Source organism: Aythya marila (genome assembly GCF_965140915.1).
Source record: "Aythya marila genome assembly, chromosome: 4".
In the NCBI taxonomy this organism is placed as follows: Eukaryota; Metazoa; Chordata; class Aves; order Anseriformes; family Anatidae; genus Aythya; species Aythya marila.
The window spans coordinates 46,559,778-46,703,956 of NC_139045.1; the positions used below are offsets into that span (position 1 = coordinate 46,559,778).

Genomic DNA, 144,179 nt, shown 5'->3' on the forward strand with positions numbered 1-144,179 from the left:
GGAGAGAGCTCTTGAATAAAGGTGCTTTCACTCATTCAATTTTCCTTGCATTTAAAGCATCATCTCCAAGTCCTGAAGCCAAATCCCAAAGCCCTCATCCAGTCGTCTTTCAGAATAAGCAGCAGTGAAGATCAGCATGAAATGCAGGAGAGAAAAGGCCCCACAGTGGAGACCACTGGGCATACGCCCGCAGCAGCGCAATGGTGTCACTACTCAGGCACTACAAAGAGCATTAAAATCCAGAAGTGCCTGTTCAGAGATGAAAATGACATTTAGAACTAGTGTGAGTGCTTCAAGGGCTGCATTCAGTTCTCTTGCCTGATTTGGGAACAGTTTTGGGACCAAGCCCAAAACGAATGCTTGTCATCTATCACCAAAGATGTTCTTTCAGGATGAAATCCACTCCCCTTGTTCATAGTCTCAATAGCTTTGGGACAGGAAAAGGAATTATCTTCTTAGCCCTTTGGAGCCAGAGAAGCCCAACACCCAAACCCATTCCCACACAGAACAGTATACCCTTTTTTATATGGGCATGCACACCTGCTATGTAACTCTGGTATCCCAAGCAGAAGGCAAGCTCCATCACCAAACAAGAAATTCCGGGATGGGACATCTGTCCTATTCCATCTGAGGACAGAACAGATAAGAAATGCATAGGCCACTGGTAAATACTCAGTAGAGGAGATCTTTTAGATATTCTTATGCGACCGTTTGCTGTGTGGCCTGCAAGGACTGCCTCCCTTTCGTCACATTTCATCAAACCCATTTATCAGCACCAATACCTCTGAAGAGCAGTCTTCAAGCCGCCTTTCCTCAAGCAGGAAGCAAGGAAGGTTTTCCTTGCACCGACACTTGTGTTTTCAAAGCAAAACGGTCACTAAGATGTCACACAGGGACTATCAGTCATTTCAGGTAGAGCACTGTTGAAAAAAGGAAGGAGAAACAGCGAGAACCAAAATGAGCAGTGTGGAAAACATGGTCAGAGCACCACATTTTCACCTGAGCTTAGCCTGCCTCCAGGGCAGGACCTGCTTTGTCCCGATGAAGTTCGCAGAGGGCAACAACAGACCCTCATGTTGGTGGACTGGGAAGCAACCCATGCTCTCTTGAGACACACACGGGCATCTCAGCAGCTATGACATAGAATGGTCCAGTACAGTGCAGCTTCCATACAAAGCTCTTAAACAGACCAAAATATAAACACTTTTCTAGCTGTATCTGTGTCCTTAAGGAATCCTGGCCCTTCTACCCTAATACTTTCCCCCAGCCTCCTAAGATCCCATTTCTACCCGCTCTCTCCCATATCTCTATGCATATGCATTTTCTCTGGATGGAAAGGAAAAAAAATCAGAAGACTGCAGCACGTGACACCAAGCAAGAGTTGTGGCACACACAATCCATTGGAAAGTGTTGCTTGGCAATACTGCGTGTGCTCAGCTTCCCGCCAAGGGACCGGCGTTGTCCCCGTGCCAGGAAATCAGCCATTCAGTTAACAGGCAAAGCAGCAAAAGCAGCGGCCACAGAAGACGGAGAAGCAGAAGGGAGCCGTCAAACCCAAGAGACACGCTTGCTCTCTTCTCCTCATGCACTACAACAAATAGCAGGGGGGAAAGGGTGGGGGTGGTGAGTGAGGAACCAGAGAGATGCTGTAAATTTTAGCTTAACCCATGTGTCTTCCTGATGCATCAAGGCAGAAAACTCCTTAGTCAGGGGTACAAGAGTGACCCAGAATGACATACCATGACAATATCCTTGCATTTAGGTTAGGAGCAAAAACCTTTCCATTTGTGAGTTGTCTTGGAATGGAAAAGGGTGACATTTTATCACTGAATCATTTAGAAGTAGACTGAGCAAAACAGTCAGGAACAGGCTGTTCAGAATAATCCTGCAGTAGGCAGGTCTTTGCCATTGTTGATGCTTCATTTTCTTCCCTTGGAGACAGTGTTTGAGTCTGGTAGCTGGTGATGGGACTACAGAAAAAAAGCCAGCAAGGTATAGAGAAGAAACAGTAAAATATTCCGATACCTACAAATAAATCCTTAACTTTTCAAAAACTGTAATTTCTGGGGATTTGCTGAGAGTAAGGTTTTATTACTGATTCATGGAAATGGGTTATCCTTAGAACTACTCCAAATGATGCTAATTGCCTTCGTTATCCTTTCAAAAGAGCTGCTGCTGACACTTGCCAGACTTACTCTTCTTCCTGTTCTCACTGGCACAAATCAGGAGCCATTGCACATAAGCCCAGCATTATACCTGCTACCAGTTTAGCCCAGTAAGACACTGGACACACAGCATTAACAGCTCTAGTAGTAAGATCCCTTCAACACAAAAGTCAGACAGAAAACTCTTTTCTCTAGTATCTAACAAAACATGCCCCACCACACGAAGTTGCCTATCTTACTGAGGTCAACGGGCACTAATGGCCCAGGTGCGTTACCCATCTGTTTCCAAAACTGAGTTCCTCCTTTCTCCCAGTGTTTAAAATAAAACCCTCTAACAAGGCTTGCCAGGCACTGATGACAATGTCTACCTACATGCAAAGTGTGGTTCTGAGTTTTCTGAAAGATGCTCAGCTGCATTTTTCTCTCACTCATGCCTCTGTTGGTGTGCTTGGAACAAAGCTGAATTAATTCACACCTATATCAAGTAGAGGCTTCACAAGTCAGATCCAATGGTGTCAACTGACAGAGCTTGGCTGAATCCAAAGGACCTAACAGGCCTGGTGGGAAGATCTTTTCCTTCAGAAACAGTAGAATCACTGTAGTATCGCTGAACACCTATGAGCCTTCATCCGCAGTTTTGAAAGCACTTCGGAGACATCCAGCAGAGCTCTCTGGTGGGGTACCTTCCTAACAGGATTGTTCTTCTGACCCTCTACAATCAAGGGCAGGGGTGGAGGTGGGCTGCCTCTCACACAGGCAGAAAGGCAGCTGCCTGGGGCAGCAAAATTCTTCCACGACTGGGCTGCACAAGTGGCTACAGCCTGAAGAAAGGGGCCAACCATTCTCAACAGATGCCCTCAAGCCGCATCGGAATGGGACTGCTTGTTATAAAACCCCTCATGGCCAGTGATGAGAGGGTAAAGAAGGAGCAGAGTTCTCATTTTACCTTCCCATCCTGGCTGAGGCTGAGCTAAGGCAAGACTGCAGTAACATCCAACCTAGTCTGTCCCCAGATTTTCCATATATATGTGTTGCAGCTGGTATAAATTGCAGCAGACCTGTGTCAGGTTCCTTCTGCGAGCCTCGTGAAGTACTGCGTCTTGCAACTGAACTGTGTCATCAGCCAAAGACATCTTCCCTGGTAGTGGAGAGGGGGGAGAGAGAGGAAAAAAGAAAAAAAGGGAAAGCTTCAGGTCAAACGATTGATTACAGTTTTGAATTACAGGGGGCTATTGATTTTTCATTAAACACCATGTACTGCTGTAAAGCGGAAAAAAAGTAATTCATTGATCAGAGCTGTGGGCCATGTTCACTTATTGGCTTCCTGCCACATCCCATTATTCCCAGTTCTAAATGTATATTGAAGTCAGTTCATTCTAATCATTGCCTCCTGTCACCAGAAATGTCTCTCAGTAACTATTAGTTTAATCACCCCTTTCTTACAATGGTAATGAGTGATAATATCCAGCATTATGGCAGATTCATGAATATTATTCATTGTATTACAGCATTGCATTTCACAATGCTCCAGTTAAGGGTCTGTCAGCACTTCCATTACAAAGCCCCCAGGCCTGGGACTTTATCAATCACTCCTAAAAATTCGCTGCTGGCAGAAATAAGGAGCTGAGGGTGTCTCATTTTTGGAGAGAATATTGTTGGAACTGCTCTCTACAAAATCTTTCTGGCCACAGTTTAGCTGCATTAAATGAGTGCTGGAAAGGGGAGAAAAAGGGGGGAGAAAGAAGAGGAACTTTGCCAGCTCAAGCTGCTTTTTCCAATTGATTAAAATGCCATCATTTCAAAAACAGGATGATCTTGCTGTTACGTTGGACAGCGATTCAGGAGATAAGCTTTCACTTCCTAGTGCTGACACTCGCAGACAGCACTACCATACTACCTTGCTGATAGTGACACTTCAAATGTCAGAACGTCTTCTTTGAAACCTTTTGACTTCCGCAGTATGTTTTTATGTATTCTGGCTGCCAGCTTCTGTGTTTGATATGTCACATTTCAAGAAAGGCACTTTCTGTATGCCCAAACGTTGAAAACCTCAGATTTTACAAAGTAACTGCTTAGGTAAAGCCTTGTCCCGGGAACCATGACAAGTAAAGTTTTACTAAAATGTTTGTGTTTGAGTCCAGCCTGGAGGCTTAGAGGGAAAATGGTCAAACTGGGGGGTTTACACCTATAACCATGGGGACACTTTTCCGTTTCCAGTGGCTATCCATAAAGATGTCACTGGAACTACATGCTCTAAAACTGAAAGCAGGTTACTATTAATTTCCAGACCCTGAGCTGAATAAGGTTTGCTGAGGTGACCAGTTGCTCCCACACTATTCTCAAGAAAGGAGAGGGAATGCAATAATGCAGGATTCAAAACCACGATATGATGATACGAGATAAACAAAGCAAAGAGAAATCAACTCCCATCTGCTTGCACCATCAGAGAGCCTGGTCTGAAATACGTAACGGTGACCACAAAGAATACTTTTATAAAAATCTCCAGGGGATAATAATTTTTAAATGCTATCTCCTATGCTTAAAAAAAAAAAAAAAAAAGTTGCATCTTGAAAGCCTCAAAGAAAAAAAGAAGCAACAGGAACTTCACCTGGCTGCAGTCTTAAGCTACTTGGGGACTTTGTACAGTTGCTGACTTTTTATTACTTTTCCATATGTCAGAGGTATCTCTGATACTCAAGAGCACGTAGTTTAACTTGGCATTGGCTATTTAAAACCACTCTCTGGAAAGCAAGTATGAGCTTAGCATATTCTGTAGGGAGTCCAAAATAGGTACAGAACAAATCACACAAACAAACACACATACACAGAGTAATAAATCTACAACATTATAATATATTATAAGTAATACTGTAAATTATTTATTTATAAATTTATTTTTATTTATTATACTCCAGTATATGAATGCATTCAGAAAAGAACAGCTCCATTATAGGAGAAAACATGGAAACAAAACAGATGAATGCCAAACTTAAACTTAGCCCTCGCACTAATTAGCCAGAATTAACATGAGATACACACTCGTCAGCACTCACAGACTGATGGTGGCATCACTAATGACTTTTGCCTGCCACTGTGAGGGTACACCCTAAGCCACTGAATCCAGTCTCAAACACATAAAGTACTGGGAGTATTCACAGACAAATCCCTGCACAAGAGCCTTCTGTGACACACATGCAGGCCAAGTTTTGCCGTACTTGTTAAAGCTTTAGCTGCTTGCTTTCACCTCTTAGTCCCACAGAGGTGCAAGTGCTACCCTTCCATCACCATTTCAGTGTGACTAAGGTCACACCAACTGGTATTCACTGTCACATCTACCACAGGTAAGAGGTGCTCAAGGACAAATGAACAGGGGCAGGCAGGGCAGAGTGAAAAGAACTGAAGAACACCATGTCGCCCACTCAAGGAAGAGGGACCACTCTCAGTGAAAACATTTCTGTGAAACACCCAAGGGAGTTCTCTTCAGCAGGGGTCCTTGGAAAATGAGTTCCAGCTACAGGCGGAAAATCAGTATTTCATTTACTTACCCATGTTTTCTTGCAAGAAGTGTCTTTTGCAATGTGTTCCGATACATTGCCTCTCCCTGAAGCCAACCTCCTGCTGAAGCTCTTCACAGTTTGTTGCAAAGGAGAAGCTGAAGCCTGCTAATTCCTGCTTTTGAGTCCAGAGCCTGTACTTGAGAGGTCAAATGGGGCTGAGAGTGACCATCTGGACAGGAGAGAAACAGCAAATTCCAGCCACAAATTTGCTTTTGTACACTGGTGCTCTGTGGCTGCAGAGCCAGAAAGACAGTTCCTACAAACAATGCAGTAAAGGCGGTGGCAGGCCTCTGTAAATAAGTTCTTTTGAGGAAAAAGGCTAATGGGTGGTTTATAGTATGTGGGAATAAGTTAACGGAAGGCTGCAGGGCTGGCAGTAATCAGGCTAAAGGCATCAGGCGAAGCCCAGAGGGAGCTCTCAGTGCTTAGAGGATGCTGTCAGAATAAATAACACTTTTCCTTACTGGACACAGGCACAAAAGAGCAGCTTATCCATGCCAGGTGTTTATATGGCTCCCATTATCAAGTAAGCACTTTGTAATCTTCACTGTGTTTACCTTTCCCTAAATTCACAACTGTAACAGCAAAGTCTCTGGAGAACAGGGAGTGATATTGCCTGGGTACATTTTGAATATGGCAGTGAAAATCACACTGGTGAAGCCAAAGAAAGTAAGACCTAGATTGTCAAAGGCAGTTTGGCCTTTACATCCCCCAGAAAATCACTTGAAAGTCAAAGTGAAAAGATCTCTGAGGATTTTTACCTAAGTGACCAATCCAAGCTCACACAAGGACTTTGCAGCAGAGCAGGATACTTGCCTGCCCTGTCTTCAAGGAAATACTTTTATCGTTTCTGCTAGCAGAAGTACAACCCCTATAGATGGGAACGCTTGCTTGGATGCAATTTTCTTCTTTATCCTTCAGAAGCAGAGATTGTCTCCTGGCATCCTGCATTTGCATGGCATTCACTTAACTTTACAAGAAGTTAGAGAGAGATCAAAGCTGTTAGTTTGGCTGCCTGTACATTCCTTGTCTCCCAAAAACCGCCGTGCCTGCAACAGCCAGGTCATTTAAAATGAATTGGTTGATGCTATTAAATCTACACCCTAGGAACGAAGCCCTTACTGGCAAGTCCTGTTTTTTCCTCTAATGTCCATACCTTGTGCCAAATAAACAGCGTTCATTTCACATCATTTGCAAAGGACAGAAATCCTCTGTAGAGCTGCAACAAACAACCTGCCTCCCATGCCAGTATGTAGTACACATATCTCGGGGTAATAAAGCCTTCATTTCATGCTTCAGCACACCTGATCTAAGGCTTGGATTCAGGAGCGTATTCAACAAGAGTTCAGACTCCACAACAGCTCCCACCTAACTTCAGTGTGAACGCCTCCACATTTATTCAAATTTTTAACATTCAGACAGGTTTCCCAAGGGAAAAAGAAAATAAGAATCATTCCGACTTTGTACCTTCCACTTCTCAAGTAACTTTTGCACATATTTTTTGCACTGTACCCAAAGCAAGCAGTATGGGAACAGGTGACTGGTTGCAGAAGAGGAACCTGTACCTTCTTCAAGAGCAATTTATACCAGATCTTCAGAGCTGACCTCTTCTCTCTTGTGCTAGCTGTTTCTTAGTGTCTCATCATCAGTCCATGCAACTGGGCTTTCAGAGTCCAAGAGGATGCAGAACACCATGAAATATGTGAGTGTTTGTCAAAAGCACAGCCTAAATAGTTACAGTGACATAAATACAACATCAACAGCTGCTGTACCTTTCAGTTCAAGGTATGAAAGAACAGCTGATGTAAATTGTACCAGTGTGCTATCAACATAAAACAACAGGGCTCGATATATTGCTGCAGGCCCCAAGCACTCCACATCTGTCTTTACACCAGTGTGAGTTTGACACCCACAAGTTCCAAAAATAAAATACTGTTTGCAAAGGGAATTGTTTTTGCCCTGCATTGGAGAGCTCCTCCCTACAACAGGGCAGAGAGACAGTACTCTCTTTGCAGGCAGCCATTAAGAAATTAATGTAAGGAAGCAAGAAGCAAATATGATGATAATCTCTACAGGAAAGTGCCTGTCAGAACAAGCCTCAGTCCAGCTGGGTGTTTATGCCGGCATATAACCTCAAGCACCGATTTGAAGAGAGCTGCTTGCAATCTTCAAGTTATGCACATACTTAAGCTGTACCATATACTAGGGCATGCTAAAACTGATTTACTGGATGCTGCCTCACCACACCATTTCAACTAGACTAAATGATGTTGCTGGCCAGAGCCAGCTTGGGGCTCAGCCTTCACTCCACCACAGATTTCACCACACCTATTACCACCTCGACACAATCACAAACATCACCTCCCCACTCCTACCCTCTTCAGGTCAGTGCTTCAGGGCTTTGCATGACGTGGATCTGAACAGGTACAAAGAATTCAGGGTACATGTTGGCAGAGCACATCACTCCAGGCCAAGCCTGAAGCATGCAAACCACCAGATTGAAGTCTATCCCATACCTAAGCAGCCAGCTGAACTGAGCCCTGAAGTCACACGAGCTGGAAAACAAGATGGGACTATGGTCTACTCCATGTTCATTTTGCAGTGGCACCACCTATTCCGGACACCACTGGCAGGGTCATCGATTTCCAAGGACAGCCCCAGTTGCCTTACTCAGACTCGAACCTTCAGGTGCAAACTTGGCCATAGGGAACGACTGGAGCAGAAGCAGAGCGGGGCCAGGCACAACAAGCATTTGTGGCTATTAGTGAGCACTGCATATTGCCAACCATTATGAAATACAAGCAAATACCAAGTGAGGCTTTAGCCAGTTTAGATAATCCTGCAGGGAATACTCCCAACAGAAACTAATACATATGCAAGCAATAGCAAGCTGCCTGGAAAACTCAGCATTTTGCCTTCAGTGTCAGATAAAATGCAACACTTAAATTGCCTTTGGCCTAGCATAAGTGTATTATTTAACATACATATACCCTAAAAAGTCTGTTCATGAATATCTACACAGGTTTTATCCTCTCTTCAAAGTTTCAGCACAGGAGGTCAATATCGTGCTCGGGGTCTGAATTTAGAGCAACTCCTGCAGCCTATCTGGAAAAAGTCCAGATTTTTCCCTAAGTAACTGGGAGCACAGCTTGCCCACACAGAGACATCTCTCAGCCCCAAGGTTGTCAGCAGTCACTTGGGATTTCTTTGCAATATGCAGAATTTCTGTGTTTAACCATCCTGCATTGTACCGCTGGACTTGCATTGTACTCGATCTGCTCGCTCACCCACTCCTGCTGTTGGTGTCAACTCAATTTGTCTCTCCCGCCACAATCCTCTTCTCCTCTTGCAGGGGGGTGGGCTCGCTCTCCATTGTGTGATCATGCTGCATATGTTTGTAAAACACTAATGTCCCAGAGAAAGGGAGCGGGTGAAGGCCCACATGCGACATAATAGCACTGCTATGCCAGGAACAAAACATCCCCAAATGAGGGTGGTCGGCAGTACAAGTGGCTATCAGAAAGTCAGTGCAAAATTCAAGAGGCTGAGCACTTTCAATTACGATTCAAATCTGCCATTTAGTTCATCATGTTTATTTAGGCATTAAAAGCAATTTTCCAAGCACATGTCTGTCACATTTAGACACAATGGACTAGCCTGTAATTAGGAAGTATATGACCTCACTGGCTTTAATTGGGAGAAGCCTGCATCCAATCCGTGTACCAGATGATAGAAGGCAACTGGCATTAGAAGGGAAGTTGAGCGTCAGCTGGTAGAATGCACACAATACCTGCTGTAATGGCTCCCAATTCATCATCACCCCCTCTACCATCAGGACTTTGTCAATGGTTTCTTCATCAATTTGCTCGTGTACCACCTCAAGAGAGCAGGAGACAGATACTGCATGGTGAAGAATGACATTTATCAGGGGCCGGGAGAGGAAAAATAAATAAATACATAAATAGCAGAAATGGCAAATTCTGCTTTGGCGAGGGAGCCACACAGACATGGGGCCAAAGCCAGGTCTAGTTGTGGAGGCTATAACTCTGCTAACTTTATACCTGCTTACCCAAGGCCAGAGTAGAGCCCATACTACTCACCAAGGCATGCTGTAGCTTAAGCATACAAGAAAAAAAAAAAAAAAAAAAGAAAAAAAATTAGGACTGAAGCATCCCCAGCAGAAAGCTCTTATAAGGAAAAGTCCATTTGTTGTAAGAAAATGCAATAACAACAACAAACAACAAAATCAGCCATATATACACCCAATTGCATAAGAAGTACAATTTTGGCCTGGTTAAGAGCTGACAGAACTCTCTCTCTACCTCTATTGTATTTCCAGTTATTTCCATAATGCTGCACAGATGCTCCTGATTACTGGACAGGCCACATAACTATGCTCCCCACTCTCCCCCAAAGCTCAGAGATAAACAGCTATTGAGAGAGAGCAAACCATCACCCTCCAAAGGGATCTACGCTCAGACTCAAGGAGTCCTGACAACTGATTTTTTTTTTTTATTTTTTTATTTTTTCAAAATAGGAAGGACAGAGAGGAAAAGCTATTGTGTGTAAAAACCCTTGTACCACTTGGAGAAGTTCATCAATGAAAAGCCACTGCAAAAGGGTCTGGGTCTCCAGCATGACCACATCCTAAATGAGGCATGCAGACAGTGCTGCATAAACAAGCATCCTTCTAGCCAAGTCTCCTTCTCCTATTGAGGAGAGCTGACTACTTAAAAGATCGAAGAAAAATGCATTCTAGAAGGAAACCCACCTCCTGAAAGCAATCCTCTCCTATCCTCTCTTGAGAGGTTGGTTTCTTTGCCTTTTTTGGTTTTGTTTTTTTTTAAATTATCACTGTGGGTTTTTTTGTTTGTTTATTGTGACAGCAATAGGACCTGCAGCTCTGCTACATTAAGATGCGGACAAGTCCAAGAGACAGAAGCGAAGAACGTACAGAAGAAGCATTACAGAGAAGAGAGACTCACACACACTTAACCAGGAAGAATCTCCATTCACTAAAATCACAACCTCTGAGAGAAATGTTCTGGGGTTGACTTGTCACCTCCATTTGCTTCTACACCTCTAAGAGCAGGTACTAGGTCAGTCAATGCATTTATTTCTCTTGTCTACATTGCTTCATCTCGAAGAAAAAAATCACAGATCTACTCCCTGCTCTACAAGCAGCCCTCCTTTTCAGCTAACAGCATTATATCATCAGGAAAGAAGCACAGAAGCTGAAAATTCAGAATTTATGTACCTCAGCATTATCCAATATTAAAAATAAATAAATAAATAAAAATAGATAAACAGATAATCAGAGAGACAGATAGACTTTACCTCGATACACAAGAAAGGAGGGGGGAAAAAAAAGCTGAAAACTCATAACCTTTTGCAGAATGAAATTCTCCTTTGATTCCTTTTTTTTAAAATTTTTTTTATTTTACCAAATTGGGCAGAGTTACCACCTCACGGTCACCCTGGAGGAGGGAAACCAACATCCCATCCTTCTGCAAAGCATAAGAAAATCATAAACCTGCAACTCCAGTAGCTGAGGGAAAAGGAAAGCTCAGGGAGAGGAACATTCTCCAAAAGAACGCATCTCTGAAGCTGGAGGTGGTGTCAGCTTCTTCCCAACACTACTGCATTGAGGGAAAGCCAAACATCCAGCTGGTTCTGGGGGATTTGGCAGCCCCACACATGGGCCATCCTGGCTGCAGATCCTGCATTTTGAGGGAGTAATCCAAAGGATATTCAAACCCAGGGTGGCTGGAAACGAGGTACCTCTGTGTCCAAGCTTTTCCCTTCTCTGATTCCTTTTGTCTCTAATTCTCTGCCCTGCCCAGACCTTCTTCTTGCATAAATTGCCATTGTTCCTCTGACCATACTTGCACAGGATTTACTTCAGAGAAGAAATACTTCTTCAATGGCAGCCAGATGTTTTTAGGCCAGGTGAAATGCTACATGCCTAATGTACTTATCCTCGCACTTCAGCCTGTTGCTTTGCACACTGGCTAACTTTTCAGCACAACAACAAGGCCCAGCATTTAACAGAGGTTTTACGAGGTACAGCAGAATATTTACAAAGATACTTTTGCTTCTGCTCAGGTGGGCATAAAAGGTGCTGACACACATGAACAACTAGCACCTCTTCTTTAAAAAAGTGAATGATTTAAGTGCTACCTACCTGCCACTGCACTGGAAGCTGCTTGTGGTCAACTACAGCACAATGACAGAAGAGGTTGCAGGAATATGGGATAAACACACTTTGTCATTACTTGGAATACAGTGTGGAAATGTGTAAACTGATAGATGAAAATCTCTAGTTTCTACTGGAAACATTCTGTACAGGAAGCAAGGGCATTCCCAGCAGCCTTCCACCTGCTTGCTCGCTGTCAGACCTTCCAACTGCTTGGTCTTTTGAGGCTGACAGTTTTTAACGGGGCAAGAGAGAGAATGTAAGCAAATTAAGACAAATATTCAGGCACAAGGAAATGCACCAGGTAGGAAGAAATACAGGATGAAGCCACCTGGCTCTGCCACGTAACAGTCTGATAGTAATTCTTAGCACTATTAATTGGTTCTCATGCTGAAAAACTGGCCTCCAAACAGGCACCCCAGGCCTGCACTGGCTGCAGCAAGGCCTCTTACTTCCATTTGCAGCTCCCTCCTTCATGCCTAAATTGGAATAATGCACTTCTCCACATGCTTTCTGTTTCATTTCTCTCTGCTCTTGGCCTGCTTCAGTTTTCCTCTGGCAACCCAGCTCCCATGCTCCTGTCCCAGTTATCCAGGGGTCGCCCTGAAAGACCAAATGACGAGGGAGAGCCAAGCTGGTTGCTGCAGCGTGCCCGATTTGTACTCGGGGCACAGCCAGGGACAGGCCCCAGCCTAAAACCACAGCTTTAGGGATGCAGATTTAGATTTGGGCCAGTGAGGGAGAGCGAAGCTGCCTCCTCGCCGTTTCCAGCAGACATAAAACACGATTCCCAACGTGTGCTCCTGATAAAGAGGGGCTAGGGAGTGGAATTAACAGCCATCTAGCGTATCGTGTACTAGATTGATGGGCTCAAGAAGTAGCTAGAAAAAAATAATACTGCATGCAAAGCAAAGGTGCAGGAAGAGGCTTATTATGTTATTTGTGTAAGAGGAAGGGAGCAGGCGATGGGCCTCGAGGGCCTGCAGAGCAATTAAGCTCCCGTGCTGTTTTTGGATAGGCAGGGCTGGCCGCGGCTGCGACTTGTGTGCAAGCCCGCGGCCATGGCAAGCTCCTCTCCAGAAGCCGCCGCCGCTGCTGTGACTCGGAGGCATCGCCTGCGAAAGCTGTCAGCACCACCGCCAGTTATTCCACAGCAGAGATGGTGGCGGAGGGGGTGGGGACGGCAGCGGGTGGGCTGTGCCGTGCACGAACGTGTGCACAGGGGCTGGGGGGCCCAGCAGCATCGGGAGGGGGTGCCGGTTGCAGGAGACACAGTGCCTGGCATTGCACATGGCTAAAGAGTGGAAGAGTACATCATTTCTTTCAACTCATCTTGCATTCAGCCAGCTGCATATAAATTTCCCTCTATCTCATCAAGCTCTCACTGTTTGGCCTCCTCTGACTGATATTGGCTCATCATACTTAATCTAGGGTGAAATTTCCTCGTCTGAGCTAAATTACTCGCAGCCATCAAGGGAAACGATATTTATTTTTCGTGGGGCTAATGACCTGTCCCCCGGACCCACCCACTGATGGTTATTTACTAGGGCCCAGATGCTTGGGCTCAAAATGAGTGCTAATGTCAGCGGGGGCCATTTCTCATTCAGGTCTCTGATTGAATTGGAGCGATCCCATTGACATTGACTCTGTGACTTTTAAGGCCATTACCCTCAGCAAGAGATGAACCTCTCATCATTGCTCCAACACTGACAGCTGATTAGCGACAAATTACAAGCGGGAAGAACCGAAGATTTCGTTGGGTGAGGGTGGGAAGTGGGGGGAGAAGAGGAGGAGGGATTCGGAGCAGGCAGGGGAAAGCGCACGGTCAGGGAAGGTAGAATAAGTAGCAAAGGAGTAGGAAGGAGTGGGAGGAGAGAGCAGGGCTGAGACGCCGATGCAGCCTGTTGGCACTGGTACTGCTCCGCAGGCTTTTGCTGAATGCAGAACAGGGCTTGCAGCCAAAACTTGGAGCAAGCCAGTGAAGACGCACACTGATCGCAGGGGCTTTGAATGGAAGCGCCGGGAGGAGGAAACTCCGCTTGGGGTTAGTGAGTGAGGAACAGACAGCGGGGCCAAGCCACAGCTGGGTGCCCCAAGTGCCACCCGAGGGGACAGGCAGAGAGCTCAGGGGCTGTGCTCAGACTCTCGCAGGAACCGCGGGTCCCATGAAGAGAGAAAAATCTCCAGGAAGGCAAAAAGCAGTTTCTATGGACTGAGAGCTCTAGGACCAGGTAGGGCTCTGCCACCAGCTCTCACTGCACTCCCTCTGCCCGTCCCCTCACCTTGCTGCCTCAGTTTCCCCACTAAAGAACTGGGTGACACAAACCCAGGCAACATCTGCCTACAGCTATCAGCCACCAATGCTGACACACAAAACACTTGCCAAGCTGACGGAAAAGCTGCCTGACAGCCCCACTACATGTTTCAGTCACGACCCTTGCATTTTCAGTGTTCCTAGTTAGAGGGCAATAAATAGCACAAACACAGCCATAAACAATCATAGCACACCACCATCGTGACATATTTTGCCAAGCACAGCAAGACCCGGGTTTCTTCTTTTACTGTTATTACAGAACCTAAGGATAAAGTTTTGAATAATTCTGGGCTGCACTCACAGTTTTGTTTCTAACCCCAGAAATGGATCCGCTCCTGATGTGAACCACAGCTGCCGGCCAGTAACACGCACCAGCTTTCTGTATCAGCTCCTGCAAGAGAAAGGAGTGGATGTTACGATCAAGCTACCAGAGAAAAATTCTATCCCTTAAAAATGCTACCCACTGTGGATACGGTTCGTCTTGTCTGGCTGATTTGTGATGCAGACTTGGCTCCCCCAGGTAAAAGGGAATATTTTTAGTGACACAATTAATATAAATGGAGCCATCCTGAAAGGCATTACAAGGAGGCTTGTTGCTCTGCAGTCCTGCATAAGCAGGCTCGGAGATGCTTTACAGCTCACAAAACACCGGGCCCATTTAAAAGAACAAGCAGCATGATATACAAACAGAGAAAATGCTTGCGAGGCTGAACTGCTACGGTCACAAGAGCCCTCCCTGAATTAAAAACTGGCTTTGGACACTTGGGCAAACAAATGCAGTATGCCTAAGTACAGCCACGGCATGCCGTGTGAGCAGCTGAGCTGTGATTTCTGGTAGTCGAGATCTGAAAATCCAAATGGAGTTTCAACAGCAGCCACGTATGTCTGAATTTCATCCCTCATCCAAAGACAAGTTGCTCTGAGGGAACATGAGCTTGTGGCCAAACCTCACCTTGCTGCTCCGTGATGGCTGCATCTGGCGAGTCTCTGTCAGTGTTTCTGAGCAAAAACAGCAAAAGCAGTTCCACTCCTCTCCCTTCTCCTATCCTTTCACCCTGCTCTCCACACCATTTCTTTTACTGAGCTCAGGAAAGATACCGCGTACTCAGACACCCTAAAAACCTCCTGGGGACTTGGCAATGCGCAATGTATTGGACCAGTGTACAACTCACTGTGTTTTATGGTGTGCTTAGAACAACTGTGATCTCCGTTATGCTGATGCAAGTCTAGAGCTAATCCATTCACATAGATTGAGCCAACCTGCAGCAGAGCTGCAGGCTCTGCAATCAGATTTGGCTCCTGTTGACAAATGGATGCATGGTTTGTTACAGTGACTGGCTAGCAACCCCAGACAGCGCCCTTTACATGTTACAAGCCCTCTGCCACATTCTGTCATGTGCGTTGAACACTTGGTGGCTCCACAGAGTATCCTACAAGAGAACGCTGGTTGCCATTTTTACTTGAACATCAGCCATCGCAAACACACCAGCGTGAAAGATGTACTAAGGTCTGAGCGTGCATCCTCTTGTCAGCCCAGGTCTGATCCTAATGGAAAGTTTCCTGGAGTACAGCCTGTGTTTTAAGACATCCAGGTAGCAAAATTTCCTAAGGCTGCACCTCCAAGACCTCAGTCCTCACTGAGATTCTCCTCATATTGGGAACCCAAAAATCTAGGATTGTCCCTTCCTCTTACCTAATTTTAATCTATGCACAGCGGCCCATCAGTATGCAAGGAACTCACGTGCCCCTTTAGCACCTGTCAAACTTGTGTTGAGAGAAAGCATTGCCATAAACCCTTTTCCCAGCATTGCACACTTCCCCTCTACTGAGGCAGGATGATGTGTGCCTGGAGCAATCTCCGCAGAAATCAAAACTTTCTCTGAAAAACAGACTGGGTTTTATGAGGTTTTTGTTTGCTCCTCATTGGCTTCTTTTTTTTTTTTTTTTTTTTTTTTTTTTTTTTTGGTTTCTTCTTTAATGTGAGGACAAAACAGACTGACTAACATTCAGTAAGGTCAGAACATTCAGCTGTTCTGGTGTAGAGGAATGCTTACACCTTCCTATTTAAATCAATCTTTTCTCAAGAATAGGACAGAAACGGAATATCATTTCCCCTGGGAATTCAATTCTTCAACACATGCAGTCCTGTGGAGCTTTTGTCTTCTTTTAGAATTGAAAAGATACCTAAGTAACTGAAACAGACCTAGTTGCCGCTTGACCAACAAAACTCTATCCATTCACTAACTGAAGCATTACATCACTTTGTGGTCAAACTCCACCTCAGAGCATACAAATACTGCAAAAGATCTTGCATCGTACCTTAAAAGAAAAATAAATGAATAAAAAGGAAAAGAAGAGCTTTCTTGTAACACAGTCTGCAAAACCAAAATGAAGCTTGCTAAGTCTTTGATCTTTTGAGCTAAGCTGACAGGTAAAAGCAGCTCTAATTTCCGGCTCCTGAGCAGCAGCAGGAAAGAAAAGCTGATGGAGTGCCTGACTGCCTGCGTGAGCCGCACAGTTGCTGGGGTGGGCCTGTACGACCACGCATCCAAACAGGCTAATGTTCCCCTTACCAGCCTGATTGGTCAATTTGGATGACATATTTTGGGCATCTCTGCTTACTCAGTGACTGCAACTTGTACACCGTCCACAAATCCCCATCTGCATCTACAGATGGTCCACTTTTTTTTTTTTTCCCTCTTCCTTTCTTCATTGTGTCTAACAGCTCTTCGGGGTTGCAGAAAAGAGAGACAGAGATGTGGTTTTACTGTACCCTGCTTCAGAAGCCAGGTAGACATTAAATTCAACTGACGTAAAGAAAACCGAAATTCTCAATCTGCAATACTGTTTATTCTGCGCTGAAAAAACTATTTCTCCCGTTCCAGCTCCCACACAAAGCACAACGTAGCAGCAGCATCTAAACACTAACAAACATTTGCTGTGGGACAAAACAACCAGAAAAACCTTTCTGAGTTTTTAAGTATGTGACATTCATTTTTACTTTAATATTGCATGTCGTTTATTCCACACTTTGTAAAATGTTCTCTTTTTCTGTGCCTTATGAGGCATGACGAGATCTACTCAAATCTGGGGATACTTGACAAATGCTGAATCATCTGGTGAAGTGCTACAGGGAAACCAGGCTCCAGTTTTATCCGTGCTGCAAAATATCTACCTGTCTTCACATTTCCCCATTCATCTCTTTATTTTCTTCTTCACTGAGAAGAAAATACTGATACACCAAAGATTTAAGAAAAAAAAAGATTAATCATTCATTCTGTTTTATTTTGCTTAAGCTGTAGTGAAATTGTATCAAAAACACAGGAAACAAAACAAATTGGGAAGACTAAAGGAATTTGTTCTCCATAGGCATACACTCACACATACACTGCTTATTTTGAAGTCAGGAGTTAATTTACCTGTATGGCAGTACCTAATGCTGTGCAGTTAGTGCTGTCAATCAAGTTATTTTCAGGACTTGGGGCTTTTCGCCTATGAATTTAGAAAACGCATTTACTAGGACCAACCCATCCTGCCTTGCTACATCCTCACTCCTCTTTCACTCTGGAGGAGGCTGAATTTGCAATGATCTTTGCGCCTACATCCTCCTGCAGGATGCCGCTGTCACTACTGAGGTACGTTTTTCAGCTGTCATACATTACATTCCTTTACACCACAAACATCTTTTCCTCCATCATTTTTCAGTATACACCCTTGGAAGAATTCTGCATTTGTAGGGGACCACCTTGAGCAGCCTCAGTGAAATTTAATTTACACTGATTCAACCCTGGAAACACACCTCGTGATATTTTGCCAGCTGGGCCCCAAACTATTATTCCATTTTTAAAATGCAGACCATTTTGCTTTTAATCACACACTTCTATTTTGAGTTGGGTGCACTGTAATCCATGGAGTTCTGTAATTTTCCACTTCATTTATTTTGGATTTAATGAGCTGGTAATAATGTATATTTCCAGCAGACTGCCTGAAATGTGGAGCAGAAAGTCACAAAAGTAAAGAACTTAGGGAGGGAAAATTCCTGCCTGAACTTCTGTGGAAATAAAATAAACGAACACTAAGACATGAAATATTGAAGAGAAATGTGCCAGGTACCACTGCGTGAAAGCTGCGGATAAACGATGATTTGATTTCTTTTAAGTACTAATTAATATTAAAGAAGTCAGACTGCACCTCAATACAGCACCAATTGCAACCCCAACATTTAACAGAACAGGAGAAATAGGAGAAATGCCCTCTTCTGCAAAGCCTTTGGCCCAGCTCTCCTTGCAATTGACCTGGAAGGGCTCAGGGGAATGTCCAAAGTCAGGCTCCTATCTTTTACCTGGGCAGCTAGGCAAAGGGTTTGATTGTCAAGGGCTGAGCAAGCAGCAGCTCTCAGTGGGATCTGAAAATTAGGCCATTTAATTAGATTCTAAAATACGTGGCACTACCGCTCATCTTGAAGCATACCCTGAAGTACACACCTATCATTTCTTTCAGGGGTCAAAGATACCAACAGCTTTTCCTCTACTCCAGGAAGGTAACAAAGTTTGATCACAAGTACTAGAAAGAGTTTCCTGTGTTAAATGCTTGTTTCTGTCATGTTTGTGCTCTTCTGCTCCCTCTGGCCATGCACAATCGATGCTATCATGTCATTAAGCCACTAAAATCTTTTGTTTGCTTGTTTGCCAAAGATGGCAAGGATTAAATATCTACGAAGTGGTTATGCCTCATGTGAAAATACATGGCGTACACCCTTGTTTAACTTTAGAACTCAATACGAAAATCTGCATCTTCTGGTACAGCTTTGTTTTAAATTCAGTAACAGGTTAAAAATCAGCTCTGCTCTCTATTCTTTGTCAGTCCCACCAAGAAAAGAGGAAGTATTTACAGCAGCTATGCTAGACAACCATGCTCCCTGCGAGCACGTACAAACCGAATTGTGTGTTTCAGCACAGCTACTCCAGCGAGGATCTGGCCTGTTCAGCTCTGTGTCATCTAGGTTTCAAGAGGAAACTTGGCAAGGAACCTTGCCTGTGTCTTTAACAGTGAAACTGTTTTTAAGGACGATGTGTAAAATACTAGTTTAAATGCTACATTCACAGTCCTGCTCTGCAAACTGTAAACACAAGCTGATTAGCCCAAGACATTTTCCCCAATAATTAGAGTCACTCCTTTGTGGTTAAAAAAAAAAAAAAAAAGAAAAAAGAAAAACCCACCACCCAACACACACCACACACACTTAAGGAAAAAAAAGTCATGTGGTATATTTTCAATGCTCTACATAGAGCTCTATGAATAATGTGGCTGTGCTAATTGGTACCCATTAGGACACGGAATCAGAATCCCACTGCCCCAAACAGACTGCCTTTTCCTGATAATTATAATGCTAGGAAGCAACCCCCCAACAATTTCAGGACTAATCACAGAGAATATTGTATATAGTGTAACGTTGTATTATTCCAAAAGGTAATGAAATTCCAGGAAACATCAGATGCAGCAGGTACATGAAGATAATTTTGTTTTTATAACCAATTTCAGGCAGATAAATACTAGAATCCTTTCCAATTTTCCCCCCATGAAACTAAAGTGTCACTGAGATTTACAGCCTCCTCAAGTTCTCTTTTCAGAGGAACATTCATTTACATAAACAGATAATCCCAGATAAAAATTTCCATTAGACAAAGGTGAAATGGATCAATTTTCTCTGCCAAGACAAATCTTAAATCTTGAACAGATAGGGTCATTATTACACCAGGCCCATTTCAGAAATAATGTATTAAAAAAAAAAATCATCCGATAGCAGCCATTTCCAGCTTTCCAATTATCTTTAAGAAAAGCTTATTCTGTGGACAATAAAGCACATTACTGCACAATATGATACAGTCCATAAAGATCACAATGTTTTATGAAAGGTTAAAGAAAGCTCAGCACATTTAGGGGAATGTCATAACCCACAAAGTCTTTCAAGACTTAACTGAACCCACGCGCAGGCTGTGCAAATATTGTGCTACGGTTTGCAGTGCTCCTCTCCAGGTATCAAAACAGTGCTCTAGGAAGCATATGCCACCCAGCTTCCTCCCTGGAAATCAGGTATCTGCATGCCATAAAAATAGGAGGTGCTTGCACAGCTCTTCTTCCTCTGGGGACAAAGTTAATTCATCCATCCCCTTTTTACGTGCTGGGGAGGAAAGCACAGTCGCTTAGGAGCACTTACCAAAACGTGGGGTCCTTCTGCTCTTGTCTTCAAGACCACGTGGTTCTCCTCAAACCATTGGGATGTTTGGCCGCGCAAAGGCCACCGTCCGTCTCACCCTGCACATTGCCCTTCCATCTCCACCTCTACCCTCGAGCCAGTTTCGGCATTAACAAGGCAGAGCAAAAGCACAGCCTCTCCCTGGCCTCTGCCTACCCGTTGGACCCCTTGCTCCCATGCAGCCGCAGCCCTCGGTGTGAAGGCAGAGCAGAGTGACCAGAGCCCCTTGCCCAGCGCTGTGGGGACAGAGAGAGGCAAGGCAGCGGGGCAGGAACACCCTCCTGCCGCCGAGACACTGCGCTGCTCTCAAGTGCCACACAAGTTTGTCAGGCCCCCGGGAATGGGGTTTATGAGGGGTGACAGCAGCGAGGAGGAAGTGCCAGAAATCACTGCCTAATAGACACAGCCATCAAAGCAAAAACAAGCAGCAACATAGCCGGCTCCTGTTTTCATCTAAGAGAAATCAGATTTATTTGCCATTTAACTATCTGCTCCTTCCAAACATCACGTGCGCAACGGGGAGAGCAGTTCCAGGGGACTGAATGAAAGCTGGCTAGTGGCAAGAAAAGAAATCCAGGAGAGAACCTGCAGAAGGCTTTGTACCAGCCAGCACCGAATCCAGTCCTACAAAGTGCCAAGTGTTCTCACAAATTAAGGCGATGATGCTGCACAAATCTCTCCAAGACCTTTTGAGACCACCGCGCTTTAGGTCTGTGGATGTTCTGTCACTAACTGTGGAATACAAGAAATGAGAATTACCCCAAATGAAAAGCAAACCAACTTGCATACCTGGACACGCTTTTCCAAACAGTTTTCCACTGTAGCACAGTGCATGGCCAAGTTAATTTCATTTATTCATTAAGGGCAACTCAAGACCTTTGTGTGACCTGAACACTATATGGATATGGCTCTCTCCTGAGAGGGGTCCTCATTCAGTGACTTTGTCTCTCACGTCTTCCACCCTATCTTTCCTTTTCACGTTCTTCTTGGGGTTCTTCTTTTGAACTTGGAGCCCTGATGAACAGTTTGCCTTTACAGCGGCTAGCATTCAGGGTGCCCAGTTTCCTGCCTGCTCATCACCACTTTAGAAAATGCCACATTGGTGGAGTAACTGCAACTGTATTTGTCTCTGAAAGGGAGTCTCTCTCTCTACCACCATCTCTCTCTCTAAATTGCAAGGAAGAGGTGAATCTGCACAAGGAGTTTCCTAGGAGTTTCTGTACAAGGCTCTTCTGTTTTTGCTTCTTTTAGATATATATATATATTTTTTTAAAGACTTTGACCTAAAGGTCAGTTTCTTCACAGGAGCGATTGACTCAAGCAACTGCGATAATAAAGACTGGTCATGGTGCTCCCTCTGGGGCTCCATTTCCCAAAGCTGTTATACAGCGGTCGTATTTTTGAATCCCTCTGGGAGAAAGTTGCCCCATTTGCAAGAGAACAGCTGGAGCTGTAGGAGTATTCAAATGGCTAGCTTGTTGTTCTGTAAGACAACTAACATTCAGAGAGGAAACATTTATACTTGTGGCAATAACATCTCTCTATTCAGTCTACAGGTAGCTACCAGAAACAGAGATAGCAAATTGGAAAGGAAAACCTACCTATCTGGAGTGCCTAAAAGCTGCTAAAACAAGTCAATGTATGACCAGTAACCAAAAGTTTCTTCCTACACTGCCAGAAGTGCAAATACCTTTTACTGACACTGAAAGGAAAACCTGACATTATACAACCACGTAATTGTAGTGTTCGATATAGCTGTGTATCCACTGCATTAGCTAGTTGACAGCACTGATGCTGAATAAAACTACCCATGCTGTAAAAAATTAATGCTACTCTGAAATTAAATCTGGTCAGATTATTCAAGCAAAGTTTGTGCTTCTCTTTCTGTCCTGTATAAACAGGATAGAAAAACTGTTGCTTTCTTTTAGAAGTCAAAAGAAATTGTGAACTATTAAAAGAATCACTTTATGCAAAATATCTGAATGAGTAAAGGGATGCCATCTGTTTTAAAAAAGGTGATGTTCTGTAAACTAAATAAATGCCCCAGCGGTGAATTTAAATAACTACTTTAAATTAAACACAGAAAAGATATCTGTTCTATCCCACTATAAATAGCAAAATGCTCAGAAGCATCAAAGCTCCTTTTCAACTCTCTTAGCCCATGTTGAAAGGATCATTACAGTTCAAAGAAGATGCAATAAAGTAAAAGATAAATCAGAACCTCACCTCTACCAACTCTTTCGGATATCAAGACTCTGTGGTTTGGGAACATGTAAGCCTTTACAAGAGGTATGCCCTTTTTGAGAAGGACGGAATTTTTACCTTACTAGCAGGTTTCTACAGGGGAGAACAGATCTCAAGAAGGATGTGTGATTTACGGACCACCGCACAAAAGTCACTGTAGAGGAAAGACTTGGGTTGCACAAATAGGGGTCACTGGATCATCTTTCACCTGTATATATGGTCCCAAATGCTTCGGAACAAAGTGCACAATTGCTGTTACTGAGAAATGCAAAACAAACCAAATCACAGGCTTTTCCTGTGATCCAATGCAACTATGGAAGACCAGGTTGGGGTCTACTCTACTTCACGATGCACCATTATCACCTGAATTCAGATTGGCTGAAGATGCAGGAATCACATGGAAAGAAAAATGATTTTCAGTTTTGAAATTGTCAGGCTATGTGACTAAAGCTCTCCAGCACAAAAATCAGCATGGGTTGAATAACCAGACACTTGTGGCTCTCTAGAATACCTGTCTTCATAATTTCACAAAGTTGATTCATTTATAAGGTGGGAAAATCTTCCAAGTAGAGCCATACTTTCTTTAACTGTTATTTGAAACTTTGTTGATGTGCGGAAATAGTTACTATTGCAATCGCTGCAGTATCAGTCATAACATCTAATGATGTGGAGATTGTTGCCTTATAAAATTCACAGCTGGGTAGCTACATGGCTCAAGGCTAAAACCTATTTTAAAATCCAGTGTTTTAGGAGGGAGAGTGTTTATTAAAACATTTTGCCTATTAAAAATATATGACACATCATCGGTCATTCCATGTGATGTAGTGCCAGCCCTTTTTTAGGCAGTCCACTTGGGACAACTGCTGAAAACCTGGCCAGCCTGTTTGAAAAGTCCACATCCTAATCATTTACTAGTTCATCAAAAAAACAAAAACAAACACAAAAAAAGCATTCCAGCAGACTGAAAGAAACTCACCAATGCCCCTTGCACAGCGTGCCCAGAAACTTGCACTCACATACAGCCACAGTGGGTCTCTTCCCACTGATTGACATTCAAAAAGGGAATAACACTTGATCCGCTCGTGTCAGAAGTTACACTGAAATAATGAGGCTGCAGTTCTTTCAGGGGTGGAGTAGTGAACATGATGGAGAGAGAAATGCCAAAACACATTCTCTCAGTGATTCCGTGATATCTGGCATCCATTTTCACAAGTTGATGTGTGTCTCAAAACTTGGAGAACACAAGGACAAAGACTATGAGGCTAAACAAAGATGAAAACTGCTGTCTCTTCTACCAGGCACCCCTGTGCATTGTGTAAGGACAGCCTTTAAAACTCCACCCGTGAAAGCTGGGATCCTTACTGTGAACACCAAGCAAGCAGTCCCGCACAGAGGTCAGTGGGACTACCAGAATGGTGGATTCTGTGACAGAGTCCACCACCCGGTCCCACACCAGAAACAGCTACCGTGTCTGCAACCATTTTTGGAGAGAACTATCCAACTAAGAGGACTCGGTCCCTGAACTGCTGACTTGGCTTCTGGGAATGGAAGGGCAGCTGAGGAGCATGAGAGTGAATACAGATTAGCCTGAGTGAATCCAAGGAGGGCGGCATCACCTCAGATCAGAGGAGGCAATGGTGTTCTGTTCCATCCTTGCCATGTCACACTCAGCCACATTTTTAACAGAGGTAGAGTTACCTGCTCTTCCTACCCAGTATGCAGAAGAGAGAGCCAAACCCAGAAAAAAAACAACAAACCAGACAGCTGTTAAAATGCTTGCCTGTAGCAGCAGAGGTTTCCTCAGGGAAGCTCAATGGAGAGATGCACACAAATATATCCTAAGGACCCAACAAAACACAGACCATCCAACAGGCCTTTGGTTTTAAAAGACAGAAGTTAAACCTATGCTTTGGACTAACTGTTCAGCATGAAGAACACAATGTATTATACTTTAAACAAAAATGTCACCACTGCCAATATCCAGGAAAATAACCCCAACCTCATTGCACGTCCTCTTGTATGACAAAGTATGGATGCTGTTATTCATATACTGTACGAGTGTTTCCAAAATGTCAGCCTTTCCTAATGATACTAAAGTGATTGGAAATTAAAGTGCAGTTCTGGGCAGGAAAGCGACTCTATTTAAAAAAGAGAGAGACAGAGAGAGACCGTGGTCATTGCCCATAGCTGTTCCTAACTGTTTTCCAAGTTCTATCTATTAACTAAGCTTATGTACAAAAGCCATTTTTTTAACTACTGTCAGCACCGCAGAGCCGATACAGCAGCAATAGAGCAAGCTGTTCTGCCTCATGCCTCATCAACATTTCTCACAGTCTGTATCAAAGCACGAACATTAGCAAATTCAGCTGCCCTTCAAACTTCCAGCACCAGTCAGGAGAAAGCATCTGTGGCTGTTCAACTCCTTGCGAGGCTGACAAGGGGGTTGAAAAAGATGCTAGCTTGCCAGAAATGCCCATAACATCCAAGCCCAGTTGTTCTCCATGACACATGGCTGTAGGACAAGCAAGAGAGCTGTTGAGCTCTGCTCGCTTTCTAACACTCCATAATATTCATGCTTCACTCCAATTACCAGTCAAAATCCCTCCCCAGCAGCACAGATCAGTGGGTTAGCTGTAAGCTTTCATAACTCACTCATATCATTCAGCATGTCTACGGGAATCAGAAGATGTTAGCGAAGTGGCACACTTGAAATGGTTGCAAGATCTCTTCCTAGAGACACAGCAGAAGCTAACAAAATAGTGGCTTTAGTGATGTGTCTGTTACGGAGTAAAAAGCTTTCAATCTACCAGTCACTCAGAAAAAGGCAGGAAATACCGTCAGAAGGCATCCATCAGTTTTGCAGACTGTAGGAAAACAAGAAACAGAATAAAGATGAGCTTTGGGTGAGAGAAGCAGAGTTTAAAAGTCTTATGGCTTAACCGTGTACAGTATGAACAGGGAGTTACATCTCTGCCTCATTTTACCTACATACAGCTTGGGAAGAAGAGACTATTATCTTTAAGATACAGAAAAAGGAGCAAGAATATAACAGAATTCTAAAGGTTGGTCAAATCAGAGTGCTCTGCAATCACTTTTGGGATATGCTTAATGATTCTTGTATGACAGACAAGATACAGCATGAAACATGGTTTATGAAGCAAAGGAAGGATGATGCAACTGAAGAAGAACAGAAAAAAATCAAACAAATTCTTACTAGACTGGAAAGATCTTGCATTGGCCTTGCTTACTGCCTGATAACTACAGGAAAAAAATTAGCAAGCTTAAATACGTAGAACTGATGAAATAAGCAAATTATTTCATGGGGAAAAAGAAAATAACTCACCTAACAAACAGACCAAAAAAAATATTCAAAAATAAAACATTAATGACAATTTCCATATTTTGCAACTTACACAGTACTTCATTCTTCACTGACCTCCCCAAGTTTCCTTAAAAAAATGTCTCCTCCATATATATTTGCACTTAAAAGTCTTGATGACATCAATAAGCGAGACAGGCAATGAGCATGAGAGGGGGATCATTATTTCTGTATCTTCTGGAAGACACACTTTCATGGGATTCCAATTTTAGTAATCAAGCTGACCATGGAAAAACTAAAATCTTCTAAGACCGACTAAGTAGCAATGGGAAAAAGAGTCCTGGCAGATGGGCAATGATACACACAACAGAGCCCACAAAAGCAAGACAATTGTTTCCTCTCTGATTCCCAAATTATTCCACCCAACAGGTTTTTGGAGGCAGGGCAAACGTTTCTTTAACATCTCATATTCTCAAACTACTTAGCAGTGATCTTGGCATTTAGCAACCGTCAGGAAAACATCATGATTTGCATACTCTTGTCTTGGCAGATGAAGGAAAAACAAGACCGAAGTAATGTGCTAAATGATCAACTTAAATCTTATGGCTCTGAAGTGACACTTCTTTCTCTAGGCCTATCCTTCATTTGACCATGAATTTCTGATCAAGTTGAAGCTCCACTACCCTCAATGCTAGTTCATAGAACTGCTGTAAAATAAATTTCAAATTGCCACAAAAGGCCACAAATACCAATTTATGTACAGGACTACTGTACAAAAAGGCTATTTTGATGCGTCACAGGGTCTTAGAAACATGGTTCCCCGCTACAGCGATTTATATCAAGGGTTTGATATAAATTCCATTGATAATAATATATTCCACTGATAATATTTATATTGATATAAGTAACAAATTCAATTGAGAATAATAATATTGATATAAATTCCTCCATCTCAGGGGAGACTAAGGCTTTCATGGGAATGGCCTAGCTCCTAGGAAAGTCAGAAACCTACCCTGTTGTCCAAGAGTGACATGACCGCATCAACCAAAGTCCACTAGCCCACAAGTCCTGGAGTTTCACCCTCACTGTAAATAAGTCACCTAAATCCATGACAACTAGAGAATCAAAACCTCTGTAGTCAAAATAGTTCATCCAGAAATGCCTTCTGTCACAGCATGAATTCCAGCTGTGATAAAATTTTATAGGCAAGCTGGAGTTAGTGAGACCTTTAAACCTGAAAAAACAACATGCACCTAAAATTCAGAACTCCACACAAAGTTTGTTTTCACCACCAGTTTTACCAGGAGCAGGTCATTGCACTAGGAAACATCCAGCTCACATTATTAAGCAGCTTTCCAAACAGTTTCTTCCTTTCCCTAAAAGTCCCCTCATTCCTCAAAATATATATAAAAAAAAATCCTTTGTTGTGCTCTCACCACTCTCACCTTCAGAACCTACACACAATTAATTCCAGTCCTTCAGGTTCAGGACTCTGTTATGCTGCCCAATTGTTCACATTTGTCTGCTTAACAGGGATGGAAAAGATGCTGCTAAACTGGAGAAAAAATAGCAAGCTGGGCAGAAGAGGTGCCTTCTTCCATTGTGTGCACAGTGCATTTTTGCTGACTGTAAGCTCTCGCATGGCAGGAAAAAGCCCAAATGCCATTCTTGCTCTTGCTATTGGCAGCTGTTCTCTTATCACCAAAGAGAATTTATCGCACCACTGACAGATGCTGAGATTCAGAAGCTGGAACTGAAAGCCAAAGGGATTGAATCAGAAAACAGAAATCAGAAAAAAAAAAAAAAAAAAAAAAAAAAAGGAAGAGCCCTACCAAAACAAGTCACTTCACTGCACACATTGCACATGCATCTCTCCACGGGGAGAGGAAAAGAGAGCCTGAACCCCCCACGACAGATGTCAGGCGTTCTGTTTCGGGCACTTCTGGAAGCTGCTCAGGTTCTACGCTGAGGAGTGCGGTACAAGATACCACAGAGAACTTCACCACAAAAATCCTAGCAGATACAGCACACGGAAGATGCATCTCCAGGGAAGAAGGCCTTAAAACCAAGCTTTCTTAGTACGAAGGTCACTCTAATTACTATACACAAGGTACTCACATTCTTCATGCTCTCTTATCGAAGGGAGTGTGTGGATTAGGGGCAGTGCAGTATTTCTATTTTTCCCCACTCTCACTTTAAACGCCTCTCTGACTTCCACAAACCTATAAACCTTATTTTCTTATTTCCAACTTCCCCACATATCAACATCAAGTACTTAATTTCACAGATGCTCTGGCTACTTGCAAGAGAGGATACATCTGTTTTAGATAACAAGGGGCTTTAAATAACTTTATCTCCTGATGTAGCAGTCAGTAAACATATTCTATACAAGGCCATTTGCAAGTTTTCTTTGCACAGACATACAGAACAGAAAGTGCTTTATGCACATGAATAAATATATGGCCTTTATGGTCATAAACCAGTGCCTGTATTTTATTCACAGGCTCTGCATTGAAATACACTCCTGCACACAGTACTCTGAACTAGATCTACTTCCTTCCAGCCCCAGGGACAGAGGAATAAGAACGTGGCTATACACTGACACAGCAACGACAAGGTCTCTCTGCTGGTAGCATTATGCAAAGGAAGACACGCGATACCTTCAGCCAGTATTCCCAAATGCATTCTCTCAGCTAAGGTCAGACTAATGACAGATTTCATTTCCAGGCACTGATCTGTCTTTTCTGGAGAACGCAGAGCAAGCTGCGCACTCCCACAGCAGCAGATTCCATCAGTGGGAAAAGCAGTCCCAGGGCACCTCCTGTTTCCTTGTTCACAATGAACTAACGAAGGGCCAGGTCCCCATGAACCATAAATCGGGAGGTGTCTTGTTTAGGAATGAGATCAAATGACAAGTTGCACATTTTATTTTATTTTATTCCATTCTAGCACTGCTCTTACACTGATACAGGTCTGCAGCAAACAGCGTGGCCAAGCTGAGAACTCAAGTCACAGTACCAATTCTTTGTTAATTACGAAGTCAATGAAGAGGCACCTAATTGAGCTGGCGAGTATAACGAGCTCCTTCCCACCAGGACGGATGGAAGATACTCAGGCTGATAGCACAGTGCCAGAGCGACACCCTCAGGAAGAGCCAAGAATGAGCTCACTGAGAGGTTTCTAGCGTGGGAGATGGGTGGCCCGGCGTGGTCTCAAGTCACCTGCACCACATAACTGTCTCAGATGCTTTTATCACTCACCTGCTTTTCTGAGTCTCCTATTTTGCAGCCGCCACAGTTTGGAAAGCAGTTTTCTGAAATCTTGAAATCTTGTTCCCAGGGACCTTCTTGCTAGAAACAAGCAATAATAAATAAATAAAAAATAAATAAACCAATGACTCAAAAAACAGCACCAAGAATATTTCAGTCGTCTTCATCCCTTCACATTCAAATTTGATTTTTTTAACGTTCCATTTTTCTCACAAGCACTTGAAAAGATCTTTTACCTACATACTTTTTCTAACTCAATTGTCCCGTTTATGCCTCAAAAAAAAAAAAAAGTGCAAAATGGAGCAGAACATAAAAAAATACTGTTAGTATTATAGAGCTAATACTAGTTAATTAATTCATATAAACTTGCTGTTCTTTACCTATATTTTCCTTAAACTAGGGGCTGAAGACAGGTTAAGGGGTTATATTTCAGTTATCTAAATACGACGTTATCTGTTTATACTGACAAACACAGAAGAATCAAACTCAGCAGGGAGCTGTCTGGGTTAAGGAGAAACAGTTTAGGTCATTTGTCGCTTCCTCAGCTATCTCTTTAAAAGCCTTCTCTCTCTGCCTACATAGGTCATCTGGGTTTCAACAGAACATTATGGAACCTCTCCCACACATTTATTGTTACTCCCAATTAAGCTTATCTGCCAGTAAAATTAGGGATACAGTATAGGAATTAGGGCAAGCTAGGTAGTTACTGAAGAAGGTCAATTTAGGTCAAAGCTATCTTGCCCAGATGGCTAATTTCAATCACTTACGCATACAACACAATTGTTCGATAAGCTCAAAATAAATAGTGTAAGTAATTAATTTAAAGCTGCCCTAATTGTTTCTCAATTTTCCCTATTAACTTAACCTATAACACTTCTTCTATCAAAGCTTCAAAGCTTTAACTTAACAGCCAATTAAAGCTACTTTTAAAAAAAAAAAAAAAAAAAGTGCTGTCAGCTCTGATTCCTTCTGACTGAACTCTTTGAAGCACTCGGGATTTAATTTAAATTGCACAGGGCTTAGAAACAAAGTCTTTTTTTTTTCCAGGTATAATGTTCTCAGTGAGCTAATGATTCAATGGACAATTACAACTAATTACGGTTTTAACCTGGTAACAACTTTCAAAGCAGCATTTGGCTTGACAAAAGAGTGTGTCCACTTGAGCGAGCAATGAATCTCCCCGCTTATCAGCAGGAGCTGGGGAGGACACCGCTGCTTTCCCTGCTTGGTTTCACAGTGGCAATGAAAGACTTCACGGGACGGTTGGGGTTCTCTCACCTGAAGTAACGTGGCAGCTCTGTTCTTATTCCTTTATGTGCATATGTGTGCACAAATACTTATTTCCCTCATTCTCCAGGCACTGCAAAGAGAAGAAGAAGGGTGATACTTCTTAGTAAAAAGATTACCACCACATAGAGATCATTCTCATTAGCAGAATCCCACTATTTTGGTTTAGAGATTTCAGTTTTCACGTGCAAAACATTGACCCAAACAGGATGCTTTCCTATTTTTAGTGCAGCTGATTGAGGTCAACTGGAAAGTGAACTGTTCTTCCATCTCAGAACAGAAACATCTAGCACTGTAGAAACTATTTCCCTTTCAAGCAAGCTGCAACATAACTCCTTCATAACTTCCTAAGACTTTGTTTCCTGGAAACTCTGGCATTTGAATTCTCAGCCCTCCCATGAACCCATTACATGGGAGAGTCACCGAGCCATCTCCTGAGTATCAGCCAACTTAGCACTTCTCTCTGCCAGGTGTTTTCTTACACTGGACTTCCCTGTGCACTTAGTATGACTCTGCTGCCTACAGAAGGGATATCCTGTGCCCCATCCTAAACATAGCCACGTGCGTTATCCCCATCACTCTCCTCCAGTCACAACTATGCCTAGGGATCTTTCCGAATGTGCTTTCTCTGCGCATTCTTAAAGAATTTAATATTAATAGTTTAATATCCAGCTAGGGAAAAACGTGAAGGAGAGAAGCCATATGGAAAAAGAAGACAGAAACAAAGAGGAATGAGCTATTTAAAGGTGTGCTTCTGAGATGTCCCAGAAAGGTGAACACGAGAAAATTAAAGCTAAGTCTGCTGAGTTACTGATATGAATACGCTTCCTCTGGGTACGTCTGCAAAAACCTGCAGTATGTACAGGAGAAAAACATACCCAGCATTCAGACCAGCTAAAGAGGGAGAAGGCACGAGGAACTGTCAGCAGCTCTGCAGAGGTAGGTGGAACAGAATTTCAGAGCATTCATGTGCAGAAATCACAGTGAACAATTATTTGAAATATTCAAGAGCTGTTGGTGACCAGAATGAACGTAACTGGTACAACCAAGTGGTGTAACACGGAGGTTTCTGGGTGATGCAGCAGAGCAGGTTACCAGGCTATTTCTGGGACCCACACACCTGGTCCTCATGGTCATTCTCTCATTTCAAATGCCCCTCAGCCTGTGTCTTTTACTTCACCATACACATCTCTCTGCCATGGGAAAACGCTCTGTTCTTGTCACAGCACCTCAGTGAAATATGTCCACGTTTGGTTTAAACGAGAGAAAAGACCTCTGAAAAATACGGCTTGGTGCAATACCAGAGGGGAGGAACAGCTTAACGAGCAAGGAGCACCACTCAGGACACTTGTTTTTAACTTCCGAGACAGATATGGGGAAAATGGGTCCAGTTAACACCTACTAATAGCATTTTTGAATAAAATAAATAAAACCACCGACTCCGTGTGCTTATTGGCGTGGCGCACCGGGCACAAACCTACGGACACACTCTCTCCCTTACCCACAGCAGCTGTTTTTTTTAAATAAAAACTGGTGAAGCAAATCCTCCGGGAGACTCTTCTTCAGTCCTAATACTTTATATTTCTGACATTTTACCCCTTCCCTTTACGACCCCGTCACGACAGCAGCGCCGCTCCGCCCTCCCCCTCACGAACCCTCCCTCACGGGGCCCAACGGCCGCCCCGCGCCACGTCATCGCCTCGCGCCGCGTGAGGCGGGCGGGTGCGGGCCGCCGCCAGCCGGGCCCCGGCGGAGGGGCGCTGCTGGGGGCTGAGCGCGGCGGTCGCGATCGTCGCGACAGAGCCGAGGGGCGCGGGGCCGATGCGGCGGCGGCGGTGGCAGCAGCAGCAGCGGCTGGGCGGGCGAGATGCAGCCGAAGCTGCTGCGGAGCTCGCACTACATCGAGCTGGGCGGCTACCAGTACTGGCCCGTGATGGTGCCCCGCGCCATCCGCCTGTACACGTACGAGCAGATCCCCGGCTTCCTGAGGGACAACCCCTACATCACCGACGGGTACCGCGCCTACCTGCCCTCCCGCCTCTGCATCAAGAGGTGAGCGGGGCAGGGCACCTCCGGCACCACATGGGTCGCCCCCCCGGGCTGCCCCCTCCAGCCCCAGCCCCAGCCCTGCTCCCCTTCATCTTCTTCTTCTTCTTCTTCTTCCTCCCCGCAGCCTCTTCATCCTCTCCAACGAGACCGTCAACATCTGGAGCCACCTGCTCGGCTTCCTGCTCTTCCTGGCGCTGGGTGTCTACGACCTGGTGGCCGTCCTGCCGGCGGCGGGTGCCTCCCGAGAGGACTTTGTCATCTGCTTCGTCTGCCTCTTCTGCTTCCAGGTAGCGTGGTGCCGGGAGCCACCTTCGTGGTGGTGCTGCTGCGCGGGGCTTTTACCCAAGATTTTTAAGGGTTAAATCTGTTAAATCTGTGCTCAGCACCAGTGATAGCACTTCGTGTCATGGTTTAAAGCTCTATTAGAAGACACAACCCCTAAAAAAAAGTGTGTACGCCCCCGCTCCCGTGCGTACTGGGACCTTTTTGGCCTCGAGCTCCAGGCCACTGTACCCTTATTGCTGTGCAGCCCATGGTTACCAAGTCTTGCAGAGTTTCCTACTTCTTCTTCAGGCCGCTAGAGAAGGTTGGGTTATTTTCCACTGATTACTGGCAGACATCATGATTGCCTACACCAAGTAGCACTGCAAGACACGTAACAAGTTGTTTTCTGCTCTGAGCTTCAGAGTTGAAGCTTGCTGTAATCCCTGTAAGTTACCAAGAAATTAATGTGTCCCCATTTCAATATGTGTATAGGTCTGTATGCTTTGTTCAGTGGGATATCATCTCTTCTGTTGCCATCGTTCGGAGAAGACCAGCCGGCGATGGATGGCCTTAGATTATGCGGGAATTTCCATTGCTATCCTGGGCTGCTACGTATCAGGCGTGTTTTATGCCTTTTACTGTAATAATGTAAGTCTCATGTTTTCATATGACATTTAATGTCTGCAGTCTCACTGCCATGGCCTGTATGCCTCGGGAAGGGAGTTCATCGCATCGTGTCCAAGTGGCACATTAGTCAGGAGACAGTGATGGGAACTGAAACAGGTTTTGACACTAGCAGAACTTTGTTTGCAGAAGTGACAGGTAAACATGGATATTTCTTTCAAGCCGTCAACTGCACATGTTTCAAGACAGCATTGAAAGTTATAGGAAGTCAGCATAAACTTGACAGTCATGCCTTTGTCAAATGCATGAGGCTGTTTATGGGATGTATCCCCATCAAAACTAATTCAAGTGTTTCCAACTGAGTATCTCACATGGGGCAGAAACAAGCTCTTTTTGCTTTGGAGTCTTAAACCACATCCACCTTTGTACCTCCCAGCTCCCTGTACAAGCAGTGCACTGAAAGCACTAAGCAGGTAGTTGAACCAGCTCTCTTAGGCAGGGTTATGTTTAAAATATGGTTTAGTGAAGGCAGTGTTTGAAATCAATGTTCTACCACCTGTACCTGAGCAATAGAGTTCCTTCCCCTCCCTTCCCATTCCCTTGACTTTATTAATAAGAATATATTCCTTCAGTGCTGTAATTTGTGGTCTCAGAAGTGAGAGGACAGTGATGAATCATTGCACTTAGTAATGTGATCTTTCTACCCAGAATTTGCCTTAACACAAGATGAGAAAATATACAAACTTGCTTTTGTTTCTTTTCTCCCTCAGTACTGGCGTCAGGTATACTTAATCATTATGCTGGCAATGATCCTGGCAGTATTTTTTGCTCAGATTCATCCCAGTTACCTCACACAACAGTGTCACAGACTGCGCTCCGTCATCTTTTGCTCAGTGTCTGGCTATGGAATTATTCCTACCGTCCACTGGGTCGGGCTCAACGGCGGCATTGGTGCATCTATTGTACAGGTAAAAGAAAATAATAGCAAAGGAAAGAAGCATTCCTTTTGCTTTTCACTTGCCATCTTCCCTCAGTCTCTTAGACTGTAGAAGTAGTGAAAATCTCTTAAGAGCATAGAATTCCTTTCGATGTTACAGTCCGAATGCAAATGCTCAGATTTACTGAAAGCCAGTAAACAGATTGAGTAGATTAAATTTTTACAGATTTAAAACGGCGTCGTGAGAAGGCCGACCGGATACCAAGGCAACTGTGTGCTTGCCTGAGGGGCAGAGCAGTCTGTGCAGGTAGGCCAGGGCGAGGCTCGGGAGTCAGCTGGTGCGTAGGAAGTGGTTGGTCAGGCTACACTAGCGCCTGGGGCTCTCTGCCCCTGCAGTTCCAGAGGAGGAAGGAGCCATAAGACCATTTTATTCCTCTTCTGTGCCCTGGGCTTGTGGCAAAATGAGTATTTGCCTACACAGCCCTCTGTCTCGCATGCAAACCTCATTTAACATCGCTGTGAAGTTATAAACTCTTTTCCCATTCTTGTTTTACCACTTAAAGTTATGGTTAAAAGTTGTCCAACTCTGGAAAAATAGGAAGCACAGCACTGTTAAAAGAGGTGAAGCCTGCCCCAAGGTGTAAACCCCAGGAATAGTTGATTACCCAGGGACCTAATTGTGCTGAAGAAAACCTTTGCTTTTCATAGTAAGCACCACGAGTGCAAGTACTTGGACTACCACTTCAAGAAGACTGGCTTCTAGGGTGGTGGTTTTGCCTGGTCCAGAGCACCTGTTGAATCTGGAAGAGCAGCATTTACAAATAAGTAGCTGTAGAACTGGCACTGAACACTGGCCTTCTAAACATCAGATAAGCAGTAATTGCTTCCCCACCCTCCCCATTTAGTTAGTCCGGGTGTAACAGAATGGTAGATATGGTACTCATTTTGTTTCCATAGCTAACAAAAATGCTCTGCTTCCAGTAATTGAAGTGTTACAAAAACTAAGTCATATGAATGAGTTGCTTTCCAGGGGCTATTTCTTTTTTTTTTTTCTTTACGGTCTCCTATGTAGTATTTCTGTGGCCTTCCATTCAGTTTTTTTCAAGTTTTGGCATTAGCTCCTCAACTGGACTCTAGATAACACAGGCAGCCAAGTAAAATTGTTTGGTCTTGCCTTTTGCTTTTTTAAATATAGGTAGAGATTTTTTATTGTTTTATTTCTATCTTGTAACAGAGTAAAAAAGCTTCATTTTCTTTTGCAGGAGTTTGCTCCGCGTGTACTTGTCATGTACTTCATCGCTGCTGTCGCTTTTCTCTTCTATATTTCCAAAGTTCCTGAAAGATACTTCCCAGGTAGGAAATCCTCTGGTGTATTTTTTTTTTTTAATGCAGTTCAGCTTCCTACAGTGTCTCAGTCTTGGCTGTGAGTCCCAAATTTATTGAGAGAGCAGGTTGATGATTTTCTACCTTGTGTTCTTACACAGAGTGAAGTTTTATGTGTATTTGCATCAAAAGAAATCAGACAACGTCTGATCAAGTTTGTTAAAGAATTGACACTGCCTCCCAGCCAGCTGAGTGTACATGTATAGCGAGCCTCTGAGGAGACAGCTCACATTGCATGAGTTAATGCTGAACTGAGCAACTTAACAGCTTGCCCTTTTTGTTCCCCGCAGGACAGCTGAACTACCTCGGCTCCAGTCACCAAGTGTGGCATATCCTGGCAGTGGTCATGTTGTACTGGTGGCATCAATCTGTAGTGTACATCATGCAGTACAGACACAGCAAGCCCTGTCCTGAGTATAGCGTGGACTTGTGAAGGTAAAGCAGTTTTTGTACGCATGGGAACACGATATTTTAACAAGCATAGGGTTAAGTAATCTCGTTTTTAACACATCACAAGGTGCAATTAACCTCCCTAATCTAATTAGCTCCCCCAGAAAAAATGCTGAGTGGTGTAATACTTTTTTGTTCGTAAACAAGTAGTTATCTTGATACTCCACTAATCTACGCTGCTGCACTGCAGGAACCTCCAGGAGGCTGCATTGCCCTCAGGCAGAGTTTTGGAGCAGGCTGGACAGATGTTTGCCTGGTCCCTTTCAGCTCTGTTTGACAGCTGCAGTAGTCTCAAGCAGTTACCCATATTTGTTCCTACATAGCAAGAGATTGCACAGCCTAGCCATGGGCTGGGAAAACCTTGGGCAACCCTACGAAAAGCTGCGTGACACACAAACCCCTACTGAACTACCAGCCTCATCTGTGCTGCTCTGTGCTCTCAGTGAGGGTTGACCCTTCATGGGCTTGAGCTTGCTCAGAGTGCTGGAGAGCCTGCCTATCAGCAAAGTGCTCCTGGAGGCTGGCAAGGTGCTGTTCACTCCCACCAAAGCTGCCTCAACTGGGCTCAGCAAGCCCAGCTCCCTCAGCCTTCCTCCCAAGGAACGTGCCAAGGAGATGTGGCCAAGAGCAGAGCAATAGACATTTACCGTCAATTATTTGATCACTTATCAGGGGTGGAGAAGGCAGGATACTACCTTCTTTGCCAGTAGGCAGGAGAGCAGTGCTGTCACTTAATTTCAGTGTTTCTCTCTCCTCCCAACACCAGAAACCATAACTGGAAAGAACTAACTCTGCATTTAAAATTCAAATCCCAGACTTGTGAGCCTTCCCATGTGAATATATTCTTGTGTTGTTTTTTTTTAAACTTGACAGTGAAGCAAGTTTAAAGTGCACTAATGATTACTACTGAAGCCTGACAAGGAACCTTCAATTATAAAAGCCTGTTTCCATTATCATGTGAACAATATTTGAAGAATGTGTGATTGTGTATTGAAAGCGTACTGATTTGATGGTTCTTTTTTTTTTTTTGTAAACTAACTACTGTAGCAGTTTTCACTGGATAAGAAAACTGATTGTGAAGTTGTACATTTTTATTACCCTGACAAAATTCCATCAAGCTGCATGATGGTCTTTTATGTAAATACTGAACCTGTAAATAAATACTGAACCTGTAAAAATAAAATTTATGAGGAAAGGCTGAGAGACCTGGGTCTGTTCAGCCTGGAGAAAAGAAGACTGAGAGGGGATCTTATCAATGTGTATAAATACCTGAAGTGTGGAAGACAGAGGGATTTGGTCAACCTCTTCTCAGTGGTTTGTGGGGACAGGATAAGGGGGAATGACCACTAAATGGAGCACGGGAAGTTCCGCACCAACATGTGAAAGAACTTCTTCACGGTGAGGGTGATGGAGCACTGGAACAGGCTGCCCAGGGAGGTTGTGGAGTCTCCTTCTCTGGAGATGTTCAAGGCCCGTCTGGATGCCTACCTGGGGAGCCTCCTTCTGTGAAATTCTGGTTCACTGAATGTTTGCTTGGGGTGACATTTTTGTTTTGAATACTGTACTCAAGCATCTCCCAACTGCCATACATCAACTGCTTCACCACACATTTGGTACCTCCCCAAGGTTTAAAATAAATGGGGAGGCTGTCCAGGCACAGCATGGACTGGCAGGACATGTACTCTAACTGCACTGCACTAACCGGACTTAAAACTTTAAGGCACAAACTTTTAACAGCTGTGCTTGTTCACTTCTGCTCAAGCTGAAGCTTCCAATTAAAATGTGGAGTTGCTTGTAAGAAAATTAGGCCAAAAAGGGTAATAGATAAAGGACAGAAGAACCAAGACATGAGCTACAATGTAGTATGTGTCCTGCTGCCACTCAGTCTTGTTACACATTTTGTTCTTTTTTCAGCTTCCGTAATAGTGAAATTAGTACAAGCAAGCTCCAAAAAATGCTCTGTCAAACCGTTGGCAGAATAGGTAAATCAAGTGAAAATTATGTCTAGAAGATTAGAAGTGCAGAGCTGAGTCTGAAGTTGAATGGAAAGTACACTGAAAGTTTTGGCCACTTTGAAAAGGGACAAAGCTTCAGTTAGTGCCTAGGAAGCTGAATGCATCCTTTTAAAACCATTCTGCAGGAAGGCTTTAAGGGGTAATACTGAAACTACGAAATAAAAGCAATACATTATCAACAGGTTTTCACAAGTTGAACAAAGATGGTTGTATTACCTGCCCAACTGTCACCTTTAACATGTAAAAAAATACCAACAGTAATCTACAGTTACAAAAAGCAACCAGAAAAAGTAGCATTGCTTATAGTGAATAACTTAAAGCCTAAACATGAATACTTAATCATGCCATGTTTAAGGAGATCTGCAAAGTCACTGTTATCATGTTTGTTTATTTAACAACTGCAGTATTTTATGATGTACATCAGTTTCACAAAAAAGTTAAAAGTTCTCTGTTTAGTGGTACACAAAAAAAAGCTTTAGAAACTTGAAGTCTAACAAGAAATGGAAGTGTAGTTCAGGAAAGTGCACTTAAAAGCTGAATGCCAGCAATTTTAAAATAGTTTTTATGCTCTTTAATAGTAGGTGATGCCTTAGTCACAGACTTCGTTATACACACAATTTCCTTGATTTTCCTTTCAAAAGAAGCAGGAAAAGTAACTCAGCAGCCACCCTTTACATTTTTTCTTTTGCAGATTTCACTCATTCGCTCTTCCTAATTCCATCAAAATGATTGTGGCTGCACTGTTACTAAAAATATAGCATGATGTGTGTGATCACGTGTATATTTTATATATACTTTTCATATATAAAAATACACAATATAGTATAAAATACTCCAGATAAACTCTTATTCTCACAGTAGCAAACATATCAACTTATTTTCACAGTACTTAGTTTTACTAACTGGGACATCCAGAATGATCAGAAGTTACTTCCTTGCAAGTTGGTTTTTGCAGGTCCCACGTTACAAGTCAGCAAAAGCAATTACGCACATCTCAAGGCTATCTGAGAGTCTGCAGAGAAACTCAACTTCTTGTTTTACTTTTCATGACCGTCACCATGAAGGGCTCGTTAGTACCTCTGACAGAACCTCTGTCCTGAGCAGCCAATTCTGAAAGGTCTATGGTGCAGTCATTCAACACGCTGAAAGAACTGTAAAAATTAATTGATATTTTCTGTTGGAAGGGAAGTGTTAGTTCCTTACCTTGCCATCATTGTCTTCACAGACAGTATGGTACAAGTCTGGTCTTTCCAGTACTTCACGTAAGGTCACAATAGACTCCGTGACAAGTGCACAGATGAGCATGCACACACACTCAATACAGGCAAAAGTATACCATGTTCCCCAGCAGTACCATGTTTTGTCTCTGTTGAATCTTAGCTCAATTTAAACCCAAGCTGCAAACCAAATACAGCACGCCAAGTCAAGTGAGGCATGCTGATCTCTTCTCAGTCAGAAGAAAAAAACAATCATTTTCACTTCAGAAACATAAAAATTACGTTTATGCAAAAAGCTGTTCCATAAGTAGAGTACAAAGAGCAAGGTTTATTAAGGCCAGAATAAAGTAAGCATCGTTGGCCCTAACTCATATGCAGCCAGAGGCATTCTGCCAGTTTTATGCCAGTTTTAGAGTAACTTGGGTTTACGTTTCGCTTTCATCTCCTCTACCAGTTTGTGTACAACCCAACTCTAGCTTTCCTGTAATGAAACCACTTATGAGCCTTCTGTCAAAAACAAACAAAATAACAAAAAAAGACACAACACCCACCACACAAGGAAAACCTGTTACACTCCTCAGCCTGCATCTCAGGGTCATCAGACAAAAACCAAACCCAACTCCCTCTTCACTGGATTTACCTGAGGAGTTAGACCAACGCTAGGTCTGTCGGCACACTGCCTTTCCCCTCAGCGTTCAAGGGCGAACCACTGCTGCTCTCAGGCAGTGGTGTTAAGCCCAGTCCCGGTGCACATTGCTAACCCACATCTCCAGCACCCAATGGCTGTGCAAACCCTGATGCTGCTCCTCCACCAGCAAAAGCAGCGGGTCAGTTCCTTCTTGTTTTCTTCTTGTTTCCACCTATCTGCCCCATTTGTCATAATACTCTGTTCTAACAAGTGTCTTTAGGCAGGTAAGTAACAGTTCAAAAGGAAACTGTAGGAAGGCAGCTAATAAGCACGCGCATAAAAACAAAATCACAGTTAACCTGAGTATCAGAAAATGCTACAGACTTGGCGTGCGTTTCTTACAGCCTTTGGCATAAAAAAAACCCAACAGGTGAGAACAGTAGTAATAAAGCCTAAGAAACTCCTGTGCAAATAGAGTTGAAACATTTCTACTCACGTATTCCTAAAAGCTTAAGTTCTAAGCCTGAACAAGTCATTCGTAACCAAGCAGAGCTGTAATATTTCTCTTTCACCTTGTCAGAAAAAAAATAAAAATTAATAAAGGAAGATAATCAAAGTGTACAGATATGCATGAGCTAGTTTCAGAATCCAGGACTAAGAGAAACAAACTCACTAGATATGTGAGGCAGCATTTTATCAAACCAGCCCACGAAAGAAAAAAGGGATTTGTTTTTAACGTGCCATCTTTAAACAGATATTTTAAGGGATCTACCCTGATCCTCTCAGATCTCAGGGTGACTGTATAACCAGCAGTAGACTTCAGGAAAAAAAAATACACAACCCTAAATATTTCACTTCACCTCCTGCTAAGGGGGAGAAGGGAGGGCAGGGAAAAACAACCTTAAACTTTTATGATCACCATATGTGAATATCTACTTTACATTTACTCTTCAACATTTGGTAGAGCAGGACATAGAGCTGAGACAAGCAGAGGAGCCACCTCCTGCCACCTCCTCTTTCAGACTGCCATGGAAACGGCAAATTGGGCCGTTCTGATTTGTACTCGCTCTGCAGTCGGTGCTAACGGCTTGATGCAGGCCGCGAGGCAGCGGGGTGCAGGCCCACCTGCACACGACGCACGAAGGACATCTCTCCAGCAAGCCTGTTCGTGTCCCCTCCCTTCCCAGCAGCTGCCGGCATGGCTCCAAGCTCTCAGCCACGTCTTATGCACCTAATGTCTCGGAGGTACTGTGCAGCAGGACGGGAGTCCTGCCTGTAAGGCTTCGTGGTGTGAAACGCAGTTTACTGGTACAGTAGCGATCAGCATCTGCAGGCTACCTGCTGCTTACTGCTTCTGGTCTGAAACAAATCCAGTTTCAGATAAGCTTCTTCAAAGCTCAGTGCATTTAGCAAAACTTTCTTATAAAATACACTTAAGTACAATAGCAGATTCATCAGAACTTGAGAACATCAGGTTACAGTCATTTCATAAAATTATTATTGTTTTAAAAAACAACATGAGTTTTGAAAGAATACACGCTTTCTTTGCAATAAAAATCCAAGAGGAAAAGAAAAGGTGTTTTCGGACACAAACCCCAATTTGTAATCAAATAAAACTGATGGTGCATTTCACAGTCAACTGTTCAAGTCATCTGGAATACTCCATCTGTGCCAGATTCTTACTCATGTAAACCAGCCTCTCTTCCCCAGCGTACTGAGTAGTCTTCAAAGTGCTGCAAACACTGGCTGCATCCCTGCCGGTTTACTCCCTACATTCATACTTTCCATTTCACAAACCATTATATTCTCTGTATCTTTAGTTTTAATTCTAGACTTCCAGTTTGCTATTTTACATTAATGGCACTTACTGTAAAAAAATAATAATAATAAAATTGAACATTTAGGCACACAAAAAAATAATCTGCCTCTCAGCTCTGCAGCTGCATAGATGTCTATCAGGTCCCAAGCCATAGCCACGCTCTGGAATTCTGGGCCACAGCCCCTTGAAGACTTGGCTTCTTTATTTTATAATTAATAAAGGTAGTTTTCATCTAGGAAGCAAAGACTTGACTATTTCCAGCATATCAATCTGGATATTAGTACGTTTAGGTTCTTGGGCCTACTGCGACCGAGACACAAAGAAGAACCACAGTTCCTTTAGCCTACCTGTGTATGTGGAAAACCTTTCCCATGTGATCTCTGCCCGTCCCCCTCCCTCCACCTCAGCACATCACCGAGGGCTGAAAAGGCAATGCGAAAGTGCAGAATGACAACATGTTCCAGGGCCAAGAGTCAGTGACAGACACTGATTCACATCTGATTCCTCTTTATGTTCTGGGAGCCATCTGTCATAACAAAAGGATGCTCCTGTGGTGTTTTGTTTTTTTCTATTTTTCTCCAAAAATAAATGATAACAATTGCTATAATTCTGAATTTCATTGTGCAAGTTGGCCATGCCTTCTTTAACTTGAATAAACTATAACCCAGGTCCCTGTCAACCAGATAAATTACTCCACTAATTAAAACCACTACCAAGTGACTCTGAGAGGTGGAGGGGGGAACCCACTGGAAGCATTTACTGTTTGGAAGGAAACGGAGCTGCTCCAAAGGGATCCAACTCGAGCGCCTGCTGCTGCTGGCTCTGAGCACTCTGCACAACAAGTTCTGTGAAGGGTACTGCACCAAAGTCATCTGTTTTCAGCCCATCGCCACTGTGGACGGCTCCATGCAAGGAGCTCTGCCTAGGCCTACTCGCCACTACTACTGCACCGTGATCCCCGCAGTTGTCACCAAACCCTTGGTGCTGGGGATGCCGCATCAAGTCCGGTGGGTGGAAGGGTTTGGCTCCAAAAGGATCCAGCAGATTCTCGTCTGTCTGCAGAGGGTTGGTTCGATCTTTGCTGTCCGTCAAGGAGACGCTTATGTTCTCTTTGGAGTCCGAGATGGTCAGGAACTCATTGCTACTCTGGGAGTCCCTGCGGCCTGCTTTCTTGTGCCTGCGGGCTCTCTCTGGGGTGCGATAGTTGGGCTTCAAAGGCTTCTTCGTGGTGGTTGGGGTGCCATGGTGGCGCTTGCCGTTGTTCTTGGAGACCTCCTGTTTCATGCGCCTTTGGCGGGACGAAAGTTTCTGCAGGTTTCGCTGCTGCTTCACCTTTTGCTGCTGCTGACTCCCTGTGATCTCTTCAAAAGGAATCAGCCCGAACAGGTCCTCTTTACTCCCGCTCACCCTGGGGAGAAGGGAAGGCTGAAATGGGGTGCAGCCAAAAACATCGACGCCCCGTGGCGAGGTGGGCGAGAGTTGAGTCTCAGCGCCCACCAGCTGACCATCCTGCTGTGACACCTTTTTGCTGAATGGGGCTTTTGTGAAAACATCGAAGTCATCCTGCTCTTGGTTCAGGCTGGGAAAAGCAGTCTGAGAAGAGGTATTTTTGTCACTCTTCTCTCTTGCTTGAGGCTGAAGAGAAAAAAAGGGTACTGCCCCAAACACATCAAATTCTTGGACGGGGCTCGCCTTGATTACAGTAGTTGGCACCTGAGACGTATGCATTAAACTGGGTTCTTTAACTTCACTGATGCCCACGCCACCTCGGAACCTACTGCTTGGGAGCCCTTTCACAGATTTTTGCTTGGTGCGATCAGAATCGGAGTCAGAACTTTGCTTTTCTTCCTCCTCTTCCTCTGCCTCTTCCTCAGAGTCCATGAGGAGAGGCCGGTGGCCTAAGTTCTCTGGTTCCGTATCGTTGTCATCATTGAAGTCTCCATTCTCACCTTGTAAGACTTCCTCATCCTCCTGCTCTTCTTCTTCCTCGCTGCTCTTTGGAGAGGGAGGATCAGATTCAAAATCACTCTCTGACTCATCGCCACCTTTTGGCACTTGTCCCTCTGCTGTCTTCCTCCCTGCCCGGGGATCTCTAAAAGCATGGCTCAGTTTTCCAGCCTTGGTTGCAGTCCCTAAGTTATTTCCTTGATTGCTGGACGAGTTATCCATTTGTTTTCCAGGGGAACCTGCAGGTCCAAAGAAAAATGCAGAACAAAACTTTAAATAGGCTCCAAAAACCAACACTTATTACACATACACAATAGCCACACATACCAGGAGTCAATGCAAATATACGTTCCGTGAATACTGAGGGAAATGAGCTAAAATCATACATGATGTTTCAAATGACATGAATGAAATGGGTTAATTGTCAGACCTTACAGCTTTTCTTCTCACACACAGGACCTTTAGAAACAATGCTAACAGGTTTTAGCCAGGGACAAACCACTGGGCGAGGTGGTCTGCAGAGCCAGCTCGTCAAATACACTCATCACCCAGCCACTCCTCTCCAGGGAAAGAGGAGTCAGTGTGCTTGAAAGAAAGTGTTTTTGTTTTTTAAAACATGAACGTAAAAACATAAAGAAACAGCATGGGAGGCTCCATGCTGCTGTCCTGCTGGTGCAATTTCTGTGCCAGCAAACACACCTTGCTGGCAATCACGTCCCTTCTTAATGCTGCCTTTTGAAAAGGTTCTCCAAGACCGACCCGCTGTCCTAAGGCTCATACCACGCAGCCAGATATGTGGAAAAATACTGATGTACCCAGTACAGTTTCAAATGGGAAACAAGTGCATGACATCCTATTAGTTCTCAGCCTTTCCTCTCCCAAGTTTTCATTGCACTGGACTATCCTACCCAACATCTCCAAGATAATTATCTTTATATATGGCCTATGAAAATGAGCAATTGGGTGACAGAATAAGCTTGTACATGTTCCAGCTGTAGGGAAGACTTCATGAGGTCACCACCTCTCTGTCCTGCCCTCATGGTAGCAACACCTTACAAGAACTTAACAAGCAGGACTTGGAACCTGCCAACAGCCACAATAAAGCCATGGGCTCTGTTCTTTTTCTTTTCCTCAGTAGTACGTTTTGAGGCATATGAGGAGAAAATGGCCAAGACATCAGTATCTATAGGGAAATAGAATCATAGAATCAACTAGGTTGGAAAATACCTCTAAAATGATCTGGCCCATCCTTTAACCTGGCACTGCCAAGTCTACCATTACACCATGTCACCAAGCACCACACCTACACATTTTTTGAAGACCTCCATTCATGATGATTCAACACAAATAGCAAAGCAATCAACAGCATAACAATGAAGAAATAGAAATGAAGGGACAAATGCATTTTCCAGCATTTCCGAACTTGAAATAACTTGAAATAACCCCCCCCCACACCCCAATCCTTGAGTTATAACTGTAATTTGGACTCTTAAATCCCACTGAAAATTAAGCTAGATTGTCGTGGCCATTTGTGCATTTGAAGAGGTGTCTCCAGGTGCTTTCTCTGTGTGTAAGCAGAAACAGCCTCTCTCTATTAGGGCCTTTCCCATGATTTATGCCAACAGAATTTGAAATTGTGAAATGCATTGTGAAAGCAACATTGGAGGCTTTTACAAGTTTTGTTTCATTTTGTTTTTAAGCAACACTTGCTTGGTGTTTGCAATCTATGCTTTGAGCATATCTTTCAGTCCCTTCTAACTTCTAGAGCAGCAATTCAGGCAAAAATAAATTATCCAGTTGGCTTAAGTTTCAGAGAAGTGTTTTCTTGTTTGTTTGCAACTAAGATCGATCAGCTCAGTTTCTCCCCAGCAATGGAATCTATTTATTCATTTTGTTCTGACATCTTCATCCCTGATATTTACTAACAACTAGAGCTAAGAGGACTCTTTCATGGGGCAGTTAGCTTTGAAATACTGGGAGCAGCAAAAACTTTGTCAGTATACTAAACAGATGCCAACAGCACACAGACTAGATAAGCTTGCCTAGTGCCACTAGTATGGCACTCATCACACATACAAAACAAGTTTCACTCTGTGATGAAGCCATGCTGCTGCATGGAGAGGTTTTCATGAGCATAAGTGACTTTCAGAAGTCTATCGGAAGAGAATGAGTAGGAGGAAAGGCAAAGCAGTTTCAGCCGGGCAAAGTTTATTTTTGCTCTTGTGACATCCTTTTCTCTCCACCAGATCACACCACAGACAAGTAGGTTTGTAAAATACCTGACACTTAACACTAAGAACAGCAATGCTAATTCACTTCTTTGTGCACAGAGTAACTACCTCAAACTGGAATGCAAGACTTTGAAGTGAGGCTGTATTACAATCAGACCGAGTATTATGTTGGTACCAGCCTTCAGGTGGGGATTAGAACAATGGCAAAACCCAGTTCCTGTTCAATAAGCTACCACAGCTGTGCAGCTTTGTGTCTGCTTTTAATTAAGGAATGACAAATGCAGTGGCAATACTGCCTGTATCACAAGACATCTCTCTTCCCCAGTTCACCTACCTTCATACTTACATTGTACCTGACTTCAGGCTTTTGAATTTGTAGAGGTTTGCTTATCAGTGACCAAACCTCTCAATGCCATGAGACAAAACTGTTGTGTGCTGCAGGATGTTGGTTTGGCATCCAAGAGCAAACACAGCGTGTCGGAGTCTGCTTGTAAGCTTGCAGAGCAGAGAGAACGTTCCTCTCGCTCCTTCGTGAGTTAATATCAGCCAGCACAATCCTTCTGAGGTCCATGAAGACAGTGCCAACAATTCCTTTTCAGTAGTGGGATTGCTTTAGAGGAACGTTAGGTGACACTGCTCATCAATTCCACAACAGAGCCTCTGCTCAGACCAACCTGTGTGCAGTCCGTGCGCTGCAACTGACGCTGGGCACACACACCCAGAGCTTCTTTTTACTTGACCCTAGTGTAGGGCTACCTCTCCTGCATGCAAAGTACTCCCAGCCCTCTGAACAGAGCTGGACTCGTAACTGCTAAAGAGCAGGTATTCAGCAAGCCCTCCAACACATCTCCCAGCGCGCTGGGAAGTTATCCCTAAACCAGGCACGGCTCAGGGGAACACGTGATTGTATGCAGACACACAAGAAAGGTATTATACAGTCATAACTGCCTAACGCGCATATATTGTTGCTTCAAGCTATTTCTGACAACTAAGTAACCTATGTTGTGGAAGGGAAATACTACCCACGTTGCGCTTTGTGGAACCTAAGAAGTTTCCTTTATAACTTCAAGACAAGACATTTATCCTACTCAAAGCTATTTTTGTTGCTACACTCTGTTGCCACACAGTGGGAAAGAAGTTGAGTTCTCAGACTATCGCTTTTGAGGTTTTATGACAAATGAGGCTTTCAATATGCCCTGTGAACACTCTAGGAGGACCCTCTTTAAGATTTCAGCTCGTAGTCAAGTGTAGGAAAGATGCCCATATGTTGACAGCATTTTAAACTTGGAAGCAACATGCTCAGTTCAGAGGTAGCTCTTATCAAATCAAACAATGAAGAAGTATGTTACTTCTCACGTTCCTGTGCAGGAATTAAACTGCTTCATGATGCAGAACTGGAAGAGAGCTGGTGGATGCAAAGAAAAGTGGGTTTGCAGAAGCAGCAGATGAAGCAGGAAGCATCACATCCAGCTGGAATCCCCTCAGAAGGGTTATAATCTCTCCTATGTAGAGATAATACCCATCTACTTAGGAGACCTTCTCCACCTCACCTGTCACTGTCTACTTCCAAGACTAGCCTTAACTGCACATGCATTTCTCCAGGACAGCCAAATCCTCTCTTAAAACTTCAATTTCATAAAGTCTTCAGCCTTCAAGAACCACATGCAGTTGTGCTACTAGCAGCAGGTACAGCCACCTGTAGAAGAATGCAACAACGCCTTCGTGTTCTCCATTCATCTTGCTCCCACAAGTATTTAGTATTATCATTTATTCTAAAAAATGTTTTTTAGAGAGAAAAAGCCTATATAAGATCCTCAGCTCTTATGAGAAACAGGTTTTCCCCAACTGCCAAAACTCATCCAAAACATTACTTACGTAACCTCACTTACACATTACAGAAAACAAGAGAAACGAACAAGTCTAACACCTACTTGGGACAATCTCTACTGCTTTGTGGGTAGGAAAATGTCAGATATAAATTTAACCATCTCTCGTCTACCCAATTCAGTCATAATCCATTTGACCCCTGTTCCCTCAGCACTTCCAGGTTTGGTCCAACATACTGACTGTATTTGATAAAGCCACATGCAATTTTGGAGGCTGTTCAGCTCTTGGAGCTAAAAAAGCATTCTGCTCCATCAATTCATATACCTTTTTTTTTTTTTTTTCCTGGTGATCCAAATAAATGTTCATATAATGCACCAAGATAAATTCAAACATCAAAGAAGGACTTCACTGACAACCAGCTTATGCTTGCCTGAAGGCCATAGCAAGTTGAATTTACCTATGAAGATGCACATACCCCACTAAGCAGCCTGAACTAATAAGACACTGGGCACCATGAACACAGGACACTGCGTGCTTGGTACTAACTTCTTACGTCTCTAGCATCAATCCTGGGAACAAGGGATTTTCCTCATGAAAGCTGTTATTAACAAGCTCCATGCACATCGAACTAGGTTCCTGGCCTTCTAAGCTAATGAAAAGTAATGCTTCCCATTTAGCATTTATTTTTGTTAAAAAAATGCTGCAGTTTCATCAACTCAGTATGTTCTTAGGATTGAAAAAGCTGAGGGATGGACGTATGCACCACTTCTTCCTCAAAAATAATTCAACCATCTTATTATCTCTTGTTCTTGTAAAACAAAAAGCAATCACATTTCAGGCCATTTCTTCTTTCACAGGGAAATCAGCATACAACTTCCAAGCCAAGTAAGGTTCTCTCTTCCTATGCTTAAATTTAGACTGGAACATTAAGTTTTAGAAGGTAAATTTCTTCCTTTTTTGAGAAGGAATTAATAACCATTTTCTTCATTCAGCAGCCATTTTGCTCGTTTGCAATTGCACCCCAACTCACAATAGGAGTTTGCAGTAATGTATTTCATGTATGGATTTAAAAACAAGCTGACCAAAATGACTAAAAACATCAGGTGATTAGGGGCTGTGAGCTGTTTCTTGTTTGCTTCTGGTGTCAGATTGCTTCTTATCTACTGTAATTTTAAATGCTACATATTTGCTTTACCACTAAATTAGAATCTGGATTATTTGGCTGCTTGCTCTAGATTTCCCAAAGGTACAGCCTTCACGTTGCGCTGTAAAACCCTCTATCTCCCAAATCCCGCTGTTGTCAGTATTTACTGGAACACTAATGTTAACATAAATGCAATTAGATTTAAAAGGGGGAAAAATGAAATATTTCTAGGCTAGATAGCACCAGCATGTACACAACAAAAAACCCTTAATGTTTGTGAATATCTATGTGAGTTTACACTCTATGCTTAGACCTTTACAGATAATTTACATATGCTGAACACTGTTTAAAAAGTAAAGGGTTTTGGGACAAGAAGGGAACACACAATGGATCTTGCAAAAAGGATTTAAATATTATTTGTTAATTGTTGTCACAGTCACACTCGCCGGAAGACAAACTGCAGAAGGACATCAGCAGGACAGAAGAGATGATACCAACAGCTGCTGACATGCTGCACAAATAATTTAAGTCACACTTTTCAGGCTCTCAGCACACCTCTCCAGACAAAACATACATCAGACAGGACTCGACAATGCGTGGTCAGACATGGAAAACAGTTTCACAAAGCATATTCCATGCGCTGGTACCAATATAGGAAGCATTACAGCATCTGTCAGTAGGCACACTTAGGACTGTTACTCTTGCTGACAATATCCAGGTGATTTTGGGAGTCAATCTAGTCTTCAGGGAATCCGTATTAGCATCCTAAATCTCCTTCTTGAATCTAACAGCTACAACCCCTAGAAGTGGGATGAAGTCAGGAACAATTCGTTGAGGGACTGCACTTTCTTGAAACTCCCTTGATAAGCAAATATAAGCAAAGTTCAGTAAGTATAGAGACACTGCCTGCTCACAGTGCATGAAGTCCACATGTTGCTTGAATACTTCCAACTCCAAATCGCTCAAGTGAAACGGTAAGCACATTACTTCCAGACAGATGCAGAGACATCATGGAAGGTGTTTATAGAACTAGCAGCAGTATTGGAGTCTCCAATATTGATTAGTTTCAACAACATCTGCTATCTATCCTGGCACTAGCCATCTTTCTGACTTCTTGTTTTTGTAATGGCACTAGGGCTCAGTCATCATGCACTGCCTGCAGCTTCAACGTCCTTGTTGAGCCATCTTAGGAATGGAGAAACACAAAGGAAGAGGAAGCACAAGCCTGTGCTTATACAAATCCACCGGCCCGCTTAAGAAAACTCCCTAGAAATCCTTTCCAGTTGTACCACCATCACAGCGACAGGCAATTAATTACTTGCCTGGTAGCTCATCAGCTTCACACCCCTCATTTCAATGCCAACAACCTCTGAACAGGCTTTCTCCATTTCAAGGTCTTAAACCCTGAAGTTCCTCACATCCACCTTCTCTCTCCTCCCAGCAGGTATCAATGTTAATGCTTTATCACAGCAAGACACTTAATGCATTTTGTACAGAAACAAAATAGGCAAACAGACAGTGACTTTTACAGGGATTAGCAATGCACACGCTACAGTCACAGCACAACATTATTAAAAGTTTCAGGATCAGCACCTATGACCCTACGTGCACAGCCTGAACAAGAAAGCAAGTAGCATATGTCAAGTGACACTCCTAGCTGCAGCTCCTCCTACTACAGGCTTTTCAAGAAAAGCCTTGAAAAAGCTTTTCAAGAAAAAGTTGTGAAATATTTCAGAAGTGGTGACCTGACTGCTCCCACATTTATGTTTTTCAGGAAACAGCCAGTATCTTGCTTTCTTCTTCATTTTGTATCAAGGTGATGTAAATCAACAGAGCCACCTGCTCCATGCAGGCTTCAGTTTAAGACACTGCTCTTACACCTCTTCTAGACTGATGCAGCCAAAATTAGAAAATGGTTCTGCACGTGCTCTCATCTGCAGTGTCTGTGGCTTACTCCCAGTGACAGGGAGAAAATGGCAGCAGACTGGTGTCAAAACCAGACCAAAGGAACAAAAACATCTTCCATATAGCTGTCAGCTTTAAAGCTAGGATGGGAATGATTTTGTTCTAGTGTTTTCAACAGCATTTCAAAATCTTTCACTCCTCAGGAAGTTAGTAAACTAAATAAATACTAAAAGCACTACAAGTAGAAACTTATTGTGCCAAAATGGAAAAATTCCCCTGTTAATGACAAGTTAATGCTCTGGTCAAATAGATACCAAAAATTAAGTGTTCCGTCATGTTGGTTTCATGCAATCTTCTCAAACTGAACTGTTGCAAAGACTGTTCAGATGAATATTTATAGAAAAGCTGAAAAATGTGGAGTAACATCTGTTTGTAATGTACTGTTCAGATTACTACACTTCTAATCAGGTTTGCATCTTGTAGGAGACAATTGTTCTTCGCTCAAATGCAAGCCAGGCGGAACATCTTTAATCATATAAGAAGATCCCAATCTTCAAGGAAATTTTCTGTTCTGATGTTCTTTTTCTAGACATCCGATTATAAGAGGATGAATTCCCTCTAACAACTGAAGTAATTACATGCCTTCTGCTGGTTCATCATTTTAGGGTATTGCGGGAGTGGCAAAAGAGTGGGGCATAAGGGCTTTAAGCTTTCTTTGAATTGGTAACATACTGCCGCCATCATTCCAGAGCAATTTGCCACATGTCAGGCCCAAGGATTACCCATGCGCTGCAACTAAATCTGCACTACTTCTTTGACAACAGCCAGAGCAGCAGCTGCTGAATACTGTAATGGATTTGCACCGCTTACCACCTTTATTTTCAAGAACAACAACAAAAAAGAATAAAACGCTTCTGCCTAGCATCTCTTGCTTAGAAATTCTTTTGAATACTTGCATAGTCTGTGTGTTGAAGCACGTACAGAAAAAAGGGCGACCGTGACTGTTCGAAGATTTGACTAGAAAAAAAATAAATCAGTGAAGCATTTTGGAGAGGAAAAAGCACACCACTGGCACAGACTGCATATACCATTTATTTTTGCCAAGTGTGAATTATCTCAAGCTCCTTTGAAAGTCTTATTGGGAAAAGACATCTGAAGATGATCTTGATACAGGGAAGCACCCTGAATGTGCACTCCGCAAATATTAACCATGTCCGAAAGCCGTACTGAGGAAAGGTTATGCAGTAAAACATCCGTATTTTCAGGAAGTAAAAAAACCGATATGAACCAATTTTAATTGTCAAGTCAACCAAATCTGGAGGACTGCACAAATGCCCAGGCTTGTGCATTTTTAAACACAATTCAAGAATATCAGTTGCCCAAGCAGCGTTAACTGATGACATGAGCTCTTCAGTGTTGTACAGGAAGCTGATACAAGTTACTTGTGTACTCATGGTTGGTATTTCATGCTAAATGACAGCATGTTGTGCCTCATTTAAGCTCCAGACTGCACCGTAGTCCAATGGCTCCAAGGCTATGGTATATAAATTCCTCGTGGATTGAAACGTCATTAGAAGCAGCATACAAAATAAGTAACCAAATGAGTAGTCTCTGGCAATTCTTCATGCTGGAAGAATGCATTTCCCTGGTGCAAAGCAGTGCACAGTAATCATCAGCTACTGCTGCAGAGTCCATTCAGTGACACGTCCAGAGCTCCAGACTGCTTCCATCATACTGCTATTAGTGTGCAGTTAGCCCGTTTTCTGCCTGATCCATATAGCTGTGACTATGCGAGTTACATACCACACCACGAAATTGCTCTTATTCCAAGACATATACCATAACGACCACATTAATGAGTCTTTGAGTGCAAAGAATCTGGAAATAAAAAGGAAGACACAGAACCATGCTTCCTTTTATTCCTGGTCTCTGCACAGTGAACACACATGCAGTGACTGGAAAGGGATTGCCTATATATGTTTGAAGAAACAATAGTTAGTTCATCAAGAACCGCTACGTATACAGCACAAAAGATGAGCTTTACAGATATTCAGTAGGACAATTAAACAAACCAGAACTGGAGCTTTATCCTAGTAAGAGAAGCCAGCTCACTGAGGTTCTCCACTGGAGCAAAGCACTTAGTAGATGGCTTCAGGTCCACCACACTGGGGTGGAAATCCCAGGTTTTCCAACTTCTCCACTCCTTACACGGTTCACCAGCATCACAGCAACATTTTGAGAGTTAACTTCAAATATTTTATTACTTTTGTGAATTCCAGTATTAAACTGAGGGAAGCAAAAGGCAAGGCAATTTAGCCCATTCTAATCCCAGAAAGAATTAGCACAGCAAACCGTACTGTGTTCAATACATTTGCTTCTTAGAATTTGGTAACTGCAGTAAAGTTACATCTGTTCTGAGTTTCAGAAATGCTCAAGATGTTGATAAAAGACATTACAAGAGATGCTTAACACACGTGTGAACCAAGTTTCCATTCCAAAATGCTGACTACATGACCCAGTTTTTCCACTGCAACCATCCATTGATTCAGGCAGTGTATTCAGGAACTGCAATCTGTTTTCCACATGCTAGGTGTCTGTCCTAACTGACTACTCAGTGGCTATTCAGCTGTGCTTCCTCCCTCTCTTTTTAGTAAAATACTTGCAATGTTTGTTTTGTTTCCATCAGATTGAGTGGTGGAATTCCTTCTCAACATTTTCTACTCCATTCACCTCAAGCTCTAAGTAATTTCACTGAGCAATAAAATAGATTGTACAACAAGTTTACACGTGGTACTTCCAAAAACACTTTTAATGGGACAGAAACCAAGTGTGTATAACACTAAGTGCTTCTACACCACTTTCTTATCAGCCACAATAGAAGGAACCCATCGTGTTTTGGCTAATTTCAGTATCTGCATAGCCTGCCAAGTGACGCACGTGCTGTTGCTGCCTGTCCATTCCCACCTGAGAAGAGTAAGCAGAGGAGCTCTGACAGACAAGCAGCGTGAGACCATCCACTTCCAGGTTCTCCTTCCCGGTGATCCTTGCAGCAGCAGCAGCCTTAAGTCCACTCCCAGCTCCCCAGGGAAAATCCCAGGGACTCACCACTCACAATGCTGCACAGTCTTTTCCAGGTGAGGTGATCAAAGTTTTAATGTTTTAGCCTCTGTACCACCGTTAGCCTTGCACCACCTTCCCAGACACACGTAGATGATAGCACTTGGCTGGAATACCAGCACCTCATATTAAGTTGTTAAGTCAGAAGATGATACATAACCTTTGGCTTCTTTGCAGCTAACTCATAGCAAATAATAGAGATTTAGTCAAATACTTCTTTCAGAAAATCTGTAAGCTTCCAAAACACAGAAAATTGTCTGGGTCATTCTACCCAGCTACAGTCCACATACAGTAACTTATATGAACCTGAGACTGATGTCACAACAACAAGAAAAAAGCAGAAACAGACCACAATTACAACCCAAAGATTAATAGAATAGAACACGTCTTCAATAGCAACTCTTGCTGCTTAATGAAGTCAAATTTTTACTTTGTTTTTAATTTTAAATAACCTGTACTGGTAACATTAACATTCCATCTTATCACAGATCAAAAAGTCAGAAGTCAGTAGTCAAATCTGGGTGAATAGTAAGAAAACACTCCTTATTTGCACTGTAGACACATTACAAAAATAAATGAAACTTTTTCTCTAAATAGATAAAGCCAGCTTCTTCCCCAAATATTGAGGAAGTGTTTGAGATATTAATCATGTTTCACTTCCTACTCAGTCACCCTCCCTCTGACTCCCTGAATGAGATACTCATGAAGACTCTCTCTTAGTTAAATCTCTTATAATAACACAGAACAAGACAGAAAAATAACATTTTACAGCAATGGTAAGAACAAGAGAACATACAAATAAGATTGTTTGTCATTTCTTTTCTAGAAAACACCCACCTAGAAAGAAAATATATCTAAGTCAACATCATTCTTCTTTCCTTAGGTGGCTTACAACACATGCTTTAAAGACACTTCCAAGAACAATCCTGTGTGGAATTCTACAATTTAGTTTGTAGAAGACATTTTCAGATTTAAACACCTATCAGATCACATTTGTTGGCTAAGCATAATTCACTGTTAACAGTGAATTAAGAACACCTTCCTTGAAATCAAGCCCGTATGTACTCTAGTTTAAATCCCAGCTCTGAGCCAGTAGACAAAAGCTACTGAAAAACAAGGATTTCTTTGTTCCCTTTTGTTTGTTTTTAACAAGCATACATATCAGTTCCAAAACAACTCCAGATTTCTCAAGCAGTGTGTTTTTAGTCCATGACTGAACTTTTGTATTGTTTTGCATGTCAAGAATTAAAGCTCAGATTGAATTTAACCAAGGCAAATTCACATGACATAACATATCGACGCCATTGATTGAAGTCTAAGTTGCATTATATGTACCTTCAAAACAGCAACAATTAGATTTCAAAGGCCAAAAGTGAGAAAATAAATAAAAGTAACTCCTATACGCGTGGTTATCAGTGTGTAGAAGAGCAGGCACCTGATAGTTGCCATTGAAAGTTAAAGGTAACTATTATTGTTTATTTGGCATGTAAATTTAGGCTCACCCATAAAACAAACCAACCTCTTTCATGAAGACTGTAGGGTAAATGCTTCCAAACTGACTACTATTGGCAGAGCAAGTTCTCTTCACTTCAGAACTGCTTTCAAATTGTATTAAAATACTGCACTCTAACAAGATGACTCAAAACAACCTTGTCCTCACTGAGTGAGCAGAATGAAGAGAAACTAAGAAAACAGCAATAGACTTAATAGAATTAATTGTTCCTGAATTAAGAATTAAATCTTTCTGACAACAGGAGCAGACACTAATACAGAGACTTGGTGGTTTTTATCCCCCCGAACAAACTGCCTTCTACAATACAAAAGCATTACCCTGTTAATTCTTCACCATGTATAGTACAAGAGCATTTGTGAGCAATAAACCCTAGCAGATGATCTTTAAGAATGCAAGGTGAAAGCAAAAGTAAACATAGTTTCTAACTCAGGTTGACCCCGAAGTGATTTATTTTAAGGCACTTTACGCTTTTGAAATTAGATAAAAACAGGTAACAGTTATATTAAGGCACCTTTATGCCAACACAGTCTCAACAAAACATAGGGAAGTGTTTAAGTGGCTCCATAAGCAGCTGAAACTCTTCTGACCATTAATTCTTACACAGCTTTTACTTTACCTCAGGTATCAAAATTATGATTCAAGTACTGATCAGAAAAATGTTAAAACATTAAGTTGCAGGATTATGTAGTTTTACTTTCACAATCAGTGGTCACATACAATGTTATTTTTACTTCCAACCAAGTTAAAAAAAAAAAAAAAAATCAACTAAAACACAGTGAATCCCACCCACTCCAAATTTACATATGACAAGATATTTCCCTTGTTTTGAACCAACTTTCTCCAAAAAATATTCAATTCAGTGCAGCAAAAACATACATTCCTTACTTGTCTGGAAAACTGAACTAGTGAAACAGAATTATTTAGAAGTAGGCTATAGGAAATAATCAAAATCTGGTCATAGCAAGTAATTTGCTTTCAGCAGAACTACTGGATCTACTTGAGATTCATACCTCAGTTGTTCAATGTATTTTCACTGCCAAGACAACAGTGTCTGTACATTGTTCAAGTACCAGGAATTGGATGCAGAGATATTTTTTTACTTAGAGGTAATCAACTTAAAAAAATACTGTTAAAAATCATCTACTGCAATGAGGCAGCCAACGTCTTTGATCTTTCTTTGGTCATTTAACTGGACACACATACTCAACAGATACAGATATATAAGTAGACACATAAACATGAGGTAGTGATGTTACAGTTGTAACTTGCCTGGGTGAGAAATGAAAGGAACAGAACCAAAGGGATCTTCGGGAGGATTTTTCTGTGGAGCAGAATGTAGCTCCACATTCTTATCTGAAGATGCTCTCCTGTCCACCAGCCTGTCTGTAAAAAATAAAAATGAAACAGAACAAAAAATAAAATAAAATAAAATAAAAATGGCAGGTGTTATGCCAACATAAAGATATCTACTCTTCAGGGTGAGGGAGCTATATACTTGATTTTTACTTTCTTGTTTTATTATGTTTTAAAAGATTTTTCATATCTTAAATTCATACTTCTTGACCATTCAGGAAAATTCACTTGCACAAACTTTTGTTTTTGTTTGTTTGTTTTTTGGTTTGCCTTTTTTTTTTCTTTTTCCTTTTAATAATACCTCTGCCTAACCAGAAGCATATATTTCCTGACCAAATGTTTAACACGAGGGCATCTTTTACACCTTATATGCAGCCTATGTGTTCAGCAATATAAACAACTAGTTCTCTGTACTTTTCAGCCTTTTAAACCAGAATCATTATCCAAATGCAGCTGAGACTGCAGATATGAGAGAGCTATGATCAGGTACCACTTGCCACAGCTGACTCTTCACAAGTTATTTATCCCATGACATCCAATACCGTATTTATCCAAGACATACAGCTGTTTCCATTTGAATGACAGGCCCAAAACTGTTCACAGATCCATTCTCTGGGGACTGTCTCAAGTACCAGAAGCACATCTGCACAAAGAAAACCTGCTAAGTGCTACAGCTCCTCAGTTCCTTCAGACTACACATCCTGCAAAGGGCACAGGCCCAGAGCAGCATGGGCTTTGCATCCACAGGGGTCTTTGCTAAAGCATTGAGATGGTTTTGGGACTAACAACAATCTTTGTGCAGCATGAAGCATACTGGAGTATTTGTTCCTGGTGAGAATGCTGACTGCCCATAGCTCCCAGTTTCACAGAGCATTAAGTGATTACAGGAGCTCCTTCAGTAACAATCCATAAACCAGACAAACAGTGTACACAGAGACCACAAACTCCATCTTTTGACTACATCAAAGTGCTCCACAATAAGTACTCAGTTCAGAAGTCTTCATGCAACTGCTTATTAATTCATATAGCAACGATCATCTTTTTACTATGGAAATCTTCCCCAAGTCTAAGCAAAGTATTCTGCTCTAGGAGCTAGCTCCCTTCGTAAAGATAAAAAAATGAATCACCAGAGCAATACCCATCACTAAGCACACCAAACATTAACCTGTTATAAATACAAAAAAATCAAATAGCAAAGGTAGCCTGACAAAAACAGTGACGTCTCGATCCTCTGACAAGGGCTGTACATATTCCTGTATTATTGGCATGAGCAACAAATTCAAAAATATTTTGAATTCATGTATAATGGATGCATCAGCTCAACAATACAAGCCAAGCTTTTGCACATGGAAAGAAAGGATTAGCATTCTGAATGCCACACTCAGCACTACGTAACACAACCAAAAAACAGACTTATGCAACACTGTACACGAGTTCTACAGGACAGGACAGCCAGTGGATTTAGTAACAGAAAATAAAACAATCTCTTTGCCAAACCCAAATCTTCAATTCTCCTTCGTCCAGATGGCAAAATGATTCACAGTAAACTCAAAAACTGAACACAATTACTTGGCAGTAAAACATCAACTTTCTCTCACAAGAAATAACCTAAATCTAAAGAGAATTGAGCATTGACCCTTAAAACACATTTGAGAAAATTCCAGAAAGTATTACACAGTTAGTTTTATAGCCACAATTTTTAATTGTACAACAAATCTCCCAATTTCTCATTACTCCAGGTAAATTTGAGCTAGTACAAGTAGACAAAATTCAGCATAAATATTTTGCAGCAGCAGTAACACTGCAAGGGAAGCTCGTAAGATCTTTGGCACAACTCCTGTAATACCAAAAAAAAAAAAAAAAAAAAAGTTAAAAGGACCTTGAAATCTTTTACTTATGTATCTGTGTGCACACAAACACACAGATTAGAACTAACAACCCCACCAGCTCCACTTAACCTCTAACTGAAATCAAGCCAGAAGCCCGAAGACAATCTCCAGCTCCATCTCATTACGTATAAACAAGCCTGCCACCTAGTGTACTATTGGTCAAGTCAACAATAATGATTTTTGACATTTTCTGTATTCCAGTGACTGAAAAACCCTAGCATTGGTTATTACTGAGCAGAACTATGCCATTATGTTTACATTCCTCATAGAGCATTTGAAAGTATATGGCATATTATCATATTGAGCTCTTGTGTGCACTGATTTATTGTCGCTCAGAGGTGAAGGAAGAGCCAAAAACATGCCTAAATTAGATCTATTCTTTAAAGTGTTTATAGCATTTTAGCACATAGTACAAACATTGGATAAGGGAATTAAAGTAGCAGTTAACTGTCCTATCTGCTACAGATTTAATGGAAGCCGTTAGCAGCATTTAGTTCCAAGTTATTCTTTCTTCTTCTATAAATGCAGTCTAACAGTTCATATCCAGTTCAGCATTTTGGCATATAGAAGGGATTGCACTGTCATGCTCTCACGTTGGTGAGCCAGCTGCAACTGTTAGGAGGCAAGCAGTGACAGCCAGGACCTCTGGACAGCTTTATGACTATCTGAGCCACCCTCTGCTTTGTGTTTGCATGGTTCTGTATCAAATTCTCATAACCCAACTTAAATACAACGTCAGAAGGCCTAACAATGAGGTGTACAGAATGAAATACACATAGCATAGGTGTTCAAGACTGTCATAAAGCTTCCTCACTGAACAGCTTTATAGGAAGCTTATGAGAGCCTACAACGAAAAGTAATCATCCCATTCTTAAAGCCATTGACTTAAATAACTCTTTATTATTCTAGACTTCCATTAAAATTTGTAAACAATCACAACGTGTAAAACAGAATAGTCAAATTCCGTTATTTTGCTTCATGTCTTCCAACAGTTGGTATTTTCCCAGATTACTAGAAGCAGCCTATTCAGCTACACCATGCCAACAATTTCCTATACAGCATCTTCCAGCTTTTCTGTAAAGCCACTTTAAGTATAACCTTGGTTAATATATTCTTCTCTACTTAAATTTGTTTGTAACACATGGCTTAGCCAAACCAAATTCATAAAATTTAACTAAACTATAGTCAGATATCCACCAGTCAGATAAAGATTCTGGAAATGGATAACGTTATACTGACCTTTTGATTCAAGCTAGCCTACTTCAGATTCAAAGGTTCATCAATTCAAAGTCTTCTAAGGCTTTCTTTGAAATGAGCAAGCCTAACATATCCAATTCTACTACTTTGAAAAATAATTTCAAATCACAAACTTAGACTTGCAAAGAATCTTTACTCTTCAGCTAGTATGTTATCCATTTCCTCAAAATGATAGCAAGAATGGTTGTTTTACTGCAGAATGCATATAAGGCTCCATCTGCATCTCAAAAATAGGAGTCTTATGAGATCAACGCAGGAAACAAGTGGAAACCATCAGCTATCCCTGGAGACAGACACAAATCATACCAATGACGCTCCTTCAGGATGTATGTGTAACGCGCACATCTCATTCAGCTACATTTAAGCACCCAGAAATCCAAGAAGAAAGACTCAACTGAAAGCACCATTTTTTTCCAATTACCTGAAATTCCACTTTACTATCTTTTTAATTGCAATAGACTTGCTGAGAGTATATATGTTTGTTTTGTTTTTTGACATTGTCACATCTTACAAGTCTTGCAAATAAATCTGATCGTGACAACTAGTTTTAGGAAGAGCATCTAATGAACATGTGTTAAGTAATTAAAAAAAAAGCAAATAACTCCAAGTAAAAACCATTGAGATAGCTGACTTCAAGAGAGAAAAAAAAGTTTATTCAACTATTGCCATATCAGAACAATAAAGCAGCCCTTACATGTAGCCACTCATCAAAAAGGACATTACAAAACATTAACATAATGTAATAGATCATTTTCTTTCAGGCATTTTCAAAGGACATATCAGACCCACAGAATCTTCTGCTCTCGTGTGCAAGAAAAAAAAGCTGAAGAGGAATGAAGCAAGCAGCCAAACTGTTCTGACAACATACCTCTGCTGTTCAGAGCTTTTTGACAACCAAGGTGACGTAAGCAGTGCTTAAGAGCTAAAATATAGCCATTTCTGCAGTATTTCAGCCAGTAACTACCAGTTATAGACAGTGAGCTCCTATTGCACACATTTTCAAAATGAGGAAGGAAAGAAGACAGGCCCAACTCTGCCCTCAAATGCTCAGAAAGAATTTTCTGTACACAGACCACAGGCCCTTCGATAAGACAGGTGATGGCACTGCTGAGCAACTATGGAGCCCTTATTTACTCTGAAGCAAAATAAGCCTTCAAGCGTCCCTTACTTGATCTTAGCAGGTCAAATTCTCTGTCCAGCAGCTCCTCCTCTGTCAACTTGGAAAAATTGTCCTCTCCAAATGGATTCCAGCCTGACATATCAGGTGGGTTATTGATGCTCTGCTTTGGGTAACTGGTAATTGTCTCAGCATCAGGAATACCAGACCTGTAAAGTCAGTTCATGGAAACAAAAAGTAATGTTATAGGATTGTCTATCTGGGTGAAAATGGATTATATGCTTCATTATGTCAAAATATTATATACAAATAACACACGTGCATTAATGGCTTATCTGAAATATATCTGAAAACTAATTAAAGATAAAATGAAACACTTAGAACATGTGGTTTGGCTCCATCATTTCTGTATGCAAACCTTGTACACTTCGTCAATTTATTAATTGTAACAAAAGCACAGAACCTTTTGTCAGAATGGTCTGCAAGACTAAAAACTCTATTTCACCTTGTTCATTCCTATACTGTCATAGCAGTCTTGTTTTCTTAAGAAAAAGAAGAAAACAGCCCATCAGGTACATTCAAAATTTTTATTTACTCTCCTTATTTGCTTGGATACTAGAAAACCTTTGATCAGATACATTTTCCATTTTAAGCAAGTTTTGGCAAATTAAGTCTATCACTTATCCAGTTGTCTGAATTGAACTAGAAAAGCAATCAAATAACAAGTTACTGCCTCTTAAATGGTTCTCCATCTATGCCTAGACGGGCGCTGCAGGCCACACATGCAGCCAAGCTCCACGAGCAACCATCGCTCCAAGGCAAGAGGAAGGGCAAAGGGCTCCCTCCTCTCAGTTCATGTCCTCTCAGCCCTTCCTACAGGACTACTTGCTCTTTCTACTGAGAGAAGGGCAACACGTAATACATCACAATGCAATGCAACACACGTAGTACGTCAAGAGAAAATAAATTGCCCCTTGCTATAAGATAAGCAGTCATATTTTGGGTTAAAAGATCACCCTTAAGCAATGCAAATTGTTGCTATCTCTCTAGTCATTGATTTGAAGCTTAATAGCAGCCATAAATCTTTAGTCATACACACATAAGAATACTATTTACTCTGTCCAAAGGCTTGACCAAAGAACGGGTATTAAGTGGCAGATCTGGGCACAGAAGCACAGGCAAATACTTTCTGCTAGAGATTATACTACCTAATTGGTGTGATGAAGCCAAACAATATAGTGTATCAACCCAGCAGGAAAATATTTTGCCTTTTACTCTTTCAACACACAGCTAGAAGAGACTAAAAATGACAGCAGCAGGTGAAACATGCAGGTTTCAATATTAACTGAAAATCTGTATCGACAAAGACTGTACTATAGACTGCAGGGTTACCATTAAGTACAAAAGGCTTCTATTTCAAATGCAGTAATAGTAGGCAACTACATGTGCATGTGTCTCTACACACACACACACACTAACCTAGCTCAGAACATCAGTGAAACTAGGCAAGTGTATGATTTTAAGTTATGAAAAAAACTTTTAGTTGTTACTTTAATTCTACATATTGCTTCCAGCGAGAATTCATGAGAAAGTCATTTTCCATTATACATTACTAAACAAGGGGAAATCCATGGGCTTCTTCAAAGGGACCTTCTCAGTGATACATTCCATCACAGAACAAAGTCAGACCACTGATCAACAGACAGAAGAGTTGAAACCTCTACCAAAACAATCTCAACTATAAAGCCTATCTTAAAGCAGTATCCTCCAAATTGGATTGAAGAACAAGAAATGGTAAAATTATGGTTTGAGATAAGTTTCAAATGCCCACTGCCTCATTAAATATATGCTGTGAACACCCATACGTAGCAAGTTGCTCAGCAGTCAGTTTCCTGGGAAAAGCCCATGGACAAGAAAAAACAGAAGATAAGGACTTAAATTAAAGTTCTATCAGGCTCATCTATTGATGAGTTGAGTGTCCCTGTCTCCTCCCCTACAGTGCCCCAAATATCCATTACCACTAAGCAATTAGTTTTAGCAATTCTTTACTACTGAAAAAAGCAGTTTGTGCAGAAGGGTAGTAGTGCTTATTACAATCAACAATGTAAGCAATTAGTAATCCTTGGGTACACCTGTGTCAGAATACTTGCCTGTTTGCAGCATAGGGAGAATCTGCCACCATTCCAGCACGTGCTGGAAGTGATGTAGGGTAGGAGATTAAGGCTGGTGAGAAGTCTTGTGGAGAAGTGATAAATTCAGGAGATTGCGGCTGTTGTGACCGCTGCTGCTGCTGAGCAAGCATCTGCTGCTGTATAAGAGCCTGCTGATATTGCTGCGCCTAAATAAGACAGTCACCACATTACTAAAATTCTCATAAGACAATGCAAAGCTTTTTGCTAACTAATAATACTGGCCTCACAGCCAAATGCACCAACAACTATCGAACTCCAGAAAAGGCTGGTAGCTTCACCAGAAACAAGAAACCAGTCTGTCCACTAAATAGGTGAAAAGGAATTGCCTTGTGATTTCTTCCTCTTCCAAAATATTGCTTAGCTTTTTATAATTATTGAAAACTACATACATGCACTAAATTAGTTTGACATACCATGTTCTTACAGATAAAGAATCAGTTTCACAACAATTTCTTTTGACTTCTGAAAACATGTTATGCCAGTTAGCTTTCTTGCTTTATGAATACCTTTTATATGTCTAAATTTACACCATGCTGTAGCTGCATCACATAGAGCATGCAACATTTACATTCTCCTGAAAACACTGAGAAAGTAACTAAAAAGACTTCTCTTCTTGAACCATGAGAAACAATAATAGCCAAAACATTTTTTGAAGTACTTAAAAGGGGTACTCTCAAACTTGTGTTGCTGGAACTTCACAACAGACTTATAAACTGAACATATATTTGAAAACTGTGCCATCTACATTCCGTTCTTGACATACCATAGCAGGATACTGAGATTGGGAAGGTTGCTGCTGGTACACAGACTGCATCAACAGCTGCTGTTGGACCATCTGCTGGTGCATTGCTTGTTGATACTGTATTTGGAAAGAACAAAATATCATTAGGAAACCACAATCCCCATAGTTAGAATATACAGATATTTAGAAGAAGCATTGATTAAAATATCAGCTCTGTGTCTCAACAGTGTTCTTCAGTTAAGACACCACATGACTGGGAATCAGCTTATAACTCTGTCAATACATTTTAATGACTGTGCTTGGAGGCTTTTGCACTATGATTTTTTTTTTTCCCAGCTAACACCAGCCTGATTAACAAAAAAATTACAATACGTATTTTGCACTGCCTTTTCCAAGGCAAGCCATTAAACACCCCGACTTCTGTCATTTTCAGGAGTACTATATCTCTTTGGAAAGCAATTCAGCTGTGCTTTTAATAATAGCACAACTCAACAAGAAAAAATAAAGAAATACCAAGTGTCTTGGACAGACTCTGAAAATTCCCATCTGATCTAGATGCTGTTTGGTTCTTCTTAAAAGTATTTCTGCTGTGCAACTTAAACAACCAGGCTTGAAAGTAAGCAAGGTGGGCAGTGTTATGATATTTAGTATCCATGAAAAATATTGGTTGACATAACTACAAAAAGGAAGCTCTTCATTGACCAAGAGAAAGCAAAAACAGCTACAAAAGTACTTAGATGGTCTACACACCAGAAGCATACCATCTACCACAAGCACAGCATCATCTACATCACTCCTAATATTTCTTTCAAGCATGTTCATGCATACATGAAACCTTAATTTGGGCCACACAGTGTTGATTCAAAGCAAGCAAGGTTTCTGGGTGAAGCAACAAAAGCAAGACAGCACAAAGAACTCAACTTTCCAGGATAAGCATTACAATGCAAAAGACAAATGTGAAAAGCTAAAAAAAAAAAAAAAAAAAAAGAGGAGGGGCAGGAGCTACAGTCCCTTTCTTTATCCTAGCAGAAAGAAGCCAGGTCACAACAGCAGAAGCATTTAACTAGAGCACAATTAAAAATGCTACTAACAGACAGTAACATGCTGCTCTTTTAGCACAATTTGTAACACATTTGACTTGTACCTGCTGAATGTAAGCCTCCTGAATTGAAGGGTGCTGCTGCTGGTGATGTAAATGGTGCAACTGCTGTAGTCTCCAGTCCCCCTGCTGCAGCTGCTGGAGAACTCTGTTCTGCTGCGGATGATGCTGAGTGGTCCCTTGGGACAGCAAGATCTCTTGCCCATTTCCAGGTCTTGGGGTTCCTGTAATATTAAGACAACACTATTAACATACTGACTTCTGAAATTTAATTAAATGTTCATTAACATTTTAAGGTGAAACGTAGTCCCCTTCCTAGTTTGACCAGTGGTACAGTTTGTATATTATGCAATTCGGTTTTTATCTTCTAATAACTCAAACCACGCTTATCTCTTCTGACTCAAAACTGAGACATACCCTTACACTCTATATTCTTAAGACAATTTGATAAATTCATTCTTGAGAGAATGCAATTAAGCCTTTTGCATTTTATATACCTAAAAGTAAAGTACACAAAATACCCGAACATCAGCTTCATACAGCAGTTGTCCAAATACAGACCTGTGCCCCTTAAAATCTTGTTTTTTGTTTTTTGTTTTTTTAACTAGCTGTTGGGTCACGTTTTGTATGACTTAAACAGATCACTGTATGAGCTTCACAATTAAATTATTTTTGCTGCCTTTTAATTAAGCAGTTACTAACACAAATCAATTCATCTTGCATGCTTTATTTATCTTCTGAAGTGCACAGTAATCATCTGATACTTGTCGTATCAGGAAAAGCTTTCTAAGTTGTATATTATTTGGATCCTATCTAGTAGAAGTTGCTTACGCATGGGATGCCAACATTCCCAGTGGCCTTTTGATTGGAAGCTTTCCCAGCTCCATCCCTGAAGCTACTCTTCCATCAATCCCATCTCTGCTTGATAAGGCTAAATCAACAACAGGGCAATATCTTGGCTTTGGAGGAGCAGCACTGACAAGTAGTGGACTGCCAGCAACGTGCAACTCTGGTTCACTTACGTCCTGGTATTCACCGGGATAGAGTTAGCTTTCTTCCTGGTAGCTTGTATGGTGCTGTGTTTTGGACTTAGGATGAGAATAATGCTGACCACACACCAATGTTTTTAGCTGTTACAAAGCAGAGCTTACACTAAGCAAAGGACTTTCCAGCTTCTCATACCGCCCTGCCAGTGAGGAGGCTGGGGGTGCAGCAGGAGCTGTGAGGGGACAGAACCAGGACAGCTGACCCAAAGTGGCCAAGGGGATATTCCACCATATGGTATTGAGCTGAACAATAAAACTGGAGGGGCTGCTGCTTGTGGGGTGGCTGGGCACCGGTGGTGAGCAATTGTGCTGTGCATCACTTGCTTTGTATATTTTTATCATTATGATTACTATTATTATTTTCCTTTCCTGTCCTATTAAACTGTTTTTTTATCTCAACCCACAAGTTTTTAACCCTCCTCTCCCCATCCCAGTGCAGAGAGGGAGGGAGTAAAAGGCTGTGTGGTGGTTAGCCACCTGCCGGGATAAACCACAACAACTTAGCAGTCATAACACGTACTGCAGTGCAAAAACACATAAGATCACAGAGTGCAATTAGGAAAGTACTTAAAATTAAATTAAAACTATTTCAGTGATTAGTACAGCCCTACCTCTCTTTGAATGAGGTACAGATCCTCAGAAAGGATTTATTGAAAATGCCACATGATTTTATCTGAATTACATCTCTGTTGCACCAACAGTACAATGTGAAATGCTCTGGTCAATCATTAGAAGAGTCAAGTTTTTACATGGTGCTAGCCTATCAATATCACCACCATTTTATTACTATCTCATAACTTACTGAGGCACAGGAAATGCATTTTTCCTAAGAGAATTAAAGCTTTACGTGATTAACAAAGAGTTCAGTGCTTGCACTGAACTACTTGGAAGTCACAACTGAGCATGAACTTCTATCCTGCAGTCCTCAGCAGGAAAGTTAGTCTAAATAAAATCAGTGTTATGTACACTGAGAAAAAAAAATACCTTGACTTCTTCACTATTTGCATTTAGTTTTTGTGGCACCTATTCAAACTTACCACTTGCACATTTAGAGTCATCCAGAAGGGATGAAGATTTGTGGTCTTTTTTTTTTTTTTTGACAAACAAAAAAAAGGAAGTGAAATGAAGTTTCGAAGGTTATCCTTATTAGTTTAAGGAGGGAAACAAACTCGATTCTTCATTTGTTTCAGTCAGTCCTTAAGACTTGAGTAAGATACCTTTTTGCCCACGATTACCAAATGCACCAGGAACTTGTACTTTGACTGGAGTTGCTGAGCTGTGGATCGTCAGAACACTGGAAGTGGCAGTGCTTGAATTGGCCTTTGGTCTCTGTCGCGGTGCAATTGAGGTTTCCGTTGGTCCAACAGTATCTGTTATTCTGAAACAAGATTTCCACATAAGAAACTTCATTAAAGATTGCTTCTGCTTCTACCTTTTTCTTTATAGTTCAATTGCATCTCAATCATGTGGTACTGTACTTAAAAACTGCATTTAAATAGCTTAAAATTTGTTTTTACAATTCCTGTCACCACCCACTGCAGCCATAGAAGATAGCACTGCTGCACAACACCTTAAGAAGGAGCCATGCAACAGGATTATTCCCAAGGAGACCAAAGCACTTGATTAAATTTCTCTATGCAAGCTTTCCTTAGTTCACAGTAGTAATTAAAAATTATCTGCAAAGCTCGAGGCAGCAATCCTGTGACTAGAGATACGATTACTGTTCATATATACAGGAAATAAGATTAAGAAAAATCTTATCTGTTAAGTCAATTCATTTCTACTTTCAAAAGAGATTTAACCTCTAGTAGTTATATCACTCAAACTTCTCCAAGTATTTGTGTCTACCTTGCAGTACTTCAGACTTGTGTAATATTCCCCCAAAGGCAAAGAAGACGCTCAAAAAAGGACTTGGGAGCTTAATCTCCCTGTCAGGTTACAGTATAAGCATTTCTTAAAATTGTCCAACTGCTTAAAAACATTAATTCACCAGCTGAGCTCCAGTATCTAACACCTCATTAGTTCCTACCATATTATATTGAGATATCTATCTGCCTTAACCTTCTGTAACTTGAGCCATCAGAAACACATGACTTAGGAAGAACTATAAACTTTCCTACTAGCAGTCAGTTAAAAACATTATGCCATCACTATTCAATGCTGGCGCGCCACTGCATTTTACTGACTGACAGCAGAGCCAGCAAAAGCAATCACTACCTTAAAGCAACACACACATCTACACAGCTCAAAACATGGCTTAAATGAGCCCATTCGTTCGCTTCTCATTCACAATACACTAATGAAGTTGCTGATAATTGTAGCTGAACATCCACGTAATTAAGCTACACATTTGTAGGTTCAGAACTTGAAAAACTTCATTAACAAGGAATGAAAGTGTAAGGAATTCCTACAGTTTTAGTATTAAGCACACAGCATATACCGCTGCAGAATCAAAAAGCATGAATAAACACTCTGTTTTGTTTCTGTTTTTACTTAAAAGTACAAACAAGGCAATGATTTGGTATAGAAATCTGAATTTTTGTATACAAGTCCAGTTACCTTCAAGCAATTAATGAGATGATTGTACCTTTAAGTAACACTCCACAAAACCGTTTAATTGTACCATATTATTCTCACCCCCCACTGACATCTATTTCAAAATTCACTCATGACAATAGAATGAAATTAAGCAAATAAGGAACCGACTGCTAGTACTTACCCATACCATCACAAAATATGATCTCAGTTTCTCTCAGCAGATTCTCAAAACCACGAAAAACGAAGGAATGGAATCCACAAAGAGATCTGAAGCACTTATAAACACAGTTGATCTATTCTAAAGAACTACTCAGATCATTTTTATTAGGAAGCACATAAAAACAAGTTTCAGACAAATAAAGCAAATAAAGTAAAGCCATGTCATCTGCTCACCTTGCTTTTATTTGGCTTTTTCTAGCAGCTGCCTCACTAGCTGTCATGGGTTCAGGAAGAGTTGAAGGGACAGGAGAATTCTTGGGAAAAATAAATTTGAATAAATTAAAAAACCGAAATCCTGAAAGAAAAAAATCATTACAAATTGAAGAGGAATACTTGGTTTCAAGATTTTCATGCTACAAGGTTTCATGCAGAACTCAGTCACATGGCTGTAAATTGAAAGAGATTTCGTTTAATGCTATTTCTATGTCCTGTTATCTGTTACAAAAGTAAAAATTGTAAATATTACTGGTCTGACTTACTATTATGTCAACTACTTCAGTTCACTCACACCTTACCATGAACAATGTACCTACGAACAATGAGGTAAAACATTTTCTCCAAATGTTTTCTTCTAACTGCACAAAATAAAGATTAATTTTATCCTTGAGTCTAAGAATTAAAGCAAAGCCTAAACACAGACAAAATCAACAGTAGGTTTTTTAGCACAAATAGCTCTTCCACTGCAATGCAAAATCCACACAGAACTTAAGTTTCTATGGTCTTTGAACTAACACCCTTTCACAAATCACAGCCTAATCACATAAAAATTCATTCTGCTTTCTGATACTAGCCCACTTCTCTAGCCAGAGACACCAATACTGCAGATAACATAAAGCAGTTCACTTCGTTCATGCTATGTTTGAATCACACTGAAAAACATTCCTCCACCAATGCAATCTGGAAATGCACCCCCACCTCAGTGACAGCAGGCACAGAGGAATACACTGAGCCCAACAAGAATGATAAGTTCGTCTTCCATGTCCTACCTTCCCCTGCCTCTGCCAAGTGTGCAAAGCCAAGCTTGCCTTTTTCACCTGTTCAAGGTAAAAATTTCCTTCTCCCCAAGTCCCAAATGCTCAATGACAATAGTGGCAGATAAAGGCACTGCAAATCCACAGTACCATCTCCCCTGAGAGTTTACCAGAGCACCAGCAATTTGGTTGATCCTGCTGGTACTTCTGACACCACAGCTTATGAACACCAGAAAATGAAGGACCACATCCTGCAGCTTTCTGCCAGTGAAGTTACAGCCAGCGTGCAATTTCAAGTCATTTCTCCTCTCTGGCCTTCAAGTATCTGTTTCACAATCCTCATCTGTACAGAAAGGGCCTAAATATACCCAGTCAGGAACTGGGATCTTCCCAACAGCTGGTCTCCACTTCACCAGTATATTTGAGCCAATTTCAACACTCCTCTTGCCCTCTGCAGAACCTTTCTTCAGAATATCCTTTCGCAGTTCTCATCTGCCGCTTCAAAGCTTAAAGAACATCTCAGTTTAATTTCTGAATTAATTACTATTCACCAAAGCTGCATTTAACCAAGGAAAATGGCTGTTTTGTGGAAGGGAGACAGAAAATGTGAAATTATACAAGGGTGATCTTCACATACAGTGAGGAAAGTAAATCTAACTCTGGTCACAAACATTATAACCAAGAGTTATCAGTTTTACAATACTGCTTCTGAAGACTACCTCAAGTACCAGAATTAGTCAAGAGATAAATTGGCAAAAGAGCAGCCCACCTCTGACTTCCCCCTGAAAAAACAGGCTGCTGTCACAGACAGCATCCTGGACTCACCCCACTTCTGCTCTAACCTACAATGGTGATTCTTACATTCTCATGAACTTTGAGGGTTAAAATTAGGGATGTCCAGGTGCACATTTTTGTGCTTCTTCTCTTTTTGAGACAGCAGTGTGCTGTGCTTCTTCTTTATTTGAGATAGCAGTGGGTGCCAGAGAGGCGAGCACTACCAGAGGAAAACAATAGCAAGAGAAAACAGGGTGTAAACTCCTGCTTTTACTGCTGTCAGAGTAGAGAAGTGTCTTGAGTGTTGGAGGAAAACACACAAATCAGTTTCACTTGGTAAAAATACACCAAGCACTTCTACTTTTACATGTCTGTGACAAGGCAAAAGGCCAAGGAAGGAAGCAATTCCTTCCCAACAGGAAAAAGAATCCAAGAAACTGACATATGAGTCACCTGAAGAAGTTGACACTACTCTTACAACATGTAACGTAGTAAATTCTCAACTGTATGTTAGATCAAGATAAAGCAATCCACTTGATTTTCTCTCAGTACAAAAGAGAAAGGATAATTATAGCACCACCTAACCGCACTCTGCAACAACCTTACGTAAAACCATTCATAACACTTGAAATTTAGCCTTTGCCTACAAACAGCAATGACTCCAAGGTTTTCTGACTTTTTTTTTATTAAAAAAAAAAAAAAATAAAAAAATGCAAAGCCTATGCTAAGTCTCCACAAAGCAACACACACTACTGAACGCCTTCTTCTACAGGACCAAGGATCAGTGGTTTTAGGTTTCAAAGGCATCTCAGTTAAATTCATTCACCTGCCTTGGAAAACAGAGTTCACTGTAATTGACATTTGCTTCAAAATTAATTTTTCCTAACATCCTAATGCCTATCTTGGGAGTCTCTTTATAACATAGAACATTATGTGTCCTCCAATTCTATGGCACAGTACCTTAGTCCATCAATTAGATTGTCTTTGAAAGAAGGCTCAGAGTTTCAAACAGAGCTCAACCTCTCATGCAAAGCAAGGTCAGGAAAGGAGGCAAACCAAGACACTATTCTGTTTTACTTTCAAGTTCACTGTAGCCCTTCCAATTAATATTATGGTTCAGGCTGATTAAAAAGAAAGAAGGGATTATTCAGAACAAACCCAAATCCTCTTGACATGACAAAGATTTTCTACTGTCAATAAGTTCTACAGTGTACTTGATACTAATTGTATTAAACATAAAACTTGTACAAGTTCAAAGCACAAGTCGGGTACTGGTGCAATATCAATGCAATTCATGGAGCTATGCCCTCAAAATTCCCAAGTATTTTGTTTAGAGATATAACATTACATGTACACAGTATCAATGGGAAACATACTTTGCTCCATGTTTTGAATTTAGTAGCAAGGTTAATAAGGAACTGAATCTTCTTTCTCAGCTGATTTGCTATTTTTTTCCCCAATGCTACAGAAGAACTACGAAATCCTTTAAAACCAGAAAAAGTCAAAGACTACTTACATTAATATTGGACACTGGACAATCCTTTTTGGCAAGTTTAAAGGCAAAGTGAGATACTTGAAAGATATCAGGTCTCTGATCTTGATCTGGTTCAAGCATATATCCTGTAAAATTGGTAAGACCAAATTGTCATTGTTTGACAGCAAACAGCCTACTGAGTTTACTACCAGCAAGAAGAATTCAGCTATTCTACCAACTAAGCTTTCCCCCAAAGGGATCATTATCTTGTTTCAATGCTTATCGTCAGGTTAAATATAGTTTTGGGGGTCAAATATTATTGATACAGATGCATGCTGTTTGGTATTTTGACTATCAGCTGTGGAAAAGATGCAAATCTTCTAGAAGATATTCAGCTGGGAAGATAAACTTTCATAGGTTTTTAGCTAAATTACCATTTCTGATGAGGAAATAGAAGTTACATTGCCAAAACCGTTCAGTAGTATAGCCAACTGTAAAAAAAGGTTTTGTATAAAATGAAGTAACCACTTTCTGTAACAATATCTTATGATTTTATTCAAAGATCTTATGATTTTATTCAAAGCCATTATCTCATGACCAAAATAGTTCACAGCAAATTCTATTTTTAATGTGTTTTTATAACATAAAGTTGATTTGAATTAACTGTGACACCACCATTACGTGGAAACAGGGCAGTCTGTAAGGTGACTCCTGCCACTTGATGCTGAAGTGCTAGGCTTATAAGGTAAACAATGTCCAGCTCGCCACTGTTGGTTTTTTTTTTCACTTGTAAACAAAATAAATGAAGTCAGAAGTCCCTGAAATACCTTTTATGATCAGCTGCAGCTTTCTGTAGCTTCCATTCCAAAAGGACAGAAGGGAAGTTTATGTTATGAAATTCTTCCCCACCCACATATATTTCATGCCAGGAAGTAATGCTTATCTTTGCACAACAGTTAACTGAAACTTTATAAATCACAGATCATGCTTGTAAGGAGACACACTTCCAACCTATATTCTTCTTAAGGTAACGCTGTCTAATACAGAGAAAGCTATTTAATAACATGAAAATTAGCTCATTTTGTCAGTATTTGTGGAAGGCTTGGTACCTGCTATTTCTCACTAATGAATACAACCTCAAAAGCACATTTTGAATTTGCTATTTCATTTTATTTACGAGCATAAACTGTGTGTCCTACACATTGAAGACAAATTTTAAGAGCATCTATTCCAATGGCCTGAATTTTTCATATTGTGCCAGACACACTCCTTCGAGTTAATCTGTTCAAAGTTGACACACACCACTGAAAATACTCCTATTATTCGACCCAATATCCCTATATTCAGGTAACAGACAAACCACTAGAACTTGTTATTCCCCAAAATTTTCCTCCATACCTTCCCATGCTTTCAAAACTTCGCCAAAGATCTTGTCCAACCCTCTGGGTTGCACACAAACCTGATCAGTTTTGTATTCAGTTACAAACCATAAAACTACTATAAAAATCTCTCCAGTACAATTTGTTTCTGTACATACGTGTACCTACACACAGTTTGCACTACAAATTCATCTAGCTAATCCAATTTTCTTTTTTGGATAGAAAATACTATTAATCTGACATCCCATAGATAACATGTACAGAAGAGCAAGAAGAGACCATGAATAAATCAAGAGCTACTCTTTTCATTCCCTTTCTGTGTTTGTGGTTTAAGACCACCCTTGACAAAAAAATCCATGCCTCCCAAAGAGACGGGAAAGCTTTTCTGAGTTGACATATACCATTTAGTTGGCAGATCTCTGAAGTGATTTCCTCTGTTACTTAAATTCTCAGGTAATCAACTCATCCATTCAATGCCTAAAACACAGTAGCTGACTGGAGAATCTTCTCAGGAGAAAGACTAGTTTGTAATTGATTGATTAGGTTCTCTTTTGGTGCATTTTCTAAGAAGCTTGCTCCAGGTTTACCAAGCTCCTTGTAGGCCAGCTTCTCAATTCTGTACCTGGTGGCAGAGCCCTCTGTTACATGAAGGGGTGCTTCATTTAAAGGGCAGGAGTTACAAGACGGACGGTAGCCAAGAGCAACCCCCACAACTCACTCAAGAACCCAGCCAGTCTGCCCCATATATTCAAGCCCCTCATCCACACCAGTAGCATCTTCCATGATTTATTTGATTTACAGAGGAAAGGAATTGTTGTGCTGCCCAGATACTTACTTATCAAACAGTGTATACTATGACTGTATCGGGAATTGTCCGGAATGGTAAAACTTCCATCACAAATAGCAACTTGACTTTCTCCAAAGGGAAGCGAAAAGAAACAAAGTTTATACAGCAAGCAGCCAAGTGCCTGCAAAAACAAATACAGGCACCAAAAAAGGATGAGAGTAAGCCTTTTACACAATAAAGAAGCACCAACAATAAACTAATTGCATCCTAGCTACAGCTGATGCTTACACAGTTATGTAGTAGCTGCATTATGAAACACTGTTGATGTGACAAGCTGATATATAAAGCTGCTCTAAAAAGGCTTTCTTTCCCGCTGACTTGTATGTTAGACAAGAAGCTACCAAAACTAGAACCTATCCCAAGAGCTACATTGACATTCCTGTATCACCCAGAGATACCACTACGGTTTCTGTTGAATTTTCTCTTTATTTACTTCACTGTAATGGCTCTTAAGCACATCACCTAATAAAAACACATTTCCTTGTCATGCTGTCAACAGGTTTCCATGAGAAATCACTGGCAACTACCAAGCAGCAGAATGAGCCAACAAAAAAAAAAAAAAAAAAAAAAGGGAGGGGGGGGTGAGGAGGTGTCTTAACCACTTCCTATATCCCCAATCTAAATGCTCATCACACATTGCATTAATTTTAATTCCAGAAAACTTGAAGACCAAAGATAGCACTATTATATTCTACATGATATAGTTGCATTATAGATTTCACTTAAAGTAATTAGTTTTTCAATGTCACTTTTAACCATTACACTCCTTAATTAGTTACATATTTCATAATAACTGGTTTTATTTTTTGCTTACCCAGATATCTGCCTTGGTAGTAATTGATTTCCCTCCATAAAGATTGACCATTTCAGGAGCTCTGTATGATAGTGTTGTGTACCTAGCAGCACATAATTAAAAGAGGACGCAGATGAAAAGCATGCCAAACTGAATTGCCTTTCTAGCATCTGCCATGCACACAATGTTTTACACACCTGTTTCCAGTACACACCCAAAATTGTCCTAAGCTATGCAAATCATTTGTTTCATTTATAGCATCACAAAGATTTACAATAGCAATATAATATTTATTATTATGGATGATTATTTGAAGTCAGATGAAATTTGGTTTTCATATTTAGCTCCCCAACACATGTGCCATGGTAACCAACAGTCACACTGTTGTAATACTGCCATAACCAGTCATGTGAAAGGCTGAGCCCCACAAGTGTATTCCCCATCTCCTATTGAAACATACAGTATGTGCGCCTTAAACAACTACCACCTCAAAATAATTACAAAACCAGCAAATTTCTTTGCATTGATTAAAAAAGAACACATGTATCACTTAATAACTTGAGAACACGTAACCTGTGTTTGTTCCCCTGCAGCAGTTAGCCTGAAGGAACAAAACTGAACTAATACACGTTTTCAAGAATACTCCTGCAACAGAGTTAAAATATTTTTCTGACCAGTCTTAGGAGAAAAGCCACGAAACAGCACTGCTTAAATAAGACTGCGTAAATCCCTTCTAATGCTTATGTACACTTCTTTTTCCCCATCTCATGTTTTTACAGTTAGCTGTATTAAAATAGCAAAAACTTAAAATATCTAAATCCTAAAATGGCCTGCAGCAACGCATTTATTTTTCCTTTATGTAAATTTCAAAATCATATGCTTCTTTCAAATTTTATTCTACTTGAGTCTCAGTCTTGCAAAAAACATGTAGATAAATAGAAAAAGCAACATTAGCAAATAGTTCCACTGTTTTACTATATCCACATCAACATTTCTTCAGCTCAAACCATTCAATTAATATTGTTATTATGATGTGTGCACAGTGCTCACAGATCTTTTCATCTGATACACAATGATGTACACTGTAACCTCACAGCACAACCACTGCTTATAAAGGCCACTTAAAAGTGAACTTACTTTTTAATTTCTTCTTCAACCACATTAACACCATCCTTTTGAGGATTAAGAAATTTGTTGGTGGCACTGCCAAAATCACAGAGAACATAGTTTCCATTATCATTTAACAATATATTCTCCACCTTGAAAGGAAGTTGACACAGAAACAGCAACATTAGACTGAAATAATGTCTTTAATTTCCAGCTTAATTGTTACTATGCATTCTTTTCCTTGGCATAAACAAGGAAATTACCAGTAAACCAATCCATGAATTTAGCATCAAGCAGTAAGTGGCCCTATCTTTCAGTTTCTCTGGTTCCAATTTTACCCATAGTAAATCCTTCCCTAACTACAAGTCAGTCTTAGTGAAATACTTCCTTTGTTCTCAATCCTTTTTGAGTGTATTGCCAATTTTTACCTAGACATTCCTATTTATTAAGTCCATACCTTTAGATCCCGGTGAACTATAGGGGTTTTGCACTGATGCAATCGAGCAACAGCTTCACAGGTATCACAAAATATTCTCATTACTTCGGATTCAGTGAAGCCTGTCTGCAGGCGCTGATTCATCTGATTTACAACCTGCCCGGCTAAAGAAGCAACGAAGAAGTTTTTATTAAAATAATTCCTATCACGTACAGAAGAAAGAATTTTTCTTACATGCAAAAAGCCAACAAATAAGATGCAACACAGTTTTCCAGTGTCACTGCTGTTTTTAAAGTTGTTTCCGAACTTTCACTCTTATATGGCCCTAGACAGAAAAATCTATGTCTCCAATAAAAAAATCTGACTGAAACTCTTCTAACAAATTGTTGCAGACAGAAGGAATCATCCATCACAAAGATGTTACCCCAAAAGTGCCTCTTGCGTTTAGATCCACAGCCAACATGCTGTCAGCCAACTGAGTTCAAAGTAATTCATAATCTAGACAGCCTTCCTTTGTCTTACCGAGAGACTAAGGAGAAAAAGGGACCTGAATCCACCCTTAGAGAAAGACCTTACGTAACCTCTTCAGAAGTTTCTTTTTAAGATTGGCAATCATTATTTCCCGGCTTCTTGAGGTAACTTTACAAGATCATACCGGTCTCTTCCTATCACAATACTCACTTAACACTAACAGATGAAGATCTATGGGGCATTGGAGAGTGTTGCTTCTATCCAAAGATGCTTTGAACAAGGAAAAACTAACAGTGCCCAGTCATCTGATGGTTTACATCCACGTGGCTTCAAAACAATGCAAGCAGAATTCAAACCCAGAAGCAAAGTGTAGGAGAGTTTGAACAGAAACTTTACGTGGCAATAAGCTATCCCTAACACAAAGCTCTTCTCTAATTTCTCTAACAATTCTAGGTAAGGAAGGAATGCCACTGATGCAGAGTCTGAAGAGAGCTCCCACACAGGGCAGAGAAATTCACCCACACAACTTCATGGCAGGTTTATTCCAACACACTTGTGAGACTGGGGGGGAAGATAAGTCTATAACAACCTGGTTTTACATATTGTTTCAAACAACTACATTACGAACAAATAGGACAAAGGAATATTATTTTCATGCTCACAATCACTAATACTATGCTCATCTAAAACAAGTCACATGTCAAGTAAAAATAAAGAACCTTTAATATAGCGACCTGAAACAAAAAAATAGGTGAGAGAACAGTTGCCCAAAGTTTTCCAGTCTTTCCTATAAAACTATGTTCTACCTATATGTTTAACCAAACAGTAGAACAGAACTCTTTCAGTTTCTACTTACAGAAGTAGTTTCCCTGCTTCTAATTTTACTTAACAACTAAGCTGTGTGAAACTGGCTTTTGCATTTTCTCAGTGTTCAGCAATTCAATGCCTAACTACCGACACAAATGAGCAAAAACAACTACTGGATTCCAGCTTTGAGATACGCAGGCTATCCTTTTAAATTAAAGTAACGACACCACATCAAAATCCCAGGTGATCAAAAACAAATGCTTCTCTTGCATTCCCTCTGAAAACCAGAAAAGCGGTCTCTTACCTCGACAGTACTCCATGAGAATGAGTACCTCCCAAACATTGTCACTTACACAGTTAACAGCACAATCCAAATAGCTGACAATGTTCTTGTGCCCAGATAACTCTTTCTGAAAAAGGAAATGCACATTACACTTGAGCGTAGAAAAGCGTTAGCAAATAGTACAAGCTCTCATTACAACCATTTATGATTTCCAAGTGAGCTCCTGCCCCCCACGCACTGCTGTTTATCAAGTAGCAGAAATAGAACAGAAGCCCACCACTGCCAGCAGAGTTAGTGACTGTTTCATATCAAATACAATGCAACTATAATTCAATAAAGAGCGTTTATGTGCTATTTGTTCAACACTGCCAACACAAACTCGTGCACTCAGAAACATTATCAAGTAGTAATATCTAGAGACTTGACATGTAGGAGGTACAGAAGAATTAGGCTAGTCATGCCCATCCTAAGGTAAATTCCCAATCTCAATATTCTAAACGAAGAATTGTCTACATTGAGGAACAGTCTTCTCAAGTTATTAAAAAACATATCTGGAAGAAGTCACAAATTATAGTCTGAATAGCTACAAAGTTAAAACACAAGCAACTGCAGATGGCCCCAAGGAAAAAAAAAAAAAAACAAACAAAAAAACAGCAAAACAACTTGAATAATTTTACATTGGAATTCAGGAAATGTATATTTCATATCTGACAATACCAGCGTTGTCAATTTCAACTCATACAAAAACTTAGAGTTAACATAAAAAGACCTCTTATATTAGATAATTAAATAGATGCTTCTGTGATGAGACATCTTTAAACTAGAAGTGTATGGAAATGGAGATAAGTAGCCTTCGTAGTATCTGTCAAAAGGCACTAACTGATTTTCTCTTCCCCTGTCTTTATAAACCTAAGTATGCCTGACAAAACCTTCTAGTTTCTCTTTATTTGCCGGTCATCAGCTTAAAAACAATTGAAGCCGTGACCACACACATGAGTTCAAAGTTTCCAGCTACTGCCATACCAATGACCTCCGCAATGGATGCCAACTGTCAGAACAACATGCTTGTGCGTCCTGAATATAGCCACCTGTGTGAGTAACCAGTGGTATCATTCAGGTCACAGAACTGTGCACCACAGAGGGTTTGAGAATGTAAGTTATCACTGCAGAAATGGCAGTTATTTGCATTTGTCATTAAAGACACAGTTGATGTCTGCATATTATAAATGAACACATTCTCAAGTTACAAATAATGCATTTCTTACCATAATTGTAATTTCTCTCTTGCATATGTTGAGGTCTGGCACATTATTAACATACATTCGTTTCAGTGCACAACGTATTCCACCATGGGCGCGTACCAGGAACACAGTTGAGAAGCCACCTGGAAAAAAAAATGACAAGCCAATGAAGCCACCCAATCTTTTATTAATCTTCTAAGACAACATTCCTACATGCTAAAAATCGATGGGGATGTATGTTGGTCAATGAGTGAGGAGTAACAAACACTACAATGTTAAGATTTTACAACTCCATCTGTTTCACCTACATTAAGTATTCTTGACAACAACATAAGTACCTTACAGTTCTGCTACAACATTAAGCAAAATGTATTTTAAAAGCATTTTCATATTCAAATAAATTTAAAAGACTAGCCTAAACTCTAGGTATTCGGGTATCAAACCTGAAGTATTTTCAGTCATTCAGAAACCTGAACTGAGTGAAGATACTCTCTTCAGTTTCTAAATCCTCTAGTATTTGATAAAGTTTAATATCCATTCCATAAACGTACATTTTATTCTCTATATTTTAAAATAAAAGTAAGAAGTAAAAATAAGAATGAAGTCATTACAGATGTTCACTAAGTCATGCAACTCCTCAGCATAGACTGAAGATACTAAGATCCACCCTGGAATCACCAATGGTTCAAGCAGTAAACCCAGCAGTAGTTCTTTTTTATTTAAATCCACATTAAACAAGCAGTGAAGAACTAAGCATGTTCCCACCACCAGTCCAGTCAGGAGCCTTCTCAGTCCAACAGCAGCACAAACCACAGGGCATTTAATTGAGCCCAGCTTCCCAGTGTTAGGTTCTTCCTTCTCTTCATCAGTAGAGAAGAATCATGCAAACAATAATTATACACAGAAGCAAAGTGAAACAACCTCACAAAGTACTTCCAAACATTCATGCAAGCCAAAGGGAAAAAAAAATAAAATAAAACCACTGTGTTCTTTTATCTGTCTTCTGTTCATCTTAAGTACAGCACAAGCCCTCCAGCAAATTACATGATCACCTACTCAAGGCTTCTGCACGCGGCTTTCCCATAGATTTAAGCAATCTGCCTCACAGAAGAGCTCATGTCAATCTGTACTTTCCTTAATTGAGTGCTGTCTGATGGTAAGCCAACTATTACCATGAGAACTTTTAACTTGTGCAAAAACTAAGATATACACTCAGGACAGAAATATGCAAATTAAAGCGATTAACTACTCTGATAATCGGGTAGCCAATGGAAATGCATACGCTTCAAGTTTCCTGATAGCATCTGCAAGCAGCATTTGTCAAGTATCAAGCCCATCATTTGACACAGGCTTTGTGTGCTTGAGCAAATGTGCACATTAGAATTCATGACTGAAGAAGCTAAGTTTTATCAGGATGCTTTCTTCGAGATTATTATTATTTTTTTTAATTTAATTGCTCATTTAGCTGAGTGAGATGCTACGCTGTCAAAACAGAATTGCTGCCAATTTTAATACAGCAGCCTAAATTCTCCCATTTATTATGCTCAAGCTAAAGCTAGTTTACATAGTGTATTCCCAGAACATTAACAGGTGCCCTTAGGTTACTCAAGGTCTAAAGCTAAACTCCAGCTGGGGCTGAAGTGATCTTCCAGGGTTCCCCTGCTACCAGCCTGGGGAATAGCATTAACCAACACGCATGCCATGGTTATTGGAAAATTTTTGTACTATCCTCTCTCAAAAAAGAAGACTTCAAGCACAAATACTTGAACAACAGTATAAAACAATACTCTGGTAAAGCACAAAATTCTAACCATTGGAAAACAAACATTTCTTGTCTTTTTAACCAGTTTTATAGCCTTTCTTAAGCTAGTTTTATAGGCTTAAAATTCTCTACAACTTGCAGTAAAGTAGTCAAGAATAAGTAAAAAACAAACAAACAAACAAAAAAAAACCAGTATAAAGTAGCGAAGAAAAACCTCAGGCAACTGCTCTTCTTGCCATTAGGTGGCAATATTAACTAATACTTCAACCCTGAAAGAGCCATAAAAGCAGAACTATTCCCCATTTTGCAAAGGAGTGGATACGTGACCTTGAATTGTTTTCCATTAGTAAATACTATCTCCAGTATAAAATGCCACTGGGCTCTCTGATAAATGGACCAATTCTGAACAAAGTATGAATAGGTATAGAAATTCTTATAGGAAAATTGTCACCAATATTCTGGCAATCTTTACCAAGCTCTGCCCTGAACTATTCCACTTTGAACATTTTTAAGGAGTTTCTATTGTCAGACTTCTCACTGAAATTGCCCAAGCAAGCAAACATCAGTGCTGTAAACGTTCAAGAAAAAACCTCTCATTAAGCTGTTATCTGGAGGAGCCACGTACACGTCCTTGTCAGAAGCTATATGGAAACACAACCAGAAGTGATGAGTAGCTGCTTTGCCCTGAGACTTGAGATTGCAGACTGAACACAGGAGCTGGCATTTCATCAGCATTCTTAGAAAGTGGGGGGGGGAAAAAAAAAAGTCCTATTATCAGTAAAGGCAGAAAAACAACTCAATTTTCCATAACACAACATAACATATACAAAAAAAAAAAAAAAAAAAAGGAAAGAAAATACACCATGACCATTCTGGTTCCCTTCTTCTCCTTTTAGAAATTAGAAATGCTTTTTTCCCCAGAAGTATTAACACATGCATCCACTTTATCATGTGCTGTAGTGATTGAACCTAAGTATCTCCATCTCTCTTCCCAATTTTGAGACTTGTAGCAGCTCAATCTCTTCCTGTCTTGTATTTCCATCAAACACAACCCAAACTGAAATGTACTAGTACACACTAGAGGCCAATTGCATTGCACAAGTCACTTTTCATTAAAATACTTGCCTCAATGTCCTTTCTATAGCACCTACAGTTATATAAATCAGTAGAAACTTAGCACGACTAAAAACCTAGTGCTTTGAAAAATAAACTCGTTACAAAGCTCAGCAAGTTGAATGACGTGTCTTTTTTGTCTTGAACAGTCATTTCTTGGATTTTCATCACCCTCTTCAGGGGGTATCTTATTAAGAAGCAAACTAGCAGTGTTTGAAACCACCTAAAATATTTTTAACAGCCAGATTTTCTGGTTTGTTTTTTCTTTCCTCTATGCATATTTAAGGTTTCACAAGTTTCAACTTTCCATTTATGCTTCACCACATCACATTCCTGAAACTCCAACCAGGAAGCAGTGTTGTTGTCAGAATTCAAAGCATCTTATTTGCTTACTCTAGTAAAAAGTAAGGCTGGAGAATTTTCCACTACCTTCATCATCTTTCAGGCTGCTGACAACAGTTTTATGAAGACAAGCTAAAAGAATATCCACAAAGATATTCTCAACAAAGTTATGCACTTTAGAAATACAGACAACAAGACTGAAAAAGGCGTTTTGTTGCTGTTGTTTGTTCTACATATTCAGCTAAAACATAAAAAAGCATCCCAAGCATTGTTCCCCCAACTGGTTAACCACCTAACTAAAAAGTCAAATCTCAGACAAACAGAGCAGTCCACCACCAACAGAAGGATTGCACATGCACAGGAGCTCCTTACACTCACAAGCACTGAACCAGAAGCAGTAGTTATAGTTACTACAGGCACTCACACAAAACCAGCAAGGGATAAACACTTTCCTTACAAATGCTTTAAAATCTGGCTGCTACTGAGAGATGGCTATGAGTTCTAATATTAATTTCTACTTCAATACAAATAAATACTCAAAAACTAGTATTTATAAAGCTGATGACTATATAAAAGCTTTTCTCAGACACAGTATTTACATACAATTCTTCTGTACTTTTCACTAACCTAAAATGAATGAAGAAATGTGGGAAGTAATGGACATTTTTTTCATCTGTCCCATCAGGACGATTAGGCACCTAATGTCTCTAATAACTAAATATATTATTAGTATTGAGTCTATAAAAAGAGAAATTCTGAAAACCTAGCCCTCAGAGCTGTGAGCCCTGTGATGGGTTGTAAGGCCAGCATCACTGCCTACATTAAGGCACAGTTCCAGAACTGACTTTTTGGTGATTATGTCAAGTTGTTCTTAATGAAGCTGAAACAGCTAAAGGACAGTTTATTTCTACTTCGAAGCAAGTTTGCAAGTTCTGCTTTCAGCTTTGCATGACCTTGCCCTGCAAAGCTGGATAAACAGGTTCAAGTGCAAATTATTTTCCAGTGACCAATCTACCCAAACATATGCTAACCCCTTTTAAAAAACAAAACCCCCCAAAACCTGGCAGCAAAATGGCTAACCAGCCACATGATAGTATTCTTTAAAATAACAGCTCAGGCTTTCTTGCATTTCAGATAAGCTAGCATAAGACAATAAAATAATTTAGGTGCATTTGTTTGTGCTGTGAATTAACTACTCATGCCTTCAGCATTACCTGAGCTAACACACTCAATCACTTGACTCCTGGATCCCTCAGTCAACATGTCTGCTCTCCAATTCTGTCGCTAGCAGCCACCTACATTTCACCAGTATCTACCAAAAGCAGGTTAACTTGCCACCAGAGATGCCCTCCTTCAGAAGTTACATGCCTCCTGGAACTGCAGAGCCTTCTGAGCCCTATGGTTTGGAAGCCCTATGAGCAAACAGGACCCATTTTAGGGGCTACCAAACTACGCAGAATATGGGGTAAGACCAGTCCCCTTCCAAGCAGGGCACAAATGCCCTGCGAGCAGGCTCCAAGCAAGAAAAAATAAAACTTTCTTGCAAATCCATGCCCAAGGACAGCAGTAAGGCCTTGTTCAATGTTCCAAGCACATAGTAAGTGTTAGTAAAAAACAGATCTTTGCCAGGGAAAAAAAAAAATCACTAAAGAACAAAACAACAACCAGCACCCACCAAAATCACAGTCACCACCATCAACAACAACAAAAACAACCCGGAGCTCTATAACCTTCTGCAAGTGCAACAGACACTGAACCCAGTGCCCAGAAAAACAGGACACAAAGCACAAATTAAAATATAAGGACTCCTTTTCCACAAAAGCAGCATGAAGTAATGAAAGGTCAGCTCTTAACATCCACATGCACATTTGCGTGGAGCAGTGGGAAGGGCCCTTTTTTGCTATGCGTGTAGGAGCACACTGACAACGCTATTTTACCAGAAATTTTGAAGCAACCCTGTCCTGTGACAGAAGAACCACGTCAAAAGCTCTTCCTCGCTGCTCAGTTTGATCCCACCCTCACCATATTTAAAATAAACCCAGCACATCATTGGAGTTCAGAGAACTTCTGTGACCCTGACAGGCTGCTGCTGCCCCACGCAGGCTCCTTCTCCATCCAGCTCAATTTCTGCTCTCCCCACGTTCTGCTGCCATGCACATTTCACTGGCATCCGATTAGGATAACCACAGGGCACTTCTTGCAAGTATCAGGAACTCCCTCCTTCCTGCAACAAACAAAGTCCTTCCCCTGCAGGAGCACCATCTCCAGGTAGCAGACGCGGAGGTACCAGGCATGCTTTTTGGAGCAGCAGACTAGAAGCAAACGCAAGAAGTACTTTAGTTTATGCAGAGAACACTGTTTAGTTCTTGAAGCTAACAAAATTTATGTCTATTTCTGAAAGAGAAACCTCTAAAATAGCACAGAACTCAAACTTTGGGAATTTTTTCTATCAGACTCCAAACACTTGGTGTTTGTTGAGAAGCTACATGGTAACACAATCTTGTCCTGCAGTTTGCCGGCCTTACGAGGAATTTTTGCTCAAGAACACACTTCTTTTTCCACAACCTCCACAGGGCAAAGTAGCTGCTGAACAAAGCTCTGCACTGCTGCACGAGCCGCCGAAGGGACTTCCCATCCCACAATCTTCCCATTCTCCAGCAATGCGATGAGAACTGCGGCGGTGGCTGGGATACACCTCCACGTGCTCTCAGACAGTAAGCTGAACATCGTCCAGCTTTCACCAGCCCTGCCCACTGCCACCATCCTCCTGACCCCGCAGGAAGGTGTCACAAGGGCTGTCTCACTGCGGGGGCTGCATGGCCACCAACTGAAGTCACCTGCGCACGCCCGCTTGCTGAAAGCACTGTCAAGGGGCCTACCTGGTGAATACAGCCAGTAGCAAATGACACTCTTCCTATGCACGTATTTGCATATGTAAGTATTTATATACACACATTTGTGTATGTATATGTGCATATATATTCCTAGGAAAACATGTTCCACAAGTCTCAGTCAAAAGCACAAGGCTCTGAGATGCAGCTCCAGCTGGAAGAGCACTTGATGGATGTTGCCTGCAAGCTCAAGAGCTCAACACTCCCAAAATCAAGAGCTCAAATTGCTCCCTCCACTTAAAACAATCCTTTTCTTCTACACACATTTTGGAGTTCAATATTTCTCCACTTCGCATGGACACCACATTCAAAGGGACATTCTCTTGTTCCTTTTTCCACTGCCCACACAAATTCCCTCTGTGCAATACCCTCTGAGTATCACGGGTAGTTTCCACAAGAAGCGCTGCTTTCTTCAAACCACCATCTGTTCTTCGGGCAGCACTGCAAAAATAGCAGCTGTGCATTACCAAGCAGGCTGCCTGGGACAACCCCACAGGACATTCCCGTGCACCCCGCTACCAGCAGACCCACTGTGTGTACCTCACCCCAAACTGTGGTGTTAGCCCTGCCTCGGAGCCGGCACTCCCAGGTTTCATTTCTCTCACCACCAACTACACTCCAACTGGGCAAAGGGCTTTGAGTTGAGCAGCCAACAGAGTACACCTGAAGCTACGATAGCATCCTAAGAAAGATGAAAAGAGCTCTGCTGAAGTTTTCTGCTAAAAGCTTTCTTATTCTCTAATACCTATGCACCAAATAAGTCTAGGTGCTAACCCCAGAAAAATAACTTCTCGTGTTCTTACTGGAAACGGAAAAGCAGATGAAATGACAAAGCGAAGCAAGCATGCCAAATGTACAAAGAACTTCTACTTTTTACACCTTTTAAAAAATAAAGAGATGAACTGATATGAGCCGTCATAACCAAAACCCACAGATGCTCATGCTTCAAACAGGTACTAGGACTTGTTTGTTTGTTTGTTTTCCTAATCACCAAGCAGCAGTAAAGCCTTATGCCCAGCAAAGTTCTCATACTCACAGACTTCGACATCTCATTTATACTTTCTCTTAATGGCAAGGATCATAAAGGCTTGTTACCATGCAAAAAAATTAACTCTATGCAAATTTAAATGCTACACAACAAGCTATAGCAAAATGCCCAGAAGTCACAAAAGATCCCCTCAGTGCACACCAAAGAATAAGAAAGAAAGCAAAAAGGGTGGAATGCAGAGGAACATCAACAAGACTGGTCCCAGATAGGGATATTTTTCTTCTTTTAAATCCCAAGAAACGTTCCTATGGCACTGACCTGAGCAATTTTTTTCTCGTGTTGCTGACATTACTACTCAGTTAAGCATCGAAAAGTCGTAACAGTAATTTTTAGCCACCACCACTGCCTTCACTCCTGGTGTGTAAGGACAATGAAGGATGTCTGAATCAGTTGAATCAACTGAAAACAAACTACAACTGTGTGGGCAAAGTTTTCTCAAATTTGGAAATCCTACCCTTTTTAAAACCTCCACTTTCTTCCCCTTCCATTAAGCAACATCATTCTCTCAAGAAGAAATCATTTAAGCAAAACGAGTCTAAGGCAAGTGTATGTTTGCATGAGAAAGAAACTAAGACACTGTTAATTGGCCTTTTAATAAGCAAGCCTCCTCAGAGCCCAGTAGATGTCATTTTTCTGGCTGCACCTGGCAGCGTGACGTCTTCGTGAGAATGTCCAGGAGAGCAACTTGGAACGAGTCCTCTCCTACACAAAGACTTCCTCCAGACATCTACTCCACCAACCTAGTACTAACTGTATTAAAATGTGTTTAGTTTGATGAGGTGACAAGGACTTCAGATTATTCTTTTTCTGTTTTGAACAAACCTGCTCTAGTTAGCTCAAGTCCCACAGCTCTCTGCTGGATTGTCAACTATGCCTGCTGCAGACAACTTCCCAATTTAAGCACTAACGTTCAAGTTCTAGATTTAAGCACATTTTATCTGACAGCTGGCTGACTGAGATACTCCAGCTTTGATCTAGCCTACAGCAAAGGGAACAAAGCTCAGCACTCCGCATTAAAGATGATCATGCTGCTCATCTGAAACGCTTCTCAGAGTATCCAGGTGACTTGCTATCTATCCAGTCGACTGCTTTAATGAGGACACTGTTTCTGTGCTGTCATCTGACTGCCTCAGCTATTTTTCTAGAGGGGATAAAAAAAAAAAAAAAGAAACAGTTACCTAACATAGAAGATTTTGTAAATTATTTTAATTGAACACAGTTACCAAAACAGAAGTACTTACATTTCCTATAATACTCTGTCAAGTTTAAGAAAAATGTAACCACAGAAAATAACTCGCTAAACTGAAGTTCCAAAAAAAAAAAAAAAAAAAAAAAAAAAAAAGGCAAGCACATGATTCATCACGCAAGTAACACACCACCTTGTTCACCCGAGACAAAACATATTTCTTTGGGCAAACCCCCTGCCCACTCTACTTCTTACTCTCATTACAAGAAATGCAAAAAAATCTCTCTATGCTTCAACTATGAATTAGTCACAAGCACTCTGCTCCTTTCATAATACCGTTATCACCTCCTCTTCCTATTCGCTGAAGGAAAATGATTACATTTATGCCTGTATTTAACAGATCCTCATATTTAAGACAACAAATGCTTGCTCTTCTGTTAGTAAAGAAGAGTTCTGTTAGTAAAGAAGAGAGCACAGAACATGACAAGACCACCAACAGTGCAGTTAATTGCTTGTGAAGATATAAATGTTAACCTCTTTTCAGCTACAGATTCTGAAATCACACTGAAATAAAAACAGCTTGACAGTGTTAAATGGCTCCATTATCTATACCAAGAGAAACTGAAAGTAGGAAATAAGAGTAAGATTTGGCAACAAGTCACGACCCATTGAGTTTCATTCATTTCAAAAGTCGGCCTTTACAGCTCTTGGGCTACTTTCAATATTATTTTCTTATCAAAACCAAAAGTAAGCTAAACATAACAAAGGTAGAAGTACTGTAGGGGTCATAGATTTGTGTAGTTTTTTTTCCCCTTCTTACAAAAGATCAGGAGCTTTCCTCTCACAGAAATAATGCAAGTTTTTATGCTTAAATAGACAAATCCAGTCTGCTCCCAGCACGCATGGGGACCAGGAAAAACCTCAGCACAATGCAGAGATAACTGAGAAGGCTCAGCTATTTTATGCAGTTTTGTATACTAAGAAAGTACAAAGGTTTATTTATAGGCACATCACTAAAAAACAAGCCCATTTTCAGTTTGGTATCTTTTAGTTCAGTGTTCATAGGACCAGCTTCCATCCAGGGAACAAGGCTATCTTCAAATGATGCAAGGATCTTCGTGTCATTTTTACTTTTGAGATGCAGTAAAGCAACCACTCCATTTAGTCTCCTCAAACACTTTCCTACTTTGCAAATGCACTTTTTGCACATCCCGATACGCTTAAATAAGCAAATAACCCCTTTACAGATCAGGTTAGCATTTTAAAGCAAGTTTGCACAAGCCTACAAAGTTTTGTCAAGTACTGCTGTTGAATTTCTCATCCACAGTGCACTGCATTACTCATAATTGCATCTTCTATCAGGTTTGCATTTTTAGAATCTCCCCAACTGGTGTAAACCAGCTCTGGAATAAAAAATATAGAAGTTCAAGCAACACAATCCAAGTTTCTGAAGCCAAGAAACACTTGTCACCAGTGACAGCCATTTGCAGGAGCAAGATTTTTCTTCAAGATATAAAACCTGGTATCATCGATGCTTCCCTTTCCAAGCAGTAAGCTTAAAGAACAAATATAAACCCACACAACAGAACACTATTAAATAACCTGAACTGTGTTTTATTTGTTCAAGGTCAAGACTGTTGACTAAACATTTATATAAGGGATTATGCTAACTGTGTAATCTAGGCCATTAGAATTAATTCAATTCCCTTTCACGGTGCCAGTAAACCTCAAGTCGCTCGAACCTCAGCAGCCTAGACATATCCTGTTACTCAAGATGTAACCAAGGTGATGCCTTTGGGCAGGATGTGCTTCCTGTCCAACTACTCACAACAAGGCATCAGAAGGTCTCCAAGACATTGATTAAATAATAATCTATAACTAGCAACTGCTACCACTATAAAAATGTCTTGGAACAGCACCTGTCTCCCTGCCTCCTCCACACACAGAAAGTGTTTCCCCCATTGCTCCTGACTTGGTTTGCTCACTGAATTCAGCTCCATCTCTCGTTACTCTAAACTGGAGGCTGAGCGAGTCTGAAAAGCAGGACGAAGATATCTGTGAATATAGAGTTGACAGGAAAATGAAATTACTCATTCTACAACACTGCGGCTATGATCAATAGAACCCATGAATTACATTCATTTTACAGATTGATTTCAAGTGTCATTTGCTAAGCTTTTTTAATGCACAGAAGTGTTGGTTTAAATTGATTTGAATTCCAAAATAATAAACAAGCATTTGAGTAAACTACAGATAGCAAATGCTTAAATTAGTGGGTACGGATACATTACGTATCTAGTGCATAACCACCCTCACTCTTTGGGAACTAAGTTCTGTTTTCATACCTCATGTTTTAACACCTAATTAAAAACCCTTCTCCAACAAGCTCATGTTCAGTCCGTAGCTCGTCTTTCCTTTTTCCTTGAAACCACTACTTCAACTGTGATTTTAACATGCAAGCGGAAAAAAACAGGGCAGAGTAAGTCAGAGAACGGACCTGTAACCACACGTGAGCAGCTCACCCCCTGAACACCACAGAGCTATCGTGCCACAGAAATGAGGCGAAGCACGAGGCGCAGGGCTGCAGCAGCACAGCTAGATCTGCAGCACATGGACATGCGCCACCGCTGGCTGCAACAGAAATAAAGGAGTCACTAGGCTGTGCAGAGATCAGCTAAGCAATTCAGGATGCTACAAGCATCTCAGACTAAGGCAGATGTCATATGACTCTCTGGTTTACTATTTTTTCCTATGGTGTCATAAGTACACTAAACCAGCACAAGGAAATTCAGACCTCCTTGCTGCTAGGAGGGGTCTACATACAGCCTCGCACCCATTTTACATCTCAGTCTAACCACCACTGCACTCATTGACCGTCCTTCATCCATAAGCACAGACTAACCAGATGAAATATTAAGAACACCTGATAGAAATATTTAAATCTATCAGTATTATGGTTGCCTGTCAATAGCAGTATGCATTTCAGCTCTCAGCACACCAGGGCCGTGGACACAGACATCTTTGGATTATGAGGACAGGGGACCAACAAAGTTCCTTGACAGCACACTGCCTGGGATTTGGGATGCTTATGCCAAGAAATGCAATTCCGAGGTACTTTGGGTAATGCTTTTCCTTGTCACCTGCACAGGGCAGGCAGTTCTTCAAGCTCTATCCGGTACGTGCTATATATCTTTGAACACCCTAATTTGTGTACAAAACATCTCGTTATTGACACTGCTATCTGAAGTCTTTTACACCACTTTTATGCTTGGGGATCGTTCTGCAACAATACTTCCCAACCCCACGCCTTGACATTTGATGATTTAGGAAGAGGCACTGAGACTCCCAGATAGTAGGAGCAGCTGCATCGTTTTAAACCGTCTATGCTACTATGGCTGAGTTCTGACCACCAGAGACAAAATCATCAAAAGCTTTTAACATCTCTCATTTACCTCCTGTGTTTCAAGGGACAGTCAGTCAACAGCACTAACTCTGAACAAGGCAGTTATTCATTAAACAGCCCAGCCTGGAAGCTTGCATGCTTTGGGTTAGTTCCTAAAGATGGAAACTCTACGACCAATCCACTGTCTACACCCAAACATGTCCTTCAACGTAATGTCCTCTTACAAATGCAGCTCTATAATCCAGTGTCAGTTTAACAGCATGATAAGTGAAAACAAGGGAGTAAATCAGGCTGATGGAGACAACCCGGGCACATCCGAAGAAAGCACTAAGCTTTTGGGAAGGTAATACTGCAAGTTTAAACCAAGATTCATGGACCTTCACCAAAGCAGATGCAACGCAAGTGTTTTTGTTTTGTTGAGCTTTTGTATGGCTATTTGGGTTTTGTTTGTTGGTTTTTACAACTGCCATAATCATATAAATTCTTCTGCCTTCTGAGGTTTAATGAACCTCTGGATGTCTCATTCAGAGAAAAATTAATGATCTCCCTGCTGTGTCATGAATTCTTATGAAGCCAAGCGACAGCTCATCTAAACTGAACTGAAGGTCTCTTCTACAGACACAGACTAAGCTACTGAGCTATATGAGGACAACAGGTCTCAGGGCTCCAGAGGATGAAATTAGATTTTTTTTTTTTCTAAGAAAGCTTGATTTTCTGCATATCATGCACAGAACAGGTCCCATGTCCAGCACAGACATGATGAAAGTCATTCACAGTTGTATTTTTCTCACACAATACAAGTTACAATCAAGTCAGGCCCCTACACAATTGCGTCACTGAGATAACTCAGTGCCTTATATTCTTTAATGATCTATTTTTTACTGTGAGACACAAAGTTCAAAACCACAACACTAAGAAATGGCCTTCTCCTGTGTTTACATCACCGCCATCCAAATGAGCACTTGGCTCTGTCCAAACTCAAATAGCACAGGCCAACCTTGTGTGCATTTAGCAGTTACATTAAGACGAGATCCAAGTTTCATCTGTCCATAGCTTGTCTCTCCAAAGAAACACACATTTAATGTAGTGTCATGCAAGTCTTTTTGTAACTATGCAAAAACTAAAGTGGTTTAGCAACTGTCTTTGTAAATAAGGTCAGATGCAGTTTTTCAACCTGAAGGAATTGCAAAACCATATGAACTTGCCTTATTTATCATTGACTTCTGGAACTATTCTTTCTTATGTGAAATGCAGCAAAATGCTGCAAGAATGGTTCGTTAGACAAGATTCACAGACAGAAATCACAGTCCAAACAACCAGTAAAAACAACGAGAAAAGGTAAAATGAGTCAAGTACAAGAATTAAACCAAGAATCAGACCAATCCTCTAAGCACGCATCTCTTCAGGGCTTGTGTATTAAAGTTTCAAGGCAGCACATGAACAAATCCATCCATTAAAGAAAGTAATCTGCAAGTTTAGAAGGAAGACCAACATTTGTATCATTTGGAATAAAAGCTCCTGAAGTCCTAGAACATCACAGTTGCCTTCATCATTCTGTATACGGCACTCGAGGTGTATTAACGTGTTACAGAAGCAATGAGGAAGAACCCCTCACGGAGCTGGGAAGTTCCAAACCCTGCCCTCAGCTCTTGTACAGACTTGTTTTCACCCCTGGGCAAGTCTCTCCATCTTCTTTCGTTTCCCCATCTGCAGGGTGATGACTTTCCCTAAGGGGATGTGATGTTCTTCAGATCAATACCAGCTTTGACACCTCAGAAAGAGACAGATCAAAAAAAAGGACAGAAGGTTTTGACTCTCACAAGATTCTACATAATCATTTCTTCAGTGTTTTCACCATTTGCATCAGGAGTAGCAGTGTGGACAGAACAAGAATCAAGGCTAAAACAGCTAGCTTTCCAGCCATATCTAGAAGTAAAAAATAACCGACCTAGAGAACTGTGAGCAAGGGAAGCATCAGAGGAGATGAAGGGAAAGGTTCCCACCTTCGTAACCAGCAGACAAACACTCGGGAGACTGAAATCCATTCACAAGACAGTCAGGAAAGCAGATGAGGAATTCATCCTCCTTCCTTGTCAGCAGCTAGACAATGATGATGAGAAAAAACAGAACCTAGCACTTCAAGAGAACAGGGATCTCACTGCATAACGTCTTAGGCCAGAGAGGAAAATCCAGGACAAATACACATCTACTGCAGAAAAAAAAATCATGCTAGAGAGGACGCAAACTGCTGTTTAATATCACTGGGATATGGAAAACAGCCTCAGACTTCCAGCTTACGGTACTGGAAAAGGGCAAGTATTCCAAATATTTCAGGAAGCAGCTGTTCTTCTACTACATTAACAGCTTCTAAGCTAAACCCATAAAAACACCTGAGAAGAAACCTCCATTCCAAAACAGATGTCAGCATTTTCTGAGGAAAAAGACAGCATCCTAAGCAAACCAGTTAAGACGAGGTGACTGACCGGGCCTACCGTCCTGGTGAGTCCCCATTGCAAAATCTATTTTGTTTCCTGGAGCCACCTGCAATCTGACACACTTGCACTTGGTATTTTGGCAGGTGCGACGCATTCATAGTGTCAGTTAGCACTCCTCACAAACTGCAGCTCTTTCTGCTGTGGTAGCCTACTTACCTGTAGTATTATGGAGGCAGAACAGAGCTACAAGAAAATAAATATAGCCTAAGGTTAAGAAATCAAACAGTTTCAAGAACGAGGACTTAAAAACAATGCTTGTAGAACGAGAGACAAGAAATACCTAAACGATTTTATCAAACCTTGTTCCTGTCAGCCCAAAGTGTAATTAATTTAGCAGAGCACAAGACGTTCACCTGACATTATGTTTGCACACATTCACAGCTAAAACAAATAAACATCTACAGCCAGAAAGATATCAAAGTCCACACCATTAACATCTGTATATATTAAAACATGTTCACGTTCTTCATGCTAAAGGAAAGGGAGACCCACTGAACTGCTAGGCTGAGACCAAGTCCCATCTCTGGCATTTACTTGTGCTCTCCACACAGGAAAACTGTACAAATACCTCCCTATGGGTAACATTCTAGCTAATGACTGACTGTTCTGATATTACAGCGACAAAAACCTGTGACAGAAATAAACATACCCTTCCCAGAATCACTAGTTTGGGGTTAACACCCATCTGGAAACTAATTCTACTTTTATTAGCTAGCAAAGCTTTCATTTTCTATGTTGACATACAAAATACTGACATCTAAAACAAAACAAAAAAAACCCTTCAGAGAATCAACAAAAAATGCATACCCAAAATAAGATCATGCTCAGATTCTTTTAAAGCCAGGCCAAGTCTTTAATGGATAAAGCCAATGTATCTTCTATTACTGCATGCTGCTTCACTCTTTAAGGGTGTGCAGGAGATAAACAGCAAAAATCAAAACCTGCACGTGCACCCCCCATTATGACTACTGCACCATTAACATGTTTTATCAAAACACATACGCCGGGTAAGAAGCAATTAGAAGGCACATGCGTTTGATCTCTCTTGTCAAAGTCTGGCAAAGGAAAGACAGCTTGAGACCGTGCATCGTATTAACACGATGCTGCTCCAAACCAAGTTGCTCTTCCTGTACGACAATCTGACTCTTGGCTGCTGTCCCAACAACTGAGCTCAGAACTACCAGATTCCAAAGGACTTGCTCAGTATTTAACTGCTTCTGGGCCCCCAGAAGTTAAACTGATAACGTCCTTCTAAAAGAAAAAGGAACAATTATTTGCCGCCAGTACAGGCATAACGCTGCATGTCCACATACAGCACAGTGCTGGAATGAGTATCCTTAAGGGATTCGAAGAGCAGTAACTTGACAACAAGAAGAGTGTTAGACCACGTGTTGGTGAATGCTGAACTGGCTCTGGGCTGCACAACAGATCCCTTTGTCAGGCTACACACATTTCTTAACCAGTTGTGCGAATTTCTTCATCTCTGTACAAGAGGCATGTGACAGCTCTGGGGGGCAGACAAGCCACAGCAGGGGCTGAACACTGCGAACGCACGGCTCTTCTCCTGCAGTACCCAGCAAGTTCAGTCAGTACACTAGCTACCTGACAGTGCGACCAAAGCTTGTTAAAGCATTACTTTGTGCACTATGTTATGTGAAACAGTATTTTTACCTGCACGTCGATGCAAGACAAGGATCACAACCAACATCCAAACTAATTCCTGGTTTGGCCTCTCTTACTACAGAGAATACAGCTACAAACTGTAAAAGGCAAAACAATGCTCTTGTTTCAGATTGTTATCTGCCTGCAGTAGGCTTGAAAAGACTGAAAAAAAAACCACCAAGCACTAAAGCACAGCTTCCCAATCTTTCATTAGAGATCAAAACCTCACTCAGCATCTCACCACCTGCTACACTGGAAATACGGCAGCCATGCTTGTTACTGGGACTGTATCAGAGCTCTGTACATGTTTTTTTCTATGCTCTCAGCAAAAATTAGTCGGACCCTTTCAAGTCTTCATACTGCTTTTTCCCCCCTTTATACCTTCTGAACTTAAACAAACCATTTCTGCTACTCAAATATTAGCAAAGCAGAACTGTGTTTGAGGCAGAATGAGTAACAGGTATGACCTTTAAGATGATGTGTGAACATAGATTCAGTGATATTATACTCTGAAAAGTCGACGTGACCGATCCCAGCTCCAACTCCACAAGTTAGATTATGAGCTGGAAGGCTGTCTGGAAATGTATCTGAACAACTGAACTGGGTTCCTACGGAAAATAAAATAGTAGTTACTGCAAGGAGTGGCAATTCACAAGCTACACAAACACTGAGCAAATGAAGAAAACCAGTAATTACAGTTTCAGCTTGCAGCACATGAGATTGCCATGTCACACAGTCATGAGAGAAGTGACACTGCCACAGCTGCCTTCACAACACCTGCCACACAAATCATCTTCCATGCTGCAGAATCAGGATCTCAGAGTCAAGAATTTGGTCCACGCTGCTTTTAATCACTTTCAAGCACTCCAGTTAACAGATTCATTGCAAGGGCACTTCTCCTGTTTGCCTCTTCAGAAGAAACAAGAACAAACAAGCCAAATCTTCCCAAGAGTGAAGGCAGTGCTTGCTGTACATCAGGACACTTAAGAATTTACAGCAACTTCCTGAACTGCACATGCCCAACATCTTACTATAAAAACCTAAAAAATCAGGGTAAGTGAAATAGGGCTTAACAAAACAGAAGGGCGAGAAAAAAATCAAAAGGGCACATTAGAAAGTTTGTCTATTCAGATTACTAATTCAAGTGCTATTGCTAATACACATAAGACAGATAAACTTTAAAGACGATCCTAATTTGGGAACCAATTTTGAAGAACTTAGAATGCCTCCTCTCTGGGCATTAGGCAATTCAAACTTCACCACCATTGCGATGCCAGTCCAATCTCAAGATTCCCCTTCTTCCTTAGACAAACTATTTGGGAAAAACAAACAAACAAACACTCCAATAAATGATATTTGCAGTAAAAAAAAAAAAAAAAAAAAAAAAAGTCTTAGGACTTGGCCAGGACTATATAAAAATAAAAGACCAACTAAATAACCTATGCCATCAAGTACTTGCAAGGACCACATGTTCAGTTTAAACAGGATGGTTCAGCTTGCACGCTCATTCCTTCAGGAGTTTATCAGTAATGACTCCAGGAGATTGCAGCGTGAGAAGGATTATATAAGAAAGGAGAATGAGTTTCCAGTTTCATGGAGGGATACTTGAGCTTTTCACTCGTCCTCTCTAAATAGAGATGCCTCTTCAGAGAAATCAATGCTTTAACCATCATATTAAATAACTGAAGCAAACACTCTGTGTAATACAAACACTTACCCATTTGAGATACTTTTTCCCCAGCCTGTCTGGTCCCAGATATAATGTCACTCAGAAACACAGAAGCTCCCTGTGAGATAGCACTCACGGGCACTCCGAAAGCACAAAAATACAGCTCCACACTCACCGTTTTATCAGCCAGAAAAACAAAAAACAGAGTAACTGCTTCTCCTCTTCTTCCCACATATCGTAAGGCAAAGGAAATACAGAAAGTTACAGCAGAAGGGCGCTGATACAGCACATATAACTTCTCCTGCCCAAAGGATCAAGGCATATAAGAGCTGGAGGGCAGCCTACCGCTCTTCCCAAACACCACAATGATGCCCACCACTTCCCCACCAGCCTGGGTACCTGTGGAAGCAGCTGTACGTGCCACTGCCTACCTTCTTCTACCTCAGTCACTAATATTTCTGCTTCTAGCAGGGCTTCTAGCTTAACAAACAAGGAGAGGCTGTTCCTGCTGCTTTGGTGGAATACTTCCAAAGGGACAAATGCTTCATGCCTAAAGGGAAAACGGGCTACTGCCTGACATTAAATTGCCCCATTTCTCTGTTGGGCTAAATATATCTTAATTAAGAAATCGGAAAGAGTCCACACGTGCTATTAATTGTCCTGGACAGTAGGAGAACCACCAGCCTGAAAAAGACATTGAAACTGTGGTGCTTGAAATACCAGTTCAAGACACGTGAGACACTAAATGACAGTTTATGAGCTATACTACAGAAAGAGGAAAAAAAAGCTAAACAGAAGGTTTTTTGTTGTTTTTTTCTTCCTTTTTTTTTTTCTTTTAAGAAAAATCACACATCTCATGATTGCACTAATCCATTCTAGATAAGAAATGCAATGGAAGCAGGATGGCGAGCATCTTTCTATGCCAATACAAGAGCTTTCAAACTATGCCAGCCAGCACTGTTCAGGACTACAGGTTTGGACTCTATTGCACATCACAGGTACAGCCTTGGGCACCTCTTTACCCCATGGACCCCCTTTCCCCTCCTTTTTTTTTAATTTTTATTTTTTAACACCAAAAGTAACTTTGCTTGCTTTATCTGCACTCAGTAAAACACACCAACATACTGAATTTCCACACACTTACCATGCCTTCCTTTGCCTGCTAACTCTGACGGACAAAGACAAGCTCAAACCTGAAAAAGGCTTTATTTACTCAGTGTAAGCACCTCTAAGACCTACCAAGATATCAAGACAATAACAGAACTGAACTGTAGTTTAAAAATACCTTCCAATGCCAACACTTACAGTCTCCAGGAAAATTAGTTTAATGCAGTTCAATAATAAATTTCTGTTTAAGTCAATGCAAACAGTGAAGTAGGTTTACCCTCGTGTAAAGCCACAACTTCTCCTCCTCCTTCCGTAAACTAAAAACACTTTGGCAAGTGTATGGGGTTTACACAGCAAGGTTTTGATGGTGGTGAGGGGCCACGGGGGTGCCTTCTGTGAGCAGAGCCCAGCAGCTGCCTCATGTCAGAGCAGAGCCAGCTCCAGCCGGCTCCAAAGGGGACCCGCTGCTGGCCAGAGCGACGCTGGCTGGGCCTCTGGGAGAGCAGATTGAATAAAGGGGAAAAATAAAACTGCTGTGCCACAGCAGCTGGGACAGAGGGGTGGGAAACGCGAGAGAAGCTGCCCTGCTGACACCAAGGCCAGCGCAGAGGAGCTCCAGGCATGGAGCAGAAGTTCCCCTGAGGCCTGTGGAGAGGCCCCTGGTGGAGCAGGGGGTCTGGGGGGGGCCCGTGCTGGAGCAGTTTGCTCCTGGGGGGTGGACCCTGTGGTACGGAGCTGTGTGGGAGCAGTTCCTGAAGCAGTTCCTGTGGGCAGCCCCCCAGGCTCAGTTTGGGAGGGACCCCACGGGGAGCAGGGGCAGAGAGGGACCGTGAGGGAGCGGCGGAGAGGAACAACGACGGAGGACTGAACACAGAGCCCCCCTTCCCCTGCGCGGCTCGGGGGGAGGAGGTGGAAGACAGCGGATGGGAGAAGGTGTTTTTAGTTTGCTTTTAGTCCTCCTACTGCTAGTAACCGGCAGTAAATTACATTCATCTCCCTATGCTGAGTCTGTTTTGGCTGTGACAGTAATTGCTGAGTGATCTCCCTGTCCTTATCTCAACCCTTGAGCCCTTTCCATCGTATTTTCTCCCCTTTCCCTTTGAAGAATGGGAGTGCAAGCACAGTTGTGGCCAAGTTCGGCTGCCCAGCAGCTTATTGCTTGCTGTTACTTTCCTTTTCACTCTTCACAACATACACTATTTTGCATTTGTTTTTTAAGATGGATTTAAAAGGACATTTCATAATTTTCACGTCCAGTCTGCTGCAATTACTGAGCTAGAAAGCCTTTTTCAGTATTAGAGCTACCACAACTAACTTTAGTGTCCCCAGGACATCATCCGTAACTTCAGAGAGACAGACTTCACCATATTTGTGTCAGATTTAATTTTCCAAACTTCTGCTTCACTGCACAAACCCTCGTACAACAAAACAGATATAAAGAAGGCCTTCACTCTGCCTGGATCCTTCGTTCTTCACAGTCCCACCGTCCCCTCGCTGCTTCTGTCTCACCCTTTGAAATGGATAGATAGCAACTCATTTCGTCCATCAAAGCTTAACCCAAATGTATTGTTTTTCCTCATCTCTGAATAACAAACCTCAGAAACAAACACCCCCATCCAACAACACACCGAGCCTCGGGTTATGAAAGATAAGAACCCATCAAAAACCAGCTTTGTTTAACACAGAAAAAACAATTTAAGAGCCTTCTAACTGCAGCACTTCAACCTTTATACCTACTTTACTACCCAAGTTTACAGCTGCTTTAGATAGTACTACGTCCATTATATATGCAAAAGCATTATGTTATAACGTGATGTAGCTTGGCCTTTAAGCACTGCAATAAAAACGATACTGTCAAAGGCTAGAGAAGTGTTTCAAGGGCAGCATCCGTATCAACACAGGAAATCTACCAAAGATTCATTAGTGCAGCCTAACAATGGATGTAGTTATGACTTGAGCCTTTTGGCATCGCTGCTGCAACTTGCTCTAGTTATAGGAAGCCTTCGGCACTTGCAAAGCCAAGACCTAGCTTTCTAAGACAATTCAGATGTAAAGTTTAGAAGGGGGGGGGGAACACTTTGAACCTGACAGGCATATGCTATTAGTCCTAACAGCTAGTAAAAAAGCCTGTCTATGCCATACCACTGCTAACCGAGCCTTATCCATCTGTTTCTGAAACAGGCTAGTTGTTAAGTTGGTTACGTTCATTAACTTATTACCAGCTTCTTGTTACACGACCTAAAACTCCACTCTGAGCCTCTTAAAGTAACTTGTAAATGGTATTTCATCAGCACTGAATAACTGGAGCTACCTGGCAAGGCTAAGCAGCTCAGTAAAACTGGGTTTCAGCAGAATAAAACCAACACTTTATATGCACAGGGATTAGGAAAAAAAAAAGTCATTGCTCCCTCCCCTCAAGGCGGGGGGATTATAAAGCAGAGAATTTATAAGGAGTGTTAATTCTTAATACTAGATGTTAATATTACCCGTACAACACCACTAACAAACGAGCACTTACTATTAATTGTTACCCCATCGAGGGAAAACCAGCCTGTCAGGAAGTAATTCCTAGACACAAGGAAACTTCTCCATCCACCAGCTCTTGTGACAGGTTGGGAGCAGCAGAGCCGGACCAGAGCTTTGTCACGGGCACCTCCTCAGGAGGCGCACCCGTGCTCCACACACACGCAGTTAACCTAACCCAGCCCCTCCCCGGCCACCACATGGGATGCAGCAGCTCCCTCGCTTCTGCCCTGCTTCCTTAACCTTGTCAGTAGGCCACCTGTTGTTTCGTTCTCTTCTAAAGCTTTATAGGGTCCTCCCTACTGCCAAATAGCTCTGGCGTTGGCTTTGAAGACTTTTCTCTAGATGCAACAGATTTACGCTGTCCCGACTCTTATCACTTCTAGTCCTAGTCATCTGCACTTAAGGCATCACATGAAAGCTGTAAAAAAACTTGCTATTTCTGTCTATTAAGAAAGAACGCAAATTTGCACAACACTCAACTACTTAAACACATCCTCCCCCTGCCCTCGTGCCTGTTAAGGGCTATGAATTTGTCGCTGCAATCTATAGGAATAAAAAAATAGGAATCTACAACTCCAAACAGCGTTTCACGAGAAAAGTTTTAATGAGACAGTGAACCAAACAAAGCACTGTGCTATTTTTCTGGTTTCTGTGTGTGTGCCTCCTCAATTTGTTCAGGACCTCATTTCCTTTTTTTTTTTTTTTTTTTTTTCTTTTTAAGAAGCCTCTGCGCTGCAAGCAGCCCTGTGCAGAGGAAGCACTTTCTGTGAGGCTGCGGTGACTCCAAAGCAGCTCCCAGGAAGGACTCCTCTTGTCTTTTGGGGCAACCACGGCCACGGGAGGCAATGCCCTAACCTCACATTGATAAGTCAGGTGCAGAACACTGTACTTAGTTTAAGTGTTAGACACCAACTCCGCCGTACTAAAACTTTCTCAGGACGGCAGCAATAACCTACCTCCCGCCACCACATCTTCTACTTCCAACACTCACGCTACCAGCACGCAGTTGTTAAAACCTCATCCTGGGGACACCGCCAGCACCATCCCCAGCACCCGGGGCAGCGGGGCTGCGGAGCCCAGCACCTCCCCAGCGCCTGGGACCGGCCTGGAGCCTGCTGCCCTGGGACACGAGCCGTGGTGCCAGCAGCACCTACAGCCACCGGCAGCGTGTCAGGACCCACGGCCAGGCCGGCGGCCGTGCAGGCGAGCTGGGTGGGGGGCTCAGGGGGCTGCCACCCCCCCAGACCCTGCTTGGGAGCAGCCACGAGCTGCTGGCGCTGCCAGCTGATGCCTGACCCTGCTGAAAACCTACCGGCGAGGGGTTGATTATTCACTATTGATTATTAATTCTTAATTATCATGATCATTTTGTCTCTTTCGGGGCTGCCAAACGCCCTCCACACGCTTCCACCACCCCAACCCCTAAACGGCACCCCCCGGGGTCCCGTCCCCGTGTCCCCGCCGTTACCCTCTGCCAGCAGCTCCTCGGCGGTGACCTGGTAGCGCCCCACGGCGAACACCTTCCCCAGGGCGGCCCCGCTGCCCCCTCCGCCGCCGCCCGCCGAGCCGCCGCCCGCCGCCCCGCAGCCTCCACCGCCGCCACCGCCTCCTCCTCCTCCTCCGCCGCCGCTGCCGCCCTCCGCTTTGGGCATGCGGGAGAACTTCTTCATGGCGAGCGGCGCCGGGAGCCCCCGGCAGGCACGGAGCGGAGCGGCCGCTGCCCGGCGGCTGCGGCAGGGGGCGGGCGGCCCCGCCCCCGCGGGGACCGGGACGGGACCGGGCGGGGAGGGAGGGAGGGAGGGAGGTGCGCGGGGGGGGGGGGTCCCGCGAGCGCCGCCAGCAGCCGCCCCGCCGGTGCGCGGCGCCACCGCGCATGCGCCGGCCGCCCCTCCCTCCCCGTTCCACCCGACCCCTCCCTCCCTCCTCCGGCGGGCGGCCGGAAGTGAGGTGCGCGGCCCGCCCGCCGCGGGCACGTGCGGCGGGGAGGGGGCGGGGTGAGGGGCGTCGCGCGCTCGCCGCCTCGCGCCGGCCGTTAACGGTCGCCGCGGCGCCTGAGGTGATTGCGCTGTTCCCCCCCCCCCCCCCCCCCCGAAGAACCACGGGGGGGGAAATAAAAGCGGCTCGGAGCGCCCTGCTAAGGGCACCGCTTGGCTCACTACCCTCCCCGGGCTGTATTCTGCTGCCTGTGAGGGAGTTACGTGAGAAAAAAAGGGGGCAGAAAGGGTAAAATGCCTCTGTTGGGCTTCCACCCACAGCGAGGTGCAGTGACTGACAGGAAACAGTGAAAAGGGGGATCCAGACAGGAAAAGGTGAGCTCTCAGTTTCCTGCGGTGAAATACAGGTCCTTCGACACCTTCCCTGCAGACACTGATAAGGGAAGGGTGGGAAGGTATCAGCTCAAGCAGCCTTTCACCAGTGAAGCGCTCCAAAAAGCTGTATTTTTAAAATAAAGAAACACACCAAACAGTTTAGTACCAGAAGAAGCTCCATTTTCCACAGACTGTCTCCCAGGTGTGGCAACTCAGTTGCAAAGACTGCAGAGCCACCTCAGAGCATCGTTGGCTATAAGCTGTGTTTTCACCACTATACTCCTATGTGTAACGTACAGCAGTTTAAGGCAGTATTTGTCACAGTTCCCCTAAGACCCGTACATGGGAAACACCCCACGTTTCCAAATACCTCACCACAAATTTCCAATACAAATTGAGACAGAAACCAGATTTCAAATTCTCTGAAATGCCAAACATCCCCTTCTCGTACTGAAACAGTGATTCTACTCATCCAAAATAGGAACCAAACAAGATCAAATGAGAGCAAATTAACAGTCAAATAAGAGTAATTAAAAGGGTAACTTTGTTACAAGCCTGTTTTCCTTTGGTAGTTTCCTTTGGTACCTCATTAGCATTTACCCCTGGGTAAATGCTAATGAGGTATTCCTGCATTTTTTTTTTCACGTAGAGACTGAAATCATGCAATAAAAACAAACCTGATATGGGACCTCACATCCATCTCTCATGAACGAATGAAGCCACATTTTTGGCATCTATAATGGGAATTCAAAATCGCAGCCTTTCTCAGTGAATGTCAAGGTTTTTGGATGAACTTCAATTGTAGCCATCAGTTCTATAAAACCTCTTTGAGAAGCCAGAAGCTTAAAATCTTTGGGAAAATATTTCAGTAATCAAATTAGTTTTGGCTTAATCATATTGCTGTACATTAGGCTGGTAACAAAATGAGAATATTTCTCTATTGAAGTGACAACTTGCCATACCATGAAAGTACAGAGACAGCTATTTGCATTAGTAGTCCCCTTCCTTCAGTCATTCCCATTCTTTCAATTATTGGAGATCAAGTTTTCAGCAGCATGTACAGACTCTAATTCACAATTTTCCTTACATGTAAAAGGTATTTTGACTGTAGATGAAAGAAACTGAGTACTGTGAGGAGAAAGGCATGATCATCAGCATTTTGTTAATGAGGACATTCTTACAGTGATACATGCCTGTGCTCCTTAGAAATACGCTTTTAATTGTCTTGGAAAAAAAATGTCTTTGAAAAAAAAAATCAAAGCTGAGTTTAAAGCACTTAAGGTTAATGCCAGTGATGAATACAACTTTGCTTGTTCTCAAGTTAATATAATGCATTTTCGAACAGGTGCTCTGACAGGGTAGGATTGGCTTTTGGGTTAACTGGTTACTTTGTTTGTTTGTTTGTTTGTTTAGGAGGTCCCCAGCACCAAGATTTGCTCTTTTTAAGGTAAGAGATTAAATTATTGCTCGAGTTATTTATAGGCTGGACAAACGAGCACAGTCATTATGCAGGGATTAGTGTTACTAAGCTCTGTCTTCACATACTAGAGGATGTAGAGGTCAACTACTTAGGCATAGCTGGCAAATAAGCCTATCGCTATTGCACACGGAGTTCTGGTGATTAATGCATGGATGGCCACAGAACTGGCTGGTCTCTTGTGAGTAATCTCAAAGAGCCATAGCACAGATAGCTTCTGATGTTCCACAGCCTGCGTAAAGGGAAACTTGGCACCAAAGTGGTCTTTTTCTATAAAGCACCGGCTTGCTGTGAAGAGGTTTCATGCTAAGGATTACCTTTTATTTAGGTTAAGTCAGTGAAAGTGAATAATAAAGATTATATTGACTTGCCACTTTTTAAAAACAGGCCCAACCCTCCAAGTTGGTAAACAAGTGGTGATTTTGAACATGCGAACAGGTTCTCCGACTTTAATTTCTCACCTGAGCAGAATTGCCTTTTGTTATTTCCAGAAGCTATATAAATATCAAGAAAGGAAGAGAAAACCTTTCAAGAAATCTTTCACTCAAAGTACGAAACCCGAAGTAAACTTTGCCCTTGCTGTTTGAAACCTCCCCTTGTTTCAGGTACAGTTCACTCTTCCACATCTGGAAGGAGTGCCTTAGAACAAACTTCTGTAGTGCAACAGCTTAACACACTGACGGTATGCGAAACCCTTTGCACTAATGCAAAAAATAAAAAAACAATTTAAAACATTCAAAGTATATACTAGCAGAGTTAACTTCTGGATAGAAGGCAGAGCAGTAAGTGGTCTGAAGAAAAATCTGGGGGCAACAAACAGAAAATCACAAATCTCCTCAAGTGAGGAGAGGTCAACTAAAGAGGTTGATAGGAGAGGGAGGATCTTAGTGCAGAGCCTGGATCACAACTAGGATATCAGTTACCATTATTTTTTTATTTTTTTATTTTTTTTGCTATAAAATGGTTCTTTATTAAACCTTTATGAATCATGAAATCGTAGGAAATACTCAGGCTCAAATATTAGGCTTTCATTATCAAAAACAAAGAATGAAAGTAAGTTTCTGCTTTTTATGAGTGTGGAATTGATAGTAAGTTTTCACTACATATAAACAGGGAAGAAAACAAGTCCCAGTCGAATGATGTGTATGTCTTTCTCAATGTTGTCAATATCAGTAGGTCTTGCCCTTTTTTTTTTTTTTTTGCCTGGGGTCTAAAATACAGATGCTTTCTAAGTTTTTTTTCAGTAATGGTGTAATAGCACATTAACGGTGTCAACTATTCTACATATTACCTTTATTCAGCTCAAAATATTCATCTTCCAACTTCTCTCAGTTATTTGCACAAAAGCAAACCTTAAGTTTTCTGCCTTTTTTTTTTTTTTTTTTTTTAATAAAACAAACCGTATTTTCAGAGTCAAAGTAAGTCATAGCTTGTCTCAGGCAATATATCCATAGCTGTCTTTCAGAGTGCTTGAAATCTGGGTCCTGCTCCTGACTCTTGGCTGTTAGACAGCCTTAAGTACACGGCTGCACCTCAATATAAAATAAATATAACCAATAAAATTAGGATAGCAATTATTGACTGCTGCAAAATGCTTTGAAGATTTAGGGGTTAAAGCACTAGCTGAGAACTGTTTGAGAGTGAAACATCAGATATTGTACACATGCTAATATGAAGCTTAGAGTTTAAGAAGTGATGATTTAATTCTCTTTCAACTCCTGAATGGGTCAAATGCTTTTTACCTTCATTCGTATTTCTTACATGTCTCTCCGTACACCTCTCCCTACTCTCAACTGTTTCCTCTGTGCAATACATAAATTTGTTTTAACTCAATCTCTCGAGAAGTGAAGAGCTTCCTGTAAAAATGTCGAATGTCCCTTAACGTAGTTAAGGAAAAAGACAAATGGAAATATTTCTTTGTGTAAATGTTTTTTTGGAAACCTCCTGCTGTTTCTGGACAAGCTCTTTAAATGTTAATTACCTGAGGTGAATGGTAGAAATTGAAGAAAATAATTCTAGAAATTTATTCTTTTTATATGAAAACTACCAAAAAATCACTGATTATTCTCCACTTTCATTTGAAACACCTGGGTCCACATCTTTGCAATACGGGTGCCCAACTGTTCAGTCATTACTGCAGTATTATTTTTTTTCCTCTTATTCAGGCATATGAGGGTTATTCTGTTTTGTACTATTTTAGTCTCAACAAAGCACCACCAGAGAGGTTCTCCTAACAAGCACTTGATTCTTACGCACAGATCTCCTCCTTGTTGCATATCTGTTATCCTTCTAGTCTTGTGGGAGCCCTGAGAAACATTTTACACAGAAGTAGCTATACAATCTTCCCATCTTAATAAACACCATTTCTCAGTTTCAAACTGCTGACCCTGATGCAATCTGTTTTAGAGACAGTTACTAAAACAGGACAGAAAGGTTAAAATGAGCTAAAAGCACAACTGGTTTGGCTTTGGGTTTGCATTTTTTTTCTAGGACCAAGTCATGTCCCACCTACACATCTGAGGCAGAAGCAGTAGTGAGGCAGAAGCAGTAGGGAGAAGCTTAACATTTGTTTAATTATAGATACAACATAAAAACTTTGGTATGACATGTTGACTTGGAAAAAAATGAGAGAATCAAATCGCTTGCTGCAGTGGGAAAACATGCAAGCTTGAGAGCAAGCGCTTTGTCTCAAGTCTCATTTTTTCAAGACAGGAGTAGCTCTACAAGCGTTATGTTGAGCTGGTGACTAGAGACATATTTTCCTGTTTCAGTCTATCATCTGTTCTAATCAGGAACTGAACAAAAAGGAGTTGTAGAAAAGAAACAAGCTACCGACTGCTCATGTTTAAATGGAAACAAACTGGGGAGAGAGCAAGTACAGATCTGTGATCTTCTACAGGGTAAAATTGCCAAGTTCAGCTTTGGTCACATCTGATGCAAAACTCACCGTCAGCAAGGTCAAGAGTTACTGAATGCAGTGTGAGATTTGGTCACTTGTAATATATTTGGACCAAATAAACTACACATCGCTTGCTGATGCGACAACTCTTGGTTGTTTCAAAACAGCAAGGGAAAGCAGGGAAAACAAAGACTCAAATAGCAATGCTAGAGGAAGAGATGTGATGAGGTTATAATGGGCTCAGCATTGCTTGCATCTTGACCTGGTTAATTGTCTCACATTAATAATAATCTGTTTCCTTTCTGGAAAAGAATGGCCTTCTACATGTTTCCTGATGCTCAGGATCCTGGAGGCTGACTCCTGCTTTGTTGGATAAGAGAACATTTCTGCTCACTTTCTGCATTCTTAGGTACATAGTTAACCTTTTGTACATAAACTTGTCCCCAGCCCATCCATAGGTTATTTTATTTCATTCTCATTTCCAAGAAAAACCAGATAATATCCATCCTTCCTTTAGTATCTTACTTTTGCAGCCTTTAAGATAAAGACCAAGTTTCTCTTATATGCATCCAGTGTGTTTTATGCAACCTTGCAGCAGTAAGAAGTCTTGGGAAAAGCTACAGCCCTTGAGGTGTGAAAAGTAGTTCCAACTCCCTTTTTACCCTACTTGCAGATAGAGGTTTTGCTTTTCTGTTTGTTCTGTGAAGCATTCAATGCACTTTTATGCCCCATGTATTTTTCACAAAGTAGAGAACTGCAGAAATAACACTGATCATTATGCTAAAAATGCTTCTTTACTTAGTCGTGTCAACTTCAAGGGAGGAAAAAAAATCCTTGGTACTCAGAACCCAGGAAGGAAGAACTCAGGATATGAATTCAAGAAGTAAAAGAGTACAAGAGACCCTATGACTTCTAAAAGGCATGGTATTAGAGAGTAAGTGAAATATTCTCATGCAGTAGAATGATGAGCAGCTTAGTGAGGAAGTGATCTTAACATCTGATATAGAAATTTTAAAGGATTATATAAATGTGAAAGAACTCATGGTAAGGCTACCATTGCCTGTTTGACTGAACTGAGGCACTGCAGTAGCCTCCCCTGGAATGGATTTTATTTGAGATTACTTTTAATTGTCTGCATAGCAGAAGCGTGTACACTTCCAGACTGTCTGGATGTTTTGCTCAATACTTGCAAGGAGCTGCAAGTCATCTGGAGGGGAGAAATCAGAATCAGAGAGCTCTTGAGAAATGGTCTGAAAACACACAGATAAAATTCAATATTTTAAAATACATTAAGTACAGAAAGAATTAAGTACAAAATTAAACGATCTGACAAAGTGACAAAGAAGCAAAAAGGGTCTGAGGGCTACAGCAGCTCAGCTGGAACAGATGTTAGCAACAGATAAACAAAAGTAGTGTTCAGTTCAGCATATATTAAAAGAAATTACATCTGTAGGACACCAAGGTGATCGATCTGCTAAGGCCTCATCTGAGGTACCACATCCCATTTCGGGTACTATGCTGTAGGACACTTTAGAGCTCAGAGAAGCGCAGTAGGTAAGATAAGTTCATAAAAGATGACCTCTGAGTAAAGGTTAAACAAGTCATATCCTTATGCAAAAGTAAGGGACAGTTAATTTTCCAAGGTGAAAATGCTGAAGTTGATCAACTTGTCTTTATGTTTACTACTAGGAAGACAAAGAGTTCAAAAAGTTGTCTTAGAATCCTAGAATGGTTTGAGTTGTAAGAGCCCTTAAAGCTCACCCAGTTCCAACCCACCTGACCAGGCTGCCCAAAGCCCATCCAGCCTGGCCTTAAATACACCCAGGGATGTGGCAGCCATAGCTTCTGTGGGCGACTTTAGTAAAAATAAAACGAGAAATACACAGTGGCAAAGGCTTCCTTTTTAAAAGGATAGGGGAAACAATAGGAGACAAATCCCAACATAGTACACCTATTAAAAGAAGTTGTTGGACTTAAAGCTTGAATTTTTATTTCTTAAAAGGTAAATAGCTGTCAGTTCAGAACAGGTTAAACTCAACTTGCTCCTTAATTCATAGTGGTAGAGACCTAAATAGATTCTTCTCAACTCTGTAGTTCTACATATTCTTGCATTCAGGACAAGGAAACATTAGCTTTATCCAATCTGTTGCGGTGCCTGACAAAAGCATGGCAAGTTAAGAACCAGTGGTTCCAGGCTGCAGTGCACCAGCTGCTTTCATTTATTCTTGTGTTCCTCTATTCCTGTTTGGAGGGGCCTGCAGATTTTGACTTCTCTGTATTAGTTGAGAAAGCTACTCAAGTTTTTGTTTGATTTCAAGTAAAGCTGTATAGGTTGGCTTTCCAAGAAACATGAAAACAAGAGCTTTAGCCGCAAAAGGGAAAATAAGTTGTACGACAAATAAAACATAGGCCCGTAAATGACAATTAGTGACAGAATGCGTTTGGAGGGAGAGTGTGAGCTCAACTGAGCAAAAGCATAAAAATGTGTTTCAAGTTCACTTTTTAAGCTGGCTAGCAACTTGAAAAATGATTGAAACAATCTGACTTGCTTTCAGGATATACATTCTTTTCAGGGCATGCATTGGTTTTCCAATGCCAATAAAATGGTGTAATCCATTAAAAAAATCCCTTCTGCATTTTTCCTTCATTTCTTACCCTGCTCAAAATAGCAAAAAAAAAATCTGCAGGATCTTGGCCCTTCACTTATTTCCAGCCTTTTATTAGTCTTTAGGAAATAACTACACCTAGTCATTACTGTTTAATTGGAGTGTCACTGAATAATAGTACTGCTTTTAATCTTTGCAAAGCGCAGTGAATTAAGACTTGCAGCGTCCTTGAGAGGAGATGAGTAAAAGCAATCTAACGAGCCACGAACAAAGACCAGGCACTGCCCACATAAACAGTTACTGCTGACAAGAGTAGAAAGAAACAAGAAGCCATGAGCACTCTAGGTTTCAGCTACTGGTGTTTGGCTCTCCAGCAGCAAGTGATTCATCACTCATGAATGATTCCTACTCACCTCCAGACCCTCAAGCAGACCAAGCACAGGTCAAACACTTCAGTCTGCATTTATTTTTGTCCTTTAAATCTTACAGGCAAACTTATCTAAAGCTATTTTGCATTGGAGGAGTCTGTTTTCACTATACCAAACCTCCTGCATCGGGTTCTCTCTAGAGAATCTTGTCCACAGTGATAGACTATTAACTTCTCCCCATTCATGAAAATGGGGGATCAAAGAGACCAGCTAGCCTATAACATTCGTCACCATCATCTGTAATTACATAATCCAGCTAGGACAAAGGGAATGTTCCGCCCTCTGCACTGAAGCTGGTAATCCCAGCAGCAGAAGTGACTTCCACTGGAGAATTCTTCTCATCAATGCAAGTGGGAATGCAATGGAAACAGGATTCAGTGTTGACAGTGCTCCTGAATGCACACACTGTCTTTGAACCATCAGCACTGAGGGCTGGTTGAGCGAGAAGGGATCCAGGTGTGGCACAGCGATTTATCCCACGGAAACAAGACAACTCTTGACTCATGCTTGGTCAGTAGCTTGCTTCTGGGTACAGCCCAGCTGTGCACTTTGCCAAGACCAGGTTTGACTATAACATCCCACAGTGTTAGACACTTGTCACTTAATACAGGCCACCTTTTTCAAACATTTGCCACTGCCTGTAGTGATAGATTTTTGGGGACTCAGTCACTCCCATGTAGCAGCACTGGTTTAGACGTGAGCCTAATTAAATTCACTGCAGCATGTACAGTGCTCTAGCAGTTTCTAAGTTGTTTTAATTAAAAGCAACTGAGGGAAAGTCTTTATTTAAAATTGCTCAAACACTTCACCTGTGATTGAAGAGAACATTTCCCCAGTTCCCTGTGAGCAGCAGGTATACCCAGAGAACAACATGGCATTCATATTTGTAGGTATCCCGCCCTATGTCGAACTCAAGTATGCAGAAAGTAAAGTGCCACACCTAAAGCAGTAACATCACTGGCAGCTGCCTTTACTAACGTTAACATCTCTGTAAGAAAACACAGAAATCTCCATGCAAATAAATTTGAGAAAGATTAGACTCTGCAATGTTGACAGGACTATGACCCTGGTCTCGGTCTGTAAAACAATGAATAACTTGAGAATATTAAGTCAAATGCTCTGTATTTATATTCCAAAACTAAGAGGGTAGTCAAAGCAAAAACCAGACAGTTTAAACTGAATGTGGAACAACATATATACAACAGAGATACTTAACTTCATGAATATTATGTATATATAATACTAGACTAACCTGTAGAACTCTGCCACTAAGGGTATGGAGATTAAGAGCTTAGATATATTCAAAGGAAACATCTGTTCTGACTACGAGAGAAGTCCCAATTACCTCAAGCAGCTTGATATATTAATCATTATTGAGCACTATCAGCATTTGTGCTTCATTTTAGATAACTGAAAAAGTCCTTGTTCCCTCCATATATATTGTTCACTTCCTCCCTGTTGGCTTCTGATATGGTTCACTTTCCAAGTCCACAGGAGTCACTGCCAGTTCCATTTTCTCTCACACACCTATATTATAATACTCACCTAAGCTCATCTATCTTCTGAACACATCTGTGTGCTAGAAATAATGAGATGTAAGCATTTTTCAGAAATGACCTATTTAAAACCAAAACCTGCAGGGGGGATATCTTCTACTGAGGGAATTGATTCTTGTTTTTCAAGCTTTGTTGCATTACATACAGTCTGAGAAATGAAAGAGGCAGTTGTGCTTCATTCAGTCAGTTCAGTTTCCAAATTTTTCAAGCCCTCCTCACCTTGTGGAGCCAGACACCTCACTTAGCAGTTAATAACAATAATACATGCAGAAAGCACAAATATACGTAAACATAAAACACAAGCTGCACCCTACAAAAGCAGAATTTTCTACAAGTCCTTTAATTCTCACTGTAACCAAGAGAAAAAAAGACGGGATGCTTACTGACAGCTGCATCAGTACTTGCATATCTCTGGTGAAGTAACATTACAAAAGACAGCAGCAGCAGCCGCCTTGTGGGTGACCAAATCCAGACTCATTTACGATTTGGGCTGTGGGAAGCTCATGGTTGAATCACCAGCTAATGCTGCCTATCAGCCTAGATACAAACAGTTTGAGAACATCCACCGGCCTCTTAAAAGAATCTGGGAAAGGTTTAAGATTTTAAGGGAGGTGTTGCCAAAGCAAAAAGGGCAGTTGAAAACATTGTCCTATGGAGCATTTCTTACATTGCAATGCAAAAGTTCCTGTTTTCTAACAGGAAATGTAGGAAAATAAATTACTCCTTAGATTGGGTCCTTAAATCTCTAGTTGGACTTCAGTCAGCCTTAACTGCTGATGAGATCATTTCAGCATCCATTTGTGTACCAAGTGCTTTCATATAGGAAAGTGGTTTGGGACATGCGTTACAAAGAACACAGCCTAGATTGCTTTAACATAGGCTTGATACTGAAAGCACATACATGCCTACAACAGAAGTGCATTATAGTTTTCACACCCATGTGACAAAAGTCACAGCTTCATGCTACGCTTCTTAGAGAGTTTTACGAAAATGTGAGGCAATCTTTATGCCTGCAGAGCTCATTCATGAAGGCCAAGTGAAAGAAGTGGGATGTTTTCTGCATGTTAGACAGCAATGCAGAGATTTTTTTTTTTTTTTTTTTCCTTTTAGTGCTATTTAACTCCTGTGTAATAGAATACTACTGAGGTTCTTACAGGCAACTTGTCCAGTGATATGAAGTCAGCTTTTCAACAAAGGGGAGAACACAGAACAGCAAGTCATCAACCTAAACATTTCCATATCCATGCTGAAAATACGCACGTTTGAGGCAGTTAGAAGTCAACACCAGCATACAATTAGAAACCTGTGTGACAAGAAGCCATTGAGGACAGTTGCAGCTCATACCCTTTTTCTTTGTAAAAACATCGGAGGTTCAAAGCTACAATCCATTATCAAATAAAACCATTGCTCATCTGCGCTGTGAGCCAAGTTGCCTAAGTCACAGACAGATGAACCCACCAATGTGGTTTTGCTGTTCAAAATAAAAATGCCTGTGGCCCATCTGACAAGCCTTATAGTATTTTCTCTCCCACCAAAAAAAAAAAAAAAAAAGAGCACAGGAAGAAGTGTTTGACAAGTTTCACCCTACAATGCAAATACAGCACCAAACTAGTGTTTGTACGCACTGGTGTCATTTAGGTACAGAGAGGAGGGCAAGCATACCCTACAGAGGCAGCTTATGCCCTTTCCAGGCTGCAGCTTATGCTCCAATAGCTCAGCTGATTGTACATATCTACAAAAATTGAAATATTTCTACCCACAAGTGCTACGTGTGGGTGTTCTGAAAGGCACCCAGAGAATAAACAGCAACGTAATTGAGAAACTAAGGGAACCTTGGGAGCCCTCCACACTCCAGGGGCCAGAGCACATACTACACCCACCCACCCCAAGGCACACTATCATCCCACCCTTTGTGTGTCCCTTGGGGGGCGGGGGTTGGAAAGGGAGAACTGAGCATGTAAGGTAGAGTTAAGAAGCAAATGGTCTTTAAATTGTCATCTTAGAGCAAAAGCCTAAGATGCAAAAAAAAACAAAACAAAAAAACAGGCTCCATTAAGTGCCACCCTGGAAAGCAAACAACATAATACCCTGATCTGATAGCAGCATCCATCTTCTGCTCAGCTGTGCTCTGCAGTTCTTCCCTGAACATGCTTTGTCTCTGGAAAAATGTGAGGCATCGTTAAAGCAGGATGCAAGTTTGCCTGTCATGGATGAAGCGCATAAAGAATGGCTTGATATTCTTTGAAGTACGGAATACACAGCATATCTAGAATTGCCCAATATATTTTAGATGAAAAATAATATATTTTTCAAGGTACAGTAATGGACAAAAGAACAGAGTTAAGGTGGCAGACTCAACTTAGCATTATCATTTAAGCTTACCCCCCCCCCCCTCCAGCTGGCATATAGAATTATATTATCGCTGCAGAAACCTGAGGGAAATACGCTCTTGACTTGATGATTTATGGAGTAAAAATCAGTATTGAAGGATTTATTTTTCAAAGAGGGTGAGCTTGAACCATCCTTATCCAATAACTCCATGACTTTGTTTCATTTACTTCCACAATAGCTTGAGCAAGTGGCTGCTTTTCATTGATGGAAAGTTGAAAGTTTCAAGTCTGCAATAAGGCAGACAAACATGCAGCCTGATTTTTAAGACAAATTATTCCTTGACCTCCTGTGAACCGTTTGTACTTGGAAAAATGAAGACTGATGGCTCTGGTGTCTTAGCTAGTATCAACGCACAGGCTAGTTTCTGTTATACTGTTTTTTGTTTCTGATTGCTATCCTAGTAACAAGCAAAGCTGCCTTTGCCCAGCCAAGCTTACAATGATTAAACCAGGCAGCACATCTCAAAGTTCCTGTCTTCCCCCACTGCCTGCTGGACTGGAGAGCTCAGCCATGTTCACAAGTATAATTCCAGCTGTTTGTTTTGTAACCTCATACACTAGCCAATGCTAGGCAACTACAGAAAAAGTGCACAAACAATAAAATAGAAGTACAAAGAATAGCCTAATACTACAGTAAACAAAACAGCTCACTTGCTTTTATCCTTCTTCCAGCTGTCTTTTCTTCATTCCTCAGCAAACATCTATATTCTAAGAAGAAAATTTAACCTTTGTTAGTGTCTAGCAATTAGGTGGAACTTGATAAAGTGGACAAAGATTTTATTTTATTAATTTGTTTCCCCTTTAGAATTCATTAAGGACTGATGTTGATTTGCCCTTCAAGCTACCATGGCATTTGTTTTTAAGTACATTGACACTCAATTTACAGCAGTTAATTCCATACAGGCGCTGTGGTACATCACTCGAGTAGGGAACACACTAGATGTGCATGCAAGAACCCTGCCCTGTCCATTTTTCAATCTCTTAGAAACCAGGACTAGCTTGCTGTAACTTGTCCAACATCCCATTTATTTTTCCCTCTCCTCTAACTTCCATCTTGCAGCCTTTGCCCTTGTTTGGTGAACTCCTTGAAGGAGCAAGATTTCTCATAATGGGCAAGCACATAGCACATTGAGTCATTCTGTAACTGAATCCATGAAAACAGTAGTTACATGTTTGGAAGTCAAAAAGATCATGGGGTTATCAGAGGTTGTTTCTCCACAACTTATTCTCAATTATAAGGATTCAGTTTGAGTTACTTGCACTAAGAATGTGAAATAAAGCAAGGAGACAAAGCAGGGAAAGGGTACTCATTACACACTGTCTCAGAGGAAGATAGGGCTGCTGTTTGGCATTGAGAAAACCTGTGCTCAGGGGGAAGTAGAGATGAGCAGTCTCTGTGCATTCAAGTGTGCGGGAAGCAATGAAGGCAGACAGAGGGACCAGCACCTCCCAGCCAAAGCAGCCTGCGCCATGAGCCTAAGATGGATCCTACTTTAGGGATGACGTTGTTTTCTCACACACATGTACCAAATCCACATAACCGACTGCTGGGAAGAACAGGTATTCCGGTAATGAAAGCTGCATACCTGCCCCGCTGCAGGTCTCTTCCTTCCCTGTGCCAACACACATTGTTATTGCAGATTTCAAAACCCCACTGGCAGGCATGTTGTTTTTTTTTTGAACAGGCTTTTCTCACTAAACTGATGAAATCCACATGGGGCCATTGACAGCAGAGTATCTGCTTGGTTATACCCACATTTGGTATTAACATACCAATTCTGCTGGCAGTTCCAACTCCTAAGGCACATCTCTGCCTGACTTGTCAGTGAACTCCAGCTGGGAACGCATTACTGTAGTTGCGCTGAGACTCTGAGTGCTGACACAAGCCTAAACATGATTCCCTCGACTCAGGTTGGGTGGAGAGGGAGTGATCGTGTTTCAAAACACACCCACAGATAAATGCTTGAAATATGTTGATTTTCATCTAACTTGCTTTAAAAAAAAAAAAAAAGTTACAGACCAGAATCAGCATGTCCCAAAAAAACACCTGTGAGCCTTTGTCCACCCCATGCGCTGGTCCAGTTGCTCCACAAAGCCCCTCCAACACTGAAATGCTGTTGACATCAGCAGGGCATGTAAATGGATGGAGCCAAAGAACAGCTCACCTGAAATCACCCATAAAGCAAATCAGGAAAAGACAGAAGACCAAGTCTCTGTGAATGTGATCTGTAGCTTCCACTGAATTGTTGCCCCACTATGCTGCCCTTGTTTCTTTGGAAATTTACCATGAGGAAGACGTGGACTTAGCATCACGGGGCTGCTTGGCCTTGAGAAAAGAAGTCTGAGAGGTGATCTTATTAATGTTTAGAAATACCTGAAGTGTGGGAGACAGGGATTTGGCCAACTTCCTTTCAGTGGTTTGTGGGGACAGGAGTAGGGGCAATGGTCACAAAACGGAGCACAGGAAGTTCCGCACTGACATGTGAAAGAACTTCATGGTGAGGGAGCACTGGAACAGGCTCTCCAGGGGGGTAGTGGAGTCTCCTTCTCTGCAGGTATTCAAGGCCCATCTGGATGCCTACCTGGGGAACCTTCTCTAGGGAACCTGCTTCGGTAGCAGGGTTGGACCCGATGATCTCTTTAGGTCCCTTCCAACCCCTCCAATTCTGTGATCACAAGATGGAATACCAGAGAAGCTACTACAGTATTAGTAAGAGCTAGGTTTACTCACACTGTATAAATATCTCTAAATAGGGTTCACAAAATAACCTGGTGTCAAAGGCTGTAAAAGAAATGCATTCTATAGTTGTTTATTCTCAAACAGAGGAACCAAACCTTTCCCTCTGTGCTCTTAACATCCTTTCCAGAACTGAATTCCTGCCATGCCACCTTCTCATCTAAACTTATGTTTTATTTTAAGTGGTATGTTTTAATGTCCATCTCTTCAGCCTCATCGACCTCAGAGTCACCAAGAGGTATTCCGTATGGGATAGCATTGTGGAATTTTTACTCTATGATAAGCACTCGTCTGTAATGTTTCTGTCCAAGATTTCATGAGCTATTTAATTTCAGCTTTTTAAAAATTGAGTGTCCTATAAAAGGAAACTGCATTAGAGGGAAAGCAATAAGGCATTCATTCAGTGTGCTTGTCCAAAATAGCTCACTGAATCTTAGCATAAAAAGATCCTTGTCCCCAACACAGACACAATTACAAGCAGAGACAGGATGGTTTTGCCTAGAAGGAGAAAATGCCTGAACACTGGGGAAGGGGTGGTGGGAAAATCTCTTGATGGGTAATAATCAGTTCAATCAGATTAAGTAATTAAGACACTTCTAGCAGGCAGCAGGGAGAAGGGAAGTCTTAAGTACATACAGGCAAGAGTAAAGTGAGCCTCCCATTTTAAGTAAACCACAATCCTGTTTCCATCCTATCTCTCAAGAAAAGTTCAAGTAATTCTTCACCAACAGGATCATCAATTATATTCCTCCCCCTCTACCGTTCTCAGCTCTACCTTCTTGATATCGTGGTATCAGCGCCTCCAACCCTTTTCTACTTCATTCTTCAGTTCGTTTTTCTTGTTACTCAGCTGTTCTTTCATTTTTTTTCTACTTGGTCTTCTGCTTTCATACCTTTATTTTAACTCTCCCTTTTGCCTTTCTGGCCCTAATCTGCAGTTCCCCTTCTTTTTTAATTTGGTATCCAAACTCCCCTCTCCTGAGGGATTCATGCTACAGATCGCAGTGGCAATTGCGAATTGAATTGTGCCTTCAAAGCCTAAGCCACAGGATTTGGACAGTGATTTGCCATAATATCAGGTAACAGTGTGGGAAGAAGGATCCTAAGGAGATACCTTGTAATGATGATCTGTCAAGCACGCTGCCTGTTTTTATTTGCTAATAAGAACTCCTCAGGCCACTGAAAGTTCAAATTATCTTGAGCACCGTCTTGAACTGCAGAAGCACTCCTTGCCTCCTAGAAAAGGAAGCTTGACTTAGGCTCAGTGCTTCTATTACCTTCACTGCTTCTTGCTTCCCCAAAAGCAACTCAGATTTTAGTCTTGAAGTGGACCAAGCCAGGTTTGTTAACAGTCACACCCAAAATCAAGATTTCATTCAGATAATGAAGTTATGGAAAAAATGTTAGAGGCTTTTGGTGGGGCTGTGTTTATAATACAGTGGCTGTCATACATTATAGGGATTGCTGCTCTGCACACCTACAATTGAATAACTATTGAATAACTTTCCATAAAAGGATCTTTGGGATGTCACAGCAATTCTGTCCCTCCATGCAAAGTTTCTTTCAGTTCTTCCCTTGATCCCATGTTTGACAGGACTTCATTGGACAAAAATTTCCTATATGCAAGCTTTTTTCAGACTATTCTTTTAATGACCAATATCACTAGATGTCTTCTGTGATGAACACAGGCTGCAGGCAACATATTCACCCCACTTAGCAGTACGCAGGAAAGGTAGGGAAGTACATAGAATATTCATCTGTGCATGGGACTTACAGTGAGGAGACCCAGCTGCTTGTCCTGCTTCTGCATACAAGCTGCATGAAGGCTGCATTCATGCCGCTTTACTCAAAAGACACATCTTTTTGCTATCTATGTGTTTGGCCATCATTAAGTCAGCAAATAAAGACAGGTGTCATGTTTTTAGTGAGAGGAGATTACCTCCCATCTCCTGCCACAGGAGCGGAATTTCAGAAGAGACTTTGCTCTCACAGTCCTCTGCTTTTGAGAGTAATAGGATGTGATGTGTTCCAAGGCAAAGTGCTTTCTCAAGAGGCTGTTGCATGCTTTCCAGATGGGCTTTGCACTACCCCTCCATACTGTTAGGATTCACTTAAACAGCACTGCCAGCAACCAACAGGAAGTTGCTGATGTGCTTACTTGCATGTTTTAAGATGTCTTAAGGTGAGCTGCCAGATTTTCAAACAGAGGTTTTTGTTTTGCATGCCAAATATTTCTTAAAGAAAACATACTCCCTTTTCTCCTGTCTGATACCCCTCTTTTGAGCTTATTGCAGGGAAATTATGTTCTAGTCATATTGCAAAGTGTAATTTTTGCTTTTTCCTGAGCAGAGGCTACTAAGTAAACAAACAGCTGGTTAAATCTTCATACACATCTTCATATCAAAGACTTGATTCTCATGTTTTTGTTGATACTCTGTCATCTGCCACAGATCATTATCTATCTGCAAATGTCAGAAGCACTCACTGACTTTGTTTTCAACGGAAGGTTGTCCTGGCACATGCCAACTTAGTGTTACACCGCTGACTACACATAGCCAAAATTCATCTCAGCTTTTACTGATGCTGCTGTGGGAACAGATTAGTCTAATATAGCTTTTCAACCCATCCAACACAGTGCTAAGAAATTTCTCCAGCCTGAACTAAAAATGAACCCAGACAACAGAAGCGCATTACCATCTTGGCCTACCGTTGCTAAGTACAATTATTTTTGCCTTCTCATGTCAAAATGAGAAGCGTGGGACTTGGTTATTATTTTTATATTGTAAATAGAAGTTCGTTCGAGACTAAAAAATGCAAAAAGCCACAGAGTTCCTCAGGGAAAGAGCATTCCCTCCCCCTTTCCCCCAAAAGCCAAAAACGATGAAATTTAGTCATCTAAGTAAATACGCAGCCACTCATACATGTGTATATATATGACTAACCTGAAACATAGCGTCTAAAACACATGAGCTTGATCTTCCATTCCCACCATTTATACAGTCAGATTGCAGTCCCACTAGGTAGAGTATAAATGCAGAGTACCAAGACCTGATTTCTCACCATTGTCAGTGCTTAAAATCATAAGGCCAGGTAGGAAGCTAAGCCTTGAGTTGAATAGCACAAGAACTGCCAAATGCCAACCCAATGTAATATATATATATGTTTGGCTCTGGCTTTGCTATCCTAGATTAATTCTCACATTCTGTAATACCAGTCTTCACCTAAACTAGTTCAACTACTCCGGTAGTTGCACTGAGCTGCTGAACAGAAGTGACAACCAGTCCTAGCCCAAAAACTTCAATATGAGAACAACCAGCAGCTTAACTGCATTACAAATGGGCTTATTTAAATGCCTGTGACTGAATCAAGACATAATACAAAAGCCTTCTTCACTAGGAAGAAGTTTCTTCCCCCAGGCAAGCTTGCAGCTTTGGATTTGGTAGACATGATGCACGGAATTTTTTTTTTTTTGGGGGGGGTGGGGAGAGAGAGGGAGGAAGGCAAGGAGGGGAGATGTATTTCTCTTCCCCTAATACAAAACTACCAATCAACTAAGCGTGATTCACAATATAACCCTCATTTGTCCACTTTCCTTCTTCCATCCCCTCAGCTTAAGTCATTTTTCCTCCCGTTCACTAAAGCCTTTTTAATCAACCAAGCCCATCTCCCATCCAATAGTGAGGGTAAATAAGGACAAAGTAACTAGAAGATGGAGACCATGGTGCTGCCATCATCTTCTTGTCTTTACCTTCTTGTCTTTATTTTAGAAAACGATTTTCCCAGTGCCTGCCTTGCAGTCTTGTCTTTCAGACAGAAGGTTTCTCTTACTTACTGGTATAATGCTTAGTGCACAGCCCATTTCTTAGCTAGCCTAACTGCATTTTTGTTAAGAAGGCAATTAAGAGGAACGGGAAAAATCAGTTTATTCATGCTAGAGATGAGCTAAACAATTATCCGATCAAATTTCAGTGGAAAGCATACTTCACCTGTTGTGGTTCACCTGTCATATTGTATCCCATCTACTTGACAGAGCAGCTATGCTGTAAGTTACAGTATGGTTGGCCTGCCCAAGGCTTCGGTGTACTTTAAACATGCCTTAGTTTCCCAAAGAATGCACAAGATTATTTTATTTTTAAAGTATGAGACACAGCATTGTAATTAGAGTTTTATCAACCATACCACTCACTTCTTCACAGAAAAATCACATTACAGACAAAAAAAATCTAAGAGTTTCTTTAAGAAAGATCATGAACGTGATTTTTCATTTAATATATGGTGTATTTGTAGTAGAAGTGTGGTTCTGCTTTATTTTGACTTGAATTACCTTTGAGGTTTTTCCTTCCCTCCGGCCTTCAGTTTATTACATGTATATATACGCACACACAGAGCAAAACTCCATTTCTTACATAAGGTGACCACAGAATCTGAAGCTATTACTCAAACCCACACAACATCATGTGCTCAAACAATGCATCTGCATGCAGTGCATGCTATACACAGATCACAGACAGGCTTCAGTTGACCTGGTCTCTACTGCTAGCAGAGATAGGGTGGCACTGCTTAAGTCTGTTCCTCACACAAAGTCATTTCCCTGCTTATAACAGGAAAATGACATGCTTCTCCTGAATCCTGGTTCCATAGGTGTTACATTTGAGTGAGTATAGGATCCACTCCTGTATTAGCCATAAGTGACTTGTAGATCACAGGGGTTTTTTTTCCAATTCATCAGTTGCTCAGAACGTCTCTTTTGAAACCTTGGAGTGTCCCTTTAAGATCTGATGACATCTGTGTCATTCAGCAGCTCATTTCACCATCTCAGCATTTTCTCTTCCACACTGCACTTCCTGACAGTCCTGATCAGATGGTTCCACAGAAGTACTCTCCTGTACACAGCCACATATGAAGCACTGATTTTAATCTCACCAGCACCAAGCCAGTGAAGTATCACTACGTCAGTAGTTACTCTTGATTTCCATTAGGATGGAAGGGATGAAATGCTAATCCCAATTCATCTGCAGAATGTCTAAACACCATTCCACAAAGGATTAGACTGTCACATTTTAATAAGACAAGAAATCCTGCTGTCAAGATAACGAATGGTGTTAACCCAACTGTCAGCTGCACCATCAGAAATCTTGAGAACCTCTCATTGACCACGGAATTACAACAGCAGTGTAAGGAGTGCACACCTTGGACAAACAAAACTAACTAAAGGTTTCTGAAATATCGAAGTCTTTCCCAGCTCCCACTGAGTGGAGGGGAAATAGGTATTTATCATACAAAATTGCAGTTGTACTTTTGCTGAAGCATACCATGCAAGAGGATAGTTATTCTCTCCTGCTGCTGTTCTTAATTTCAGAGGAGCTGTGCCTGTTTTACACCAGCTGAAATGAGAAGAGAGTCAGGCATTCCATCTTTAGTGCTTTTGTTTCCAAGATAAATGACCGTGTTTTGCTGCTTTCCCCATGGCTTATTCCAGAGATCCACTGCCAATTCAGACTGGCTCAGTGTCAAGACTTAACACACAGCAAAAACAGTTGAAAAATAGCAATGCTCCATCTAATCAGCTAATTTAGAAGTTTTGTCCGCTCAAAGCTGGAGCAGTTGGGAAGGTAGCAGGCCCACGGCATGTTTGGATACCCAGTTCTAGTAGTGTTTTGCAAAATTCTGCTCTGCAAGTTTCAAACAGGAAGCAGATGACTTGAGAAGTTGAAGCACTGAAAGGAAAGAAAGGGGGAAGGGAGAATGAAGCGATAAACAGCTAATTGCTGCAGAACATGTGCAAATTTAAGTGTGCATCCAAGCAAAACAATGTCACATTTGCACAGGAGATAAAATGGCAGTCAGCTACAGCAGCGCTGCAAAGAAAAATGACATGCATTTTAAGTCTCCTATAAAGAGCCATCTAGTTGCAGTGTTTGAACCTCTGCAACGATTCACGATTGTTTTATAACTTTTCACAGGAAAGGTATTTGCTTCCTGCCTTAGCTTTAAGACGCTGAAAGACATAGGGCCAGATGCATTACCTTTGGGGCTTTTTCTAGTCGTCTGTCAGAGAAGCATCTCCATAAACATTTAATACACATCACTTCCTCAGGAATCAAGCCCACATTGGTGAAAACATGAAAAATAAAACAGACTTTTCCATGGAGAAATTATACTTTATGTAAACACCTGAGTGGACAGTACAATTCACTACTTAAGAGAGTATGGACACAGTATAAAGTTCTGGAACAAAGTTTGAATTTACAGCAACCAGTATCTGAACTAACTCCTCAAACTACAACATGTGGGAGGCAAAAGTACTCAGTCCCAGTAAAAAAACAACTTCAGCTGTTCATGTCATGTTGTGATGTGAGTAACATGGAAAAAATGATTTAGGCCACAGACCTGAGTCTAAAACCTGCTTACATGTGAAATCATTTCAATACTTTCCCCAAGTAATTTTGAGTGCAAGCTTCACCCTGAAAAGTGAGTCAGTAAGTAGTTATCTTTTTTTTTTCCTTTCATGTTTCTTTTCTGCAAGCAGCCAGAACCACTGACTAATCAAAAGGAAATTCTCCCACTGCTCTCAGAGTAGAAGAGGAAATATATTAACAGGAATGAGACTTTTCATCTCACATTGTCAAGGAAAGGTATGCAATATGGCTATTCACAGCATGCAGAACTTGATTCCACCATCACCTCACCTGTGAGAAATGCTAATTATTTTTCAGAAAGGTTCTCTCTTCAGGATGTGCCCAAGAAACTAGCTCAAATTTCAGCTTCCACATTTCAATGTTGGCAGTTAGAAAAACAAAAGAAAACTTCCTGCTTGTCAGCTGCTGGGGTTTGCTTCAGGGAGACACAAAGGGAACCGCTTTGATTTTTTTTTTTTTTAAAAAACTGTCTTTTAGGACTAGAACTGCATTTAAAAATACTTTGAGAATGTGCCTGACTAAAAATAGGCTTTTTGAGACTGTTAAATAAAGTATAGTGCAGAACTCCCGCTCTGAACAAGAAAACCAACATGATGGGGGTCTTAGGCCTGTTTTGACAGACACTTTTCAGCTGCCCCAGCTGCCCATCAGCCTGGAGAAGGCATGGAAATGCCTCTCTATAAGGGACAGCTGGAAGCAACTGTGGGGGAGAGGGTAGCAATGTCACAGATTAATAACCCAGCTCAGAGCCCAGCCTCAGCCAAGTAATTTAGGATGCTCAAATGATCCTGAGGGACAGACAGCATTTTCTGCATTGATGGCTATGGGAGGGCAGAAATGTTACAACCAACAGATGGTTTAATACACTATAGATAAGGGACTTCATAAGCGATGGTTATGGAAACAGCTACCTCTTGTCTTTCAAAACCAATAAATCGTTTACCGTACATGAAGAGCCTTGATGTCATCAGCCACTTCAGAACTAGTTTCATATCTCTGCTTAAAAAAAAAAGCTCAATTCCATAGACTCACGGGTACCTACTAGAAATGACTCTCAGCAAAAAGATTTGTCTCTGACCACTCTAACATACACAAACCTTCATTTCACCAAAAGAACAGTGCACTCTCATCTGGACTGCACACATCTGGACTGATCCGAGGGCAAACAGTGGTTCGTATCAGAGGACTTATATCCTGTATTTCCCTCCTCCTTCCCATCTGAGATACCCACATCCTCACATTAATGACTTGAGCATGCTTTTAGAAGTAGCTGTGTATCCAAGTAATTTAAGCTAGGGGCATCCCAATTTCCAAGCCTTAAGTTTTTTCTTTCTTCCCCAAGGAGGAATTTCTTAGCTTCCTGTAGTTTATGCTTCCAGGATTCACTTTTAGCTTGTCTTTACCATTGTCAGAGAACTGTATTTAAAATTCCCCAGAAAACTCCCTTAATTATATGATTTCCAGAGCTACAGTTTCAAACAAGGAACAGCTCACATAATACTTGTGGTTTACAGCAAGTGAGTAACACCAAACTGCCCCACCTTCTCAGTAGTGTCTCATTTCTGCACTGACTAGAGGGTTTTTCCTCTGAAAAGCACAAGATTCTCCAAAAATCACAATGAAAGCTGCATTAGATCTACCACCATCAAAAAGAGGAGACAATTACCACTCAAAGTAACATACCTGCTTGTCTTCCAATTGAAGAACCATTCTCCAGGAGGTGAATACCTTTACCCTTGCACATGTAAAGCATCCAGTAGCCTCCCCTCCTGCTTTACCTTCCCTGCATGCAAAAAACTATGAAGACTATGATAAACCTTACAGGTGGAAAAATCCAGAAGCATCACAAAGGAAACAAAACAGAAGCAGAGCAATATATTTCCTTACAAGATTGGAAGGAACATATGTTTCTGTGGATTTGTTTTGATTCCAGGTTTTGTGCTTCAGACCATAAAGTAATTTTGCAACCAGAACTCCAGCTATGATGAGGTTTACGGACAACCACAGCCTTACTGGAACTGGAAATGAGTGAAAACAAATGGAACGACCTGAGTGAGGTGCAAAAGGCTGTGGCACATCCACCTTATCTGCTTTAAGACTAATTTGCATTTCTTTTGACTGGCTAAGAATACAGTTCTGATACAGGAAGGAAGGTGGAGAGAAAATACATGCTGCTTCCTCAGCACCAGAGCTCCTGAGGAAAGCTTTCTGCCTAAGTCTGCATGGTAGGGGGAAACCAAAATCATCTCCCTCAGTCAGTTCTTAGTTGCGCGACTCTTGAATGCACATTCACATTTAGCACTGCTTGCATCGCACATTTACCTCACCTTCACCAGCACAAGGGCCAACGTACCATGCAGTGTCAGCTGAACAGAAGTTCATGGTAGTGTGTTGCATGCAAAAGCAAAGTTCTGGTATTAATTTAAATTCCTTAAACTTGATAAACATACCAAGGGGAAGGTCATCTGGGCAGCCATGCACTCATTCTGAGAAGGCATTCAAGGTGTTCCTGAAGGATGTACAAGAGAACTGTTTTTTTTTTTTTGTTTGTTTGTTTGTTTGTTTTTTTTTTTTAAATAAAAAACAGGTGTTTTAGAGAGTTAGTATATGACCACTTTCCAACTCTACTGGACCTGGAGGGGCCCCCATGCAGACTGGATCTGCCTGTCACACAAACACACGGCAGACCTGGCTAGTGACTACTGGCCAGTTTTATACTGTTGTCTCTGCATCTGCACTAAGGGAAAGTGGAGAATAAGGGAAGGTGGAGAAGAGAAACCCAGGCCAACACACAGCCCTTACACCAAGAGCAGCAGGTAAACACTGACCTAAGGAGCTTACTCCTCACCACAGATAGTTAGAAATTTCTCCTACCCAACCCTACACAGCCATGCCTGAAGCCTTGGGAAGCTCCAAAGAGTAGGTACTTCCCAGCCATAAGCCTCATACTGGCCAGTTTGTAGATACACATGTGACCATCACTCCTGCTACACAAAACAAAACAAGCATGAAATTGCTCCTCACTACTCTATGGGTGTGGGTAGAAGGTAAAACCCAATTCCTTCTGAGCACAACCACTCTCAGACAAGCTCTGGCCCCAGCAATACAACCCTGTGATACGCTATTGGTAGAAGACACTAGGATTTCATAATGAAGGAATATTTCCCCTGTTCTCAAACCCAGAGCCACTCCAGTGACAAAGGGGACTGGCATGGCGCTCCACCTCACCAGTCCCAAAACGTCTCTCATTGACGGACTGATGTGAACAACAAAGTCATTTCTAGAGAAGCCTGAGACACTGGTTAAGAGAAACTCCCAGGATTCTGTGAAATGCTAAGCCTATTACTCAGCAACCATGAAAAGAAACTGGTCTCTGATCCAGCTGCTGGGAGCAAAATGACATCTTCTCATTTAGTTCAGCCAGCCACACAATGATTTTTTGTTCTGCGCCTTGGAGAAAGAATACTAACACCACAGTCCGGGAAGAAGTGCCACAACATCTGTACAAACTCACATCTCTGGAGGAGGAAGAACAGGCCAGCCTGACGCTCTGCATTTTAACAGACCCTCCTTAAAACAAGAGCTCATGCTCATATTGTGCAACACCATTTCCTATTAATTGTCAGGGGTAGGTGCCCTGTGGCCCAGGAAGCACTATTTCCTAGTCTTCCCTATTTTCTGTGAGCTTTAGCAGGGATATGGAGAGCTAAAAAACAAAAAACATACAAAACCACCATTTTCCTGCTTTTGCACCTCAGGAAAACCCTGACAGGTCAAGGTCTGCAGGCATGTGAGAGTCCATCAACATGGACTGGAAAAGCAGCAGCTGATATCAGTTGTATCCTAGGAACGCCATACGGAAGGTACAGACAAGGACAGGGCAGTATTCCCTTCCTGCCTGGGACCTGGCTGTCTCCTGTTCTTAACAAGCAAAAGGAACAGACTAGGTGAAAATAATTTAATCAAAGTGCAGGAATTACTAGAAAAACAGTTATTAATCCCCTGTCCAGATGGAAAAGCATACTTAACAAGTTGCCAGAAGGGGATCTTACCCTACTCCAGCAGAGTTTAGTACTTGGACAGGAAATCCAGATTATATTTCTTTCATGGATCAGAAATAAAGATCACGCCTCTTAAACCTGACAGTAGGCCAAGAGGCCTGCATGTACCACAGAGACAGAATTAAAACCAAGTATGACATGAGAACACAGGAGCTCAGCTAGGTACTGGCAAGGAAAAGGTACTACATTGTGCTCAAATAAGGGGGACCAGTCACTCCACTATTTTGCAAGAAGTGCTCCAGGGGTTAGAGTATAACTCAGGCTGGACATGAGTCAACTGTTTTGTGTTGTTCTGAGACATTGAGTAGGGCTGTATTTAATAAGAAAGGAAGTTGCAAGAGGTGTGAAGTAACCTTTCCCTTCCACTCCATATCCCCAAGAGTGCTGTGTCCAGTTAACCCATCACACCTTGAAAGGTGTGGACAAACGAATCACAAATCTCAGAATTGTATTGCCTTTGAATAAGGATTGAATGGAGTGTAGTTTAGACCAGAAAATAGACCGGAGTCAGGACCTGGACCTTTAGTTACAAAAAGGGCAAGGGGAAGAGACAGCCTGTGCACCCAGGTTCTCTTTAATCAGGGCAGATCGAGGTGTACCTAAATTACAGCAAATGAAACGTAGGTTAAACATCACAGACAAATTTTGTAGCTGCAAGGATAATTAAGTATCAAATGAAGTGCCTGAGGAGATAGCCATGTTTCCAGCACGGGGAGGCTTTACAACAGGTTAGACTAACAGGTGGAGTTAATCCTGCTCTGGAAAAGAAGCAGGATGAAATTGAGAGAGCCCTTTGAGACTTATCTTGTGGTCTGGAGTGAACACAGAGGATGGCAAGCACCTTCAGTTCCTCCTTTCTTCTAGAAGGGATAAAAGGTGAAATTATGTTTTTAGCATCTTGTTACCAGTCCCATACCCCCCTATCCATGGAGGGTCCAACCTCCCCCTCCCACTGGCTCAAGGGAAAGGATATTAGTTTTAGGTTACTTCACATGATCCAGTCAGTCCCATTTTCCAGTGCTCCCTCTCTCCTTCCCTCAGGATTTACCCACGTCACCACCTACCAGCTAACATGCATCAAACTCCTGGGTGTCTAACAGGTTACAAATCCCATATCCTTGCTAGCAACCTGCTCAGTTTCACAACTCACTGCTTCCATTTCAGGCTGGAGCAAACCATGGTGCCTGACTGTTGAAATATTATATGTCCACTGCTATTAGTTCACAAAGTAAGGATGCAACTTAGTCTACACCAAGTAGACTAAGCTAGATTTTGCTCAGCTAGATCGGGCCTAGATCCAGCCTATTTGTTGCTCTCCAACTGACACTCAAACTGTAATCTGCTGAAATGCCACACAGCTTTTCACAAGGGCAGGAAAACAGACTTCTGCTTTGGTAGCAAGAGCCAGAGTGCAGAACCTTGCTCAAGGATAGCTTCCTCTTTCCTAAGTGAGTTGCATTTATTATCAGTTGGTGGTTTTCAGTGTTTCTGTTCCTGCTCTGGAAGTTGCCCTTCCTCAACGCTCTGTGGTCAGGCTGTGTTTGGTGCCTGATAACAGCCTTAGAGACAGCTGCTGCAAAGGCAGGGGGAAGCACATATAAACAAAATGGGTGTGCATTTTCAACAGCTGCTTTCTGAGAAGCTTTCTGAAGCCTTATATACAGCAAACACTTTGTATGCAGCTAGAGACTGTCCTTTCTCAGCCACGTTGTCTGACAAAACAGTCATCCCATCTCCATCTGGCTCAACTGTTCCATAACATCAGATGGCACCGCAGCAGAAGCCCTCTCACTTCAAGTGGTAATGGACCAACTCTAAGTGATCCAAGACATAGCACTCCAGACAGCTTCTATGTCCTTTTTGACCAAGGCCTTACCACCCCCTTGAAGATGGGTATCTAACTGCCTGCAGTCACCTGTTCTGCCCACCAAGACACATCCAGGCTAACCATGATTCCTTAGTAACATGGCATTTCTGCTTATGCTTTGATTTACATACTGAGGATCATGAGATATTCTTCTAGCAAAAGCCCGTGGCAGTTTATCTTTCTGTCCCCACAGGATTTGCCAGTTTCTTTTGAAGCTAGCTTTAGTGATAGATTACCAATGATCAACCATTCCTATCTCCCAGTCCCACAGAGTAGTTCTGCCAGCTGTTTCTTCTTCCTTGTGGTATTGTTTCTCTTGAGGTTTCCTCATCTGGGAACCCTAATCCTTCAGGAAAAACGTTAGGTTGTCCCTGTAAATAGGTGTATAAAGGTGTGTTAACTTTAAGGCAGACAACACTGCAGAGGCAAAGAAATGACTTGCATTTACAGTGTGAAGCCTGCAAGACAAGTTTTCCTTTATCCTACCACCTGATAAGCAGAGAGCTGTAACACTGCTGTCAGAGATCCCTAAAGCAAGGGCTATAAAGAACTAGGATTTGGCAAGAGCTTCTGTCATCTGCAAGACTGCCTCTTTGATCCTCCTTACGCTTCTGTAAGGATGCCAACATCTCTGCCAAACAGAGCAACAGAGCTGCTGCATCAAGGCAATCTCCTCACTTTTTTCGCCTCTGCTTTTTTTTTTTTTTTGCTTGGTAACATTTCATTTCATACAGCAAGAAAATCCCCACACCTTCCTCTACTACCTCTGCCTCTTAATTGCAGCATTTCTGTTTAATCTCATGAGAATCCTCACTCAAAGGAGTGAGGACTAGGAGGACAAGACACTCCTTTGCAAGTTGGGCTATGCCCACACAGTCAGCTGCACCTCTGACCAGTCATGAAACTGAGTAAATTATTATTTCCCTTGCTCTGCCTTAGGCTGGGAGCTCAACAAAATCAGACTTGGTTACCATGTATTTGCCTAGCACATCGCCTATTAACATTTCCCTGAAGCAAGTCAATCAAGTAACCCAGACTACTATCTCACTTTAGGGGCTGCACAGACAATCTCCTGGACTCCATGGAAGCAAAAGGTGCTGATGAACTGCGATATTTCATCTCCAATACATGTGCTTCAGTCCAGACAGCAGTTGTTCCATGCCATGTTAAAGGTATTTCCTCTCATTTCTCACTGTATTTTCAGTACCACACCACATTGCACAACTGAAAAATAACTACCAAGTCAAGTAGGAACCTTGTCCTGAGGAGTCAGCCATCTCCAAGGCTGGACTCTATGTCAAAAGCCCTGGCAAAGCTGACTAGTCTCTGCCAGTGGTTCACATTCGTATACTGCCAATCAGTCTAACAGAAAGCAACAATTAAAGGCACATCAGTGCAAGCAATGTTAATGAAAATAAGTTTTTCCTCTAGTAGCCTTCAGATTTCTAAGCCCTTAAGGAAAGCAGCCGTCACATTTTTTTAAGCCTTTTTAAACTCGTTTCTTTCTAGCAGTAGCTAGAATTTTCCTTTGAGTGTATGAGTGCAGAAGGTTAGTCCAAGAAAAGCACTGAGCACTCAAGGACTATACAATGACATGCAAGTACTTGCAATTATCACTTAAACCATTTCAAGTCCAAGAGCCCCTTAAGTCATGTAACAAAATCAACATACCTATTCCATTGACATACATCCAATACTTTAACTCAGTGTTTTTCAAGTATGTCAATATTGAGAGTATGAAAGTACTGATGGAATACACAGTGAAAAATGATTTCACTTGAGACTTTTTTACATCGTAGATGAAAGCACAGTGGGAAATAAAAATATATGTAGAGCTAGTATGCAAGCTTTCACTTAAAATTATAATCAAATCAGCAAATCCTCTTGCTCCTTATGCTTCAACAGACTTTTTAAAAGGAACAAGCTATACTGAACTATACTTATCTGGAGAGCATGAAATCAGAGCTTCCCAACATGAGCCTTTACAGTTAACATCCACCACATAATTAGTACTTTCTTTGAGAACATGTGTCTTTAAGTGGGAACATCTTGGGAACCTTGAATAGGTATTTTTAGCTTCAAAAAACAGTGTTTGGCTACACTAAGCAATGTCTTTGTTCTGTGTTGGTATAACAGCCAGTACAAAAAAAGAGGAGCTCTGGTAGTGAACCAAGACCCTGTAACTGCCGCAGTATTTGTTTTTAAGCACTTCTAGTGTGTGCAAATGGCATCCCTCCTAGATGATGGGGCATTTTAAATGGCTCTTGATTATTTTCTCAGTAGGGCCAAATGGAGCCCTTTTGTGTAGAGATATTTAACATCAAAAGTGGCCTTCAGGACAGATACAGCGTTAAGCTCCCCTTCACTCAATGCCTGTGGTACACTTTTAGTATTTCAGTGCAGCAGTTGGTAGCATGTTTTTGAAGAGAATTTGAGTGGGAAAGGAAGTTACATATATTTTGACATGTTGACAACGACCAAGAGAAAGGGCCTGAGAGATCATACCAGGTCCAACAGTTCCCAGTTAGCATTTGACCTTAAATTCCAGGTTCCCATGGCTATCTGTATTTAATGGGTTTCTCTCCTATTTGTTTTATTCTTTATATAGTCATTTACACCAGTGCAAAGACACAAAAATCTAAGTGGATCAGAGTGCTAATGTCCTGCATGCACTCACTTAACCCTGCTTTCCCACATAGTCATCTGTCCTGTTCTCATTCTCCACCTGTACCCAAGATAACACTTAAGAACGTCAAGCAAAGGAAAAGCCTTTATTCCCCACAGCACAAGGAAGAGATTGTGTTGCTTTGCATCATGACCAGATCATGCCAGTGGAAAGCATTTGCATAAAGGGAGGACAAAGGACCCCAGCAACATTATACCCCCCCTTTTGAGCAGGATGAAATGACAGCATAAGGTGTTATGGAAGCTCAGGCCTACAGCACATAGTTTGTAGCTGGAAACCAATATCATTGACGGGACTGACTGGGAAGAACCTCACTAAACACAAAAAACAACTTAGGACCCCTAACCTCTATGATACAGTTCTTCCTCAGTCATGATTAGGCTTGGACAGACAGAACATCAGCTTGCTCTGTTTGGTTCAACAGCACTAGCAGGCTCCATCACATACCCAACAGCTCATCTCCCTTGCAACCAAGAAGCAAGTTTCTTGAGGGGCAAGAGAGCTGTTGCTCTTCAGTTTGTACAGGCATGACCCTCCAGTGTCTTTGATTCAGAATACTATTTCAAGCTTACATAAGTAGAAAATTGGGTAAAATGCAGAGTAGATAGACATGGAGAAGGACAGGTGGTCATTACTGAAATAAATGACAATAACTGAGAAGGAAGAGCTACTCTGCTTTCACCCCACGCTTCAAAAACAGTTCAGCTTATATTCAAGTAGCAGGAATTTGTACAGTGAAATTAAAAACCTAATATAGCTTTAATATTGGGATGCTCTTCACGCAGATGTGATAGAGAGAGACAAACCCAAGCTTTCCCTTCACTTTTGAAACACCAAAAAAAATTAAGGGTGATAGAGAGAGAATGAGCATGCAGTGTTTCCCCATTGAGACCCTACACCTCAAATGGAAATCCTAAGTGTTAGACAGGGCCAAATTACTTCTCCTGACAGATCCCATCCAAAAGTCTTTTTGCCCTATGCTTTGGTGCATCTGATAATTTCAGAGTTGCAACTACTCCATTCCATTATGAGAATGAAATGCTTCCTGATACTAAAATTCTAAAAATTGAGGGCAGTAACTTGTCCTACCTCTTCCCTCAAAAGGGAAAGAAAAAAAAAAAACACAACAGCCTTACTTTTCACCAGCTACTTGCCCTTTCAACACAAGTCATCTGATTCTATTCACTCATTTATCCCTCATTTGTTAAGCAGCCTGCTCTTACAAGCTCAGCTACAGTAAGATATATAGTTGGTTGTCCTCAGACAATAGGACAACATGAAATCCTGCCTGGCTAAGTGCACACAATTTCTACTCATAAAACAACCTTCCAATCCTTTTGTCCCAAAGCAGATTCTTCACTTGGAGCCATTTCAGCATTACAAAACACCTTTCTTTACCCATTGTGGAAACAATGCACACAAACTGCACAAGCAGCATATTTCAACCTTTTAATGCATCTAGTAGCATCAACCACGTATTGCCTGTTTTAAGTCCTGGATCCTGGGGATATGAAGCATGTCTCTAGGAGTGCATAAGCCAGCTCACCGTGAGAAAACCTAAGCAGCAGCTTAATGTTAGGCATGTATGTGAACCTGGAAAATGGAAGCCTTACTCAGCTCACCAGCACTGGAGCAGCCTTTCAGCAACAACGCTCCCTTGGCACTCTAGAGCATCTCGTGTCAGTGAAGCGCTGCAAGCTGAATGACACAGGGTTTGTTTTCAGACAGGTGGCAGAGCTGGGAAGCCAGAAATCTTCCAGGCATAACTCTGATTAACTCCTGCACCCATTTCCAAAGTGAACTGTCATTTCCCCGCTGGTAAGTTTTCATCTGGGCTGTTGATGACAAGCCATCAAAGCATCCAGCCAATTCCACTCACATAACCAGTTATATGACCAACAGGGAGAGAACAGCAGCTAGACCTGAAAAGGCTTTTGGTCTCCTGCTGTGCTTAGATTATGATTTAATGCTGAAAAGTTGGCATGGCAACCAAATGCTTGGCAACAAAACATCATGGCCAAGGAACAGGCCCAGAACAGGGCCAAATAAAAGCACTGCCCAACTCTTTGCGGGCAGATCTGTGCCCTACATACACTTGTTGTCAGCGCTTCTGTATGAGTGAGGATTACATCACAAGGAAGCATTATTAATAACCTGGGCAGGTCTGCAGTAAGTGAATAGCAAGAGTTCTCTGAAACACTCAAAACGGACCCTGGCATCTCGTCCAGGCTCCTTTTGCTTCATCCACTGATTGCAAGGTTGCCAGGAGACAGTCTTGCTCCACACCAGGGCTTGCCATGAAGTGCCATTGTACTTCCACTGTCCCCCTCCTCCTCTGTCCTCCTCTTGCTCCCCTCAATGACAGGAGCCTGGCAATGCCCTGGTTCTCCTTTCTGACACAATAACCTCTTTTGATTTGGGAGTACTCAAAAGCTTTTTGCTTTTTCCACAACAACCTACCAAGCAAAACCCCAAAACCACACAAATCCAGATTTGCATGCATAGGCTGGAAAAGGGATGCAAGCACTTTAAAAGATGGGTCTGACCTGAAGGGAAATTAGTGAATTAAACTGAAGGGCCCTGTGTTGGACAGATCAAAGACTCCTCATAGGCTCTGTAAGCACTGTGGCTACATCTTCTGAAATGAACATTTACACACCTCACAAATGCATACAAAGTACATTACCCTTATTTGTTCTGGGAACCTTTTATAGCCCACTAAAGCACATCCTTGGCTATTTAAATGCCCCCACACTTTTGTTTCATCATGCAGGGCTTCAGAAACCCCACTTGCCCTCAGGTATCAGCAAGTCAAGTCCTGAGTGCATCAGAACATAAGCCACTCCTTCTCCAGCCTTCATCAGGTCAAGTGCTTTCCTTATACCTCTGCAAAGGAAGCCTTCTGCACATGGACTCAGGATGAGCCACTGAGTATGGCATCCCCTTTCCCAGCCTGCAGGCGCCAGGGTCATCTCTTAATTCAGAGAGCTGTGCTGTTAAGCAGATAAGAGAAGTTAAAGGCTAATCAGTTCCATAGTTGCTTTGCCAAGTACTGTGAGCCAAGGATCAGTTTGTGCTGCCATTTAGTGTAGCCTTTCATTGTCAGAACAGAAACTGAAAGGTGGCAGCTAAGGAGGAGATCCCTGTGGTAACAGAGACCTTTTCTCAGCAGCAAAAGCTTCTAAAAGAATAGCACGGCTAATACATAGCTAGACAACATAGTGCTTTAGCTTCCTCAAGGGTCTTGAAAAGCTGCCAGAAATTGAGTGAAGATTTTTCGTGCTCCATTTGCAGGGACTTAATCACACAGCCTGTTCCTGCACCTGTGGGGAAAGCATTTCATTTACATGCTATTCTCCCGTGAACCACTCTTTTCCTGAATGAAAATTCCTTCACTTCTTGCAAGTGAACTAAACTGGGTCTGTTATCACCATCAATCCCAATACTTGTGCTCATTCCAGCATTCCTGCTTGCCATTCCACCCTTCACCACTCCCCAACAACTGTTTCCCTCACTCATGTCAGTTTCCCAGATGCTCTTAGGCACACAGGACCTTTTCCCCAGCCACATCATTGAACCTGGACAGAGTGACAGAAGAAAAACACTTTTAACCAAACTATCAGGCTTATTATACCCATTCTGTGTCATTTTATCAGAGTTTCGTTGTTTTGCTTCCAATTCACTCCTTCACCATGGGACACATTCCCCTTTCTTCTCTCCCATCACTACAAGCAGTGACTAATGAGTTGCAGTGCTACGGTTGTGACTCCACAGTTGAAAATGACATTGAAAAATAAAGCATCAACTTCACTGTTGTCATCTTGCACAATCAGAGTGAAGTAGCTGTGTTGAGAGCAGAGAGGTGTGAGGCAGAAGAGTGGATTTTCTACCAGCAACTCCAGCTCTGAGCCTCACAAGCTGAAGATAAGCTGCTCTCTTACACAAAGCTGAACAGGAATTTCATACAAGTCATGCCACAGGATGAATAACTCCCCGGCGTGCTAGGTGATACAGTCAGCAGCTGAACAGTGCTTGCAGTGCACATCCAAGAGAGGTGCATGAGTATCACCAGGCTTCTCATCACACCCACTCTCACCATGCAGTCATAATGACCGTGTTAGGAAACAAATTACCCATCCTCATAAGCCTCACTGGGATAACTATTTTGTTTGTAGGGACCCACAGGGTAACAGCATCAGGTCATGGTTAATCTGAATTGATTTGCCAGCTCCTCTTCTCCTCTGAAACTGTACTACATACAGAAATCATTCAAATGCACCAGAAGTGTACCACAGGCCCAGCATAGACAAACTACACATTTCCCAGTGTATGGAAGGGTTATGTTTGCCTGTCACTGCCTGCCCATCCTTCTCCTTTTGTCTTTGATTCAAGATACAAGCCACACACTGACCAGCACGTGGACAGCCACTAAAGAGAGTACAAGGAGGTTCACAAGCACACAGACATACAGCTGAGGCTTTGTTCTGGTCATGTTTACTTGCAAGGCAAACACTTAAGCATTGTTTCTGTTGGACAAATTCTAACTGTCCAGCAAGGAGAGATCTAGTTCCAGCTGGTTAGAGCTGTTTTTATTTCTTACCTCCTCCCCCGCCCTCTTCAATAACCCATGAATCCAGCTTATCCACAGGAAAATAAGTACAAGCTGCCCATTGGCTTCTTTCCCACTTCAAATTGACACCGAGCTAACCCCAGTCCATACCAATACTTCAAGTAGAGGAAACATACTTTATTAAGTGTAGCTTGAAAGGTCAACCCAAAATTGACTGATTTGTCCAAGACAAAGATCCTGCACTTCTGTTGATATTAGGAGCAGTGAAGAGTGAGATGCCCTTTCATAGTCCCCACTGAAGTGCTCTCAGCTTGTTACACAGCACTGGACACACAAGTTTAATACCACTGAAGCATAGCTACATGAACCTCAGAGCTATTACCTAATAACTTTTTGCCTTGTGTAGCACCTGACACAACAAATAGCAATCATCCACTGTGCAACACCAAATGTCACAAAGCCAGTCTCAGGAGATGACTAGGAGAACAGTACCATCAGAACAAAGCCTCTCATTTTCTCTGTTGAATGCATCGCAGAAAAGTAATACAAGAATGCCACTGTTTGATTTCTATATTCTTCCCAACAATTTAAATTTTTAAAGACAACTTATTCCTTTAGAAGGACATTAATACTCAATCACAGCAGAAGAAACACCAATCTCAAGAAGTACAGTCTTCACAGGGAAGAAGCAGCAGAAGCAGACTGGTATAAAGGGACATCAAATGTGTTTCAGGGCTGCAAAGAGAACCCTGTTGTCCAGTAACACAGAGCCAAAGTGACATTTTGAGTTACTTAACCTGAAGCCCTGCTCTTTAAGACATCTGTGTCACATGAAAACCATCCCAAAAGACGCTCATTAGCTTCACTGTTATGTCAAGAAGGTGGTTTCAAAAATCTCTCCCATCAACCAGTCTTGTAATCTACTACTTCAAGGACTGAACTCAACCATCAGTTCCCATTTGTAGTTTTAGTTGACAAGGACTACAGTTCAGGCCCTCTAAGAGCAGCAAGATCAAATGCAGTGGGGAAAAAAATGCAGTTGCATGGAACATCACCAGGGAAGGTTTTTTCTTAGTATATTTGAGGGTAAGACCTATACACAGAGTCAGCAATTGGTTTCACATATCTGTTAAAGGCAGATGCAGAATCCTGAGGGCACAGAGCCTGTGCCACCAGTGTCAAATCTGAAACCCATTTTTCAAATTATCCTAATTTTGTCATACAACATTTGGTAATGAAAGTACAATTTCCCCCCACCCCCCCTTCTCTAATTAGTAACCAGTGTTCCCTTACCATAGTAAGGAAATGCCTTCAAGTAGCCACAGACACAGGGGAGTCTTGCAGAGCGTAGTTAAAGGCAAGATTGCTCTATCATCATGAACCCTGGCCTACAACTCCTGGCCAAACAGTAGGACTGGCAGCTAAGTGCACAATTCACATACATATAGTTTGTGTTTGTATGTGTGATCAAAGAAGCACATTTCAAGGGCTTACAGAATCCAAAGTAACAAACTGAAAATAAGCCCTCTAGTTCTTCATTTATTAACCCAACCTCCACATCATTATTGAAATCAAGTCAAAGAACACAGACAAAATGCACAGCATTTTATGTGCTTCTTTCAACTTCTTTCCATGACCGTGTAGTACGTGAGAATTCAGAGCTTGCTGACCCAGACATAAGTTTTCCCCTTTAGAGGAAGCCTCTCCTTGTTCTTCTGGGCCCTGAGGAGGGATGGCAAGCTCAACTTCTAGTTGTGTGAGGCTAGCTCATTACAGCAGATCTCATGGCTGTCCCTCTGGCCTGTTCCTCCCTTTATGAAGAATTCTGTAGATAAACTTCACTTTATCAAAAGGGAGGAAGTTACTGCCGGATATGGAGAGTCAGGAAGGACAGCAGCCCACTGCACAGCAAAACAGCTTTAGAGGAACAGTCCTTTTTCCACACAGATAGAAAAACAAGACTTAACCATTTGAGTGCCATGCCACTAATTCATCCTGGACTAGGCTCACCACTCCTGCCATTTTAATTGCAAGGGCCTTCCCTTGCAAGGGGGAACTGAGTAAACAATTTAAGCTTTCTGGTGGCTGGAGATGACAGGAGTGATAATCCCCAAACTTCAAGGCAGGGATTCTGTACTTCGGTGTAGCAGGTACCAAGCCCTTCCCTCTGCCCCGAGCTCCCTGTATAACCTCAGCTGGGCATTATGCTCAGGTATAGCAGTCAGCCAAGAACACAGTGCCCAGGAGAGCTGATAAGTGCTGGTCTGGTCAGGTTATCAAACAGTACAGCAGCAAGGGAGAGCACTGTACACCGCCCAGAAGGAGTCCAACACAGTTGTTTCAAGACTCACTTGGGCTATCTTTAGAGGGACATTTGCAAAATTAAGCAGATTCACAAGAACATAAATAACTGGGATACTCTTTCCACAAGTGCTCTGCTCAGTCCTCCTGTCTTGTTCAAGTGGAATATCTGTGGGCAAGTGATAACACCTCCCCATCTCAGGCTGCAAAGCCCTGTATAACTTCATCTCAGCTATGGCTGTGACAGCTGGCCAAGCTGTTGCTGCAGAAAGCACACAACTCCTGTCCTAGGCTCAGAGTCATCTGCCCAGAAGGGGGCTTCACACTGATGCAATGTTTCTTCCTGAGGGATGACTTGGCCTAGTTGAGGCACCTTTTTGTGGGCTTTTCCCACAAGGAAAAAGGGAAAAAAATATTAATGCTTTGTAATCATTTATTTAACAATGTATGTCTGAGTACATACGTTCTGTAAAATGGATTTCAACAAAATGTTAATTTTCTTTGACCACGATAACAGTGGAAAAAGATTCCACTGCTATTTCTTCAAAAATAATTTAAATACATAAGAGGTAACACATTGTCTTTTTTGGTTGATTAACACTCTCAAACTGCTGTTGATGTTACAGTACTAGTTTGACATTACAATGTTACTAATATATAGAAAAAACAACAGGCCTTTAACCAAGGCAATGAAACCCCTTTCTGTGGAAAAGCGCTATTTCTGTACTGATAGAAAACAGTGCCCCCTGAGCTTAGATCATGTTCCTGCACATCCAGAGCCTATGACACATAGAACAGAAAGACAAAAAACGGCTTCTCCAAGAAGACCCTAATGCAGATGACAGCAACAGCCAGTGATGGCTGTCACTCCCCACCACCCTTGGCACAGGATTCCCAGGCTCTCTGGGCAGGCCATTAGCTCTAGGCAGGCTGCTTTACCTCTGCAAACTGCTGTACAGAGGCTCAGCCTTGCAAATGTACTATGCAAATGCCCAGTGCACCTAAGCACACTCTGTACCAGTGCCTAGTGTCTGCATGGTGTCACCTGCCTATCAGAAGCACAGCAGAGAATTTAAGATAACAAATATCAGGAGACCTATGGTGTACAAAGCGCTCTCTCCCCGCTGTCACGGACAGAAACCACCACAACCTGAGCAGATGCTCATAGCAGAGCACCACAACCCATACACAAAGTGCTGCTGCTCCACGGAGCTTTACATCTCACACAGCCATCCTCAGGGTGGCACAGATGCATCCTGTGGGATATTAAGGGTGGCAACACCACAAAGCCATCAAGGTAGCTAGAACTAAGTTGGTTCAGCTGCTAAGCAAATGACATTGGGGGAAAAAAAAGAGCAAAGCCTTCCAGTGGTCACTGTCGCCTGTTAACCATGTCACTTCTACAGGGGTGAAGGGTTGGAACAAACAAACAATTGCAAGTGCCTCACGGAGTCTGCACACAGCACACCTCCCTGTACTGAAAAGTAGAAAACGGTTTGCTCAAGCCCAGCATACTACAACCCAGGCTCTTCGCTAGCTGTCAGGCATAGAGCTCTGTATTAACAGAAGGCAGGTGGATCAGGATCTTGTTTACAAGGAGCAGCCACCTGAGTGAAGAGCACAACTTAAACCTCAGAAGGTGGGAGCACTTAAATCATCCTGGACAGTACCACACTACATGTCTCCAGCCCAGACCTTAGTCTCATTTACTTATATCTGCTATTTTCTGGGTGAGTGCTGCAGTTCATGGTTTGCCTCTTCATTTTTTGTTTCAGTGCTGTAGGATTAAAGTCCTCTGGGACTGGATCACCTTAAAGGATTAAGCCTGAATGTCTTCACACAACCAACAACTTGCCACCTGGCAAGATGCCTTACATCTGCATATTCTGATAAGATAAGGAGACATCAAAGGTGTAACTAACTGCCAATAGCCTCTCCAGGCTCCTTTAACTCTGTCCCTGAAGCATTGTTACTTTGAAGTACAAGTCATTTACTCCCCACTTATGTAAGTCCTTCAGGGCAATCTCCACCTTGGTTAAGTGTAGTCTATCTGCGCCTCTACCAGAGATAAGTTACAGCACAACCAAGAGTTGGAGCACTGGAAGGAACAGTATGTCACAACAGCTCATCAGCACTGACAGTCACCCTGCTCTGGGGCCCAAGTCACCTCAAGGCTCAGGCATCACATCAGTCATCTCTTGGTGCAATGCTCTTATGAATACAGTGACAGGCTAATCTAGGGCTGTAATAATGCCTAAGCAAACATTTGTGAAAGCTCTTGTTTCTCTAGGATTTGTATCCATTAGTATGTTTTACTACCTCTATGGAAGGCCATCCTTCTCATCCCTTTGTGAGAAACAAAGCACTATCTACAAATAAATATTAATTGCTTCAATATAAAGTCCAACACTTCCTACAGGTTTAACACAGGTCCGTTAAGCCAAACCTCCTGATTCTTCTTTTTAAGAACTTGGGAGTGCATTCCGATGCCCCTCATCAGTTCTGCTGGAAAGACAGCAGATACCATCTAACAACAGTCACAGAACTAGTAATGCTAACTCCTTTTGATCCTGAAAGAAACAAGATCTTCAGAACTGTGTTACAGAGTTACATGCCACAGAGTTACTCTCGCTTGCAGAGCTGCAAATTCAACAGCAGCAGTTTTAAATTAGAGGCACACTCCAAGCAAATATGCTAGTTTAAAAACAACTGCAACAGACATGATACCCAGTCTGAGAACATTATGCAACCTTACATCTACATTCAAAAATAAGCTAGGTTAGGCAAATACCTTGCAGGAGAGCAGCAAAACCAAAGTTGTAAAAATACACCATCACCCATCACTGGAGTCACCACAAGTAAAAACAAACAAAAAACAACAGCAAAGAAATTGCTCATCTTCCTTTGCCCCTTTCATGTTGTATATAGTCAGATGCGATACAGCTGCTGTGAGAACTACTAGGTCCTGATCATTGCTCTGGAGGAAGACAGGCATTTAAAGAGGCACTCACACCATTATACTGACAGTTATTGTAATATTGGCTGCTTGTTTGGTGTGCCAGGTAATAAGGAGCAGAAGCCCATACACATCCCATTTGGAAGCTGAAACCAAGCACTGCCATTTCCATTCCTGTAATCTGTTCCTTACAGACTCCATCTATGGTGAACAGTATTTTTCAATAATGTAGAATAGATCTGGACTGAATCATATCACCAAGCCCTACCTCTTGAGCCACAGATGCAATTTGAGCAGCGGAGTCATTTTGCAACTATAACAAAATCTTCCTTCTAAGTCCTTGATATGCTTTCAGAATAGGACAAGGCTAACAAAGTGAGCTGTCCAAACTCAGCTGGCAGAGCTGTTGGCAGTCTCCTGGTCACGCAGGTTAGCATGTTATGTGTCATCCAATGTTGTGTAAACTTCATTGTTTTAAAAATCAAGTCACCCGTTTCAGAAGACTGCCTTAAGCAAGGGTGAAGGATGTTTTGTGCTTCCTGAACTCAAAGTCTCCCTATGCAGCTGTACCCAAGAGACTCAGAAACTTCCTAGTCCCAGTGCTCTTTTTATGGATTCCTTTCCCTTATCGAATCCAGGATCTGGAAAAATGGTTTGGCAATGAAATTATTGTAAAATCCACGGGAAGCTACAGGAAAACAAAATGAAACAAAACAAAACAGAAAAAACAGCCTTTGAAACAACCTTGATATTCAGCCATGCAAAGAATTCAATGCTTGAGAGAACTATTTTTGGGTGATGGAGAAGAAGTTGCAATTCTCTTCATGCCCCGAACACGTTGACACTAGAGGTGCAAAAAAGCAAGAGCTGTTCCAGACACGGAAGGGAAAGGAGGGGGACGTGCAAAGCACAGAGACAGACCACATAGGCAAAACAGGAAGCTCTGGCCAAAAAGGAAATGCTTGAATGCTGTCTTAAAAACATTTTTTCTGTGAAACTCCGGGCAGTTAGAAAGAGGTGAAAGAAAACCAACCTTTTGCTGAATCAGCAACTTAAATCTCATGTTCTGCAGCACATGATCTCTTGTATTTTTCCTCACTGCACAGAACGCAGCTTGCAGCAGCTCGTGCCACCACCAAACCCGGGGAACTCCTGGTAAGAGGCTCTGAGCACACATCCTTTCACTTCACATGCTCAGTCTGCATCTGTCATTTCAGGCGGTTTCTAGAAGTACAGGGACACGCTCAAACCTTCTGTAATACATGCTTTTCCACGTTTGGAAGCAGCTTGTCCAATGATGACAGTGGTTAAATCACACAACGTGATTTTTAGTCTCTGTTCGGCTGCCAGGATGGGGAATACAAAAAGTCATAGCTGATCCTGTGTGTCACCAGGAGGCTGGTTTCCCCAGAAGACTCAGAAAGAGTGAAAATAATGAAAAAAAAAAAAGAAAGTAACATTAAATTGGCTTACTTTATTTCTGTGCAGGTGTAAGGAAAGAGGAAGCAGGTTCTTTATGTAGAGGTAGGAGACCAAAACTTTGAGAAGTGAAGGAACAGTAGAAGTGGCAAGTGTCTAGAGATAAGAGCCATCGTTATATATCAGGGTCTGACATCAGATGAAGTAAGTCACAGATCTCTCTGACGACTTGGCATAGGCACAGCCACATAGCTCCTTCTTTCTGTGAATTAAAATCATTACAGACATGTAGGTTGCCTCTCTCCAAGCATTCATGCGTACTTCTCATGAATGAATGACAGGGTGAGAATCAATAAGCATGGTTCTTCCTACCTCAGCCATCTTAAGAAATAATTGAAACTTCACAGCCCTCAGTTGCAAGTGCCCATTTAGTTTGTTAAATGCGAGGGGATCTCTTGTACAAAAGCAAGTCAGCTTCTTAAAGCTAATTTAGATTATCCCATGATCCCTGGAGCAACAAACGGGTAACATTTCCAAGTACAAAGATGGCCCTGTAGTCAAAAACTCTAAAGTTGAAAGCCT

The 144,179-nt window shown here is 41.8% G+C and overlaps 2 protein-coding genes and 1 long non-coding RNA gene across 8 annotated transcripts; 1 reads left to right on the forward strand and 2 right to left on the reverse strand.

Moving 5' to 3' along the window:
• Positions 1-14,533: 14,533 nt before the first annotated feature.
• On the reverse strand, positions 14,534-30,672 carry LOC309877316. The gene is made up of 3 exons (XR_014317346.1): positions 30,599-30,672; positions 29,312-29,401; positions 14,534-14,623 (listed from the first exon to the last, which is right to left on the reverse strand). It is a non-coding gene; the product is annotated as an uncharacterized lncRNA (long non-coding RNA).
• A 1,666-nt stretch (positions 30,673-32,338) lies between these two features.
• On the forward strand, positions 32,339-61,331 carry PAQR3 (progestin and adipoQ receptor family member 3). 6 transcript variants are annotated; one of them, XM_082760152.1, is made up of 7 exons: positions 32,339-32,659; positions 32,781-32,943; positions 33,413-33,568; positions 34,315-34,512; positions 35,744-35,834; positions 36,155-36,299; positions 60,938-61,331. In XM_082760152.1, exons 1-6 carry the CDS (start codon positions 32,475-32,477, stop codon positions 36,295-36,297), a joined length of 936 nt encoding a protein of 311 aa, XP_082616278.1. In that variant the 5' UTR covers positions 32,339-32,474; the 3' UTR covers positions 36,298-36,299; positions 60,938-61,331. The 6 variants fall into 6 exon arrangements, with proteins under 6 accessions (XP_082616278.1, XP_082616280.1, XP_082616279.1 ...); XM_082760154.1 differs by lacking the exon at positions 60,938-61,331 and adding an exon at positions 51,797-51,809; XM_082760153.1 differs by lacking the exon at positions 60,938-61,331 and adding an exon at positions 49,579-50,961.
• Positions 38,698-102,662, reverse strand: BMP2K (BMP2 inducible kinase). Its single transcript, XM_082760148.1, has 16 exons — positions 102,385-102,662; positions 79,737-79,855; positions 78,493-78,598; positions 76,932-77,074; positions 76,505-76,626; positions 75,389-75,470; positions 74,563-74,695; positions 72,391-72,494; positions 69,304-69,383; positions 67,590-67,750; positions 65,372-65,550; positions 64,249-64,344; positions 63,444-63,631; positions 61,345-61,502; positions 56,947-57,060; positions 38,698-44,179 (listed from the first exon to the last, which is right to left on the reverse strand). Exons 1-16 carry the CDS (start codon positions 102,584-102,586, stop codon positions 42,750-42,752), a joined length of 3,417 nt encoding a protein of 1,138 aa, XP_082616274.1. The 5' UTR covers positions 102,587-102,662; the 3' UTR covers positions 38,698-42,749.
• Positions 102,663-144,179: the final 41,517 nt, after the last annotated feature.

What these genes read in the sequence shown, in the direction of transcription:
- PAQR3 (XM_082760152.1), top strand. Translation starts at nt 32,475, where the DNA reads ATGCAGCCGAAGCTGCTGCGGAGCTCGCACTACATCGAGCTGGGCGGC. An exon ending in ATGCCTTTTACTGTAATAAT is followed by an intron (nt 33,569 to 34,314) that starts GTAAGTCTCATG and finishes TTTCTCCCTCAG; the next exon opens with TACTGGCGTCAGGTATACTT. An exon ending in TTGGTGCATCTATTGTACAG is followed by an intron (nt 34,513 to 35,743) that starts GTAAAAGAAAAT and finishes TTTCTTTTGCAG; the next exon opens with GAGTTTGCTCCGCGTGTACT.
- BMP2K (XM_082760148.1), bottom strand. Translation starts at nt 102,586, where the DNA reads ATGAAGAAGTTCTCCCGCATGCCCAAAGCGGAGGGCGGCAGCGGCGGC. An exon ending in TCTCATGGAGTACTGTCGAG is followed by an intron (nt 77,075 to 78,492) that starts GTAAGAGACCGC and finishes TTGCTTCTTTAG; the next exon opens with CCGGGCAGGTTGTAAATCAG. An exon ending in ATTTGACCTGCTAAGATCAA is followed by an intron (nt 57,061 to 61,344) that starts GTAAGGGACGCT and finishes TATTTTTTACAG; the next exon opens with ACAGGCTGGTGGACAGGAGA.